The sequence below is a fragment of the Abramis brama genome (assembly GCF_963993115.1).
Source record: "Abramis brama genome assembly, chromosome: 15".
NCBI classification, from domain to species: Eukaryota; Metazoa; Chordata; class Actinopteri; order Cypriniformes; family Leuciscidae; genus Abramis; species Abramis brama.
This window is the reverse complement of record NC_139977.1, coordinates 20836344-20950496: the sequence shown is the minus strand read 5'-3', so window position 1 is coordinate 20950496 and position 114153 is coordinate 20836344. Positions and strand designations below refer to the sequence as shown.

Below are 114153 nucleotides of genomic sequence, written 5' to 3'. Positions count from 1 at the left end.
TTCATAAGCTGCAGTTTTAAACATTTCCTAGACAAGTAACGTAGAACAGCCCCGCTCGGAAAATAAATCATGTGCCTAATTTCATCATATAGCATGGCAGTAACCAGCACTTATGCATAGAAGAGTTGCAGGGAATGAAGGGTGCCTAATGCCGGCTGGGAGGACCGAGGAGCTGTTTATGCATTTGTTTTCATTCATGCTCTCAGTCTCATTTTTGTGTTCAACCTCATCACTCAATGTGAAGTATTCTTTTTATTCTCATTCTTTTATTTTGGATTCAATAAACAAGTCTTTTACTTTATAAATACAGAGTGCAAGATCAAAAACTACATGTTTGCTGTCTGGACCGACTATGGGTTTTCCTTTGATTATTCCAGCAAACCCCAAATTACTTCAGTCTTCAGTCAACACTGGCATGTTAGTGAAGTCCTGAAGTGGGATCCAGTGTCCAAATCCATGTAGTCATAGATGCGTTTCCATTACAATGGTCGCAGAGGGCAGACATTATAGGATAAAACCAAACCAAGTTATATAAACCGTGGCCGAGTTTACTTTGTCCATTTAGCAAGTTGTTTCCCATGAAGATGTCAGAGTCTTTGGAATGACGACTTGGAAGGAACAGTGTTTTTGACTCTTCTATTGTCTTCATGTCACTTTGACCAATGTTTGGTAAAGAATACACTATAAATACCACATTGTTTTTGATGCTGAAACCAGGCTGCTGTGGCTTTGCCACATTGTCCAGAATAGCTAAACAAACATAATAAATGCTCATTTTCAGTTCATTTGTTTGTTTGTTTAAAAATAATAATTTGCTTTTGCAAAAAATACTTCATAATTGAGTTGGTCACATTTGATCTGTATTTGAAAAACTATTTATGAACTTTCACTTTTGGCCTTTCAGCATGTTTGTAATCTATTAATCATATCTACAAATCTTGTACATTTCCTCCAATTTTGAATATTCTTTAATGATTTTGCAAATTTAGGTCAGAAGAGAGGTCTTCACAAATGACATAAAAAAATTATAATGTTTATAAATGAATAGCAGAAGGAATTGACTTTTAGAAAGAATTGACTAAAGAATTGACTACAAATTATTAAGAAAAGTTGTTTCCCAAAGTTCTTCAATATTTTTTACCCAAATATATTCTCTAACCAACCAACCAGTCAGTCAGTCAGTCTTTGAAATCGATCATTGATCAATCGATCAATCAATCAATCAATCAATCAATCAAGACTGGAACATATATGAGGTTAACACCACTACATGCCACAGACAAGTGTTACATCCATTAAGATGAGAAGACCATGTCAACTGTTTATTGTCCTATATTGCCTCCTTCTGGCCGTTACTCTCGGGAAGATACTCCCTTCTCAAAAAGAGAAAACCAGACATACCAAAAAAACAAAAACAATTCAATTCAAAGAAGAAAAAAAGTAATAAACAATTGTTATATTTGTAATATTACAATGCTAATATTATATTTATGTCCAAGGTTCCTACATTTAGACATCTAATGCATGACCTATGCGTTAACACTTTCTGTCACTCCATTTGTCCATCATGAAAACATAAGAACAACAATGAATCTTAAGATTCTTTGTCTTTTTAAAGACCCAAGCCATTTGAATAATATTAAATAGCCTTTCCTTAAATAGATTTTTTTTGTTTGTTGTTGCAGCATTATGAAGTTATATGCCATGAATCAAACAATCAATAAATCTGTTTGGATTAAGATCTGAAAGGACGAAGGAATGACATGTGACCTTGGCTCTGGAGAGCTGACTAAAAAAGTGATAAGTGAAAAGTGAAAACTCTGAACGGCATGCAGACAACATCTCTACTGACATGATGGATGTGCTGGTAATGAGCCCTTCACACTGGAAACATCAGGTGGAGATAAATACGAGTGTTTGGATGGTGGACTGTGAAAAACAGATGATAGATTCATTACTGTTTTTATTGAGAATGGCAAGAGAAAATTAATGGGACAAACAAGACAGAAGTGAATCTATTTTAGTGCTATTACAAATTTAGGTCTAGAAGGGAGGTCTTTACACATTACATTTTAATAGATGGTTAAAAAAGTTAAAAGAATGTTGATATGTTAATAAGAAACATACAGACAGAAATTCACATCAAAACAAATAATTGCCACTGTTTATTTTAAGAATTATTAAGAAATCACAAGGATAGAAAATGTCTGTAATTGTAGATCACACATATTGTGCATGCAGTAAAAAGAGAGATTTTTTAATCAAATTTATGAAACAGCAGTTTTTAAATCTAAAACTAGTTTAAATTTAAATCCATTCAATTAAACTGTAATTGCACTTATCAATTACCAACAAATGTGAAGCACCTAACCTGGAAAGTGAGTCTTTATTTATCAAGTCCCATTTCTTACCCTCATAGTTTGTATTTAATACTTATATTAATTATCTTGGCTGCATCACAGATTTGTAACACACTACACAGCATTTGTCCTGAGCCACTTAAACACACATAAATAACTTGCAGATGGGAGTATTAATCAAGTACAAATACAATTCTGTGCTTCAGTAATGGTAAAGGTCTTTGTATTAGAGTGTCCAAGATATTTTAAAGCTTGATTTGACTAGTCCTCTCGTAGATATGCATCTGGGATGTCCTCATCCTCCATTCCGGGGCTGAGGTTTTGAAGCCTTTCACTGTTCTCAGCTTTAGAGTCTTTGAGTTCTCTCTCAGCCTCCAACATCAGCTGCCGAAAATGTTCCACCTGGGACTGTGCGACCTGCAGACTGCTCTGTGCTGTCACAGAAGCTTGGTCAGCCCCTGGAAAGGACAAACAAGGGTTAGGCTATTACAACATGTGGCTAAAAGCGCAATCCAACAAATGACCACCAAGTGGCAGTAGGTGCCAAATGTCAATGAGTCTCTACACTAAAGCTGGGTTCACACAGTACGATTTTGGCCATCTATGACAAATTTTGCAAATCCTAAAATATCCTAGGCTAAAATCTGAAGTCTCTGATCATTAGTTTGACATGTTCACCGACAGCCGATTAAAACAGCCGTGTCAGAAGTTTTGGCAGTGTGACTTCTCTTACAACGGCCATCAAACTATCATCGTTTTTCAAGACAAGCCATGACCAAAATTATCCACGCAATCCCGCGTGTAATGCAGCTCACTGTCACCGAACGTGTCACTGATTGATTGATGTAAAACTCCGGACGAGTTTTCTTCTGTGCTTCCGTTTTTGAAATCCGTATTTTTAAAAAGTCAATGTAAAATGCACAAGTGAAGGTAAAAAGGGTATTATAAGGATGACCAAATACAGCAAACACACACATTTTTATATAATATAATAATAAAAAATAATAAAATAAAACGGCATATTAAAATGATTTCAGAAGGATCATGACTGGAGTAATGGCTGCTAAAAATTCAGCTGTCAGCACAGGAATATATGACATTATAAAATATATTAAAATAGTAAATATTTATTTGTCGCATGTAATTGTATTTATATTTAAAGTTATAATTGTAATATTATTACATAATATTACTTTATTTTTTACTGTATTTTTAATAAAATAAGTACAACCTAACACTAAAAAGTGGTAACCTGCAATTGGGACCTTAAAGAGCTGTTTTTTTTACTTGATTTAAATGTATTTTGTTGGTATAAATTAATGTGTATATATATATAAAAAAATTATATATTATAATAACATATTATATAATAGTTTTATTTTTTTATTCATTTAAATATTACCCAAACATCCTGATGTTCATAAAGAATTGTTAACAAAAAAAGGTTGTGTAAAGCAGGGTTAACTTAATAGCCTTAAAGTGTTAGTTCATCCAGAAATGAAAATTCTGTCATTAATTACTCACCCTCATGTCATTCCAAACCTGTAAGACATTTGATCATCTTTGGAACACAAATGAAGATCTTTTTAATGAAATCTGAGAGCTTTTTGTCTGCACGGTTTGCAGAAAGATAGTAAAGACATCATTAAAGTAATCCATGTGATTTACAAAATATGGTGTGTTCACGCAACAACATCTGCCCTCGCACATCGTGGTGCTCTCGTGGACGCTTGTTGGAGATTAATATTTTGGTAACACTTTACAATAAGGTTCATTAGTTAACTACATTAGTTAACATTAACTAATAATGAACTGCACTTATACAGCATTTGTTCATCTTTGTTAATGTTAATTTCAACGTTTATTAATACTTTATTAAAATCTTGTTAACATTAGTTAATGCACTGTGAACTAACATGAACAAACAATGAACAGCTTTATTTTTATTAACTAACATTAACAAAGATTAACAAAAACAGTAATAAATGTATTGCTCATTGTTAGTTCATGTTAGTTAATACATTAACTAATGTTTAATAAAGGAACCTTATTGTAAAGTGTTACCAATATTTTTTAAATAAAAGTGGTAAATTATGTTTTTTTCATAAACAAAGCACTCGCATAAAAGCACTTCATAAAACTGAGGTTAAACCACTGGTCATATGGATTAGTTTTACAATCGTTTTATGAACATTTTGAAGTGTCAAAGTGGTAGATGCATAGACTGTCAATGGAGGGACAGAAAGCTCTCAGATTTCATTAAAAATATCTTCATTTGTGTTCCGAAGATGAAGGAAAGTCTTACGGATTTGAAACGACACGAGGGTGAGCAAATCATGACAGAATTTTCATTTTTGGGTGAACTAACCCTTACTCCAGAAAATGAGCACTACCTGCATTGAAGGCTGTCTCTGCTGCCAGCTCTGAGAGATTGATGGCAGTCTTCCAGCAGGATTCAAATCGTTTGTAATCCTTTCTCCAGTCAATTATCTAATTAAATAAATAAAAACTTTGCAATCAATTTCATTAAAAAAAGGTATATTAACAATTTATTTATACCATAATGTCAGAAAAACACAACTACAATTTATTACTGTAAGGTTAAATCTAATATGAAAGCTTGTGAACATTAACTCTGTGTTTTTCCAAGTCATTACCTTCTGACGTTGGCCAAGGATGACCTGCCAAATAGCATTCTCCTCCGCAGGAGTAAGTTTGCTGATGGAAGCCACATAGCGCTTGTGTAAAGTCACAAGACTGTTTATAGCCTAAACAAGACAAGTATGTTGGATGTTGTTTTTGCAAACATTTTTTAATCATGAAAACAAAAGCATCAATCCACTGTCCTGATAGTTGTGATTACCTTAACATAACCTGTGAGGGTGTCGAGCAGCGCTAAAGTAGTTTGTGAGAGGAAAGTATTAGCACTGTCAGTGACCAGAGACGATGCTCTCCGTACCAGATCTTCATGAGACAGACCTTCTGGTTTCTAAACAAGACAAAGAGAACAGAGTGAGAGGTTTTTCAAATACCAATTTAGTAAAAAATAACACTAAAGAAGTTTTAATGGCAGACAAGCTATCTCATTATATGGTGAAGGCTGAGCTTATAAATATTAATTAGATGTGTTGACATTACTAGGTCATCTTCCTAGCCATTTATACATGCCATCTAATTAATAATCATGAGCCTTCACCTTGCTAGGCCACTATTAAAGGAGAAGTTCACTTTCAAAAAAACTTTTGCTGATAATTTACTCACCCCCATGTCATCCAAGATGTCCATGTCTTTCTTTCTTCAGTCGCAAAGAAATTAAGGTTTTTGATGAAAACATTCCAGGATTTCCCCCCATGTAATGGATTCTATTGGGACCCAAACGGTAGAAGGTCCAAATGACAGTTTCAGTGCAGCTTCAAAGGGCTTTAAACGATACCAGACGGTGAATAAGGGTCTTATCTAGCGAAACGATCGGTCATTTCCAAAATAAATAAAAAAGTTTAAGTTTTATAAGCACAAACGCTCGCCTTGCTCTGTTCTGTGATGCGCGTTGAAGACGTCACGTAATACGCAATTACGTTGAAAAGGTCACGCTTGACGTGTTTACAAATGTGCGGAAGGAGGACCATATACACATTTTCAAATGTATTTGTGTCAGTTTATCGTTTAAAATGCCCATTTCGTGTGCGTATCCTGGGTGTTTTAATATTAAAAAGCCAAAAAGAACATTTTCTTCAGGACAGAAATTTTTCAAGCGTGACCTTTTCAACGTAATTGCGTATTACGTGACGTCACGAACGCGCATCACAGAACAGAGCAAGGCGAACATTTGTGCTTATAAAACTTAAACTTTTTTATTTATTTTGGAAATGACCGATCGTTTCGCTAGATAAGACCCTTATTCATCGTCTGGTATCGTTTAAAGCCCTTTGAAGCTGCACTTAAACTGTCATTTGGACCTTCTACCGTTTGGGTCCCAATAGAATCCATTACATGGGGGGAAATCCTGGAATGTTTTCATCAAAAACCTTAATTTCTTTGCGACTGAAGAAAGAAAGACATGGACATCTTGGATGACATGGGGGTGAGTAAATTATCAGCAAAAGTTTTTTTGAAAGTGAACTTCTCCTTTAATAAATTGATGACCTGTGCAGATGTGCTCGACTAAAGTTGGTTTTTGTACATGTTTCATTCTGTTTTATTCAGATGCAATATCAAGCCAGCTTTACATTTGCTCTAATATTTTCAACATTAAATAAAATTCTGATTGAATTTCCATATTAAAGGCCCACTGAAGTGCCTTGGAACGCTCAGCTTTGTATGATGCGTTGACGTAATTTCCACAGAAACAGGAAGCTAAGGCTGCGGGATATATTGAGTGGCTCCTCCCCCTTTTCAAATAGCCAATAGCGTTTAGTTTACCTCACAGACTGCAAGTCGTACTTGAAGCGAATCCGAGAGCTGATGGATTCAATAGTAGAGGTGTTTACACATTTTAGCCATTTCATTCTTAACCAACGCCCAGTTGGAAAACGGAATAAAACTCGAGCGTTTGAGCAACCAAACACGCATCTCCAACCCATATTGCTCCGTGTCGTGTCAACGTCTTTTTGGCCAGGTGGTATTTTTAGCATAAGGAGCGGGACGCTTTAGATTCTAGAGAGCATTTGATTGGACAGAAGATGTGATGAGAAGCTGAAGTCCGTTAAGTGATGTCTTAAAATCTGTGATCCATTTTAGCGGAAGTGAGAGATTGTAAGTTTAGTATGCTTGCTTATATCTCCTAAATGCGAATTTTGTCATTGTTTTGGAACACACCAGCTTATTCATAACCTTAAGGCTAACATATTCATTCTAAAAGCTAAAAAACTTAAATTTTGATTTCAGGGGGCCTTTAAATATGGAGAGATTATTGGGTCAGATTTAAAACTAAAAGTCTAAAACTAAAAGTCTTAAACGAAAACTAAAAGTCTAAATTTGAAACTAAAAGTCTAAGTCGAAAACTAAAAGTCTAAATTTGAAACTAAAAGTCTAAGTCGAAAACTAAAAGTCTAAGTCGAAAATGAATTTGGTATTTAGGATAGGGCATTTTGTATTTAGGATTGGGCATTTAATCATTTAGCCATTTAGGATTTAGGATTGGGAATTTGGGGATTTAGGATTGGGCATTTGAGGATTGAGGAGTGTATGCAAATAAGGAGGCGTGGCCCAAATACTGGAGGCTGGGTTTGAAATGGCTGGCGCGCAGAGACACCTTATGGACAGCAGAGGGAGCTCCCAGGAGCACACTGTAATGAAACCAAACAGAGCGAGTGAGCAGGGCTGGAGCGAGGACTGTACTTTACAATGTGATAACTTCAACTTAATGACAGCGTTGTAACATTTATGTGGCCTCACACACAAAGTCACCAGTGAAAGGAGTGCTATCGGTCTGACGACGAGAATAACTATTATTATTATTATTAATAGTGAGTGCGCGCGCGCGGCCGGGGCTCTCTCTCTCTCTCTCTGCTCGTTCTTATGCCCTGTCAAGCGCGCCCTTGTTAAACTGACATGCAAATGATAAACTTTCACTCTATGATGGTTAAACTGTGCAATTAATCCGATAATGATAGTAACCTGTTTAAGCATAAGTTCTAATAGACAGCACAAAGGTATAGTAATAAAGAAGCTGCTTGTCTCTTGCCACGGCTTTCACAATATCACTGTGTGTTACAATAGATCTGCGCGCGCGCACTCACTATCAACAACCGTTGTCATTGTCAACAAGCGTCAACAAGCTTCCCCGTACTTTTTGACAAGCGTCCTTGACAGGGCGGCCAGAGCTTCTTTGCAGCTCAAGTCGGCGGCGTTGTGAACGTACAGCTGCTGTTTCCTAACCTTGTTTTTTTCTGATGCGGTGCATTAAAATATATATATTTTTTACTTGGCTTGGTTGAATTCCGATGTAGAATGCGGTCTGTTATTTCTTGATAACAGACCGCTGCGTAGTATAACACACCGTTGCCATGAAAAACAGAGCGTTGCTATGGACGCGGAACGGACTATTTTCTTTAGCGGAAGCAATACAATCATTTTTAAATCAATAAACTCCTTTTTAAATCAATATTTTGTGTCAAATTATTTATGTATTTTGTAGGTAGCCATGTAATAAGTGGGATAATGTATAGCGAGGCGGTTGTTATAGCGAATAACAACCCCGACGACAGGCTGATTCAAGTTCAGCCTGTCGGGGTTGTTATTCGCTATAACGTTACATTATCCCTTACATAAAGTACAGTACTCGCTCCAGCCCTGCTCACTCACTCTGTTTGGTTTCATTGCAGTGCTCCTTAGCACTGGGAGCTCCCTCTGCTGTCCATAAGGTGCCTCTGCGCACCAGCCATTTCAAACCCAGCCTCCAGTATTTGGGCCACGCCTCCTTATTTGCATACACTCCTCAATCCTCAAATACCCAATCCTAAATTCCCAATCCTAAATGGCTAAATGATTAAATGCCCAATCCTAAATACCAAATTCCCAATCCTAAATCCCTAAATGCCCAATCCTAAATCCTAAATGACCAAATGCCCAATCCTAAATACAAAATGCCCTATCCTAAATACCAAATTCATTTTCGACTTAGACTTTTAGTTTCAAATTTAGACTTTTAGTTTTCGTTTAAGACTTTTAGTTTTAGACTTTTAGTTTTAAATCTGACCCAATAATCCCTCCATATTTAAAAGATGTCAAACCTGAAATGTCAGTCAACAGTTTAAAAAGCTGGCATAAAATGAAGTTGCAATCGTTTTTTCTTCCCTATTATGACATATATCTGAGTGAAACGATAGTGAATTATCAGAAATTACGACATCTTTTGAACTCTGTAACGTTACTTGTTTATTAAATATTAGCAGCTACAACAATCACACAGTGAATGTTCCAGTCACATTGTGACGGTGCAGACCTGGATGAAGGGAACAGCACACAGAGCACCTGTGACACTCAGCGTCTTCCAGTTCTTCCTAATGAGTGTGGGCAGAAGAGCCAGTCTGCGGCTGCTCTGACAGGAGCTTCTGTTCATCAAGGAAGCTGCACAGCTACACAAAACATAATGGCAAAGTTCAGGTCAGGAACAGTGAATTCAAGGACAACACTTAATATACACGACAGTTTGAACACGTCAGGCTAACATAAAACCGAAAGTAAGCTATTAAATAATAGATCTTAGAAAGTTAAAATAAGAAATATGGGCAGCAATGTATTACACCAGCCAAAACATCTGATCGAATTTACACAACATATGTTTATGTAACGGCGACTGCTGTTCCATTATTGATGATTGTACAGAAATCACAAATACACTAAGACTACGTTTCATGAAATTAAACAACCTTGAAGAATAAGACAGCTAAAAACAATATACAACCTCAGTCCGACAGCGAACAATTTCCTTCTGTACGCCGCCATACTTGTTGAGATGAAGGATGACGATCTCCCTCTGTCGGTGGTGACAGAGAATTGCACCCTGTGGTCCAAGGTAAGCCTTGTGGATATTTAAGATGACTGTCCGAAACCTTAGCTAATGACGCACTTTATACACGTTTTAAGATGACCGAATCCGTAGCGAATGACGCTCTTTATACACACATTTTCTGCCAGCCTCCTTATTAAATGATTTGTCAATTGTTAAACCTAATGTTTTACCATTTCTACATAACCATTAAACAATAACCAATATCTGATAGTGATCTATGCTAAGTCTATTTTAGCCCATTTAGTTTCATTTTCTCTCTTTGGCAGTCATAACCGCCACAACCAGGTCTGCGAGCATACTTATTTCACCATAGTTAAACAAAATGCCATGACATTTAGATAGGCCTACAGGATATATCCTGTTTTACAGGTAGTCTAGGGCCTACGTGTTTTCTAGTTTGTCATTGTAACCTTATCAGCCCTCTCATATGACCTAAATAAAATTGACATGACAAAATGTTGTTTAACTTTTTTCTCTTTTATCCTTAAAATAGTTTCTACGTACAGTTTTATGATTTAGGCTTCAGATAATTAGGTAGGCCTAATAGGCCAAATAACGAAATAAAGACCAAAGGGAGACAGAATTTCAAGTGATTTTATATCATAATATATAATATCATTTCTATTGATCATGAGTGCTGAAGACTCATGAGTCCTGTAAGACAAACCTCTCATTAAGAAAAGTGTTTGTGAAGGATTCAGGCCCTGAAGACTTTTAGTGAACCTTTAGTTGTCTCTGTTATTCTTTATGGAAATACCTATTCCCAAACAATCGTATAAAGAAAAACATATTTGTCAGTCTGAAAAGTCAATGTAAATAATTAATGCGATCAGTAACTTTAAAGTGCAGGGGAGTTCCAGTGGGGGTGATACTCAAGAGCTTTCAAGTCACGAAAGACGCACTTCCTTTTCTAAAAACTCACAGAAGGGAAATTATAATGATGTTGTTTGAATGTGGTGCAATCTTTTAAATGTCATCATGATTTATTTTGCAATACTAGATCTTACCTAACATTTTTGGCAATGTTATTCACATAAAAAAAAAAAAAAAGTAACATTAAAAATCTGTTCAAAACTTTTACAATGCTTAAGTGCTAATTATGGTATCCTCTTCAAAGCTCTGCATTGTTTATTTTATTTTATTTATTATATTCTAATGAATGTACTGTTAATGAAAAAACAGGCCACAAATGTAAGGTTGATACAACAAACAGATTAATAATACATGTTTTAATTTGAAGTAGAATTAAAATTATTTTTTTATTTTATTTTATTTTTTTATCCAGTCGTCACCATCGCATAATTAATCTTTAAATAGGCTAGGCTGCGAAGGATTCACTCGGCCCAGGGAAAGATGGGTGCATTTGTAGGCCATATACGAAGGAGCCTTCGAAATGGGACAGCCTTCGTTGCACCGCGATGACACTCGGCCTTTGAATGCAAGCTTGTGAAGGATGAGACCTCTGAATTAGGATGCAGCAATAAGTAATGTTTTACTTCTAATGCATAAATGCAAAATACATCGCATTTATGCAATAAAATGTATGTTCAGTTGCAACGTGGTTGGACTGATAGGAGTCTTGTTTAAATCCTTTGCTTTCCCTTTAATGGTCACATTAAATATTCCTATACCGTGGCTTCTTTTGTCCATGTAATTTTGTTAATGTGATGTTTGACAAACAGGGTTTCTTAAGGGTCATTTTAGGGCTGCTAACATGTTGAATATGTTATTCTCATCATGGGTGTCAAACATTAATATCTCCTGCAAAACAAGTGATTTAAAAATGGCAAATAACAAAAAGACAGAAAGAGAAGCATTTCATTCCACATAAACACTTTGTTTTGTTCCTCACGTTTTTTAAAAATCTTTTTCACTTTACAAACAAGTGAATCAGTGAATGAACAGGCTATTACTCACAGTTAATTTAGATGTTAATTTTTTCCAAAACAGTACAAAATGACTATAATCTAAATGACAACAGTAATAATCTTCAGCACATAACCAGAAAGAGTGTAAAAACATAGTCCTTTACAAAAAAATAGCAATTACGAAACATTTTTGCATATCTACGGGCACATTTTACTATGGGAAAATAATACAAACAGATTGTCAAAAAGGTTTAACGTGTCTAAATGCTTGCATATTTAATCCGATTTTAGTCTGATTCAACGTACATCTTTACAACAAATTACAAAACATTTTTATCTCATATTATTATCTCAATATCCAGAAACATATCCAATATATTTAAATATGGTACCATATTAAGTGCAAATTTTTTAACCATTGCTACTAAACATTTTGCTTTATTATAACTGGTTTAACTTTACCTTTACCGAATGTAAAGTAGTATTTAAATAAAGAGCTAAAGGCCTGGTCTCTCATGCCATATATAAGAGGACTTAAACATTTAGGGAAAATTATAAACACTATAAAGCAAAAATACATCACATTCAATGAAGTCATATAGTCAGTATAAACATAAATAGCTTCTTGGATAACTCCAACTAAAATGGATGATGCCCCAAGACCCAGCTGTATTAGATGCAACAGAACAGTCTTGTTGGCTTTTTTGGCAGACATTTTATCACAGGAGGCTGTTTTAGCCACAGCAGCTATAGAGACATAAGAAAAGCTAATAACAAAACACACTAATACAAAAAATATACATGTGAAAGCTATATCAAGTTTCTTATATATCTGCAGTCTGAAAAGAGTAGTTCTTGAGCAGAACAAATTCATTGCTATGTCTGTAGAATCAATGGAATAGAAAATAATCAACTCAGACAGGGACTTAATCAAACCCAAGATCAAAACAACACCGAAAGCTATGTGAGTTCTTTCCAAATTTGTGATTTCTGCATGTCTGAGAGGGATGCAGATGGCCACATACCTCTCCAGTGACATCAAAGCCAGATTTAAGTTAGAGACATGATAGAGAGCTGTTGCAGCCATGAGAAGAACAAGACAGACATTTTTCATAATTAAAATCCTACTCATAGCACACATAAACAACACTACACTCATAATGAGATTCAGTGTATCGACCCAAAGCATGTGACCAAAGAGAATATAGCGGGATGTCTCCTGAAAAATAGTCTTTTTCCTCAAAGTGAAGATCATGACTCCATTGACATAGAGGAAAATGACACATGGGGTCACAACCAAAAACGCCTTAATTGGTGCATCTTGATTCAACACCAACAGAGTCTGAGTGAGGTTAGATTTAGATTCATTAAAATTAGACATTTTCAAAAGAGTATAACCATAGATGATGCAGTTATAGAACACTGAACAGAGTAACACTGCAACGATCCTTGTAACTGCAAGTCTACAGTACACGCTTCCCTCACAAGGGTTGTTAAAGGCACAGAGGTCAGAGCATCACATTTTATGTGCCATCAAACAGAATCCCAGAGGCTGGGTTGCAGAGGCTCCCAGAGGCATCACGAATATTTTTAGTTTGAATAAACGTAATAATTGTTTTATTATTGTGTTTTATTATTATTATTAGGCCTACTTAAAGTATACTCTACTGTGCAGTAGTAATATATTTCTGTTATAACTTCTTCAAGTTAGACCGAACTTTTATTTTGACGGCTTGTCTTAAACACCTTAGTGTTTCTGTGTGTATATGACGAATGTATGACAATGTTTTATCCAGAGCTGTTACGGATCTGGTTTTATCAAATGAAATGCTTGTGATTTGACTCTCATAGCAGCTCTGCAATGAAGTTCACATGTGTTCATGTCCTCATAGTGAGACGCTGAAAACACCACGAGCGGCACGCAAACTGTGTCGCTCATTCACAGAGACGTGCAGAACATGCAGTGCATCAATGAATACATCAATGTATTCACTCATCCATAAACCTTATTAGATCCATCAGCATGACAGCAAGTTCCATCATTCCGCTCAGCGTCATCAACGCCTTTGTTATTGTAAGAGGTTAGCGAACCCTAGCAGTGTTGTACCTTTAACAAAATGTTCAATGTCATCAGAATACAAATGCAAATATACAAAGAATGCAAAGAGCTGAAAACTTTAAAAAAAAGATCATGAGGGTATGATATTAATCTATACATCAGTTACATTTAGGGATGGGAACCGAGAACCGGTTCTTCTTCAGAACCGGTGCCCAGTGAATCGATTCCTTGGAACCGTTAGTATGCCTGCTTAACGATTCCGCTTATCGGTTCCGCTCGTTCAAATGTGACACGACGTCACACACGTGCTGCGTTGTTTTGGTTCAGAACGTAGCAAACACTATGACCAAACATGGCATCGAGGCAGAAGCGCTCTGACCGCGTCCTAACTACATGCGACGCGACGGCGCGACACGCGATAAAAAGTATAATTTTCCATGTTAATCAAAGTTTAACCAGCCGCGACACGCGACGATTCTGTTTGAAACGGATCCTATTTTACTGCGACGTCGCGCTGGAACAACAATCTCAAAGTGTGGCAATGATAATATCAGGTACTATTTTTGTGCTTTATTTAATGTTAAAAGCGTGTATAAAGTGACTGAATATCATTTAGTGCTCCCAGCTTTGTAGCTGTAAAAACAACAATGGATAAGTCACATCAGATCTTGAAATTAAACAAATGGAAACAAAAACGTTCAAAATGTGAAGAAAACCCGTGTATTATTTGACAAAGATTGTTTTAGTAACTCAATAGCCTAATCCAAATGAGCACTGTTAATATTCCAAAAGACACAAGCTCTTCCTAAACTGTTTTCAGTCTGTGTTTTTAGTTTTTATGGCACATAAATGGCAGTTTTATTTATTTTTTTGTCCGGACCAATGAATGTGAAAATTGTCAATTTCCTAATCCCAAGGCACTCTTCTTGATAAACTTTCAAGGCACACACTAGTGTGCCATGGCATACTGGTTGAGAAACACTGCCCTAGGCTATAGGTCCCTGGACTTTACTTTGAGAAGTAGCTCACCTACTTTTAGGTTTGTTCTGAGGTTGCTACACATAATTTGTGTATACTCTGTGCTGTGTCTTCTGATCAGATATTAAAGCGAGTTAATACAAACAAATTTGTACTTATTCCCTCACCCAATAAGAATCGATAAGAGAATCGATAAGGAATCGGATCGATAAGCAATATCGATAATGGAATCGGAATCGTTAAATTCTTATCAATTCCCATCCCTAGTTACATTATACAACTTTTGTCATGTTATGTTTAAATAGGTTTCAAGAGGTAAGAAATAGGTAAGAATAATAAGAATAATTGGCTTAAGAACAGGTAAGAATAACAGGTAAGAATAATAACAGAATAACCTTAATAACAGGTAAGAAGAAATGTTAGGTAATACAGGGTCCAAAGATATGATGGCAAGTTTTAAAGTTAAGACACTCACACACAGATATATAACGCATATTTGAAAACCTTTTTTTGTATAAAATGTATATTTATTTTCAACAGTAATGTTAACAGCAATAATAAGAAATTTCTGTCGTAAGAACAGCTATTCAGCTGATGGACACCGTGCTGCGTTGTCATGGGAACATCCCAGGTGAAAATAATGAGGAAATTACGTTGGCAACCAAATGGCACCCTAAGCACTTGCGGGCTGTGTCCAAATTCAGGGGGTGCTTCTCACTATCCCTCCTCGTTTCCTCGCTCCTCCGTCCTCCAACCTATTGCCCGGAAACCGATCAAGCTCAGCCATCTTGAAGGACATCTCAATTCTCTAATTGCACCGCAAGGAGGCGAGGATCGAGGAGTGAGGAGGCTTCCAGAGGAGTCATGAGCGAGGATACACGGGTGTACCCTATGCGTAAGAGTTTTATTGACTAAACGTGAGGCATGTATCAATTCCCCCTTACATCGGTCACAATCATTTCTTTACCTTTGCAGTTTATATAAACCACATATATAAGCCTTTTTCCACCTTAGAAACATTGCTAAGCTACGTAACATGCTATCAGTTTCTGATGCAGAAAAGTTAGTTCATGCATTCATGACCTAGAGACTAGATTACTGTAATGCTTTATTAGCCGGTTGTACTGCATCCTCAATAAACAAGCTACAGTTAGTCCAAAATGCAGCCGCTAGAGTTCTTACTAGATCAAGAAAATATGATCATATAACACCGGTTTTATCATCACTACATTGGTTACCTATAAAGTTCCGTATTAATTACAAGGTATTGCTACTGATTTATAAAGCCCTAAACGGCTTAGCTCCAGTCTATTTAACGGATCTTCTATCGCCCTATAATCCATCCATTTTTTTTTTTCTCCATTAGGTCACCTGATGGAGTTTTTCGGTTCCTTGCCACTGTTGCCTTTGGCTTGGGGATATTTGGGGATATTTAATTTAATTAATCAATCAACAATACTATTGATCAGCATTACCAAACGTGGACGTTTTCCACTAGAAACAAACATTGATGTATTATTTTAATTTAATACTGTGAAGCTGCTTTGATACAATCTGTATTGTGAAAAGCGCTATATAAATAAACTTGACTTGACATATCTCACATATTTCAACAGGGTATCTTGCTTTATTATTATTTATTATAAATTTCTTAAATAACCAAACTTCAACAACATAAGGGCAGATCCTTTGAGCGCTGCTGATGACGCAGTGAAGTGATGCTCGAGTGATCAAGTATTCCAATGTATAAATAAAGCTTTCATTCGATTCCTCCGCCCTCCTTTTCTTTCCTTGCAGCCTTCCCTCACAAGGAAAGGTAACGAGGATGCACAAATAAGAATTGAGAAGCACCCTGTGGCTGCATCCTCCGAAGGCCGCATTTGAAGGCCGATTGTGTCAGCGGAGCGACGAAGGCGGTCCCAAGGCGAAGGATGCTTTTAATGCGGCCTTCCTGTCATGATCCTGGCATCTTTCTCTTTTCTCTGTCTCCCCCTTTTGGTCACACACTCATTCCACACGCTCATTCATCACTCTCTGTTCCTGCAATCGCGCAAATTTTTCCTACACCTGTTCTCCCTTTCCTTCTAATTGTGTTTGCTTCTTCTAGTCCTCTTTTCCTCTGTCTCGTCGCCAGATTATTCAATGTTATCTACATGAAAGATCTCAGCGCTCTTACCTCTCGTTCCTGTCCTGTCCAGTCTTGTCTGTGTTCTTGCTGGATGATAATCAGCTGCAGGTATTTCTCTGTGAATGCTGTTGCTCGCACTCTGAACTCTATCCAGCTAAACCTGTTGCAGAGATCCAGACCAGCGTCAGTATCCAGCCACCCTCAATCCTCTGATCTCCCGTGAGAACCGAAGCCAGCAGTTCTCTTCCCGGGACCTCCGGCCGCTTCCTGCGTTACGCTGTCCAAGAGGATATTACAAGTCCAGTCTTCTGGCAGATTCTGTTCTACATTTTATATAATCTGAAGATTTCTGTTCTTTACTGATTTACAGTGAGGAAAATAAGTATTTGAACACCCTGCTATTTTGCAAGTTCTCCCACTTGGAAATCATGGAGGGGTCTGAAATTGTCATCGTAGGTGCATGTCCACTGTGAGAGACATAATCTAAAAAAAAAAATCCAGAAATCACAATGTATGATTTTTTAACTATTTATTTGTATGATACAGCTGCAAATAAGAATTTGAACACCTGAGAAAATCAATGTTAATATTTGGTACAGTAGCCTTTGTTTGCAATTACAGAGGTCAAACGTTTCCTGTAGTTTTTCACCAGGTTTGCACACACTACAGGAGGGATTTTGGCCCACTCCTCCACACAGATCTTCTCTAGATCAGTCAGGTTTCTGGGCTGTCGCTGAGAAACACGGAGTTTGAGCTCCCTCCAAAGATTCTCTATTGGGTTTAGGTCTGGAGACTGGCTAGACTTGATATGCTTCTTACAGAGCCACTCCTTGGTTATCCTGGCTGTGTGCTTCGGGTCATTGTCATGTTGGAAGACCCAGCCTCGACCCATCTTCAATGCTCTAACTGAGGGAAGGAGGTTGTTCCCCAAAATCTCGCAATACATGGCCCCGGTCATCCTCTCCTTAATACAGTGCAGTCGCCCTGTCCCATGTGCAGAAAAACACCCCCAAAGCATGATGCTACCACCCCCATGCTTCACAGTAGGGATGGTGTTCTTGGGATGGTACTCATCATTCTTCTTCCTCCAAACACGTTTAGTGGAATTATGACCAAAAAGTTATATTTTGGTCTCATCTGACCACATGACTTTCTCCCATGACTCCTCTGGATCATCCATATGGTCATTGGCAAACTTAAGACGGGCCTTGACATGTGCTGGTTTAAGCAGGGGAACCTTCCGTGCCATGCATGATTTCAAACCATGACGTCTTAGTGTATTACCAACAGTAACCTTGGAAACGGTGGTCCCAGCTCTTTTCAGGTCATTGACCAGCTCCTCCCGTGTAGTTCTGGGCTGATTTCTCACCTTTCTTAGGATCATTGAGACCCCACGAGGTGAGATCTTGCATGGAGCCCCAGTCCGAGAGAGTTTGACAGTCATGTTTAGCTTCTTCCATTTTCTAATGATTGCTCCAACAGTGGACCTTTTTTCACCAAGCTGCTTGGCAATTTCCCCGTAGCCCTTTCCAGCCTTGTGGAGGTGTACAATTTTGTCTCTAGTGTCTTTGGACAGCTCTTTGGTCTTGGCCATGTTAGTAGTTGGATTCTTACTGATTGTATGGGGTGGACAGGTGTCTTTATGCAGCTAACGACCTCAAACAGGTGCATCTAATTTAGGATAATAAATGGAGTGCAGGTGGACATTTTAAAGGCAGACTAACAGGTCTTTGAGGGTCAGAATTCTAGCTGATAGACAGGTGTTCAAATACTTATTTGCAGCTGTATCATACAAATAAATAGTTAAAAAATCATATATTGTGATTTCTGGATTTTTTTTTTTAGATTATGTCTCTCACAGTGGACATGCACCTACGATGACAATTTCAGACCCCTCCATGATTTCCAAGTGGGAGAACTTGCAAAATAGCAGGGTGTTCAAATACTTATTTTCCTCACTGTACCTGTGGACAGCTTCCTGATTTCAGTAAAGACTGTATATTGCTGCATATCGCATTTGGGTCCTCTCTCTCACATACCTGACACTTCCATCAGTGGCTGCGTTCCACTCCACTTTTAGACATGTTCTTGCAAACTTCCCTAAGCACTTCCCCTTGGTGGAATCCCTACCGCCATTTTGAAGTGCATTCCATTTCGTGAAGTGGACTAGGGAAGTTTATATGGACAGACCCTCGATCCCTCAGTCAAAATCGAGTCTACTTCATGTGTACACTTCAGGCAGCTCCATATACCACAATGCAACACGATTGTGACGTCAATGCTTATTGCGTTTAATTTACCCCACCACAAACAACTCCATGATATATATACTTTTAAACAACTCAAACACACCTATATAGGTGTAGCAGACTTCAAGTGGTACCCTCCGGACACCAAGGAAACCACACAATGAATGGGATGATGGACACGTAGTATTAATTTACCTGAAACAGAGTAGTGAGGCAAGATTAGTACACAGACATCACAAGGCCTACTCACTCATTCCTCTGCTTCCCAGTCCGCATACACCATGCGTCTGAGCGCGAACGCTTTAACAAGGGCAATACATAGCATTTAACGTGTAAATGTCGGCGCTGAATTACCCCACATAACAGGATAGGAAAATGCATAACATAATTGTAAAGGCATAATATAATTGTAAAGGTTAACATACAATTATGCTGTAAATTCAGAGATGCACATATAATGTACTGTAAACTCTTAAGTGCATCAAAATCTTATTGTTGGACTACTGTGTGTATAATAAAGTTATTTTTTTGCACAGTCTCATTGCATGAAGTATACCACAAGGCAATTAATATGACGATATCTCTAATATATACTGAGATACACATTTATCAAATTAAATTCACAAGTTACAAATAAGCTAATCAAACTGATACACATTATGACATAAACTCTTAACAGTGTTTTAACATCATAATCATAGTGATTACATTACAAAAAAAACAGTAAATGCAAGACAAATATGAGAGAGAAAAACTACCTCTGCTTCCCAGTCCGCATACACCATGCGTTCGCACTCAGACGCATGGTGTATGCGGATGGGAAGCAGATGAAGACATCATCTGGGATGAAGGCATATTTCACTGTTCACCAACAGATTTGTAGGGCTGACTCAGGCATGGGCTGCCATGTCACTGAGATGTTCTCAGAAAGAGGGAAGACAAATTAAGAATAATTAACTCACATACTCAAAAATCAAACCATAAAATATTTTAACATGCAGACCCGTTCTATGAGCTAATCTCTGCTGGACAGCGGCCCTCCAGGACCGAACGTTGCCTATCCCTGATCTATAAGACATATTTTTAGTGTTTCTATTATATACTGTTCATATCTTTTTAAACAATATCTAATATCAAAATATCCATGTAAAAAAAGTCAGTTTTTCATAAAAAGTACAATATCTGCCTCTGAGATTAAGTGGAGTTGAATAACAATCTAAAGTACTTCAAATGTATACTTTAATCCAGAGTAATGTATTTATGTCGTTACATTCCACTGGTTATTTGGAAAATGAAACTAACAAAATGTATTGTCACATTAATTGTTGGCAGCTGTGTCTTGGGAGTTCAGTGCAATGGGACGGTCTGGTTTTGTCGCCTAGCAACTGGTGACAGCTGTTGTGACTAGCGGCAGTAACATTTGTACTGGACTTTGTATATAAACTTTATAAGTTTATATATATATATATATATATATATATATATAGTTATATCAAAATGGGGTTGAAATGTTCTAGAATGTATAAAAAAGTTCCCCATGGTCAATTTAAGTGCATAATAAAGTCTAAAGAGTATAAACTAACCTATATCAAATCACATACTGGTAACATATAAGTTAACATTTGAACCTTTATTGTATTTTTTTCTTTCATTTTAATTATTAGATACTTCTGATTACTCGATTAAATTGAAACCCAGTACTTACATTTAAAAGTGTAATCTGGCAATTTTGTCTCCGGCACGCAATTAATTCTGGGGTAGGCAAGGCTGCGAAGGATCCTTCTGATGTATCCTGCATTCACGGGAAAAAAAAGGGAGCATTTGCAGGCCGCATATTAAAGGATCCTTCGAAGTAGCCTACCTTCGAATTGGGACAGTCTTCGTCGCACCGCGGTGACGCAATCGGCTATATCTGCTTTCCCCTTTTAACGAGTCTCGGTGCGTTCTTCGAAGGCCGTGTCGGCCACGCACTTCGAAGGACGCGGCCTTCAAAGGATGCAGCCCCTGAACTGGGACACAGCTGTGCTTTCGTGACGTAACACTGCTTTGACTGTCGGGAAGAAGTCTGCTGCGGAGCAGGCATCAGACCCTGTCCCAAATGGCACATTTCATATGCACTTTCGGTCTTGTGGACTTACAATGGCTGCCACGTGCGCGTGTCCGTTAAATCCGTGAGACCGTAGGGTGTCCCATTTGTCATTTTAGGCCTCAGAAGGGTGCTTGTGAGCTCCCCCCTTTGCATTCGATATGCGCCCTCGATGCGCACTTTTGCCGAGCCCGTACTGATGCAGACTCCGCAGCAGACTTCTTCCCGACAGTCAAAGCGGCATTACGTCACGAAAGTGCGGATTCGTAGGAAGACCACGAGTGCTTAGGGTGCCATTTGGGACAGGGCCTCAGTGTGGGCACGGCAAAAGTGTTGTCATGGCAAAAGTCATCGAGGGCACATATCGACCACAAAGGCAGCGAGCGAGCACCCTAAGGGACACCCTACGGTCTCATGGACTTAACAGACACACGCACGCGGCAGCCATTGTAAGTCCACAAGACCGAAAGTGCATAAGTGTGCCATTTGGCACAGGGCCGTTGTCTTCCGATGTTCCCCTCGCCAAGTGTGTTCCAAACGGCTACATAATGGCATACAAGTGCCCTGCTCACTCCAAAGTCCCTACTTCAAGGGATCTGCCCTTCGAAGGGAGTAGGGCATAGGGATGCTCACTTCCGTTTGGAATTTGCCCATTGAGCAATAAGCATGTCCCAGCCGGGTTCGTCACTTATTGGGGTCCCCTGGAAACATTTCCGTTGTGGTCACTGCTATTTGCAGCGCGTTCTGTGTTTGGTTGTGTTGTGAACTTCTGCAGCCCGTTTCTGGTTTCTGGTTTGATCATTGTAACCTTATCAGCCCTCTCATATGACCTGAATAACATTGACATGACAATATGTTGTTATGTCTTTATTCTCTTTTATCCTTAAAATATTGTTTCTACATACAGTTTTATGATTTAGGCTTCAGATAATAATTTTTTTTTATCTGATGAAATAAAACACCAAAAGGAGAAAGTGTCATTTCAAGTGATGTATTTTATTTTATTTATTTTTTTAATTTATTTTAAGTTTTACTTAATGATAATAACCCTGAAAGGAGACTAATGTCCACCCCCCCCCCCCACCCACCCACCCACCATTCTGACCGAGTATAAATAGTGAGTCATGTCCAGATGTCATTTCTAATGATTGAGTGCTGAATAAGACTCGAGTCGTGTAAGACTAACCTCTCATTAAGAAAATTGTTTGTGTTTGTGATGGATTGAGGCCCTGAAGAAAGACGATTAGTGAATCTCTGATGAAATTTAGTTTTCTCTGTTATTCTTTATGGAAATACCTATTCCCAAACAATCGTATAAAGAAAAACATGTTTGTCAGTCTGAAAAGTCAATGTAAATAATTAATGCGATCACTAACTTTAAAGTTCAGGGGAGTTCCAGTGGGGGTGTTTGTCGTGATACTCGAGAGCTTTCAAGTCACGAAAGACGCACTTCCTTTTCTAAAAACTCACAGAAGGGAAATATAATTATGTTGTTTGAATATGCATTGACATCCCATAAATGTCATCATGATTAATTCGCACTACTAGATCTTACCTAAACCTTTTGGCAATGTTATTCACATTAAAAAAAAGAAGAAAAAAGTCTGTTCAAAACTTTTACAATGCTTAAGTGCTAATTATGGTATAATCTTCAAAGCTCTGCATTGTTTATTTTATTTTATTTATTTAATCCTTCCCTTCTTCCCTGTTAGCCACATAAACACTTTATTTTGTTCCTCGCATGTTTTTTTTTTCTCACCTTAGTGAATCAGTGAATGAACAGGCCATTACTCACAGTTCATTACTCACAGATGTTAATTCTGTCCAAAACGTTATAAAATAACTATAATCAAAATGACAACTGTAATAACCATAGTCCATTACAAAAAATTGCAATTGCAAAACATTTTTGCCGTATCCTTACATTGTGCTTATATAATACAAACATTGTCAAAAAGGTTTAACATGTCTAAATGCTTGCATATTTCATCTGATTTTAGTCTGAACTTGCATCTATACACCAAATTACACAACATTTTATCTCAGATTATTATTTCAATGTCCAGGAACATATTCAATATATTTAAATATGGTAAATTAAGTGCTTAAAATAAAAAAAATAAAAATAAAACATTGCTACTAAATGTTTTGCTCTATTATAACTGGTTTAACTTTAACTTTACCTTTACCGAATGTGAAGTAGTATTTAAATAAAGAGCTAAAGGCCTGGTCTCTCATGCCATATATAAGAGGACTTAGACATTTAGGGAAAATTATAAACATTAAAAAGCAAAAATACATTACATGTAGTACAGTCACAGGGTCAGTATAAACATAAATAGCTTCTTGGATAACTCCAACTAAAATGGATGATGCCCCAAGACCCAGCTGTATTAGATGCAACAGAACAGTCTTGTTGGCTTTTTTGGCTGACATTTTATCACAGGAGGCTGTTTTAGCCACAGCAGCTATAGAGACATAAGTAAAGATAATAACAGAACATACTAACACAAAAAACATACATGTGAAAGCTATATCGAGTTTTTTATATATCTGCAGTCTGAAGAGAGTAGTTCTTGAGCAGAACAAATTCATTGCTGTGTTTGTGGAATCAATGGAATAGAAAATAATCAACTCAGACAGGGACTGAATCAAACCCATCATCCAAACAACACCGAAAGCTATGTGAGTTCTTTCCAAATTTGTGATTTCTGCATGTCTGAGAGGGATGCAGATGGCCACATACCTCTCCAGTGACATCAAAGCCAGATTTAAGGTAGAAACCTGAAAGAAAGCTGTTGCAGCCATGAGAAGAACAAGACAGACATTTTTCGTAATTAAAATCCTACTGACACCACATATATACAACACTACACTCATCAAGAGATTAAGCGTATCGACCCAAAGCATGTGACCAAAGAGAATATAGCGGGATGTCTCCTGAAAAACAGTCTTTTTTCTCAAAGTGAAGATCATGACTCCATTGACATAGAGGAAAATGACACATGGGGTCACAAATAAAAACGCCTTCATTGGTGCATCTTGATCCAACACTAACAGAGTCTGAGTGAGGTTAGATTTAGATTCATTAAAATTAGACATTTTCAAAATTGTATAACCACAGCTGCTGTTATAGAACACTGAGTCAATACTGCAAAATCCTTGTCAATCTACAGTACATGCTTCCCCAACATGTGTTGTTAAAGGCACAGATGTCAGAGCATCACATTTTAAATACCATCAAACAAAATCCCAGTGGCTGGTTTGGGTGCGTGCGTCACAAGCATGTCACAATAGCACACAATAATATAGAAGATTGTGCAGTTTATAATAACTGCCTGACAATAAATAGCATAGCACAAACAGTTGCGTTGTAATGGGAAAAAGGGCTGGGCGTTTGTACTCATTTAAAAAATATATATAAACATTTAAATGGTGGCTGTAATAAAAACATGACGGATCTATTCAAACATACATTCAAATATTGAAGTAGTCTACAGGTTAAGTAGTAACCTGCTGGTGACACACTTAACGACTAGCTGAAACATTCTAAGACTGAATTGAACACACTTACAGAGTTTCCAACCACTGCAGCAGATTTTAAACACCGACTGAACGCTACTGTCTCTGTGACTCTGTGCGTTTGGGCATGATCAGTCGTAAGTAGCCTATCAAATTACATTAATAATCGGCTTTACAGTCGTTAATGTGTCCCCGGTTGAGTTCATTTTTCTAGCTGACTAAGTTAGTTTTTGAACACTGAATGGCTTTTCTGAGGTAAACTAAACATTATGTGACATTGTGTTACATGCTGTTTTATCTACGTTTTTCTGCGGTTGAAACACTGGTAAGTTGTAGGCTACTGTATCTTTCAACATATCTTCTGATATTCATTCATGCTTATTTTACACTGTAACCACAGCAATAAAGCAGAAGAGATGTAAGGTCTTTTCTCCATCAAACACTGTCAGACTCTGTAAATGAAGGCAAAGGATCCAGTTGCGAGTAAAAACAGAATGTTATTAAACAATGCAGGAAATAGATAGAGATGCTGGTCAGTCGTCGTGGGCAGAGAAGATGTAGAGCTCGGTAACGCAGGGACGCAATGGGCAGAATATCCAGGCGACTCAGATGATCCTCAGGAACACAGAAGGCGAAAGGCGAGAACCAGGAACAAGGTCTCAGGAACCGCAAACACGGAGAGTAATCCAGGAGAACTCAAAAAACGATCTGACAAAGACAGGACGAAATCACAGACAATAAATAGGACGCCAATCATGAAACTCAGCTGCCGCTGATCCGCTCATCAGAACGATAATGAGCCACACCCACCACACACAAACATACACACAACATAGCGAGGGCGAGTCAGTGAACCCATGAGCCGTGACAGTACCCCTCCTCTTACCCGAGAACTTACCCGTTGATTGTAATCATCAATAAGGGAGTGATCCAGGATGTCCCTAGCAGGAACCCAACTTCTCTCCTCCGGACCGTAACCCTCCCAGTCCACCAAGTACTGAAATCCGCGTCCCCTCCGTCTTGAGTCCAGAATACGACTATCCGAATAGGCTGGTTCCCCATCTACGAGACGCGGCGGGGGAGGAACCGGAGTAGGCGGATTAATACGGGAATGAAACACAGGTTTTAATTTGGAAACCCAGTAACCCAGTAACCGACAAAACTCTTTCCAAAATCTGGAGATAAATTGGGGCCCTCTGTCGGAAACCACGTCTGTCGGGAGGCCATGAATGCGAAAGACGTGATTTACGACAGTAATCGCTATCTCCTTAGCTGAAGGTAATTTGAGTAAGGGTATAAAATGTGCCGCCTTAGAGAACCTGTCCACTACAGTCAAAATGACTGTATTGCCCTGGGAGGGTGGGAGGGTCGTGAAGAAAATCTAGCGCAATGTGTGACCAGGGTCTCGAAGGGACAGACAGCGGTTGAAGCAACCCATCCGGGGGTCGATTGGAAGTCTTACCACGGGCACAAACTGAACAAGCCAAAACAAAATCCCGAATATCACGAGTAATAGAGGGCCACCAGAATCGTTGTTTGACCAAAAATCTGGTACGACTAACTCCTGGATGACACGCCACATTGGAATCATGACCCCAACGAATAACGTCTAACCGGACTGCCTCCGGCACGAATAATCAACCCGGTGGGCAATCGACCCGGTGGGCAATCGAGGTTTTACCCCTTCTAAGGCCGTGCGGACCTTCGATTCGACCTCCCATGTGAGTGTAGAGACAATAAGTCTCTCAGGTAGAATGTACTCGGGAGTAGACGGGCACTCGGAGCGATCAAAAATTCGAGACAACGCGTCAGGTTTGATGTTCTTGGAACCTGGACGGTACGAAAGCGAAAAGTCAAAACGACCGAAAAAAGTGCCCACCCAGCCTGCCAGTCGTTTGGCTGACCTGATGTACTCGAGGTTCTTATGATCGGTCCAGACGATAAAGGGTTCCCCCGCTCCCTCTAACCAGTGGCGCCATTCCTCCAATGCTAACTTGACTGCCAACAACTCTCTGTTACCAATATCGTAATTACATTCGGCAGTCGATAAGCGATGAGAAAAGAACGCGCAAGGGTGCATCTTGTCGTCCGCGGGAGACCGCTGTGAAAGAACTGCACCTACCCCCACCTCTGACGCGTCGACCTCCACCACAAACTGACCTTAACCTTGTCAGGATCCATGCGCACTCCCTCGGACGAGATGATATACCCCAAAAACGGAACTGACTGTGCATGGAACAAGCACTTCTCCGCCTTGACGAAAAGCCCATTCTCAAGCAACCTCTGGAGCACTCGTCTGACGTGTTGAACGTGTTCCTGCAGAGAAGAAGAAAATATCAATATGTCATCCAAGTAGACATATATGAACTGGTCAACCATATCTCTCAACACGTCATTGATGAGTGCTTGGAAAACAATGTTCACTCCATGCTGAGACCGAGTTCAGACCCCATCCTATTCTGGGTTCGTGCTTGACCAGCCACGGATGACCCAGAACGATGGGAGCTAAAGGTGACTCAGTGAGCAGAAAGGAAGTGTTTTCAATATGATTTCCAGAGGTGATGAGGGTAAGTAGATCAGTGGAGTGTGTGATACCAGGGAGTTCTTGTCCGTTTAATGCACTGACCGAAATAACATGTTCCAAAGACTTGATGGGAACCTGAGTACATAAGTACCATAGTACATAAGGTTTCCCTCAGCTCCAGAGTCAATGAGTGCCTGGCAGTCATGAAAACGGTCTGCCCATTGCAGTCTTACCGGGAGGAGAGTGGTAGAGGATTTAGCCATGGTTAGCCCACCTGACTCCTTCCTACTATCGGGTCCACTCGCTCTCCGACGTTCCCTCTCCTCCCGGGAAAGCCGAGCTCGACCTACCTGCATGGGTTCAGGATCTAATGGTGGGCTGACCGTGTTCTTTCCTCTGGAACTGGAGTACTCAGGAAATGTTGGCATCAAAGCCTGGTGTGAGTGACTTCCTCTTTGCTGCAAACGCGCATCCACGCGCAAGGCCAGCTCAATAAGTCCGTCCAGACTCCTAGGTAGCTCCAAAGTATAAATCTCACGTTGAACACGGTCAGCCAACCCATGCAGGAACATGTCCCACTGCGGGAACATGTCCCAAATAGTTGATTCAGTTGTGTTGGATCAGGGTTGGAGCTGAACTTTGCAGGAAGGTCTCCAGAAACAGGATTGGGCACCCCTGAATTAGAGCATTCAAGCCCTGTCTGTGAAACCGGGCCAAAACATTCTTAACAAAGCGACAAATTGACAACTCACTATGGAAACAGACGCTAAGAAAAAGCGTGCCATACTGCTTCTTTCTTCTTTTGTTTAATGGCTATTTACATACTTAGTGCATATCGCCACCTATATGGTGGTTGTGCAATCATTTTTCAATCTTTTCGTTTAATAATCTGTAATCACTACGAATAAGAACTAGCCTATATTGTTTGTTTGATGCCTTTTACATAATAAAAATGAAGCTGATTAAATTAAATACAGTCTGTGCCTGCACAGTGTATATATATATATATATATATATATATATATATATATATATATATATATATATATATATATATATATATATATATACATATATATGTATTATAATAACATAACCATTACTTTGTTTGTTTGTTTTAATAGTGCTTTGTATATCGATATAACTAAATAAATAAAATTGTGCGCAATCTGTTACGCCCGCAGGAGCCTCATCAATGTGGCACGCATTGAGAGCATGTTTGTTGAGACTTCCACAGAAGGTATGTAAATGTTTTAATCTTTAGACCACTTCTATTGAATGCTATTCGAGTGTGAAGAGAGTTTCAACCAGTAGGTCTATAACAGAAAGTGTTTATGAAAAAAATACCTACCCTACCTTTAAAAAGCATCAAAATGTTATTTATTGTTTGAATTTCATATGATAAAATTGACAGAATCTGTATTAGATGCAACAGATCAGTCCTGGTGGCTTTTTTGGCTGATGCCTTATCACAAGAGGCTGTTTTAGTCACAGCAGCTATAGAGACATAACTAAAGATAATAACAAAACACACTAACACAAACAAAATACACATGTGAAGGCTAAATCCAGATTCTTATATATCTGCAGTCTGAAAAGAGTAGTTCTTGAGCAGAATAAAGGCATTGCTTTGTTTGTAGTATCAATGGTATAGGAAATAATCAACTCAGACAAGCACTGAATCAAACCCATCATCCAAATAACACCAATGGCCATGTTAGTTCTTCTGGTGATTTCTGCATGTCTGAGAGAGATGCAATATTTGGACATAAGAAATCAATTCCCTTTTCACTCACCTATATTTATAGATGGTTTGAAAGTGGAAAATGGTGTAACAGCAGCAATGGTGACTGGACATCGAAGTTATGGAATCCGTATTCCAAAACAGTGCTCAATTTTCTCTGCTGAAGCACGTGCTTTGCTTTTAGCTTTGGAACAAAAATACACAACAAAAGGATTCTATAATTTTTACAGACTCTAAATCTTGCCTTCAAGCAATGGACACTTTAAAATGTGTTCATCCTTTAGTGGACTGCATCTTAACTAAAGTGGATTATCTACAGAATCAGTTCTTCAGTATTATCTTCTTCTGGGTTCCAGGACATGTTGGACTTTCAGGAAATGAGCGAGCTGATGCAGCTGCTAAAGAAGCTCTTAATCAGGAAGTTAGTGAATGTCAAATTCCTCCCTCAGATATTAGACCTTTTATTAATCAGTATTAAATAAGTGGCAAGAGGAGTGGAGTACGTGCAAGAATAATAAGCTATATGAAATTCATCCGGAAATTTCAAACAGACTTTTAACTCTTAAAACTAGATCTGATCAAGTGGTATTCACCAGATGTCGTATCATACAAGTTTGACTCATGCTTTTTTGCTTAAAGGTGAATACCCAACTTTATGCATGTTTTGTAAGATTCCCCTCTCTGTTAAACATTTTATTGGACTGTCCTGTGTATAATACAAGTAGAATGCTCTTTTATGAAGTTATTTCACTTAAGGACTTATTTAGTAAGATTATGCCTGAAAAGGTTTTGGATTTTTTATCTCTTTAAATGTTAATTAAAATGTTTTTTTTTGTATAATATGACTTATTGTGTTTGTTTTTATGGTATTTATATGATATTTGTATTTTTGTAATGGAATTTTTGCCATGAAAATAGCCTTAGATGCTGACATGGCATTAAATAAAACATTCTGTCTATCTATCTATCTATCTGAGAGGGATGAGCCCTGACAGAGAGAGCATTTTTCATAATATTAATCCTACAGCAGATACAGACAACAGTGAACTCATAAAGAGATCAAGCCAAAGCAGTATTGTGAGATAAAAAGGTCACAATTACTTTTCATTTTTTAATTCCGTGGTAGAGACATGATGAGTTAAGTGTATTAACGAAAACTGTCTATAGGCCTACCCTTCAGGGCTACACATATTTTGTAGTCAAGGAACGATTTTCAATAGAAATTTAGCAGATGTATTCTATAATGTCCGCTATGTGATGTATTATAGAAACACAAGACGAAACGAGATGAATATACAAACTCACGTCAGACTTTACTCAACAGAAGCTTCTAAGCAAAACAGACACAGCCAAACAAACCCAGAGCATTCAGACCTCAATAAAAGAACAAAGATGTCTGCTTTGCTGATATACAAGTTCCTGTACATTGGTAAACAACATCAACAAATTACATCTCAGCTGAGCATTATAAGAGAATGTCATAAATTCTTACATTCAACGAGGTTAAATATATATATATGATTTTTAATACATTTATCAGTATGCATGTGTGCATATATGCAGGGTCTTGATGAAATCACAATACAGTATGTCCACCTCTACAAATAATTATAATAAAAACAAATCATAGGGCCATTTAAAAAGATGAATTGATCAATTTAACTGATTGCACAGATGCATTGGAAAGGACAGAGCAGTCATGTCAAACAGTATGGATAAACTCTAAGACGCTTGGATGAATTGAATTCAAAAACTGTGCATGTACTGTTACAGACCATTGAGCAATAATCAACTCTATAATTTATACAATAAAAGGAAAAGCTGTAAAAGATTACCCAAACACATCATATGAGTTTTTGTTTATGAACAAATTATCTGACATAATGCTACATAAAATGCTTTAGCTGTTGCACATATTAGACTGTTTTTATAGATTTCCAGTATTAGAGGCTTAAAGTCTCATATTTTAACTATTGTAAATTATTGACAGTGTGATAAAAGCAGTTGTCATAAGATTAAATGGATAAAAAACATTTTACATCCCATATTTGTGGTTACTGCACAAACATTGTGACAAGTGTGGTTTAATGTGATCGGTAAATACATGCTTTTCCATAAGTTAGTTATTTTTGTGTGGTTGATCTCAAATATCTCATCATCATACACAAACTCATATTTTAAACTTTAAGAGAAATCTATTTTTGTATCTTAATAATGAAAGAATATTATCAACTAAAGCCTTTTAGATAACATTTACATAGTTTTTTTTCCCTCCATCAGTTAGTATCTATTTTTCCTCCTCCTATCGCTGTATTACATCTATTTTGCTTTTTGAGACCAAATATGAAATAGTATTTAAATAAAGAGCTAAAGGCCTGGTCTCTCAGGCCATATATAAGAGAACTTAGACATTTGGGGAAAATCATAAACACTACAAAGCAAAAATACATTACATGTAATGATGTCATATAGTTAGTATAAACATAAATGATTTCTTGTATAACTCCAACTAAGATTGATGCAGCACAGAGACCCAGCTGTATTAGATGCAACAGAACAGTCTTGTTGGCTCTTTTGGCAGACATTTTATCACAGGAGGCTGTTTTAGCCACAGCAGCTATAGAGGCATAAGTGAATATAATAACAAAAGTCACTACAACAAAAAATACACATGTAAAAGCTATTTCAAGTTTCTTATATATCTGCAGTCTGAAGAGAGTAGTTCTTGAGCAGAACAAATTCATCACTGTGTTTGTTGTATCAATGGAATAGAAGATAATAATCTCAGACAAGCACTGAATCAAACCCATCATCCAAATAACACCAATGGCCATGTAAGTTCTTTTGTAACTGGTGATTTCTGCATGTCTGAGAGGGATGCAGATGGCCACATACCTCTCCAGTGACATCAAAGCCAGATTTAGGACGGCAATCTGATAGAGGGATTGTGCAGCCGCAAGAAGAATGATACAGACATTTTTCAAAATAAAAATCCTGCTTACAGCACACACAAATAACACTACACTCATAAAGAGATTGAGCGTATCGACCCAAAGCATGTGACCAAACAAAATGTAGCGAGATGTCTCCTGAAAAACAGTCTTTTTCTTCAAGGTGTAGATCATGACTCCATTGACATAAAGGAAAATAACACATGTGGTCACACACAGGAATGTTTTCACCGGTGCATCTTGATCTACCAGGAATGGACTCTGAGTGAGATTAGATGTAGAACCATTAAAAGCAGACATATTCAGAAAAAATAAAACATGAAGATGTTAACCTTAGATGCTGGTATAGCACACTGACTAATACTGCAATCTACAATGTCCGTGGATTGTGTACAAATCTCCAGGCTTGTGTGCTGTTGATGGCACAGAGTGAGAAAGATCAGAGCGTCGCACTTTAAATATTGTTAAATTCATTATTATGTTACGTACGTGTTGAATCCCAGTGGTTGTTTCGTGTATGTGGGGGGTGGGGGAGGTCTGTGTGTGTTTACTTTGTTTACCTTGTAATTTGGCAAAACTAGGAGGTTTGTTGGAAGCAGGGCCGGATTAAGAATTCAGAGGCAATTTACATAATTATTCCTATGACGTAAAATCCATATAGCCTATAAATGTAGCCTACTGTATAAATGAAAATGAATATTTCAAAAGTATATTTTACATTACACTATAGTATAGTTCTTCACTTGCAAGAAATAAACTCTTGAGCTTTTATTTTGGAGAAAACACCAGATCACCATGCTGATCGCGAAAGCAAAGTACGCACTTTTCTTTAAATCACGCAGCACAAACAGAATGGCTATATAGGCTACTTTTTTAAAGTCTTGTGCTGTTTTATAAAGGCACAAAGCCATATCACGGTTTCGATTTTAGTTCGTTGGCAAAATATAACGCTAGAGACCTTTATGTTAGGCTATAAATTTTACATCTCATATGTGTTGGGAAAAGGAGAAGAGCGAGTTCGGCAAAAGGCTACTTTCAAGCACCTCACGACCTACCACTGTAGATATTTAGTGGCGGGTGTCTTTTTGCCAAAAAGACAGGCACTTAGTGCAAATATACGCTCCGTTATCAGAAATGTAAAAAAACAAGGATTTTTTTTTCTTCCACTCACTTGGGCCCCATAATGCCCATTGGATAATCCGGCCCTGGGTGCCCCCCTATTGGCTGGTGCCCCAGGGCACTCGCCCAGTCCCGTCTATGGATAATCCGGCCCTGGTTGGAAGCTAGTTATTATAGCTAATAAAGTTTTAAAAATTGATATTTTTCTTACACAAACGCATCGCTTCGCTTCAGAAGGCCTTTATTAAACCCCTGGAGATGTATGGATTACTTTTATGATGGATGGGTGCATTTGTTTGGGCTACAAAATATCGCCCCCCATTCACTCCCATTATAAAGCTTGGAAGAGCCAGGATATTTTTAAATATATCTCCGATTGTGTTCGTCTGAAAGACGTTAGTCATATACACTTAGGATGTCTTGAGGGTGAGTAAATCATGTGATAATTTTCATTTGTGGGTGAACTTTAAGCTCTGTAAATTACTGCTAATTAAACTTTTAAAGTCTGCATGTAATCAAAATGGACAAGATATCCATTGTTAGTGCACATTAATAATCTTTTAGTGAACAATTAATCCATGCAAATTAATCCAATATTTGTTTGTCTTCATAATCTTTAATCAAAATCGGAAATTTGCTTTCCCTCTGGAATGGTGTTCCTTCTCTGATGATGTCAGTTTGACGGCTTTGGGCAAAACAATCTTAAAGTCACCATGAAATCAAAAAAGATTATTCTAGTTTTTTTAATGGAATATTGCAGTATTATAAATTATTTGTCATTTATATTTTCAAAATAATTTCCCCTTCCTCTTGCAATGCATGTCATCTCTTCTCTGATGATGTGTTTTTGGCGTAAGGGCGGGACAACCATGTCACTCATATGAGATCACATCAATAGCAAACCACAATGATACAATGATCCAATCAATTCCTGATGGACAAAATCAAGTCCCGCCCTACATTTTTTAGTTTGAGACGCCGCTTCACTCAGTCATACACGGTGCGTCTGAAATCACATACTGAGTAGAATTTGAATTTACTTCACGAAAAGTATGCTCTATATAATATGATTATGGGTAGTAAAATTAAATTCGTACGTACTAAATCTTCCATGTTGTTACTGTCATGTGACCTACTAGCATCAGTTGCTTCCATTCACTGCCATTCACAAATCCTCTCCTGTGGCCTCATGGGATAGTAAAGTGTCCATCGAATCCGCACTTCAGAATCTCGGAGGAAGTAGGTCATCCGGATACTTTTCACTTACTGTTTTTCGAATAGTGAAGGAACCGTGAGAGCTTTGAAACACAAAGACAACACAGAATAAAGATAGAATTAAATTGAGGCCTCGTCCACACGGAGACGCGTTTAGCTGTATACGTAATTTTTTTGTATCATATTGGCGTTTCGTCCTGACGGATCCGGCGTTTTGGCAGCCTGAAACCGCAATCTTTTTTAAACCAGATCCCAAAGTGGATAAATCTGAAAACAACACCCTTGTGTTTTCATATGTAGGCCTACAGCAAATCCGTATATTTTGTGAAACGATGATGTCATCACCCCACGTGTCGACCCTAGTCAGATGTCTGTTGTCTGATTAAGACATTTCATATTTTGAGTCGGTTTCAGTGTTTTCGTGTGTGCACAGATATTTCTCGAGACGACGCTGTCACGTTCTGGGTTTTGTTTCTTGTTCTTGGTTCTTGTCTTGTCATGTGATTCCCTGTTTGTCATGTGATCCTGCCATGTGTCTTGTCATTGGTTAATCGTCTGATTATTGTTCACAGGTGTCCCTTGTCTTGTCGTTAGTCTTGTGTATTTATGCCCTCATGTTTGCCCTGTGTCTTTGTCTAGTATTGCATGTTCTATGTCCCAGATCCGGTTTCTTGTTTTCTAGTCTTGGTTTGTGTTCCTGGTTTAGTTTAGACTTTCCCCATGCCTAGTCATGCTTTTGTTTTGTATTTGTTTTATGTTTGATAATTAAATTGCATTTGGGTTCTCGACATCTTTCCTCCAGTGATTTCGTTACAGACGCCGTGTTTACAGAATTATTTTCAGAACGAGGGAAAAAAAGATCGGATAGGGAAAGTTCTGGCTTCATGTGGCATCAGGGAGCCACTATCAATATGCGTATGCAGGGTATTTGAATTCGCTTTTGAACACATGCTCGCTTTCTACTTTGACTTTCCAATTCGCAATCACGCATACTGTGTATAGGGAGCCGCAGTACTGACTCAAAAAATAAAGTAATGACTCACAAGCTGATGATGACCACTGAGTTTTGCGCAGAAAGTGCTTTGACATGGCTTTGAATGTATTTTTTAATGCAAACAAACAAACAAAACCACTCACAGTGTTGTTTGCTTTCCAGATCATGTGCACGCATACACATGCAACAGTTTACATTAATTTTTTTATGATCAAATGAGAGACATATGTTATATTTATCTACATAATCATGTTAGCAACAAAGAAATTAAGCAGTCAGTAATTTACACGGAATTTTATTTTTCTCATTGTTTCATTTTCAAGTACATTTTGATGTCACACATGTTCCATAAAACAGTATATGACTAAAGAAAATGAACCTTTATGGTAACTGTAATTATGTTTGTCATATGGCTGGAAAGAGTGCAAAACATGGACAAATAAAACAACCCTTGCAAAACACCTTCTCATATCTGTGGTTACTGCCAAAATTTTTTTGTTAAGGTTGCATGTTTTGCCAAAGGTCAGCTATTTTTGTGAGGTTCATCTCCAAAATCTCATTGTATAAAGACACAAGTTCATATTTTGCAATTTAAGAGAAATTTCCTTTTGTATCTTAATAATGAAATAACATTATCTATTAAAGACATATTTCAGTAGGTTTTTACAATGACTTTTCAGCCTCCTCCTGCTAAATGTATCTCTGTATTACAACTGTTTTTCCTTTTGAGACCAAATGTAAAGTAGTATTTAAATAAATATCTAAAGGCCTGGTCTCTCATGCCATATATTAGAGGACTTAGACATCTTGGAAAAATCATAAACACTACAAAGCAAAAATACATCACATTCATTGAAGTTATATAGTTAGTATAAATATAAATGACTTCTTGGATAACTCCAACTAAAATGGATGCAGCACAGAGACCCAGCTGTATTAGATGCAACAGAACAGTCTTGTTGGCTTTTTTGGCAGACATTTTATCACAGGAGGCTGTTTTAGCCACAGCAGCTATAGAGACATAAGTGAATATAATAACAAAAGTCACTACGACAAAAAATATACATGTGAAAGCTATATCAAGTTTCTTATATATCTGCAGTCTGAAGAGAGTAGTTCTTGAGCAGAACAAATCCATTGCTATGTTTGTATCATTGGAATAAAAGATAATAATCTCAGACAGGGATTGAATCCAGCTTAACATCCAAATAACACCAATGGCCATGTTAGTTCTTCCGTAGGTGGTGATTTCTGCATGTCTGAGAGGGATGCAGATGGCCACATACCTCTCCAGTGACATCAAAGCCAGATTTAATGTAGAGACCTGATAGAGAGCTGTTGCAGCAACGAGAAGGATGAGGCAGGCAATTTTCATAACAAAAAGCCTACAAACAGCACACACAAACAACACTACACTCATTAGAAGATTGAGCGTATCCACCCAAAGCATGTGACCAAACAAAATGTAGCGAGATGTCTCCTGAAAAACAGCCTTTTTTCTCAAAGTGAAGATCATGACTCCATTGACATACAGGAAAATAACACATGAGGACACAGACAAAAATGTTTTCAAATCTCGATCCACCAGTGATATAGTAAGAGTGATGTTAGATTTAGAATCATTCAAATTAGACATATTCAGGAGCATACACAATACCAAAAATGCTGTTATAAAACACTGAATAATACTGTGATCTATAAAGTCTTTGTACTGTAACTGCAAATCTCCAGGCTTGTGTCACCTATGTTGTTGAAGGTACAGAGAATGATCAGAGACCATCGCACTTTAAATATCAATGTAAAGCATATGTCATGAACTACGTATGGAATCCCAGTGGCTGGTTTGTGTGTCAAAATGACTGTGAAAAACAACAACAACAGTAACACTTGGAGTGTATTTCAACAATAAGTGCCTGACTAACAGCATCAAGTATAGCAAATCCCAGTGGTTTATGTGTGCGTTTGTGTGGAAATATGTATTTAATTCTTGAAGACAGTCTGTGCATTTACCTCAGACTCTGTACTAACTATTTTTAACACAGTTAGGCAAAAGATTTCTCTGATCTCACAGTTGGGAAAAGCTGATTGTGTGGACAGATGGTCAGTTAATGAAATTAATATATTTAATATCTCCTTCAGTTTGTGTATTAATGGAGTTTAAAGAGTTTTAATGGAGTGTTTAAATCATTATTCGTTATTACACAGCTCTCTGGGATACTTGGTCAATCATGGGATTCAGCGATTAGATATTGTCCATGCAAAGTCGTCTAAGATTATAGTGGTGAATGGCAGATCATGGGTGCGTTTCAAAGCAATGTTAGCCAACTATGGTCACAAGTTCCATTGTTACTATCACCATAGTTCAACGAGTCGGTGTTTCCCGAAACCATAATTCCAGTGAACATTCGCAAACAGCATCGCAAAGTTGTGTGGTTAACGACCTCTGGTAGAAGCATTAGTTTCTTGTTTGTATTAAATGTGAATAAAGTTTTAATGTATTACATTAAATACTTATTATGAGCAAAATAAGCAAGCTGACATTCAGTACAATCTATTTCTTTCATTTCTAATACATACAGTAGGCTAAAAATTTCATATATATCTTTAAGTTTGTCAGTAGATTAAAAGCACCGTTTTTAAAGAGTGTGCATGTGCTCTAGTACATAAAAGCCATTGAAACTGGCGGAGTGTGTAAAAGTGCAAATAGCCCGCCTTGTTTGCAGAGGCTATTTACACTAACTCCGCCCACTGACGTCTGGCCAGACAAAATTAAGGAAGATGATAAACTGTCGACAGTAGCGATAATGTTGGTGAAAGTTTTGATGCAAATCGACCCGAGTTCGAATCTGCCTTTTGTCCAAACTCGATCTACTCCCTTTTCCCATCACATATCAGATTGGAAAGGCATTTATTTTCAATAAAAACAAATCAAATATTCGAAAATATATGGAAATAAAGTGTCTTACGTGTGTTTAATAATAAAGTTTTTTATCAGTTAGGGTTAGTAGGGAGGGATTTATTGTCCCAATAAGGCGGCGTCCATTTAATAATTTGAATAGATAATCATTTACATTCTGTGTTATTATTGCATACAGTTTAATGTACAACAACACTGAGTCATAAATAGCATCTGTCACTATTTATAAATATAAATATCCTCCAATACTATTTACACTTATAGCAAAGGAAATAGGTCTAACGCTATTACATTGTGTAGCCTATATCGCTATTTTCACTTAGTGTAAAGAGCATATCGCTATAAGAAAATGCTGCTGTTTTCACATAGTGTAAATACAATTCTATTTGCACTTAGTGTAAATATAATCTATTGCTATTAAAACTTAGTGTAAATAGCAGCAATCGCTATTTGTACTTAAACAGCATCTGTCGCTAAGAAAATATTTTCACTTAGTGCAAATAGCCGCTGTACGATAATTTCAACATGGCGTGAACGCACCTTCATTTATCATCTAGTGAAAATAACTTACGAGGACTAAAGTACTGTATTAACGTAAAATTGTTGCAGTGCTAGTTTTGTTGCTTGGCCGAATATTTTGTTTATACAGTTAAAAGACAATATACAGGTAAAATAATATAATTTGTGCTACTTCATTACTTTCATATAAAAAATAATCTCTAATTAATATCCTACTATTATAATTAGTAGTAGTAGTAGAAGTAGAAGCAAAGTGTGGATTCCCACCTGCTGTGTAAAAGGGAAAAAAAGTATCTTATTTATTTATTTGATTATGTGCATTAAAATAGGATATGCACTTACTGTGTTTATCTGAACCCTCAATCACATCATGTCAATCTTGCGGGTTACATCAGAATCTACTTGCAAACAGTCCCTTGCGTTTCCATTATTAAGTACATTAAATATTTAGTATATCTCTGTGTGTTTGTACAAATAGGTCTCTGGGGGTATGAAATGTGGTGTTGATGTCTACCTGAAGTGGTTACTTTGGGCCACAGGGAGAAGAAAACCTTATGTTTGGCACATGCTGTCCTCTAGATATGTGCCCTTATTATCGAGTGTGCTATGTAAACATTAAAGTATAAAATAAACACAAAATCTTAAGGGGATATTCTAAGAAGTTGTCATGTAGTGACAGACATGCTGATGAAACTTACTCTCCATTTGTCTAAGAATATAAAAAAGTAAAGAGCTAATTACAAAGTTTCCATAAACATAAATATGATCTATCATGGTTAAAAGACTCAAATCATCCAGTCTTCTTCACGATAAAAAACTATTATACTACAATAAATAAACAAAGAACATAGCATATGAATATAGCTAGCCTACATGCATACAGAGTGCATTACTAGAAGTTTAGGCCTATTTTAATTTAGACAAATACGCAGATGTAGCAAATCGAGCATTGGCTGTAATTGAATAGAACTTTGGAGCTTTCATATATATTTTATGTATCCTATTACACACACCATTGAATAATATTTCACCCAGTTTTTGATTAGTTGTGTAAAAATTGAAAGCTATTTTCAGAATATGTATTATTTTTACTATTTGTTTAGATTATCATAACATTCGAAAAGTAAAGGCAATTTGAAAAGTAGCAAAAGCAACAGATGGAGGCATGGTAAAAATTCATTACTGTTTTAATGTGACATAAATATAGCAACAAAAAACAAACAAACCAATACACCAGCTATAGAGGATACATAGCCTTATGAAATATTTTTTGTGAAGGAGCGATGTTTCAGTTTTTGAAAGATAAGCGTATAGTAGTAGGCTACGATCTATTAGGACATACTTGTTGAATGAAAATAACACATCTGTCATTGAAGTGCAACGGTAACAATAGTCTCTCCTCCTCTTTGCTGGCAATGTAACGCAAGCTCATGCACGCCGCAAGATGGCAGTAACTAACCTTGTCAAATCAAAACACAGAACACGAGGAACTGGGTTGCTAAGGAAATCAAATCAAGCCTGAGGGCGCTGTAAACAGTGAACAAACGCTTACTGGATTAATATTAATGCTCGCTTTACAATCTTACCAGCTTTGCTGATCAATGAATGATTGGGGTGATTGTGTAAATCGTGGTACGCGTGCTAATTATAACTATTCTGCTTTGTTTATGGCGTTGTGAAACTGGAAAAGGAGCGTAGATTGCCAGGTCGTTAGTTAGCTAACGTTAGCTGTTCAGCTAGTTTTAATTTACCCTAGTTACAAGATGGATAGATATCTGTAGCAAGACTGAACTAAAAACAAAAACTTGTATATAAACATGTTTTGGTGCACCTAAACAACTTGTAACGGTCTAAAATTGTATTTATAGCCGAGATTATTATAGATGTTTATAAAGCAAAGTTTATCAATGCAAACAACAACGATACAGTATAAAATAAGCACAAATATGTAAACAGAAATAGTGAATATATGTTGGAGCAAAAAAGAACAATTAAACAGAAAATATATTCTAATCTAAAAACAAATATTATAGTGGAATATGCTAATGCAGTGTATGAAATTGGTTATATGACCATTTGAACAGATGCATGTGATAACCAACATACTGCATAATGTAATTTCAGGACTCTTATGGCAGAATTGCATATAATTGGGCAGATCATTGGGGCCACGGGTTTCCCACAGAACAGCCTCTTCTGCAAATGGGGTGTACACACAGGTGTCTTTTTTGTTTTATTTTTTACTAATTTATACTGTGTGTGTTAAAATCTGAAGTTTACACTAGCTGTACCAAAAAACACTGATCTTATAGACAATTATTGTGTTTTCCTTACAGTTTTTAAAGGTGTAAAGATTGTTTTAATGCTTATTTGATGTGCCAAACTTTAGCCTATATAATATATAAAGTTAAAGTAATAATATAAACTACAAAAACGTTTTCACTTTGTGCCATTCAGGAGGAGCATGGAGGCTTCTTGCTGGTCTGAAGGAAGGTCAAACTCAAGTGGACATGCCTCAAACAGGGGACATGGCATACTGGAGCCATCCCATTGATTTGCACTACACTACTAAGGGCCTACAAGGTATTTGTATTAGAGGTCGACCTATAGCAGATAGTAGATTTTACCAATACCAATAGCTAGGTTGGACTGCACTGGCCGATAACCGATTAATCAGCTGATAGTTTTTAAAATGGATTTACTGAATGAAAACTGAAATAGTGCTAAACTTTATTAACCAGAAAAACAAAACCGGTGCCACCGGTGGGCAAGAGATGTAGCCGGTGTTGCTTCTGAACACCGGTAACACTGACTATCTTAGCAAGCCTAATGTATATGTATACTCTCACACTTTATTTGCTTCTATTTTGGAACACTTGGTGATTATCTAATCAAAATGACAAAATATGGAGGTCGCACCGGACGAGAAGCGTAGCGGCTAGGACAACTCACAGATATCGCACACCGGATACGTCTCGTTCAATTCAAGCTGTGGTCCAAAACAGTTTACCAAACATGCAAAAGTTCACTTCAAGAATGAACAAAGTGGCATAGATGAGTTTGAAGTTCGGCGTTTCTGATTTGTTTATGTTTCTGTCGGCTGCATGAACATATCAATTTGCTTTTTCACGTCACTAGCATTAAAAATGCAAATTCACTGGCTAACTAATGCATAAAAGTGACCAGCTGGACATAAACTTAGGCAAATAGATGTTAACTATCATGACATCAAACATTTGGGTCGTAGTGTGTTTTTGTCACATTATTTTAACTGCGTGATGTACTACTAATGTTAGCGTCCTCTGAAATCTCAACGGTAAACATACTACTGTTCTCCACTAATGCAGCATAAAGTCAACAAATTAATTACTTTATAATGATATGAAAGCATGTGCTGTAGTTTACTGTGTACACCGTTTCATTGTCAGTGTTTTAAATCCGCATCTGAAGTGTCCGGCTCACGTCTGTCTCGCGTGTCAAAACAAACAACACGAGGCGTCAGTTGTTCCACCTCTAGAGGCCGCTCTTGTTCTGTATCTTGTACAACCTTTAATTTGTATTATGTTTTAGTGCCACTTAAACGTGATTTAATATATAGGATGTGTTTTCTACTTCTAGGATGGCCAAAGCTTCACCTCCAAGTGTGGCATCAGGACTCTTTTGGGCGATGCCAGCTGTATGGTTATGGTTATATCCACGTACCATCAAGCCCAGGACAGCATCGCCTGCAATGCGCTACATGGCGACCGCTGGGATCCTGGCAGGATCAACTTGCCGAGATGTTTGTCGGAGGAGGACCACAACTGCGCTCTCCAGATCTCATTTACAGTGGCGCAGACCGATACAGACTCCACACGGTTGGCATGGGCACAGTTGAACTAGAGCTGTGCGTTATTCTACGCCACTTCGACAGATATGGTGTGGAGAGCTGAGAATGGACTGTGGACTGATACACATTTCAGATCAGAGATATGAGGAGTGAAAAGAAGGTAAAATATTTTGTTATATTGGACAGGAGTTTTTAACATCATGTAATGTGTGAATGTAAAGGTGAATAGTTAAGTATATAATACAATGAGTTGAGTGAAATGGCAAGGATGGATTTACGGCTACAGATTGATAATGTGTTTTTGTGCGTTGGATCTTAAACAATACTTTTTTAATTTCATTTTTCTACATTTTTTGTACACTTTGTATGTTTTATAGAATTGTGTTTTGTTTTGATGCAATTAAATTTGGCAGTTTTCAAAGGTGAATCAAATCTGAATCAAACATTTTTAAATCGCTCATCATCAATGCTTGATGAGAAAGACCTTTCAAAGAAAAAAACTGACGTTCAGTTCTATGAGTGCATAGTTCTTGTTTGTTTGTTTTTTTTATCTTTATGTAACTGGCTTTTTGTAGCAGGCTCTGTGTTTTGTAGATAGTGAGATACAACTCTGTCACATTTTGCTCATTTCCTGTGTGGAGTTTCTAACTGTTTTAGTTAGACTAAAAAAGACAAAAGAGCAAGTTAGATCACAGCTCATTTTTGTGTATGCTGTATGTTTGATGTAAAATTGAGGAAGTTTAATTTGTTTGTTAACAAATTAATTAACTTTGTTCTCTGAATGGGCATGGAAACAGTTAATAATAATAAAAAAAAGAAAAACGGTTGACACCATCCTGTTTCAGAAATGGAAACATTGGCTGTTAGAAGTATTTTAATGCACTGTTTCATGTCCTGCTTATACTGAAGTTCATCAGTTCCTCTCTAAAATCTGTTTCTTTATTTAGACAAAAAGAGAGATGGGGGAGGGTTGTTGTTTTTTTACGTTGAGGAATGTGCAGTTGTCATCATTTGTTGGCTCTGCTAATTCGCTGTTAAAATCTGCTTTCTTCGAAGAGTTCTCAAGTTTGAAAGTAGGATACCCTCTTTGGGAATTGCATCTGCATTCTGTAAACACAAGCTGTGGAAGATATTTCAACAGATAAACTGCTGTGCTAGCATACTTTCTGTGTTGTGCGATTTAACTGTTCCCTTAACATACCCAGCTAACCTATTTAAAAGTGCACTCATTTGTTTCTTACTCATTAAAAATGATTTAAATACAAATAAATGAAAGGATACTTTTGAAAAATGTATTTAAAATCATGTATACTCACACATGAGAAAGGCTATCGGTAGCCTAAAGGCCATGATAACTGCCATCAAATTTTAGCACAACACCGGAATTTCCACATGAAAGAAGGTAGAGCCCCAGAGCACGGCTACCTTTTATGTAATTGTCATGGACCAATCGCAGTTCAGCGTGAAGTTTTCCAGAACGTTTGCACTGGCAAGCACCTTTGTTTGGCCAAATTGTGTTAAAAAATGACATCATACCCATTTGTTTTTCGATTTTGCAATGGAGAGGGTCGCACTGTGGGCCGCCATTTATGAGATCACCTGACCAGGTAAACTCTACTCACTTTATCCTGGTTACCCCCATTAGTATTTAACACTTTTGCTCACGTAATAAATGGCTGACTGTGATTTGCTTTTTTGTGTGATGTCCAACCCGGCTATTATATCCTGTTCTCACAAATGTGAATAAAAAAATAATCATTCTAATTCTATGAAAATATGAAAGTTCACACTACAACTATAACAATAATGACACAGAGGAACAATATCGCTGGAATGGATTCACTTTCAGAATTTTTTTTTTCCCAGCTGTTGAACGATAAAGACAGTGACCACCTATCAGAATCCCCCACCCGATTTGTTGGAACTTCAGCATTTAGCGCGGCAGACGCAGCATGCAATTATAAACAACGTTTTAATGCATTGGTGTGGATGCTAATATGGTTATTATCTTTATAATTATCATTCTTGGTGTGAACGGGTCTTAAAGTGTATAGTATAAAGTGATAGTCATTCTAAGTCTATGAGAATAGGGAAGTCCATCCACACCACAGCTATATCAATAATGACATAGAGGAATGATATAATTGGAATCACTTTCAGATTTTTTTTTTCAGCTGATGAATAAAAAAGAAAAATTTACTATGAATCAGAATCCACCCGACTTTTAAAAGCTTGAGCGTCATAACTGCACTGCACACTTAATAAATAGAAAGTTATCGTGCCTTGGTGCAGATGCTTATAGTTGTTGTTATAGGTATTTTATAGTTCTCGTTCTTGGTGTGAACAGGCCTAAGAAGGCTTTAATGTAGTATAAGTGGGTTGTTAAGGATTCTATCCTCAATTCTTGTTTAATTAAGGAAAGAATTCATAACATCTTGTTTCATTCTAAATGTTTAATTCTTTGTTGGGTGGATGGCAATATCCAGCTGACTCCAGGCATGTGAATGCCATCATGAGTTGAACTAAACACTTTGCCTCACATATTGTCCACAGTGCGGGGTAAATCTTCAGGGGAAACTTCTGTGCTAAAAAGGAAGTGTTGTGTCATTTGGTTAAACTGTGCTGCTTCCTTTTCCTCTTTTGTCATTCCTTGAGTTGAGAGCAAACGGTTCAGAACAAGAGGATGGCACGCGAAAATATCTGATATTACTTTGAAGCTCAAATACGTGTATTTGTTTTTTTCTGTTGAGCGGGACACAAGAAACCGTTGAGGTTATCGAGTGGAAACTATGTACTATAAATTAAGCATGGTGGCTTGTGAGGACATCTATTGTGTACGTTCATTGGACCTCTGACTTCGTTGGTGAGTTTTGTTTGTTTTTCCCAGATCCATTGTGTGTTGTGCCAGCATCCACATCTCAGTAATGTTTGGTTTCTGATTCAGGCCGTTGGGTTTGAAGTGAAGAAGACAACACCAGCCTATGCTGTAGCAATGCTAAAGTGACGACACCATTATATCTAGAAGTGCTCGAGTCCCTTTAACCATCCTGTAACCATCCATTGCCACACTCAAAGACTGAAGATAAATTCCAGCAACGCTGACCATGAGAGCGGAGAGCTTATTTCTAGCATTCCAGTGCCTGTTAGGATTTGTGCACTATAGCAAAGCATTGTCAACATGCAATCCTTTAGACCTGGAACTGATAAAGAGAAAGCGCATTGAAGCCATTAGAGGACAGATACTCAGCAAGCTACGACTGCCTAAGGAACCAGAAGTAGATGATGAAAAGGAGTTAGAAAACATCCCAGCAGAACTGATCTCAGTGTATAACAGCACTATAGAGCTAAACCAGGAGCAGGCGGCAGATCCTGTACACCAGCCTATAGAAGATCCTAATGAGGAGGGATACTATGCTAAAGAGGTTCACAAGTTCAAAATGATTCCGAGTGAGTGGGTCTGTCCTTTCTCTATTGTCTAGCCTGTTGATTATTGAATTATTATTACATTGCCTTTCTTAGTGTTAGAGCCTAAGATGCCATGTGCCTGCCGATTTCCTCAGAGAGCTGAGGGTGTGTGCAAATTATCTCACCACAAACAGGAAGGAAGGCTACTAAGAGAATGCTAATGAAGTGACTCAGATCCTGGATTTAATGTTTCTTGGCAAACTACAGTATCACTCAGATCCAATCATTCCATGATCTATTATTGTGTCTTAAATCCATATTTGGTCTATTATATGACAATACTGGTTTGGGAATGTTTTAGTGTTGGTTGCAGTCACTCATTTGGAGGTTTCCCATGCTTTTCACAAACATTATATATTTATTTATTTGTGGTCAGTAATTAGTTTTTTTTTATTTTTAGATAAAAAAAAAAAAGTATCACTCAGCTCCAAAATCCCTTGATCTGTTATTCAGTATATTGTATTTGTATTAGTTTATTCAGATGATTATGATTAATTGGAGTCATCATTGAAGTATTACCTTTTGATTGCATTTTGTAAACTGATTACTTTTATAAAGTACCAACATATCAGTTGTGCAGGATGGCTATTTTATTAGTACACATGGAGCCCTGTTGTCATTCTCATAAAACACATCTTTTGTTCTCTACTTTCCTTTTAGCTCTCCATACAATGTCTTGTCAAATATAAAACATACATACTTATTTCTAGACATATTTCCAATCAGTTTTGCTGTCTGTCTAATTACCAGTTAAGGAGAATACAAATTGGTTGGTACGGTTCAACATCACAGAAATAAAGCACAAATTGGGTTCGAACCCCATGGTCTCCCAGGTGGAGCTCCGTTTGCGCATCAAGGAGCCTAACATGCCTAATTCAGAGCAGAGACTGGAGCTGTACCAGGACACTATGGAAAAGGCTCGCTACCTGAATTCACGCTTCATTTCCAATCAAATGAGTGGCAAGTGGGTGTCGTTTGATGTGACGTCGACCTTAAAGGACTGGCTGCAGAAAACGGGTAAGAATCAGTGCTCCCTGCCACAAGCTACACTACACTTTGCTGTATTTTAGAGCTATAAATGTTTGGCAGAAACTATTTTCTAATAAAATCATAAAATTAACATAGCATGACAAGTAGCTCATTTAGCAAAACACAAAAGACCCTCTCGACTGTATCAGTCTTGGATCTCCCACTAAAATAGTCTAAAAACGTTGTAAAAAAAAAAAACCTTTTTAATTTACTACATTTAATAACTATAAGAAGTAAGCTTCTGGACGCAAACTTGTTACCACGTGATTTGTAATCTGATCATAAAAATAAAAGCTAATTCAGAATATTAATATATATTCAGTTAGTACATAAATAAGCTGAAATTAACACTGCTACAAACAAAAATTTGCAAACCTGTCACATTCTAAACCTGTTACCCCTCCTGGTGTAGTTCTTTTTGCAGTTACATTTTATTTTGATCGATTTTTTTCTATTTAAGTTTGATTATGTCGACAATGTTTATTTTTATATTAAAAATAAACACGGACACTGTGGTTTGTAAAGAAGTGTTTATTACATGAAATAAAATGTATCCATGACAAATTAAACTTTCTCTAAAATGTGATTCATAGAGGAGGAGCAAGGATTTCAGTTGAAGGTGGCCTGTAATTGTAAAACTGAGGATTTTCAATTCAAAATAGCAGGTTTGTGAGTTCAAATTCAAATCCTGTGTGTCTTGAGGTTGAAAGGACAAGCTAATATTGCTATTTGTGTATGCAGGTTTATCTCCACTAAGAGGTGACAAAGCCCCCTTATTAGAGCCAGTGCCCCACATTTTGGTAATGTCTCTTCCTGCTGACGGCCACAGCCCATCAAAATCTCGCAGAAAACGGCAAACTGATGCAGTTTGTACCGAGTGAGCCTTTTATGATTCAGCATGAAAGAAAACTGACATTCCTTTCATAATGTTTATGTATTATATCAAAAGCCTCACAGTGTGTCACCTTTATGCTTAATGCAGAAGGTCTGAGGGCTGCTGTGTGAGGAGCCTGTACATTGACTTCCGCAAAGACCTGGGCTGGAAGTGGATACATGAACCTTCTGGTTACAATGCCAACTATTGCACTGGCTCTTGCTCTTACGTCTGGACTTCAGAAAACAAGTACTCACAGGTACCAATCAGGACTAACAGATGTTTCATAACTGGACCGTTTAAAAATTATGTGTCTGATGTGGTCCAATTTTGTTTGCCTACAGGTTCTTGCACTGTATAGGCATCATAATCCTGGTGCATCTGCTCAACCCTGCTGCGTTCCTCAGGTTCTAGAGCCACTGACCATCCTTTACTATGTGGGGCGCCTACATAAGGTCAGAATTGATTTTTATCACTTTCATCAGTGCTCAACAGAAACCTAATCTAATTAATGCTCAATGTAACTTTTCTCAGGTAGAACAGCTGTCAAATATGATTGTGAAGGCCTGCAAGTGTAGCTGAAAGTGTCGTTTCCGTTTGGTCCTGATCTTGAGGTCCAGTATTTTCCGAGGGCAACGATTTTATCCCTGTTCTTTTTTTTTTTTTTGTCAACTTGTCCTTTTTGTTTTACTTGTCTCCACTGTATCACACTTAGATATTGTAGTATTGGTTGTTTTGAACTGTACATTTATGTTGTGAATACATGCTGTACATGCTGTCACTGAAGTGGACATATTCGTTGTTTGATATAAAGATGCTCAAAATGTTTAATATTATTTAGCTGATAAATCATATTGTGACTGAACATTTTCACCACAGTTCAGGTGTAGGTTTTAAATAGTTTTATTTAACATTAAAACACCTGTCTCTTTTTTTCAACATCTGAATAAAATTTTCCAAATGAAAACTGTTGGACATGTGTTTAATGTACAGACTGAATAAAGTGGATAATGATATTTCTCTCAGCTCTGTTTTCAGAAGATTCTGTACTTCCAGGTCAACAATAAGCATTGCTTTAACTCATTGTTCTGATGCCTGGACTCAATTTATGCTTAGTTATACTGTTGGCATCGAAAAAACATCTTTGTTTTTAAATATGTGCTTGCAAATTATTTTTTCATTATTTTAAAAGTTGTTTTTGTTTTGTAATTAATCATTTTAAAACACTGCTTTAATATCATTAGCTCCAAAACTAAGCAATGTTGCTAAAATGTAGTAAAATTAAGTTTTTTAGAGCCAGAGCTGTTGGTGTAACTTTATTGCTGTATAATTGTGATCACCCTTCAATGTTCTTTAATGTATGTTGAGCTGTTTTTCCCCGTCTCCACATTTGTTACAGGTGTTCAGGAAAGGCAATTTCCTGCCAGCTATTTTGTTGTGGCTTCAGAGCTGGCAAGGCTTTTGTTGTTCGATTTTATAAAGGAAGTGAATTAAAGGTGGTATGTTTGAATTCTGTATAATACGCTGGTATGTTTCTACACAACATTTTATTTAATGATCTTACTGAAAATATAATAGAATTACAGTTAGTTAACTACAATGAATTATCTTGTTTGTTAGGTGAGAAAATAATTAACTGTACAGTAGTGGCCAAAAGTGATGTGTGGAGGGAATCTTTGTTTTAATGACCATGCAAGTTTGATTAAATCATTAAAATATGAGAATTTTTTTTAAAAATATTTTAAATATGAGAGCAGAACAAAACACTAAACCTGGTTAAAGTTTTTTTTTTTTTTTTTTGACATAATTATTTGTCAAAAAAGGCAAACTACAGCTAAAGGTTTTATTTACAGTTTATATATATATATATATATATATATATATATATATATATACTACTGGTCAAAAGTTTTAGATCGTAAGATTTTTTATGTTTTTAAAAGAAGTCTCTTCTGCTCACCCAGGCTGCTTTTATTTGATAAAAAAAAAAAAAAAACAGTATTATTGTGAAATATTATGACAATTTAAAATGACTGTTTTCTATTTTAATATTAAAATGTAATTTATTCCTCAGATGAAAGCTGCATTTTCAGCATCATTACTCCAGTCTTCAGTGTCACATGATCCTTCAGAAATCATTCTAATATGATGATTTGATGCTCAAGAAACATTCATTATTATTATCAATGTTGAAAACAGTTGTGTACAATTTTTTTTTCAAAATTCTTTAATGAATAGAAAGTTCAAAAGAACAGCATTTATTTAAAATAGAATACTTTCCAACATTATAAATGTCTTTACTGTAACTTTTGATCAGTTTAACTCATCCTTAATGAATAAAAGTATTGATTTATTTTATTTCTTTTCCCCAAAAATAAAATTTAAATTCTTACTGACCCCAAACTTTTGAAGGATATAGTGTTTAATGTTACAAAATCTTTCCATTTCAGATAAATGCTGTTCTTTTGAACTTTCTATTCATCATAGCATCATGAAATAAAAATGTAAAAAATGCTTTCAACATTGATAATAATCATAAATGTTTCTTGAGCATCAAATCATCATATTAGAATGATTTCTGAAGGATCATGTGACACTGAAGACTGGAGTAATGATGCTAAAAATTCAGCTTTGATCACAGGAATAAATTACACTTAACTATATACTCACATAGAAAACAGCTGTTTTAAATTGGAATAATAGTTCACAATATGACTGTTTTTGTTTGTATTTTTAATCAAATAAATGCAGCCTTGGTGAGCAGAAGATACTTATTTTAAACACATTCAAAATCTTACCGATCTAAAACCTTTGATATATATATATGTATGTATGTGGGGCAAAAGCTCACAAACATGCTCAAAAAACAGAATTAATAAAAAATAAATTAATATAACTATACAACCATGTGAATACAACAGTAGAGAGGCAATGATTGAGTCGAATTTGAGGATTCTTTAAATGTGGATTCTTTAAATGTGTCCTATGCTGCCATCTAGTGACACAACTGGGGTGAAAAATAAAGTAGTGTTACTTGCACTTTTGACAAATGAATACTGATATATATTTTGGAAAAGCCATCTAATGTGATTACATTTTTGTTGATGAAAGGTATTTTGGCAATCTGAGTTTTCAGAATAATTATTCGACTGGCAAGGAATTGTGTTGCAGGTCCTCATGTTAATTCATTTACACAATGTAAATCTTTGGCGCCCTCTACTGGTTACACATCAACTATACTTTCCCTACGATTCAGAACTGTTTTAAAAGTGCTTGTCTAGCCTGCTATCCGGTTACAGGGTGTGACAAAGTAAATACATAAGGAAACATTTATCTATTTATTTAAAACTAAAAGTAGTGAATGAAATAAGATATTCTTGCTTTTACTTGACTTCAGTGTTGTAATTTTGTGATCATGATCCAAACAAAATGGTTTCCTGTTTATTGAAACTAAGGGTGGGAGAGCTGGCAGATATATAATTAATCCTCTGCAATAAAAAATGCTTTCTGTTGGCCAATAAGGTTAAGATACCGCCAAATATTGCCCGTTTATAAGTTGGATTGTTTTACGATGGCAGAGTCTGAGCCAATAAAAGCTTGATAAGGCTGGTATAATTGTGTATGAATTGCAGGGTACAAAAGTCAATCTTGTATAACACAGTTAATATTTCTCTAACAAATGCTTCAAGTATCATAAAGCAAGCACATGACGTCAGCAGAAATAACCTTTGTGCATGAAGAATGTGAATGCAGTCAAGCTGACAACCAATTTTAAATGTTACTTACAATTCAAGATCACAAGCTGACAAATATTTTGGCAAACTAAATATTCATTTAGCTTCATAAAATAGGAATGTATCCAGAGATTTCAGTTTGTGCAGATAGTAAAATCTGTTCTGTGGAAGAAGGATTTGAGGCCAAAATCTGTTTATCTTCTATTTATCTTAGTGAGATAAACAAAATGACCCAAGAAACTGAAAAGATTCTGAACATCTGATATGGAGAACTCATAAACCATGCAATTTACTTTCAAGAAAACTGGGCCAAGTACATGTCAGAGCTTTCTAAAATGTAATTTCATGTACAGTAGTAGAAGTACAATTTTACACTATGCCTCTCATAATGTCAACATGTCAGTATATTTTGGAAAAGTCAGATGTAATCATAAAAATTTTTTTTTAGATGGAATGAACTGATGACGCCTGTTTTCTTCACTCTACCATTCCTGTACAGTCTTGTCCCACACTAGCTGCCCATGCGGCTCTTTGGCTGCTTCAGGCAGCATGGCCAGATACACAGGAGTTTCTGCTCCTTCCTCTGGACTCTTGGTAGCATTTTGTCCAGCCATGTCAGTCCGCACCCATCCTGGACAGCAAGCATTCAGGAGGATACCATCACCTGGCCTTGTCTCGCTGAGAACTTGAGCCTGGATCTTTGATAGCACAGTCACACCAATCTAAAAAAGAGACAGAAAACAAAAACAATTCCTTTTCTGACAGATTTTTGTCTGGGCCTGCTTATTGCTAAAATACACAACCTAGCAAATCAGACTCTTGGTATGTTAGGGGCTGCATCCGAAAGTTTAGGCAGCTGAACTGTTGCCTTGCTGGCACTGCCCTATCAGTAAATGACTTTGCAGGCTGCGTTTGCGCATGAAGGGAACACACAAAACTGATTTTGGACAGAGTTCTAAGGCAGCATAACGGTTTAATGATCTACAACAAAATAAAGGGAGCTTTGGTGATAACTAAGTGAATATATATATATATATATATATTACACAATACTAATTTCTCGTTAAATGCCACCAAAGGTGGAAAAAGTTGTTCAAAAACATACATTTATACACAAACTGACCACAAACTGCAATTTTCAGATACTATTTTTATTTTTTAGCTCAACTGTCATGGAATGGAATGTGCAGGATTGTGGGATATCATAGGCAGCAAAGGAAAGATGAAGGTATCTCAGTACAGGATCATAACATGATCATTGGATTCGGACATGCCTTGTTACCTTTCCACCTATAGGGAGGCAGCATTTTTAGGGCCCAAGCCCTGAAAGGGCGGAGGCCCTATTGTTTTCGTAAGGATTTTTTTTTTTTTTTTTTTTTTTTTCTTCATTTTTTTTTTGTGTGCCTTTTTGCCACTTTTGGGGCCCTTAACATGCTCAAAAACTCTTGAAACTTTGCACACAGGTCAGAACCTGCGGCCATCAGGGCCGGACTGAAGCTGGTACCCGGGCGTGGCAGGGGGGCTCGACAGCGCCCCCTGGAATGGGGTCCGAAATCTTGGTCCATATATCAAACACGCTTGCATGTAATAATCTGAAACTCAGTACACGTATAGATCTCATCGGGCCGCACAACTTTCGTGCTCTAAGTTTTACAAAAGCCCAACAGGAAGTTGGTTATTATACGTTGTTTGGAAAACGCATACAATGGAATGTGAAATACTCCTCCTAGGGAATTCATCCGATCGCCGTCAAACTCGGTGTGAATGAAGTCAAGACATTGAGGATGAATTCTTGCGAACAGATTTTTGATATCTCGAACGGTTTGGCCGTAGCGAGGAAACGAATTTATGGCGAATAATGGGACACAGGAAGTGTGTTATAACTTCTGCATACATTATCTGATCTTGCTGAAACTTCAGCAGTGTGTTCGTTGTAAGAGGCCGATCACATGGATGTGACGTTTGTGAGTCAAAGTTATAGCGCCACCAACTGGCAACAGGAAGTGTGTCACTTTCAAAATGCTTTGAAATCACTTTCTTATTTTTACCCGATTTGCTTAAAACTTTATGTGTATAATGTAGACACATGGCAGATGTAGACCTGTGAAAGGATTATTGATATCTTAGATACTGTTGCCGTGGCAACGCATCAAACTTTAATATTCTTTTCGGATGCTTTTGAGACTCTTCACATGCTTGAAAATGCATGAAACTCGACAGACACATCACATTTATTATACAGTAGACATGTGCAAAGTTTCAGAAATGGGGGTGGTGGAATGGCTCAGTAGCGCCACCTTTAGTCAAAAATGGGGGCTTAGTTTTTCCTAGAATCACAAAACTTGGTAGGTGTATTGTTCTCATCAAGCCGGACACCTTTCTAATTTACAGTCATTACCTCAGACCCACAGGAAGTCAGATATTTTGGTTTGAATGTGGATTTTCTGGAGAATTTTCTCTCTCTCTCTGTGTGTCTGTGTGTGTGTGTGTGGGGGGGGGGGATTTGTCTATTCCATTTAATCTTTGTTCTTCAAGGTTTCAGGGGCTTTTGGGGCCCTTAACGTGCTCAAAAACTCTTGAAACTTTCCACACAGGTCAGAGCCCACGGTCATCAGGGCCGGGCTGAAGCTGGTACCCGGGCGTGGCAGGGGGGCTCAACAGCACCCCCTTGAACACGGTCTGAAAACTTGGTCCATATATCAAAAACTCTTGCATGAATTAATATGAAACTCGGTACACATATAGATCTCATGGGGCTGAACAACTTCCGCACTCTAAGTTATTAGCTCCGCCCAACAGGAAGTCGGCTATTATGGGTTGTTTGAAAAACGCATGCTGTGGAATTTGATGTACTCCTCCTACAGAATTCATCCACTCGCCTCCAAACTCGGTCAGCATGAAGGCAAGACATTGAGGATTCTAAATTGCGGATGGATTTTTGATATCTCAAACGGTTTGGCCATGGCGACGACACGAATTTATGGCGAGAAAAGAGAAACACGAAGTGTTATAACTTCTGCATACATTAACTGATCTTGATGAAACTTCAGCAGTGTGTTCGTGGTCAGATGGATGTAACTATTGTGAGTCAAAGTTATAGCGCCACCAACTGGTAGCAGGAAGTGTGTCAATTTCAAAATGCTTTTGACAAAAGTGGGGGGGTTACCTTTACCCACAGTTACAAAAATCAGTACGCATATTGGTCTCATCGAGCCGGACAACTTTCTAATTTACAGTCATTAGCTCCGAGCAACAGGAAGTCAGATATTTTGGTTTGAATGTGGATTTATTTGCAAATTCAGCCTCTGCATTTTACCCACTCCTGCTAAGTGGTTTGTTTTATTCACACCAAACTTTTTCAACATGATAAAAATACATTAAAGATATATATATATATATATATATAATATATATATATATAAATATAGCTGCGAGCAGCGATGAAGGGCCAAAGCCGGGGGCACCGCCACCCCGGTGCCTTTAGGTAACTAAAGGCACCGGGGTTGCGGTGCCACCGGCTTGGGCCCGTAATCGCTGCTCGCAGCTATATTTATTTTTTTATTTTTTTTGGATGCAGCCAAGGACAAATAAAGATGTTTGTTACCTTGGTGGTACCATAAGCAGTGTTTGGCCAGCCCTGAGCCGTATGATCCCCTGTCTGTGCAGCATGAACAAACTCTCCCATCAGCAGGCACAACTCCTCCTCTGACAAATCTTTATTTCTGAATCTGTCCAAAGGTAAACATAAAACAAAAAATACTTGATTTGCTGTTTACTTTACCTTATCACTTACTATAAAAATTGATTCACACACTTTGCCTGTAGTTCAGGATTGCACTGGTTAAGGGATTTCTTGCTAACAAAGCTGGACACATTGACCACTCGAGCACTGGGTCGAAGTATCGGCAGAAGAGCATGGCACACCCACAGTGTTCCCCAGAAGTTGGTGCGCATGGTCACTTCAGCCTGTTCTCCAAATGGCTCTGTTGCGGAATCTAGATAAAAGAAGAGAGTTTCAAATGGATGTAAATGGATGCAGAATGTGTTTTTGCAAAAAACAAAACAAAACGTCAAATGAAAAAAATGCAAGGGTCTAGAGACGCATTTTAAAAAAAAAATTGAAATGCATGTTTAAATAAAAAATATTTTAAAAAGCGGCACTGTGGAATGCAAAAATCCCAAACTGATTTCTGTGTGAACGTGCCCCAAATTAACAGAATGATGTGAAGATTTTAACACAGAATGCTGTATGGACCGATCATAATATAATTAATATAATATAATCTTTGGGTGTAATGCATTGCTAGTAATTACTTACTTTTCCCTTAAAAGTAAAGTAAGGGATTACTCTTAATTTTTCTGTAATTTAATTAGTTACTTCTGATGCAATTTCAATACTGTATAGTCCAATTCTATATAAAACAATAGTGGATTTAACAGATAAATTTAATGTCTGATGTTTAAATGTATGTTTTTAATGTAACTTTTTAATGTAACCCTTTAAATACTTTGGTCAGTTCAAGAAAAATGTATGCAATTTTATTTATGATGAAAGAATTAAAAGAGCAGTTTCATGTCTATCCTTGTATTGGTCAGTATGGAATTGTGTTGATATGGGATTTAGAAAATAATTAGTAATAAGTAGCCTAATGCAATACTTTTTTAGAGAGAGTAGCCTACTTACAGTAATCTAATTACACTGCTGAGGATGTATTTAGTAGCTAGGTAATTATTTTAATAACCTACCCAACACTGAATAATAATATAATATAGGCTACACTACAGAATGTTTTAATTGTTCTATGACACTTTTTTTTTTTGACAGAGCATTTAAGGCTTAAAGATTTACGCAGGTCTGCGTTGAAAAACAGAACATTCAAAACTAACGTTTGAAGGCAATTCCCGCGTTGTTGACAAGAACATCCAGGCCGCCGTACTTCTCCTGCAGAAACGTCTTGAGTTTTAGAGAGCTTCCTTGGTCACAAATATCAAGTTGATGGAAGATTACGTTTTTGCACCCCTCCGCTTGCAGTCCAGCAAGAGCCTCTTGTCCCAGTTTCTCATTCCGTGCAGTGAGGATAATATCTCCTTTGAAACCTGCCTTGCACAGCCCTTTAACAATTGCCAGTCCGATGCCCTTATTTGCCCCTGTAACTACAGCCACTTTTTTGGACATTGTGGGTTTCTATTGTCTGCCGTTAAGCGAAGAAATGAAGTCACGAAAAATAAAAAAATCTGCACTCTGGTGTTTAATGCTGAAATGCTAGTTCCACTTCCGCACTTTGCGAAGCCCACGTAGCTCCTCCTCTAAAACGGTCAACAAAAGAAAGTGCAAGTCATGCTTACTTTTGCTTTCATTGATAACATTGATTGATAGCTTTTTTATTGCCCACACGTAACTTAAATGCATTGTTATATAAAAAAAAATTGAATGTTATAAAATAGTGTAACGTGTTCAAATGCTGTTCTGTTACAAATAAGGATGCATTTAAAGTTAATATTGTACTTTATTAATTTTGTGTGATTTGGATGTTCAAGTTGAATATGGAAAAATGCTCCACCACCTGGGGAGTTGTGAGGGGAACCACAGAGGGAGGAGATATAGAGAGTGCCTCGCTGGTTCAAGTGGTTCTTCTCATAAGGCGCGGTGTGTACGGCGTGGGCTGTGGCCGACAACAGCCTCTAATAAACACCTGATAGCACACGTACATCACAGAGACAACTATTAGATGTGTGTGTTTACATCTGGAAGACGTTTTTTTTTAGAGTGTTTGCTCATCTGCAATACGTCTATAGGAATGTTTCAGTCAGATGTCAAATAGACATTTAGAAAATGTCTTTAAGATGTTTATGATTTAGAAATTATGTAAAACTGGCATCTTAAAGATGTCTATCAGATGTTAGTAAACAGCAGATGCTTTCCAGATGATGTGATATTTAACAGACATCTTGCAGACGTATGTAGTTTGCTCATTATATAAATTTGGTAAATTTTTTTACAAAAAAAGTTACATATCTTTAATCGGTCTTCTGACAACTATAATAGCCTATAATATCATAGCGTTCTCAGACAAGGACGAGACATTTTTAATAACAATAAAAAACATCTCATCCTTGTCTGAGAACGCTACCACATTCAATTGAATTCACATTCGAATCACATTCACATTCAATTCACATTCATTTTGGTTCAAATACATTCACATTCGACTTGATTCACATTCAATTAAATAATCATTCACTTCACATTCAATACATATTCAATACATATTCAATTCAATTCACATTTAATCCTCATTCAATTTACATTCGATTTGATTCACATTCGATTCACATTCAATTTGATTCACAGGAGCCTAGTACAAGGCTCAGTACTAGGACTGTTGCTGTTCACTCTGTACATGCTACCCTTATGAGATATCATTAGGAGGCATGGAATTAGTTTTCACTGTTATGCTGATGATACTCAGCTCTATATTTCTTCGTGCGCCGACGAAACGCACCAATTCACAAAATTAACGGAATGCATAGCTGATATAAAAATTTGGATTGACTTGTAATTTACTATTACTTAAAAAGTTTTTCTGTTAAAAAAACAGAGTACTAGAACCAGTAAGTATGACCATATTAGCCCAGTTCTGTCAACACTGCATTGGCTCTCTATTAAACATTGTATACATTTTAAAATATTGCTGACTACTTACAAAGCACTAAATGGTTTTGCCCCCCAGTACTTGAGCGAGCTCCTGTAATCCTGTAACGCATTATAGTCCTTCACGTCTATTGCGATCTCAAAATTGTGGCCAGTTGATAATACCAAGAATATCAAAATCGACTGCTGGCAGTAGGTCCTTCTATTTAGCACCTCAGCTTTGGAACAGTCTTCCTAACATTGTCCGGGAAGCAGACGGAGGCATTCATATAGAACATTACATTTCTATTATTCAAATCAGTTAATTTATTATTAGGATGCATTAGGTCAGCCGGAACCGGGGACACTTCCTATAACACCTGATGTACTTGTTACATCATAAGAAGAATGGCATCTACCCTAATGTTAGTCTTTCTGTTTATTCCGAGGTTTACTGAAGTCAGCCGGATCCGGGCCGTATCCAGATCAGATGATGGACCTGCGCCTGGACCCATCCACGACGCATCCCTGAAGTGCTAGCCTCATCAACCCTGTGAACCCTTACGAAAAAGAAGTATACTTCAAGTTCATTTTATGAAGTATACTTAAGTAATGTTCAAGTATATTTTTAAGTATACTTTATGTAGTAAGTATACTAATATCAATGTGTACTTGTAGTAAACTTGTAAGTGTACTATTTCAATACTGCTTGGGACTAAACTGGCCCATTTTTAGTATATAAAAGTATACGTTTAAGTGTAAGAGTAGTATACTATAGTTTACTATTTTAATACAAGTAGTACATTTTTTAGTTGATGAAAGTACACACTTAAGTGTACTCTCAGTAAACTACTAGTTTAGTAGTTTATACTGCAAGTTTTCTTTAAGTGAACATAACATTATACTTTTAGTTTACTATTTATATATTATTTTTGCACTTGCAGTATACTATGTTCAAATGTAGATTTATTTTTTTATACTTGAAAAATACCTTTAACTGTACTTTAATTTTAAAAACATTTTATTAGCTTCATGCATAATTTTTTAATCAACACTTGAATGTCGGTAAGTTTCCTAAAGAAAGGCAACATTTTAAACAAAAAAGTTTTTGTCAAAGACTACGCCTTGATCGCCTTCTTAAGTTCTTCTCCTGTGTTTTGATCCGGAGACTCTGTACTAGAAGAAGATATGTCATAGCGCCCCCTACCGTATAACAGTGAAAACATAGCTGGAAAATTCAGTCAATGGTGGGGAAAAGTACAATTAGAGTAAATTCCTATACACTACCTGTGGATTAGCCTACACAAAAATTCAGATGCGCAGTATTAGAATCTGTTTTATATCAATATTCTAATCAATATTTTCAAAAAATGTAAGATTCATAAGACTGTATATGAAAAACTAGGCTACTCGACCAAAAGAGTTAACACCACTACAAGCCAAGTATACTTTGAATACTTTTAAGTATATCTTGATCAAAATATTGAGTACAAGTACAGGCCAAATACACTCACCTAAAGGATTATTAGGAACACCTGTTCAATTTCTCATTAATGCAATTATCTAATCAACCAATCACATGGCAGTTGCTTCAATGCATTTAGGGGTGTGGTCCTGGTCAAGACAATCTCCTGAACTCCAAACTGAATGTCAGAATGGGAAAGAAAGGTGATTTAAGCAATTTTGAGCGTGGCATGGTTCTTGGTGCCAGACGGGCCGGTCTGAGTATTTCACAATCTGCTCAGTTACTGGGATTTTCACGCACAACCATTTCTAGGGTTTACAAAGAATGGTGTGAAAAGGGAAAAACATCCAGTATGCAGCAGTCCTGTGGGCGAAAATGCCTTGTTGATGCTGGAGGTCAGAGGAGAATGGGCCGACTGATTCAAGCTGATAGAAGAGCAACTTTGACTGAAATAACCACTCGTTACAACCGAGGTATGCAGCAAAGCATTTGTGAAGCCACAACACGCACAACCTTGAGGCGGATGGGCTACAACAGCAGAAGACCCTACCGGGTACCACTCATCTCCACTACAAATAGGAAAAAGAGGCTACAATTTGCACAAGCTCACCAAAATTGGACAGTTGAAGACTGGAAAAATGTTGCCTGGTCTGATGAGTCTCGATTTCTGTTGAGACATTCAGGTAGAGTCAGAATTTGGCGTAAACAGAATGAGAACATGGATCCATCATGCCTTGTTACCACTGTGCAGGCTGGTGGTGGTGGTGTAATGGTGTGGGGGATGTTTTCTTGGCACACTTTAGGCCCCTTAGTGCCAATTGGGCATCGTTTAAATGCCACGGCCTACCTGAGCATTGTTTCTGACCATGTCCATCCCTTTATGACCACCATGTACCCATCCTCTGATGGCTACTTCCAGCAGGATAATGCACCATGTCACAAAGCTCGAATCATTTCAAATTGGTTTCTTGAACATGACAATGAGTTCACTGTACTAAAATGGCCCCCACAGTCACCAGATCTCAACCCAATAGAGCATCTTTGGGATGTGGTGGAATGGGAGCTTCGTGCCCTGGATGTGCATCCCACAAATCTCCATCAACTGCAAGATGCTATCCTATCAATATGGGCCAACATTTCTAAAGAATGCTTTCAGCACCTTGTTGAATCAATGCCACGTAGAATTAAGGCAGTTCTGAAGGCGAAAGGGGGTCAAACACAGTATTAGTATGGTGTTCCTAATAATCCTTTAGGTGAGTGTATACTTGGACTTTTTTCTCAGTATAAGTCAAGTACACTTAAGTGTAATTTTAAGTATATTTCTGAGAAGTACATAAAGTATATTTTTGAGAAGTATATCAAATGTAGACTGAAAGTACACTTTCTTATTTTTATTTTAAAAGATGTATACTAATAGAACACTTGAATAAACTTATTTTTCGTAAGGGAAGGCCTCAACGACACGACAGCCATCGGCACTGATCCTCAACAAAGTTGTCTCCATACCGGCGTGATGACTTCGACTTCCAACCAGATGGAACTTGATAATATTCTGAATGTTCTGATCCAATCTGACTTCTGACCTGTAATCTTGCCTGAATCATAATCATACACTGTTCGCTCGTTGGCCAGAGGAGAACTGGCCCCTGACTGAGCCTGGGTTCTCCCAAGGTTTTTTTCTCCATTCTGTCACCTTGATGGAGTTTTGGTTCCTTGCCACTGTTTGCCTTGGCTTTTGGCTTGCTTAGTTGGGGACATTTAAAGGGACATTGTGTAGGATTTTCTCCCATCTAGTGGTGAAATAGTATTTTGCATTCAAACAAATAGTGCTCTCCAGCGCCACGCTTTTTCAAATGCGTGTTGCATCTACGGTAGCCGTTATGTACCAAAAAGCTATGACAGGATGTCTTATAATAGCACTTCATCGAGTTTTCCTTCGGGTGAACTGGTTTGTTATTTCAAACAAACTGCAAATTGACACAACAAACAAACGAATGTTACAGTTTTGAACAAACAAAACTTACAACCTTGTTTTTAGGGCCTTCTCTACTTTACTCAATAGCTGCTATTCATCAAAAAGCCTATTTTAACTATAAATGTTCTACTGTCTATATAATAAAGTACACAACCAAGCAATGAAAAAAAGCTTGTAATTAAGATCGTAACATTGACTTACCTGTCGAGAAGAAAGCAGGCAACTTCAGCGTCTCTTTTGAAATATTTCTCCTGCATTAGCTATCCCGACATTAACCCTTGTTTTTTGTAATCTCCGGTCACGTTTCATTTTATGGTCTATTTTGGACTTTTTCGACGACGAGGACTCCTTATCCTGTGACTCAGCATATGCATGGTCCTCCATTATAAATAACCGTGCAGTGCAGCCTTTTAAACTTGCCGGGGCAGTGACAAGCGCCTCTTACTGCTCTGCCCCTCCGCTTCTGCTGGTTTCAGTCACGTCACGCTGGCTCTGAACGAAAACGCATTGTGGAAACGCGTTGGCCTAGTACTTTTTGTCCCTCTCTGCTATTATAGTTTTTCAAGATGGTGGAACTACATGGAAGCCTCTGTGGACCTACCCGTTCCATGTATATAAAAATAATAAATTCTTCGTTTTTGAGGATAAGTCAGATAATTAGCAGAGGTATTTGTACACCATTGAGGACATATTTATGAATAAAAATATTGATTTTAGATAATAAAATACCTAAAAAACCACACATTGTCCCTTAAATATTATTATTATTTATTTATTTATATTATTTTATTTATTAATTTTATTTAACGATATTATTGATCTGCCTTACTTAAGGTGGACAATGACGCAATTTTCTTCTAGAAACAAACTTTGTTGTATTATTTTCATGTTATCAATGTGAAGCTGCTTTGATACAATCTGTAAAAAGCGCTATATAAATAAAGGTGACTTGACTTGACATTTAATTAAATTCAAAATCAATTCAGTTTCGATTCACATTTGATTCAATTCACATTTTATTCACATTCAATTCAATTCACATTTTATTCACAGTCAATTATATTCACAACGCTAGTGCAACCAAATTGGTATCCATTTCGTAATCGTATCACAAACTAGCTGTCAAAAAGGCAGCTTTGCAAGAAAGAGTCTAAATGATTTTTAAATTTGACTTTTAATTCAAAACTTCACAAAACTATGTACTGTAGCTAGATGTTATTACAAACAAGACCTTTTGTTGGCCATAGTCTGAAGTGATTAACAGTGTGACTTTCCATGATTTCAATAATTAGTTTGCATTGCAATGCTAAAATCTATAAACATATATAGACTGATTTTAGTGGGTTGTTGGTTGGTTGACTGTTGACCCTGGCACGTTTTCATAAATTTTTCTAATTTTTTTTGTAAGTTTTTTTTTAATGATATTTTGCAGCATGCTTTGTTCAAATTTATATTTTATTTTGAAGTAAAACATATGGTTATTATATTATAGCCTACCAGTTGGGTTCACTAGTTCTGAAATGTTTGATTTTGTTTGCAGCAGATTATATCTGTAACAGTTGGGTTCACAAGTTATAATTAGATTTTTGTTCATTTGCTGCCATCTGCTGTTTAAGTGAAGCAAATTATTTTGCATGTGGAATCTCAGGGCAGCAGGTGCTGTAAAAGCATTTAATTCATAATTAACTTAATTAAAGTACTGTGGTAAAGCATTGAAAAGGACGGCCATTTGCATTTTGTTCTATTTCTATTGTCTGTGTTTGTCGCTTATCTGCATGTTATGTGATTTAAATGTAGGGGGACATTAAACAAATAAATAAACAAACCAGATCTTTCCACATTTAATATGGATTTTCTGATTCCATCACCTTTTAGTCTATCAAGAAATGCCATAAAACTAGGCTGTAACAAGTAATAAGTAACAGTATAATGCAATGAAAAACAGTTCCTCAATCAGTAATCAACAGTAGTTATTTTAACCCTGTAAAGCCTGACACATGAGATACTAGTCAGATTTTTTTTAATGGAACAGTTTATTGAATCTTTAGGAAAAAACATACAAAAATAATGAAAAAGTTTGTGCATGTGTTTTTTGTTGAGTATCATATTTTATATTTCAGGATTTTATGGCCCATATAGTTTATATGAGAATATTAAGCTTGAAAAAACACCTAAGTTTTATTCAAAGGTCCAAACTGTGTACCACAACCTGAAGGTGCACATTTTTAGAATTATACTGAAAAGCCTTGTATTCTTAAAAAGTATAAACAATCAATCAGGCAACAGAAGGCATGTATTGTGTACAACAGATTTTGATAATGTTGATAATTTAGAGGCCTTAGAAATTAGAACTCAAATATATTTCAGTAGGCTATGGTTACATTTGAAAAAGAATTATTTTGAAATTTGTGCACGAGATAAGACCTATAATGTGTATTGCTCCATTTTTAATATGTTGTTGAAATATCAACCCTTACCCATGAACTTCCACATTTCTCAGTAAAAAGAGTAACAGAGCATTTAAGTAGCCTATTGCTTGTTTGCTTGAATGGTGACAATCAGTGTGTTCATTACACTTTTTTTTTGTCACATACACTAATTAATAGTGTTGTAGTAGCCTACTCGAGATCGGTCTAAATTTGCCGGAAGTTGTCTGGGTTTTAGGGTTAGGGTTAGGGTTAGCTACAAGCCTAACCCTAACCCTAACTCAACCGGAGGTAGCGTTGACGTTAATCCTGTCAGATGGTCCATCCATTGAATGAGCGTGTATGCCAGGTCAGCCAATCTGGGATGTCCGTTAAAATGAACTTTTGCAAATAACAATCGCGGTCCTGGACAGTGAGTGACCTTGCACATTAAGATAAAATCGGATTTTCTCCAGTCATTGTTAAAAAACAAGCTAACAAAACTTGCACACTAACGTTAGTGAAGCGGCCAGGGGCCGGTTTCACAAAGATAGACTTTGACTATGGCTTAGATATAGTAGATAGTCAGACTTCAGATAGACATCTAAATCAGACCGTTGCACAAAGCACTTAAGACTCTAGCTGTGTCCCAATGTGAAGGTTGCATCCTTCAAAGGACTGAAGACTTCAAGGATGCAGCCTATGCGTCCTCCGAAGGACGCACCATGTAGCCTCCGTAGGATTTCCTAATTGCGCAGCCAGGTGAGAGTATGCTGCCATCCTGACAATTCATTTTATATGCTATGGAGCCAGAACTGGCTATTGTCATTTTTATGTTTTATATTTTACTGGAGGACATGGTATTAAGGATGTTTCAGGTCATACTTTCGGCTTAGCCGAAGATTCAAATGTTAATTTAGCCTATATCTTACCTTGATGCGATTTTGTAGGCTAGTGTATTCTTTTTATTATGCACATAAATGGACCATGGTAAATATATTTACACAGGTTTTTAACCCCATTTGAATATAAAACCCAGTTGAATATACAAAGTCCAGTGCAAATGTTACTCCCGCTCGTCATCGGCAGCTGTCAGTCACTGTTGCTAGGCGACAAGAACAATCCTCTGTAGGCTAGACCGGTCCGAGCGCTTCAGATGCGCCCTTTGAAATGGGACGGAGCTGTAGTTAGCAACAATTTGTTAATATTGTGACAATAGGCCTACATTTTGTTACTTTAATTTTCAAAATAACCAGTGGTGGTATGTAAGGAACTACATACTTAGTTAATACTCGAAGTAATTTTCCCACACGGGACAGCAACACTACAAAACTGTTATTTTACAACTACACAAAAGTATATAGTTTAAATGTATCAACCTTGAAAATATTCTGAAGTAAAATGCAACATGCAGTAATAGAAATGCAGAATTCCTTTACTTTTACTCTTGATACCTTAAGTACATTAGAGTATGCAAGATAATGAAAAAAAAAATGAAAAAAAAATTGCTTAACTAAGGTTTAAAATATATGACTAGTAGTTTTTCGCCAATGTGGTATTAGTGGTTATTAAAAGTACTTTAGTGTAATAAAGTATCTCAATATTTATTCCATGAGTCAGCCCTGCAAACCTGTTGGTAGACAACTTAGTGCAGTGGTTCTCAACTCCAGTCCTCGGGACCCGCTGCTCTGCACATTTTGTATGTCTCCCTTATTTAACACACCTGAATCAGATCATCAGCTCGTTAGGAGGGACTCCATGAACTGAACTGAGTGTGTCAGATAAGAGAAACAAACAAAATATGCAGAGCAACGGGTCCCGAGGACTGGAGTTGAGAACCACTGACTTAGTGGATAGTGAAAATATGCAGTCAAACACTCTGGAGACCATCCCAGATGATGTCCAACCAGCAGAAGCCTTATCAGGGTCTCTATTGTGGAGCCCATCCCGGTCCAGCAGCACACCAGGGTCTCCCACTCAGCTGAATAAAAGTCTACATCATTTTTCTTATTTTATGTACTGTAAATTTAAATGTTTATGTTGAATTTGATATGTTTAACGTATGTTGTAAATAGTTGGGTGGAAAAAAGGTATAGAAGAATTTGTTTCATGTAGAAATTATGACTATCATTACAAAAATAAACAATGTCCAGAGCAATGAATTCTCTTTTATTTACACATTTAAAGTTGCATAAAAATAAATAAATGTACAGATTTTTTTTTCCTTTTAAAAAATATAGGTGAAAAAAAAGTGAAACAAGAATATATATATATATTTCTCAATAATTCTTTCAAGAAGAGAAAACAGCCTGTCCATCCTCTCCCTACTCTCCAGTGCTCTCCTCGCCTCTGCAGTCCCATGTCTTCTCTAATCAAGTCCAAAAACTCATCCTCTCTGTCTCGCCTTCTTCGTGGTGCTGGTGCTGATGCTGTTGCGGGTGCTGGTGCTGGTGCTGGTGTTGGTCCTGCCTCCTCCTCTTCTTGGGCACCCACTGCTGAACTCGGCCCTGGTCTGTCCTTGGGGATTGAGGCAATGAGGACAGGGGGTTGGTGCAACGCCTCTGTCCCAACACCTCATCCATGAGGACAAACCAGGGCCAAGTTTCAGCAGTGGGTTTCCCACTCACACCCTCTCCTGTCCCAGGACACGTGCAATCTAAGGCACAGCAAATTAACCATGGCTTGTTAACAACAACAGCACAATACATTTCAGCAAAGATGTGTGTATTAATTTTCTTATATATATAAAATTATATACCCATATAAAAATGGGTCTGGGGAATGTAACTCCCATACAGGCACAAAATAAAATATATATTATTTTGTGCCTGTATGGGAGTTACATACCCCAGACCCATTTTTCCCTGAATTGTTCTAAAAAAGCAGAAAAGGGTACTTAACACAGGGGTGCAATCTTAAGTGCATTGTTAACACTGCAAAATATGACACATCAAGACCAATTTAGACCAACATTAAAAACCAAATTTGGGGGTTAGTTGTTTTAGGCTTTAGGGTGAGTGATATTTCTTATAATACACAAGTGAGATAGACAAGTGCAAATATTACAAATAGGTCGTTAAACTAATAACTTTATTACCACAAGTTTTGCCTAAAACTACCTGACAAATGAAGCCATGCAATGATGACGAATTTGTTAAGATGAAGTTTATAATAAACTTTAACTGTGGTTTCGCTAGCTATTTGAGTAAATGAAAACATAATAGGCTACTTACATTTAAATGTGAATTTGCTGTCCACCACCGATCTCTAGTCTCGGCCGCCGGCCTGTCGTCAATGGGGCGCAATGACTTATGGGGTAGGATAGGCCGCTAAGTGTCCATTTATGTATCCTTCTATTCACGGGGAAACGAAGGGCGCATTTGGCGTCGCTTTTGAATCAGGGTAGCCTTCGTCGCGGCGCGATGACGCAACCGTCCTTCGAACACGGCCTTCGGAGGATGCAGAATTGAATTGGGACAGCCTTCATCGAGCCGCGGTGACGCAATCGGCCTTCAAATGCGACCTTGCAAGGATGCAGCCTTTGAATTGGGACGTCCTTCGTTGCGCCGCTGTGACGTTTCGTCTCGCCGCGGTGACGCAATCGGCCTTCAAATACGGCCATCCGGCCTTCAAATACGGCCTTCGAAGGACGCAGCCAGAGCCCGTCTACGGAGAGCCTACCCACTCCCTATTAAGTCCTATTGTACCGAGTTTTGGTTGTAGTTCCACCAGAGTTCCACTGGGGGCGATCGTCCATGAGTGCAGAATGAATGGGAGTCTATGGGGCTAGACGGCTAAATGTGTCTCTTTCACCCGATTGCCGTTGAGAAATGTCAGATTTGATTGTAGGTTTTGCAAGTTCAACATGGGTTATAGGTCGAAAGTTGAATGAACGAGTACTTATGTCCTTTCGATTTCTTACAGGTTGAGTTGTTGTTGCCCATAACACGCTAGCATTCTGCTAATGAACACTGATTGGTCAGTGAAGGACTGATTACGACCAGAGATACCGCTTGATGGCATCGTGGCATCCGAAGCGGACCAGAAACAAACAAAACAAAAACTCTTCTAGCACGTGTATTTACCTGTGTCAGCTGTGTTGTCGATGCCTCGAGAGAAAAGAAAGTGCAGAGCGCGAACGCAACAGAGTGACTGAAGGATTGCCGTAAAGCAGCATCTCTGGTCGTACGATGTGTATGACGTCATTGACATTTTAAAAGACTTTTTAAAACAAATAAGTGACTCTAAAAAATCGAACACCCAGCAATGTGTAATTTCTTTGCATCTCCTTTCGAATACAACATTCAAATTACTAGACAAAAAATTATATCCTGAGAAAAGTGGATTTTGATGTGTATAGCGCCATAGACCTCCATTCATTCTGCACTCGTCCTGTGAGCGCCCTCATATGGAATCAGAGTGGAACTGCAACCAGTTCAGAAGCCGGAAGTTTACTGAGAGTGGAACTTCTCCCCTTATTAGACATTCTCTGGACGCAGCCTTCACTTTGGGACACAGCTGCTGACTATCTTAAGTAGGACTACACTGCAATGCATTCTGGGTAAAATAAGACACTTTTCAAAACAAAAAACATGGCGGATCGAGTAAGTGCATTCAACCGCTCAGTGCAGTTTACCCCAGCGGAAAATATGTGTTTGTTGGAGGAGTATAAATGACGGAGTATGTTTTTATGTTTCCACTGTTCGATCGCGCCCGTGCCTCTCTCTCTCTCTGACACACACACACACATTCCATCGCAGCCTGTTACGCCTGCAGCGTTCACACCAAACGCGAATAGAGCGTCAAATTCGCGTCTATCGCGTCTAGTTCGACGCTTGAACATTTTGAATCCATTCGCGCGTCCTATTCGAGCGTTATAAAGCGAGCGTTTGAAGCGAAATAGACGGGCATTCAGAGCTATGACTCTACTACTGCTACCCCGTTTGAGCAGTCACGGTGTATTGCATTTCACACATCGCCCGTGACGCTTGCGTATGAAAGGGAGCGCGTCGATCGTTGCTCGCGTTGACTATGTAACGGCCCTAACAGTTACAAGGACATTTTACTTGGGAATGTAGTAACAAGAAGAAATGTTTAAATTTTGAGCCATTTTCCCTTTTCTTTTGGCAGTTTGTAATGTAACTGATTGTTACTGCTGGTTGCCAAGGTAACATAGAGTCTTAGACCTAAGTTAGCCTGGGGGTAAGGTGTCTAATTTTTTTAGTCTAAATTAAGTCAGTCTTTATTTTTGTGAAACAGTCTAACTTGCATTAGACTAGTCTATGAGCAAATTTTAGACTTGTCTAACACTATAGACCGGTCTAAAGTAGCGTCACGTCACCATTACCAACTGAAAAGGGGTACTTTACCAACTGTAATTTCTTGCTTCTAACAAAAGACAGAATAATTCCTAAAAGCTGCTATGTGACAAGGTGTACAGCAAACAAGCTATGAAACCCAGAAATAAGTTTTCATAAGCTGTCGACCCCAAAAAACGAGCGTTTGAGGACATAAAAGTGGATACAGGCTGGAACGAATGGGTAAATTGTGGGATCCTGACACTCAGTATGCACTAAAAATACACTACGTGTGCAGTAAGTTAAACATTTGGTCACTGGTGAGTCAAATATCCAAATGTCAGTTTTATATATTATATTTCTGTAAGATAAACTATCCTGTGTTGCCAATTACGGTCTCCTCCAGCGGGCGTACGTTAGTTCTCAGAGTAATGAGACACGTGACGCTCTGTCTCAACTGCCTGTATCCACTTTTATGTCCTAAACACTCGTTTTTTGGGGTCGAGAGCTAATAAAAACTTATTTCTGGGTTTTTTAGCTTGTTTGCTTGTTTTACCTTGTCACACAGCAGGTTTTAGGCATTATTCTGTCTTTTGTTAGAAGCAAGAAATGACAAGGAGGCAGCCTCTCGCAATGCAAAGTCAATGGAGACGGTTGGATTGCCCCCCCCGGTGTGGGCGTGGCCTAAATGCGCTCTGTCTCTATATAACGTTTAGTTGGCTTAGAAAAAAATATTTTGCTAAATATGTGTAGCTATATTAAATATTTATTATATTTTACTTATATCATTAAGTAAAGTTGTTATTATAATAAAAAACGCATTATATTTAATTTGAGTTATTTTTAACCTTAAATAATACTAGCAGCTGATAGGGCTCTCATATGTTTACAGCATTATGTGAGTTTTTTCTTGTGAGTTTTTTCTTGTGTACCTAATATTTATCCAAAGGAGTCAATATTGAATCAAATCACAATAATTTAATTTAAATTGTGAAATTTGTGTCAAGCAATAAAAAATTCTAGCTCACCAGAAATTGTACCATATAAACATTGTACCGTTGTCAACATTGTGACAACATTGTACCGTTGTCATGTTGTAACAGAATAAAATTCTGTTTCATTACTAAAATGTTTTGACAATCACAATACACTTATTTTGATGCAAGATATATATTTTTTTACATCCCCCCAATCCAAACTGGGCGATATTAACCAAAAACATAAGTCAAACCACATGTGAGATATTTACAAACTGTAATCAAAATAAAATACAAATACAGGGTTTCCGTCCCCAATATGTATAATACATATTCCACCACCTGTTATTCACATTAATATAAGACATAGGCCTAATGTCATGCAGTGTGGGGACTTGTACTGGTCTTGGTCTTGACTCGGTCTCGGCCTGTCTTGGTCTTGACTTGGTCTTGAGTATCTCGACCCTTCAAAGTCTTGGTCTTGAGTATCTTGACCCTTCAAAGTCTTGGTCTTGAGTATCTTGACCCTTCAAAGTCTTGGTCTTGTCTCGGTCTTGGCCTGTCTTGGTCTTGGTCATGACTTGGTCTCGGTTTAGGTGGTCTTGACTACAACACTACTAATTAACTGACTACTGCATTTCAGAGGGCAACACATCGTCTTGCCATGTGACTTAAACATGATTCAGATGATCAGAAATGTTGGGAATATCAGCTGTTTATTGACATGATGAAATATTTGAAAACATGCACATTTCTCATCTAGAAAATAACAAAGATCCTATTTCGCAGCCAAAGGCAATAACTTATTCCTAGAGCTAAAAAGTCGAAACATATTGTCTCTTACAGCCTGAACACTCAGCCCATAAATGACTGGATTCAGAATAGGAGGAAATATCAAGAAATAAAGTGACATAACTGTTTGTGTTTCAAAGGGAAGATAACTTGTGTCAAAGCGACTTTGTACAATTTCACAAAAACAGCCCACACTATAGTTCAATATTGCAAATAAGTGTGGCATGCAGGTCTTCAGTGCTTTTATTTTAGACTTTTTAGTGGCAGTAAAGCATATTTTCAGAATATGTCCATATGAGTAGAGGGTCATTGCAAGCTGAGGAAAACTATATACAACAACAGAAAACAATCCAATAGCATTCACAACATTTGTGTCATCACAGGACAGTTTGACAAGAGAATAGTTGGAACAGTACACTCGCCCAATTATGTTTCTACAGATTGCCAAGCGCAGAGTCAGAATAAAAAACAAAGCGAATGCCACTAAAGGATAACCCCATGAGAAAGCAATTAGTTTATACACCCTTGTGATTGTCATAATACTGTGATACTGTAGCGGATAGCATATGGCCACATAGCGATCATAGCACATCACTGAAAGAATGGTGAATTCTATGATAGCATATGTGTGCAGGAAATAGATTTGAGCCTGACAACATGCCAAAGATACCTCATGAGAAGGAGACATTAAAGTACCCATCAAGGCCGGAAGCAAAGCCGTGCCACCATAGATGCCATTTACAGCCAAGTTACATAGAAAGATGTACATAGGTTTGTGAAGCGCTTTGTCAGTAATTATGATAAAAATCAGAGTGGTGTTAGCAAAGAGTACAAACATGTACAACATAAAAAAGACCATGAAGTAAAGGTATTTAAGATCCTCCATTCTGTAAAGGACCTCCAGTATGACTGAAGACATAATCGATGAGTTTTTCATCTTCTTTAAATTGTTCAGCAGACTGTAGTAAAAAAAAAAAAAAAAAAAAAAAAAAAAAAAAAAAAAAAGGTACAGTAGTGTTGTATAGGCTAAAGGAAACAAGTTATAAGCAGTTGGACATGCTCTCCTTGTATATGGCTACTGTAAATATCAGAGACAGAAAAAAATATTCATAATTCATATAATCCATAATTCAAACAAATATCACAATTGTTTTTCAGGTCAGCTGGATAATAGGTGAATGATGAGCCATGACACAAATATAAAGAACTGACTCTCCTCCTCTTCTTTTCTGTTTATATTTAGGCTACTGTACGTGTAACCGGAAAATTGCCCAGTGTATTCAGATCACATGGTCTTTTCATTATGATTACGTAAATAGCCTAATCTCTTATGGATGTTTGAATTAATACTAAGCGTACAAGTCAATGGTAAAAATAGTATGTGTTTATACAGATTAGAGTTTGTTGGTATAACTGCTAAACATGGCATAAAAATTAAAATATAGCCTACTTGATTATCTCATCAAGGAAAGCGCCATAGACAAAACAACAGTATAAATATATTAGAATAATTAATACAAATTACATAATTAAAACCTTGTATAAAATGTTGATTAGCAAGTTGTTTCCATCCAGGTTGCCCTTACTACAAATAGGCTATAAAGACTTGTTACATGCGACCTGTAGGCCTATCAATGAAACTACAAGGGCAGGCTCTGTTTTATGTTCTCAGTGTTTTTTTGCTATAGACCTTATGCACCAGAGAAAAGCATACAGACATTTTTAGAATTTTGTGTTTGATATCACATATTGAACTGTATATTTCTATAGCATTGCTGTCGAAGAGTAATTAGCTGGGGAAGTGTATTTACTTACTGTAGAGTAGACGAAAGTTATTATGACATGAGCATTGTAGCCTAATGTTTGAAGTCAGAACAAATGTCGTTTTTAATGATTTAAAAACGAGCGGTTCATTCATAAATCTGTAAGATCTTACCTTCATGCTGTAGAAATACAAACCGGAAGACAGAACACAATGATCGCAGAGCTGAAATGGGGCGGGGCTACACAAGGTCTATAGCATTGAGCAAACAGCCTTGAGCTGTTGAGCAATGCAACATTATTTGTGACACATCGCTTGCTGCCTCAATTTTGTCCTGTTGTACCTAGTTGTGGAATGGTATAAATCTGAGTTTTTGACTAGTTTTAACAAGTACATTGCTGGTCTCTTCTTCAGCATGTCCCACATTTTTTATCTAAAATTTATTCAGTCAATTATAACCAGTTATTTATTTATAATACACTTAATATATTTGTGAAATTTCTATCAAAATATTTGAGAATGGAGAATTAAACTAATCTGTTTCAAGAAACAAAAATATTAATTAATTCAAATCAATATTATTAATATATTTAACACACTCTTAAGAAATTTAGTAAGTTTACTCAATTAAAACAATGCCCCCCTCCCCCACCCTCTGATGTGACGACAACTCTCTCCAGTCCAGAACAGTTCAATCTTCTCAGCGTCGAAGAATTGGTGCATTTCCTCTGTGAAATTCAGGTTTGTGTATGTTTTATTTTATCTATAAAATCATTACTGTGCTTTAAATCGTTTTATTTAATGCAAAACAACATACAGAGGCGTAATGTTATGTGACACCTAAACGAGTAGCGCCTGTCTTTTCGCGTGATTGAAACGCCTTGCATAAAACACACGACTTTATTCCTAATGATAATGAATATAATTAATTTGGATGATAAAATGTCCTCAGAACAGTGCACTGTTTGTTTATTGGCAGGTTATGGAGTCAGTTGCTCGCAGTATCTTTCGGCTATGAGTGAAATGCAGGACGGCGGTCAGAAGTTCGAAGTTCACCCGCAGAGCGAGTCCGTCTCCGGCACGAGAACCAGCGCTGATCCAGTGGAAATTGGATAACAGACTGGTTGATTACACTTGAATTAGGCTGTTTAAATGTTTCATTTTTACTTATAAAATGTTTGTTAAATGAGTTTAAATGTAGGCAATATTGTATACATGTTAAAACATATGCTGTATTGCTGTACTCATCGACAATAAAGGCCAATGTCATGTATACCGGTGGTTGTATAGATGTCATGATTCCTGTCTTGTGTTCCCCTTGTCTTGTGTGGACTTTTATTTCCTGTCCTGTGCCATGTTTTGTAGTCCTTTGTAGTTTTTCTTGTTTATTAGTCTCCCCAGGTGTTTCTGATTAGCCACGCCCCCTTGTTATCTTGTTTAGCTTGTTAGTCTCTGTATTTAAACCCTGTGTCTTGTTTCAGTGTTTGTGGGTTCTTGATTTTGAATGTTGTTCTGTTCCCGAGTCTATGTCTGCATCTGTGAAGTTCTGAGTTTATTTAATAAAGTACTGCATGTGGATTTAGATCCTGCTTCCTTTGATTCTACCTCATCGTTACAATAGAATACTATTTTACAAAGGTTTAGAGGAAATAAAAAAAGTTAATATTACTCATAAATAAAAACAGTTAATATTACTCATAAATATATTGGTTTTTAATTGTTAAATTATTTCTACTCAATTTTATTTGTTAATGTACCAGATGCAGTTACTCAGATTTACTTAATTGTTTTACTTGCATTTACTCAATTCATACAGTATATTTCATTGATTTCACAGCTTTAAAATAAATTGACTCATTTTTGTTTAGTGTAAAAATGTTTCACCAAAATAATTGAGTAAATCATAGTTAAACTTTTTAGAGTGTATGGAACTCAAGGAGGAAAAAACACCTACATTTTATTTAGAGGCCCAAACTGATCAAAAATATGCAACTTGGTGCAGTTGCTGATATTTATATGACAAAAAGTAAGATGAAATTCTGTAATGTAGGCTAAACCCATGTGATAATGAGCTGATGAGTTGAATCAGGTGTGTTTGATTAGGGAGACAAAGAAAACGTGCAGTGTTGGGGGTACTCCAGGAGCAGGGTTGGGAACCACTGGGCTAAATCAATGAGATCTTTATAACAGTATATCAGACTACTTGCATATAAATGTCATTTGCCACTTTATATTTCCAAATAATATCTTCGTAAGATGATATTGCTTAATTTTATGAACAAAGCACGGTATTTTTCATTTTTGGGGGCAAAACATATATGCTACACAATGGTGATTGAGGAATTTTACAAATAAATATTCCTCAAAACCCTGATGTATCACATTTGATACATTTTAACACAATTTTTCTAAAAAAAATTATGTAAAGATAATCGGGTACACCTTGAGTATCGTGTATTATTTGGGAAACACCACATTCATATTTGTATGTCCACTCAAATGTCATGGTGCATGCATAACATTCTGGTAACCTTGCAGGCCCATTTTAAAGTTAACATGAAATTAAAATTCTCCTTTTTTATAAATGCATGCAATAGATCTTATTATGAACTAATGTAAAAAATAATGTTGTTTTGATTGCATCAGTGTTTGCATGCATTATTTGCATAGTATTACAATAACCGACCCTCTTTAGGGAGGTCATTATGGCCTTACAGTGTGATATTTGTCTCTTGCACTGTCCATTGGGCTCAGTTTGTTGACCTTGTACTTCAGACTCATCAGTGGTTTCTTTAAATTGCCTCCCTGGGAATTTGTGTGTTTTGAAAAATAATGACCCCTAATTAACATGTTTATCTAGTTTCAAATTTGTCTTCAGTTTCTCAAAGGCATTAAACATGACCACAGATGTTTGTGAGCAACTGTTGCTGGACATTTTAAGAAGTCTTTATTCAGCCATTAAGTCATTTTCTACTATATTACACACATTCAACATTTCTGTAATAACAACTATTGGAATCCTCTTAGCCTTGTTTCATAATTTCAGCTGTATGTCTTTAATAATATTTCACAATGTTTTTTTTAATAATATTTTTCAGCTATTCCAAGAATATTCATTGAAGATTACATGCATCTAGGCCTGAGCCAACAATTATCATATTTTTAATATTATTATTCACGTTTCAAAGTCCTGCTTATCAAATTATTAACCAAATTCCAAACATTTGTGTTAAGGTTACTTAAATGATTGACTTTAAACCAGAACTTGACAGGACAAAAGGAACTCCCCAACTACATCAAAGAGCTTGATGTTATTATGGTAGACTTTTTTTTTTAAGCTCTTTGTTGATTGTGAGAATTAATGGCTTCTTCTGTTCACAAAGGTTTATTGAAAAGCCTACAGTGTGAGAAAATATCACAGCAATGATTTTTTTATACTGTAATTATACCTAATGAGCCGTAACATATGCCGCTACCATATGCTCTGCCTGACTGTGTGTGCCACTCTGCCAGAAGAGCATCAGTTTTCATTCAGCTGGATTCATGACCTCACTTCTTACCACCAGGGCCTGTGACTTCAAATGCGTGATGAAAATCAAATCAAATCAAGTATATTTGTATAGCGCTTTTCACAATACAGATTGTATCAAAGCAGCTTCACAGTATTAAAATAAAATAATACAACAAAGTTTGTTTCTAGTGGAATTTATTGATTGATAGAATAAAATTAAATATCCCCAAAATATCCCCAACTGAGCAAGCCAAAGGCAACAGTGGCAAGGAACCGAAAAACTCCATCAAGCGGCCTAATGGTGTCCTAAAACTCCATCAGGTGACCTAATGGAGAAAAAAAAAACCTTGGGAGAACCCAGGCTCAGTCGGGGGCCAGTTCTCCTCTGGCATTTTTGAACTAGAGGCCGGATTGTAGTTTGAAACTGTGAGATTAACAATATTATATGAATGCCTGGCTGAAAAGATGCGTCTTTAATCTAGTTTTAAACTGGGAGAGCGAGTCCGAGCAACGAACAGTATCAGGAAGGCTATTCCAGAGTTTTGGAGCCAAATGTGAAAATGCTCTCCCTCCTTTGGTTGATCTGGATATCCTAGGTATGACCAAAAGCCTTGAATTTATTGATCTTAAAGAGCGCGATGGATTATAGGGTGATAGAAGATCCGCTAAATAGACTGGAGCTAAGCCGTTTAGGGCTTTATAAGTCAGTAGCAATACCTTGTAATTAATACGGAACTTTATAGGTAGCCAATGTAGTGATGATAAAATCGGTGTTATATGATCATATTTTCTTGATCTAGTAAGAACTCTAGCGGCTGCATTTTGGACTAACTGTAGCTTGTTTATTGAGGATGCAGGACAACCGGCTAATAAAGCATTACAGTAATCTAGTCTCGAGGTCATGAATGCATGAACTAACTTTTCTGCATCAGAAACTGATAGCATATTACGTAGCTTAGCAATGTTTCTAAGGTGGAAAAAGGCTGTTTTTGTAACATACGAAATATGATTTTCAAAAGACAGGTTACAATCGAGTATAACACCCAGGTCTTTTACTGTAGAGGATAAAGTAACAGGACATCCTATGATGTCAAAGTTGTATTGTGAGAGGTTTTGTGGGCGGTTTTTTGAACCGATAAGTATTACCTCTGTCTTGTCTGGATTTAATAATAGAAAATTACGCGTCATCCAATCTTTTATATCTTTAACACACTCTGTCAATTTGGATAATTTAGCGTTTTCATCCGGCCGTGATGAAATATATATTTGAGTGTCATCAGCATAACAATGGAAACTAATTCCATGTTTCCTTATAATATTTCCAAGTGGCAGCATATATATTGAGAATAACAGAGGGCCCAACACAGATCCCTGCGGCACTCCATAGTTTACTGGAATTATGATCGATTTTTCTCCATTTAAATAGACAAAATGGTAGCGGTCTGATAAGTATGATCTAAACCAGCTTAATGCTTGTCCTTGAACACCAGTATAATTTTGTAGTCGATCTAAGAGTATTGTATGATCTATAGTATCGAACGCAGCACTTAGATCGAGTAAAACTAGTATTGAGATGCAGCCTTGGTCAGAAGCTAAGAGTAAATCATTTGTGATTTTAACGAGCGCAGTTTCAGTGCTATGATGCGGCCTGAATCCTGACTGAAACTTTTCATAGATATCATTTTCTTGCAAGAAAGAGCCCAGTTGAGTGGACACAACTTTTTCTAGTATTTTAGACATAAAAGGTAGATTTGAAATGGGTCTATAATTTGCTAGATTATGCGGGTCTAATTGTGGTTTCTTAATGAGAGGTGTTATAACTGCCAGTTTAAATGTTCTTGGAACATGACCTAAAGATAAAGATGAGTTAATAATATTGAGGAGAGGCTCTTCCACTACAGGTAACACTTCCTTCAGTAGTTTAGTTGGTATAGGATCTAATAAACATGTTGTTGTTTTAGATGAAGTGATAAGTTTATTTAACTCTTTTTGTTCTATAGTTGTAAAGCACTGTAATTGTTCTTGCGGGGGGAAAATTGAGGCTGAATTATAAGGTGCGATTGAGGATTGAACGTTTACAATTGTGGTTCTGATGTTTTCTATTTTCTCAGTGAAGAAGTTCATGAAATCATTACTACTAAACTGTAACGGGATATTTTGTTCGGGTGACGTCTGTTTATTTGTTAGTCTAGCCACGGTGTTAAATAAAAACCTAGGATTGTTTTGGTTGTTTTCTATTAGTTTGCGGAGGTGCTCAGCCCTGGCCGCTTTTAGGGCCTTTTTATAACGTGACATACAGTCTTTCCACGCGATTCTAAAGACCTCTAAATTAGTTTGTTTCCATTTACGCTCTAAATTACGGGTTTCTCTCTTTAGAACATGCGTAGTATTATTGTACCATGGTGCTTTAATTTTCTCTGTGACCTTTTTTAATCTAACGGGTGCAACAACATCCAATGTTCTAGAGAGAATGGTGCTCATAGTGCTTGTTAGTTCTTCTAGTTCATCTGTTTGTTTGGGTTCAGGCAGCAGCTGAGACAGATCAGACAAGCAACTCGAGAAATTATCTATGGTGGATGGAAGGATTGTTCTGCCTGGTCGAAAACGCGGCGCCGCATGACATATTACAGCAGTACGTAATATGCAAGTTACCAAGTAATGGTCAGTGACATCATCACTTTGTGGAATGATATCTATATCGGTTGGATCGGTTCCATATGATATAATTAAATCGAGTGTGTGATTAAGACGATGAGTTGGTCCGGTGACGTTTTGTTTGACCCCAAAGGAATTTAATAAATCTATAAACGCAGCCCCTAACGCATCATTTGGTGAATGAGTTCTGAAAATGATGAGTTCTGATAGGTTCAGTACTTTTGCCTATTTACAGTGATTTCCAGTTTTGCTGAGTCCACAATATAGTTGACACTAAAGTATAAGAACAGTCATATAAAAAAAAAAAAGACTGGATGATGACACCACTGTTTTCTGAAGAGCTGCTTTATATAGCTCATTCAACTTAATTTCATAATTCACTTATTTTACAATGTCTGTGTCATGAAACTGCTCCGAGACACAAAGATCGATCCAAATGCAGCTTTTAATAAGGAAGGTTGTACAGGCGGGGTCAAACAGGGCAGACAGAGCAATGTAGATCAAACAGCAAGGGTAATCCAGATAACAGGCAGAATTCGGGGCAGGCAGCGATAATCAAAAATCCAAGAACAGTCCAAGTCAGGCCAGGCAGATAACACTCATACAAATGAGGAAACAGTCCAAGATCAAAAACCAGATAAACAAAACACAGGATAAACGCTCAGAAATGCAGTGTGACACAAACAAGACTTCGCAGGGAATGATGAGGTGAACCAGGCTTATATGGGGTGAACTAAACAATATAATGAGACACAGGTGAATGTGATAATCAGGGATGATGAGTCCGGGCAGTGAATTATGGGAAATGTAGTTGTGAGTGAATAATGATAGTCTGATGTGGAGTGCCCTCTGGTGGCACTCAAGGGCACTCCAGCTGGTGACTGTTACAGTCTGTCATTGGACTGATTGAAACTGACTTAAGCTGAATAATGACACTATTGTCTTCTGTAGAGCTGCTTTATTTGAGTTTGTCTCATATTTGATGAAGTTTGCATGATTGTTATTTTCCTGTTTATCGCTGCTTTGAAACAATCTGTATTTTAAAGCATAACATAAATAAAGGTTACTTGAGTAGATTTTTTTGACTATTGACATTGTAATAAGATAATAGAACTATGAAATGAAAGTGGATAACAGCTCAGAAAATTTGGTCTTAGAATTTATTGGGAACTGTTGCTTTTTTATATTTTAGTTTCATTACAGACATTGTACCTGCAAAGCAGCAAAAGTGTCCATTTACTCTCTATTTCATATACTGTTTTTTTAATGAAAACCTGCATATGGTTTTATAGAAGGTTTTATAGAACTGTTAATGCCAGATTCTGCAGTGTTGGTCTCTGAGAGGAAATTAGAGAAGAAAATTCGCTTTCTGAGAGGAAATGTGAAGGAAAATACCTTATGTCTCCCTTAAATACAAAATTAGCAAAATATTAACAACATTTTCTAAAACTTATAATTAGGATGGTCAGAGATTGTGGCCTGACTGTCATCAGTAGGACTGTGGTTTGTCCATGGCTCTCACATCTGGGACTAGTCAGAGAAATTATAGCCCAAGGGGGACAATTATCAAACTCATCATGATAGTTAATGACCTCTGGATCTCTTTATTCTCCTCTCAGGCCAGTTTAATACTTGGTAAACAGTGTCTAATGCTGTGAGACAAACCACTAGTAATGTTTGTGAAAGTATCCCTGGCCTTGAACTAGTATGGCTGAAAAATATGGTGGTTTGTCTACTGTATGTTTGTCTGATGATTGAGTTGTGCAGATTGAGCCAAGCAGACAGAGCAAACTGATTATACAAGGTACATTGTATAATCGTACAATGTAAATATCGTACAATATTTTATTTTTTGTTAAATATCTGGTTCTTTTTTAAGGGAACTCAACTTTGCGTCAGTTGCTGACGCTATTGGGGCGCACCCTTGTGGAACCCTATGTCTGAGGCACGTGTGTAGTCACGCCAATCATTTGCCAACGCAGTGCGATGACTGTGCACCTGAGCATATAAAAAGGGCATCTGCAAAGATGTCCTCAGGAAGCTGCTTGTGTGTGTGCTTTGTGAAAGAAAAGAAAAATACCTGCATTTCAAAATAGCAATGGACATGAGCTGTGTGTTATCTGTCTGGGAGCGGTGCATACACGTTCAGTCCTCGAGGTGGTTGGATGTGTGCACTGTGACAAGTTAGAAAGCAGTTAGTTAGCACTCAGTTAGAAAGCTCCATTCCCGACTGGCTTTCTTCACAATCACTCGCCTCTGGTTCTGATAAAATATATCAAAAAGATGATACTCCTGCTCTACTCATCAAAGCCCTGCATATGATGAGTTATTAGAACTTATAAATCGTGCCAAGGCCCGACTAAGTCTGAACTGGTCCTTCCCGAAACATGAGATCGCAGATGGTCGCTTAGATGAGCGATATCATACTCTGCTTGCATGGTTCTTTCGACTTTGAGTTATTCGACAGTGGAGAGGCTGTGTGAGCAGTATTATAGGAGGATACCTCGGGTAGAAGGGAATTTAGCAAGCTATCTCTCCCCGGTGACATCCTCATCGCTGAAGGCTCACGTTATACAACATCTATAGGCTTGTGGGCAAAGAGTATGCAGCGGCCGGTAAGTCTGGTGGGGCTCTGCACACTAAAGCAGTCTGCAGGCCTACCAGTCAGACCTGCTCAAAGACCTAGACCAGGGTGAGGGTTTATCCCCCGAGGTGGTCTCCGAACTGCAAATGACCACAGATTTGCTCTTCGTGCAACCAAGCAGGCAGCCCGCTCCATTGGCCCACTCCGATTTTTGAATACTATGCATCTCAAATGTCTGGCTAATAAAGGAAAAAAAAAGAAGAGTTTAAGATTCATGTTAAACGGACTTGAAACGGTTACTATTTGGCTTAACTCTTTGTTTTCATGTTGAAAGAACATGTTTCAATGAAGTAACTTGATCAAATATAGAAAACAGGATTCACACTTCCCATCATGATTTGCACAGGGCTGGATAGGTAGAGTAAATGTTGAAATAAAGTGTTAGATGAGTAAATTGGGAAACTAGTAAAAGAGTATTTGATGTGCTGGACAGTACTTTGGCCCGAACCCGAGTACTCCCCCGTATCCCTGGCTGTGATAGGAACAAGCAAAAAGTGAGGAGTCGGGGTGGTGGAGGGATGCTGAAAACTGTTGAGGAACATAGGTGAGTCGGCTACGTATAGGCCTCATCTGAACGTGTTCCTTACGAACTTTGTTAATAAAACATTTAAAAATGCAAGATGCAAAAACACAAGGTCTGGAGATGCTTTTTTAAACTTGTTTTAACTTGAGAACTGCATCATGCATGAGATGCTGCAAAAGACGCAAGACACGAGTACAACTGTTAAACATGTTCGTCTATCGTGTGTTTACATTGAAAAACAATATAAAAGTAGTGCAGTGGAATAGAGAAATGTGTTATGTGTGAATGGCCCCTTAATCTTCTATGTTAGTATTTAAAAGAGTTTCTGTTATAAAGGTGTTTTTGGGGTAAAGAATGTGTACATGTGTAAAGAAAAGCTTTTGAGGAAATGTATTTATAGGCTATAGTTCATATTTAAGGGGGTTGATTATTTAAGTAGTAAAATGGATTTTATATTCAATGGACAACAGGATTATAAATGTAACACATACAGTATATTAACAAAGAACTGGAGGAACTGTATTTAAATGAGATCTCATTTCACTTTCGGTTTTAGGAGCAAAAACGTGTTAAAAAAGTAAAGACCAGAAGGTGATTTTTCCATGAATATATATACAAATTTGGACTTAGAACTTGCTTTAGAATGATAAAGAGACAAAAGTGAAATTGCCTCTTAAACAGCTGAATAATACACTACACTCTTAAAAATAAACCTTTCCATTGCACAAAAGGTTCTTTATAGTGAAAAAAGGTTCTTTAGATTTTTTAAATGTTCTTCACACTAAAACAAAAATGGTTATTTTAAGAACTGTTCACTAAAAGGTTATTTTTTTCCGAAGCACACAACTTATTTATAGGCACATCAGTGATCCTTAACGCCTCAATTTCATGATTCTCAACATACAAGGTAAGAACTCAACAGCAATGAGCAATTGATGTTAGGACTAATTCTGTTCAAAGAGACACCTCTGACGGAGACACCTCTGGACTCTGGATGGGGACAGAGACACCTCTGGACGGGGACGGAGACACCTATGACGGAGACACCTCTGGACAGGGACGGAGAAACCTCTGAACGTGGACGGGGACGGAGAGGACTCTGGACGTGGATGGAGACACCTTTGTATGGGGACAGATACACCTTTGTATGGGGACAGATACACCTCTGAGGGAGACACCTCTGGACAGGGACGGAGACACCTCTGGACGGGGACGGAGACACCTCCGGACAGGGACGGAGAAACCTCTGGACATGGACGGAGACACCTCTGGACTCTGGACGTGGACGGAGACACCTCTGGATGTGGACACCTCTGGACTCTGGATGGGGATGGGGACACTTTCTGGACAGGGACGGAGACATCTCTGGATGGGGACGGAGACACCTCTGGATGGGACAGAGACACCTCTGGACAGGGATGGGGACGGAGACACCTATGGACTCTGGACAGGGACAGAGACATCTCTGGACAGGGACGGAGACACCTGTGATGGAGACACCTCTTGACTCTGGAGGGGATGGAGAAACCTCTGGACGAGGACATCTCTGGACGTGGACGGAGAAGCTTCTGGACTCTGGACAGGGACGAAGCGACCTCTGGAAGGGGACAGAGACACCTCTGACGGAGACATCTCTGGATGGGGATGGAGAAAACTGACGGAGACACCTCTGGACGGGGACGGAGAAACATTTGGAAGGGGACAGAGACAAAAAAAAAAAGTGTTCAAAAGCTTGAAAAGCATTTTTTGTTTTTATTTGTCACATTTTTCCATTTGAAACAATCATTTTATTTTATCTTTTTTTGTGTGTGTGTGTGCAAATGGATAAATGTAGATGTGTGGTAGCATGAAAATGGATAATAGGACTTATTTTGCAACCTACACCCTGATGGAACCAAAAGACTCTAAATCATATCGACATATTTCTATTGTAGGACCTGGTTTTCCTGCTAAGACAAAAGCTGAGATCAAAACCCTGCAATTAAACAAAACGCAGGACACCGCTGTTATGACTGACTCAGGGACATTACAATAGATAGGAGACCATGCCACGAGCAAACGGTGCAAAACATAAGTTTATTGTGTATCTAACACAAATTTAAACAACAGAACCAACAATGGGGTGTGAATGTAAGTATCAGTAGTGTAGGCAGGTGCATGGATGTGTTGTGTGTGTGGGTGCAAGTGTTGAGTGTAAAAATAAAAGACATAAACTTAGATAAACTTAAATGTGCATCTGTGTGAAGTCCTGGTGTCCCGAGCGAGGCGTGGACCTGGACAGGTCAACAGAGCAGCGTTCGAGCCTTTAGCCACCAGACCAGAGCAGGAAGAGAGCACTTCAGCAGAGGAGCTCCTATTTAAACACCAGTTTCCCAGGTACCAGCAATTAGGCTTGAAAGAGAAGAGGAGGGGCAGGAGAGCGACCAGAAACAGGCCAAGGGCCGTAACACCGCCTTGCCCAAACTTATCTCCTTGTTTATCTATGCATTCCCCCTCTCCCTACCTTTCCCTCTTATTCAAGTCACTGAAAGTTCCCTAAAGAATGCCTATACAGTATATCACATATGATGTATCTTGTGAATCTATTGTTTTTTCCCTTTCATGTTTGTTATAATTTTAAATATCTTAGTGCGATTGGTAAAATGGTCTCAATTTCATTGCAGTCACTGGTATTATGAGAAAGATTGAAAATTTAGGTGAATTATGTTCTCCTTTTTGGGTGGTGTCTTTTCAAGATATCTGATAATAAATATTTACAACCCATTTGGTCTGGTCTGGGTATTTAAGAAAAGGTGGCAGCGCAGCCATTTAGGAATCTGTAACCAGAAAACCCCCACACAGTGCTGTCTTGAGTTTCTGCACTCAGAAAACACACACACTGCTGTGTGTCTCTGTCTGTCAGGTTTGCATATACATTTCTTACTCTTTGAGCAATTGATGTTATGCGGGAGGAAAATACTAGTCAGCACGGCTTAAATGGGAAGTGAGCACCCGCTCCGATGTTCTTACGGACAACAAACGTATTTATACCTTGCAAATAACATTGGTACAAAACAAATAATGCGATTATATGCGTATTAAAGTTGACCTACGAATAACATACTCATGCAGGCTTTTCATCTTCACGAGTCTCCCCGCCGGTCTTCCAGCGCCGCTGCGGGAGGAAAATACTAGTCAGCACGGCTTAAATGGGAAATGAGCACCTGCTCCAATGTTCTTACAGATAGCTATATTAATTCAAACATATTTATACCTTGCAAATAACATTTGTATAAAACAAATAAGGCGATTACATGTGTTTTGAAGTATACCTTTAACGTCTACTCCTAGGAGGACTGTAATCTTTACGACGCTGCGGGAGGAAAAGGCCAGAAAATTAACGCTTGCTTATATATTCTTAAAGAAACGCATTAACTAAAACGTAGCTTTATATACTGAAAATAAATAATATCAGAATAAAACATATAAAGCGATTTAAAAAGTCTAAAAAACGATAGTTAACCTACCATACTCTTGTGGGCTTTCATCTTCATGATGAGTCTGTCACATAGCCGTTGTGTGAGGAGGTGTGTGGTTGTTTTTCCCTGGTCAGTACTGTATTTAGGTTTACAGTAGGCTAATATTTTCCCAGAATGCATTGAAAATCTACAATAACATACTGTAAACAGCTTATACAGTAAGAAAATGTTAAGAATACAGTAATAATGCAGTGAAAACAACAGAAATCATTTACAGTGCATGTTTTCTGGTGCTCTATATTCTGATATTGTTTGTGAACATTTGGCTCAGTATTGTCTTGGAGAGAGCCCTTCATGAACCAATGTATCTTTTTTTTTCCTGTGTAATCTGCATATAAATTACCTTTATGGAACAGCAGGATTTTATGCTGGATTCATATGTAATTCCTTCTATTGTGTGTGCCCTCCAAGATTTTGTGATCTACAGTTCAGCTATGTGTGATTATTGTTCAATAGCAGCGATGGGCATATGACAGACGTGGCAACTCAAAGATATACAAATTTGCATGTGTCCTATTACTGTCATGATTATGTTCAGTTAGTTTCATTTTTATGGACTTTTTAGTTTAGTGAGTTGCTAAATGAGTTGAATGAGTTGCTAAATGAGATGAGTTGCACTCATCAGTTTCCTGCCTCTTTTGTTTGTCTCCTTGGTTACTTCCCTGTATTTAAGTCCCCATGTTTCATTTGAGTTTGTCCAGTCTATTTGTTCCTAGTTCCCTTTCAGTCAGTCACGTTCAATGTTATGTCAGAATGACTGATGAATTGGGATCTCGCCTGAGAGTGAGTGTAATCTTCAAGTGTAAATGGGGGAGAGTAGGAGTTGTCTGAGCCTGACCAAGAGCTGGCGGCTATGCTTTCCCGGGCCGCCGAGAGAGCTGCACAAGGGTAGTTCTGACCCAGGGCTGATGCAGGAGCTGCGCACAGCGACGGACCTCACCCTGCATGTGACAAAGGTCACTACGTGCTCCCTTGGTCAGACGATGTTCAACTTGGTGGTCCAGGAACGCCATCTCTGGCTGAACCTGGCGGATATGAGGGAGACCGACAAGTATCAGGCCATGTCCACACTAATACGTTTTTCGTTTGAAAATGTATATTTTTCTCTCCGTTTTGGCCTTCCGTCCACACTGAGACGGCGTTTTAAGTCAACAAAGCTTTTGGAAAACACTCTCCAAAGCGGATAAATTTGAAAACGCTGTCTTCGTTTTGACAGCCTTGTTAAAAATTAATGTCAGTTTGTACATACTGCAGATTGCGTTTCTTCAAAGGAGACGGAATGTTTACTCGCAGTTGTTGTTTAGCGGCGGAACTCGAGGACAGTTGCATTTCAGACCGTACATGGAGCGGAGATTTTGGGTGAGACCTCGATTGCGTGGTGGGATTACTTTGTGCGTGGAATTGTCGTGCCTGAGGAGTGGCGTGAAAATTTTAGGATGTCTAGGGATTCTCTGTATCATCTGAGTGAACTGTTACGACCTCAAAATCAAGGCCAGACAACACGACTGAGATCACCGGTGGACGTTGTTACAAAGGTTGCATGAACTCTATACTATTTAAGTGACGAAGGTAGACTGCGGAAAACAGCGAATGCGTTTGGATTAGCCCGACAAACTGTGTCTAAAATAATCAGAGAAGTGTGCAGGGCTATCACATTTCACCTGGGTCCTGAGTATGTTTCACTTCCATTCACAGAACCAGAGGTACAGACACTTGTCACAAACTTTTATGAAACACACGGAATGCCACAGTGTCTAGGGGCTATTGACGGCACGCATATCGAAATTAAGCAGCCTTCATCAAACTCCACTGATTACATCAACTGGAAAGGCAAATTATCCTTGAATGTACAGGCTACCTGTGATTACAAGTACACATTCATACAAGTACACATTCATTGTTATTAAATGGCCTGGCAGCGTTCACGATGCTCGAATATTTGCAAATTCAAAAATCAATGCTTACTTGAGAGATGAAAAGATTCCTTCTTGTCCAAATGTAATCGTGGAGGGAGAAGATCCTGTTCCTGTATTTCTTCTCGGAGACCCAGCATACCCCCTGCTGCCCTATGTTATGAAAGAGTATGCGAGTGGAGGTTCTACTCCTCAGGAACAGTACTTTGGGTTTTCACTGTGCAAGTGCAGAATGGTGATTGAATGCTCATTTGGACGTTTAAAAACACGATTTGGAGCATTGCGGAGGGCAATGGGCATGAATCTGGATGATCTTCCATTCCTCATCAATGCCTGTTTTGTTTTACATAACTTTTGTGAAGCTAACAGAGAAATAATTCCAGACCAAAATGTTGCTGCAGCTGTCCAATATGACAGAGACTTCCAGCCACCAACACGGCACAATAATATCAGAACAGAATGCATCTCCCTGGCCCCCCCAGTTCCTAGACACACCTCAGTCCTTAGGCTCCTCTGCACTTTTTGAGCTCTATCCAATCATCATCGCAGCTTCCCTATGGGGGAAAGAGTGGTCAACTAAAAGCATTCTGGTCCATTGTGACAACGAAACAACTGTGTACTGCATTAACAAAGGCCATTCTCGCTCACCTGCGATCTCCGCTTGCATTCAGTTTATAATAACTGCCAAACACACCCCAGTCCCTCATTATTCTCAGCTGATCTTCCCATAAATCATCCGCTAAAATCCCTTCTGGACACTTCTATCAATTCCATCCTCCAAGCAGTTTCACATAGAACCCTCCAAACATATTACACAGCATGGAAATCTTTCAAAACATTTAACCTCTCTCACAACCTGCTGTTTCCCGATTTCTCTCTTTTATCAGTTACGTCCTTCATATCTCACCTTAACAGAGTAAAAGGTCTCCAAGCCGGATCCATAAAAAGCTATCTAAGCGGCATTACATTTTTCCATAAATTAGCCTACGGTAAGCCTGCCCCCGCCATAAATAACTCTCAAACTTCCCTTCTCATTAAAGGAATTCAAATAACTCATCCCACCCGCCCAGATACCAGACAACCTATTACAATCGACATACTCACCAAATGTATTTCAACTCTCTGTCTCGGATACCATTCCACCAACACCGCCCGCACACTAGAAGCAATGTTCAATGTTCTACACACTCAAAAGTATCTACTTTTTCTTCACAAAAAGAGTACATACTTATAGGGCGTAGTATAAGTAGGCGAATTGAGACGCATCTTAGCGAAAAACACTTGCGTCGCACCTGGCGCTGCATTGCACCGGCTGATAGGCCCCATTGTGTTGAGCCTGCATGGAACAACCTTCCTGCCTGAAAATTTTATCCTAACCATATCCCTACCCCTAAACATTACCCTACCCATAATCAGAGTGAAATGATAGGTGAATAACACTGATGTAGAAGCACCTAATGCTGGTTGTAAGCCTAAACTTGACATAAACTGTAAACTTGTCCCTCAAATCTGATTGGTTGATTTGAATGTTGTTCCAGGATCAACAAAGTTGTTGATCCCAGAACACATTGCACTTGGAAATCAGGTTCCAAGTGGGCACACGACATATCAGCAAATGGACAACTGAAGTATATTTTCAACTTTGTGCTAGGATCCATAGCTACACACAACAATGCAAACTGGTGCAAAGCATGTACACAAAAACCCTAATACCTGTAGATGAAAACAGCTTAAATACTTTGAATATGTATTTTGTTAATCTATTTAGTACCACATTACCATAAAGATGCGTCATGCTACATTATGTTACATACAACAAATTATAAAAAAATAATAAGTTTTTTCAATTAATGAAAAAGGTGAAGGCTTATTTGTGCTTTCACTTATAACAAATAAAATGTGTTTTATGCAGTACCCCCCCCCCCCATGAGCTAACAATTAAACCCAAGAGATTTCAGTATTCAGTACATCTCCTACAGAATTCCCTAATGATAAAATACTAATAAAAACCAACCAATCCTCCCAACATTCTGTTTATTAGTGAGAGACTCACTGTCTTTCCTTCAGCCAACAGTGGATGCAGAAGACTAATGATATGTAAACTGTTTTAAAAGTTTATCTAAACTTTGTTGTATTGCATTTCCATTTTGCTTCATGTGATTTAAGGGATCATGCATACCATGATTGATAACATGTCTTATCCTGTGATACTGACCCTCATGGTGCCCAAGGAATCAAAATCATATAGACATGTGTATTTTATTTGCTTTCTTGCCTTATATGTGCTTATATTGTTAATTAATATTCGTCTTGTTTTGGTCATTATCATGGAGAAAGCACTTCATGAACCGATGTACATTTTCTTGTCTCATCTGTGTGTAAATGCGGTTTATGGAGCCTCAGGATTCTACCCTAAATTTCTGTCTAATTTAATATTGGATTCATATGTGATCTCCTCTCACATGTGTGCCCTGCAGATCTTTGTTATTTACAGCTCTTTACTGTGTGAGTTTACAATATTAACAGTGATGTCTTATGATAGATATGTAGCCATATGCAAACCTTTAGACTATCATTCCAAATTAACTAAATTCACCTGTGTGAAATTAATTATGTTTTCATGGATTGTACCCACTATTTCTGTGTTCACTGGCACTCTGTTAGCAAATTTGAAGCCATTTTGTGCTTATCATGTAGATAAATTATATTGTGACAACTGGTCAGTTGTAAAACTTTCTTGTGCATCATCTTTTATAAATAATGTCTATGGATATATTGTTGCTGTCATATTTGTTAGCTTTGTAGTTATCATAATAGTGTCCTATATTAAACTGATCTCTGCATGTAAAGCATCTTTAGAAAACAGAAGGAAATTCTGGCAAACGTGTCTGCCACACATTTTATTACTGATAAATTTCACTTTTGCTGTGTTATTTGATATAATGTATAGCAGATATGGTTCAAATGATATTCCAGAGAGTCTGCGTCATTTTTTGGCTTTAGAATTAATTATAGTGCCACCTGTTTTTAACCCACTAATCTATGGGTTAAATATAAGAGCAGTGCGCCAAAGAGTTTTTACTTCATGTGTTGTATCAAGAGTAAATGTTTCACGTGCACCAAGAAGATGTAAAACATAATTATATAATTCTGTACTTTTCTGAATGCTTAAACAGTTGTCATGACACTTTGGTTTTTATAAATGAATTGTGACCAAATTAATTTTGTATAAGCATATTACTAATGAAGTGTGAAATATGTATATGATATATTTATATGTCTCTTGATTCAAGACCAAAAATATGACTAAAAAGATATTTTCTTAACAAGTAGGCCTACCCTGGATCATAATGGTCTCTTAAGAGTTTTCTGTAGATGTCTTTTTATATCTTAACATCATTATTGTATATTTGTGCAAGGTTTCCTCTATAAATGTGGTATTCTATAAACAGGTAAATCAAATAGATATATAGAATCACATGACAAAACCAGGAAAAAAAAGGAACTATGACTACAAAATAAAAGACATAAAAACATAAATGTGAACCAAAACTGCTGTATTTGACCGAGCAGTGGTTTGGGTCGCTAGCCAATGTATTAAATTTCTCCAATACATAAAATAAGTAAGCTTGATCGGAGTTCTTGTGGGGAGAAGAATTTATTGAAGGTTTGTAGTGTAGCAGTCCTTCAGCAGCGATGAAATCATGTCACCCTTTAACAATCTTAACCCAAAGTTCTGTCTGTGTGACTGAACTTTATACATGACAACAAAATGGCTACAAACAAAGGAAAACTGTTAGGATCTCCCACAGGAGATCGATCTACGCTGCAATCTACCCTGAGCAATGTTGTTTCACACCCATCATTTTCTATGGGCCATATGTCTGTATGGGCCATTTGGTTCACACCTTTACAGACACTGTTTTCAGTTGATTGCATCTTGAGGCACAGTAACAATGTAAATGCATCTGACTTAAGTTAACCGAAAATGCACATAATCTTTCAACCTGGACTGTGGAGCAGTGGCGAGCCTGGGCCGTGTAGCAGTGGGCGAGACCATGGACCTTGGAACAATGGCATGCCTGGTCTGTGGAGCAGTGGCGGGTGTGGAGTGTGGGCCGTGAAGCACTGGACGAGGCCATGGTGGATCAGGTGGCCATGGCGGAGCTAGTGATCACCAAGGCAGAGTAGATGGAGCAGTAGACCACCATGGTGGAGCAGGTGGTGGTGATGATCCATCACCACCACCTGTTTCCAATCAATTTAATCTTATTGGAAAAGATGATTTCTGTCACTGCTGCAAACTGACCACCATATAGAATATGAAGAATATCCAACATTTTAGGAGTCAGCTGTCCTAAAACTGCAAAGGTACCAACACAATAAAAGCACTCAGCAAAATATCGTCTAATTATCGTTATCGATAAAATCCCAGAAAATATTGAGATATACTTTTTTGTCAATATCGCACACCCCTAACATGACATTTTGAGAGCAATAAATTATATGGTTTCATTTAGTAAGATTACAACAAAATCCTTTAAATATGGGGTGTACCAAACCTATTAAATGTTGGGCTGTTTACGCAGGTATTGTTACTAAAATTGACATTTATTTCATTTTGACATTTATTTTAACAAATCAAGACGTTTGCAAAGTGTTGTGCTCTTTGGTCTTATTTAAAATGAAAAAATGCACCTTGCCTTAATATATATATATATATATATATAATATCAATATATATATATTTTTTTGTCACAAATATCAATTATTTGAACATATAACCAACAATTTCTTTAAAATAAAATGGCACATGAGTTTCGATAACAGACTGAGAAAACATGCATCCATCTTCTGCTTAGAAAAAAACTTGTAAACAATTAAATAAAGTTGCCTGAGATTGACCAATACACATTTTGAATAGTTAAATATGTGTAGTATTAGATTCAGTTTTGAAAAAAGATAAAAAAAAATAAAGTTTAATTTTGAAGAGTTAACAAGCAAATTTTAAACAAGAAAAAAAATTATAGGGCTTCATACTTTTAGGGCTTAGGGCTTCCATTTCGGTCTAGCCTACTTAGTTTATCACCATAGTATACATACACCTCTAAACGTTTTATTTAATATTTATATAAATGTTGTACAATTACTTTATTACTGCTAGCAAGCTAACATAGCTTGGATTAATTTCCAATCGATCTCACTTCCTGGATAGCATTAAAACTGACTAAAGGAAACATCCTTATATATATATATATATATATATATATATATATATATATATAAAAAAAAATTCAGTTTTAGGTTTTAGATTATATTTCACGTTTCAGTACACAATATATTATTAAAAAACTATATGACTTAAGTTACCTTTCATAATCAGGCTGCAGCTGCTTCTTTGTGTTGACTGTCAATGGACCTTTAAAATTTGAACCGTCGCTGCCAAAACCGTATAACCCAACAGCCGGTTTATTACTAGAAATTACCCACGATGGTTTAAAATGACCCAACATTTTTTTTTTAAATAACCCAACATATTGACCCAATATGTGGAACCCAATGGTTGGGTAAAACAAATAATCCAACGTTTTTTTACTGTAGTATAATACTACTATTACTAGAATTTTAGCATAGTCCTCCCTGAATTTGTTACAGTGTGCTGTCATGTTGTTTTTGAAGCTAGAAAATCCATAGAGAATTAGAAAAAATTACTGACATGAATGCTAACCACTTAGTTATTATTGCAGCTTACCTTTATAGCAAAAAGAGAGACTTTAAAGAATAAAATCATTTAATCATTTAATTGTTTATTTCAGTAATTCAGATTGATTGCAATTTTTTGTTGAGGAGTGAATAATTAATCTCAAGACATTTTAGAACTTCTTTTACAGATTTCCCAAATGACAAATCACTTATTAATATAAAGCCAAGCAACACCTTGTCTGTTCCAGTTCTGAACACCCAGCTCTTCATATCTGGATGGGTCTGTTTATTTGCCTTCTTTTGAACTATGTTATTCATTGACTGTGACTGTGATTTGAGACCACCCATAACTTGATGGATAACATGTCTTATGCTGTGATACTGACTCTCATGGTGCCCAGAGACTCCAAATCATATAGGCACTTATACTTCACTTGTTTTCTTTCCCTCTATCTGCTTATTTTGTCAATTAATATTTGTCTTGTCATAGTAATTATAAAGGAGAAATCTCTACATGAACCAATGTACATGTTCTTGTCTCATCTGTGTTTAAATGGGGTTTATGGAGCCTCGGGATTCTACCCTAAAATTATGTCTGATTTAATATTGGATTCATATGTGATCTCCTCTCACATGTGTGCTCTGCAATCCTTTGTTATTTACAGCTCTTTACTGTGTGAGTTTACAATATTAACAGTGATGTCTTATGATAGATATGTAGCCATATGCAAACCTTTAGACTATCATTCCAAATTAACTATATTCACCTGTGTGAAATTAATTCTGTTTTCATGGATTGTTCCCATCTGCGTCTCAGTTATAGCAGTCCTGTTATCAAACTTGAGGCCATTTTGTAAAAATCACATTGATAAATTATATTGTGATAACTGGTCAGTTGTAAAACTGTCTTGTGTATCATCTTTTGCGAATAATGTCTATGGATATATTGTCGCCGTTATATTGTTTAGCTGTGCAGTTATTATCATAGTGTCCTATGTTAAACTAATCTCTGCATGTAAAGCATCTTTAGAAAACAGAAGGAAATTCTGGCAAACGTGTCTGCCACACATATTATCACTGATAAATTTCACTTTTGCTTTCCTATTTGATTTCATGTATAACAGATATGGTTCAAATGACATTCCAGAGAGTCTGCGTAATTTTTTGGCTTTAGAATTAGTTATAGTCCCACATGTTTTTAATCCAGTAATCTATGGGTTAAATATTAGAGCAGTGCGAAAAAGAGTTTTTTTTTCATGTCTTGCAGCAAGAGTAGGCTAAATGTTTCACAAGCACCAAAAAGTAAAACCTCATTTGTGTTATGTGTGTAAGGTAGAAGTTTTGCTGTGTTTCAGCTGTATCTCACAGATTTTCACACTTGGCAAAGAACACTGTTGATGCTACATAATGCGAAAAATGTTGAATGTATTGAGTTACATTTTCAACCCAGTGTGCATTCCTTTATGACTCTCATGTTAGTGTTAAGGTAAATCATGTGATCATAGATGATCATATGCACTGGAGATGGGTCCCATAAGTGGACTGTTAGCAATAACATGATAATGGATTTCTTGGGTAGTTTTTGTTAAAAGCATCTGAATGTCTTAAATTAAATGGTAAATGTGTGTTTACTCTTTATGTTTTAGATACATTCCCTTATTCAGACACTGTACATTTTCTGTCTGATTGTGCAACACGTTCTCACTCCCAATTCGTCACATATGGACATTTGGTCAGGACTCCTTGGCATCACTTTTTAACACGCAGGGTAGCTAGCGTACATTTTTGATGTGCAGGGTTGCTTTCAAAGAGAAACCTTTGGATATAACTCTGCACTTCCCTATTGGTATTATATTGAATTAATAGGAAATCATCTGATTTGAATGAGATAACATTACCAAACGAGTCTCCCTGTACATTCTTTCATCTCAAAAGTCCTAAATATTTAAATGATTATGTAATTAAAGTTGGGAATTTTCCCTGTTTATAAAAAGTGTGAGCAAGTTATGTTCGTTTTCATTAGTGAACAGATCAATGGACAGACAACAAGACACCTCAACATGTAGGTAGGCCTACTGCAATCTGAATTCTGCAATTCGCTCATTCTGAAATCTGAATACAGATTTACTTATATTTTTTTTTTTTTTGGTTAATCGCCTCCATAACCATAACTCTCTAACCTGCCTGTGTTCACACGGTGCAGGATGAGGGAGAGAGGCTGACGACTCAGCATAGGAATAAATTACAATTGAAGTTGGGCATTTATCCTGATTGGTTTGAATAACTCGCTGCTCTGCTTTGTCATTGTCAGAGCTAGACCTCCATCACGTTTGTTTAGTTGAAGAATAGTTTTATTCACTTTAGGAATCTTACCAGTCCAGATAAATGAGGAGATTAATTATTTATTTATTTTTTTAGAAATTTTATGTCAGCATTCAATAAAATAATAGGTCTATAGCTATAAAGTTGGGTCTTTATTTTATTTTTTTTTATAAAAGGGAGATAGATGCTTGATTTAATTAGGCTGGGAGAAAACCCTGCTCAAATGACTCCTTATACATATCAAACAATAAGGGGGCTAACTGCGCTGAAAATTTCTTATAAAAGTCTAAGGGGAAGCCATCAGGCCCCGGAGTCATCCTCTCCTTAATACAGTGCAGTCGCCCTGTCCCATGTGCAGAAAAACACCCCCAAAGCATGATGCTACCACCCCCATGCTTCACAGTAGGGATGGTATTCTTGGGATGGTATTCATCATTCTTCTTCCTCCAAACACGTTTAGTGGAATTATGACCAAAAAGTTCTATTTTGGTCTCATCTGACCACATGACTTTCTCCCATGACTCATCTGGATCATCCAAATGGTCATTGGCAAACTTAAGACGGGCCTTGACATGTGCTGGTTTAAGCAGGGGAACCTTCTGTGCCATGCATGATTTCAAACCATGACGTTGTAGCGACAATGAGTATGAACCAAACACAGACTAATCTTCGTCCAGAATATTTATTCAAACTCTCTGCTTCTCGATGAATGAGGAGAGAAGATTTGTTCAGAACGTCTCATGATCGTCATCATTCTGGCTATTTAATAGAGCCACCCCCCAACACCAACGAAATAATGAATGGACAATGCTAGATTTGTTGCAGAGAAACACTTACTGGTTAAGATAATCCCACAATTAAGGGGTCCCATGATGAGATACAAACAGATTTCAGCAGGAAATACCCATGACCTCAGGGCTGTCTCAAGCCCATACACTTTACACACCAAGGGACATTACCTATCAAAATCCATAAAACTCACCATCCCGGCGCCAGAGAGTCTGCAAAAGACCCTTCTAATGACCAAAACTAACGGAATAACTTGTCAATGTGAGGGGTTTTTTAAAAGACAGATTGGTTCAGAGATGTTGCTGAACCCCTCCCCCGTTAAGACCTCTGAATGACAAACCAGAGTTCTCTTAAAACCACGAGAACTGAGAGTTTTACACATAACAATACATAAAATCATTCAAGAACAATTTTCAATGGACTTATGATCAGACATCACGCAATTACAGAATTCTATGTTGTTTTACGTGTGTTGTTTCACCTGTATGTGTTTTAATCGTTCTTACTTCGATCCCATATAATTCATGTAATTGTTATAATTATTAGGTGTGTGAATGAAAGTGTGTACTGTTTCATATCAATGCTATCTTACGAACACAACTAGCAAGATGGCTGGAAATAAATCGGTGTAAAATGTTTCATATTCTGATAATAAGGAATCATGCCTAAACTGTTGCATCTGGTCTCCACTTACAATTAGAGCTAGAGAAACCCCAGGGAAGACATGATTTATGACTTTGCAAACAAAGCAGTAGTCATGACATATTTGTGGGAGTAACAAACTTTTTTTTGTTTTAAAAAACCCTTTAAAAACCAGCACAGAGCGTTAGTTTAAAGAAGTTAGTTCGTTCAAAATGTTCTGATAGAGAAGAGCTACCAACAAATGCAGAACAAAGACGGAGACGGCAGACGATGGTTATAGTAACCATGTAACGTTAACAGACGAGCAGATCAACCCAAATTAAGATCAGATGGGTTAGATTCATTTTCAGTCATCTAACTACTCTCCGTATCTCATTTTATTTCTTTCTTTGTGTTATTTTCCTTTTCCGATTGAAAGTCTCGGTTTTAAGTTAAGTTTTGCTGCAAAGTTTCGGTCCACGATTCACGGCTGCAACGCACGCTTTCAACTTCAAAGACTTTTCAACCATCCGACATCCACGCCACAGACATCTATCCAGGCACGAGGAGACCACAGCCAACGAACGGGAAACCCAAGGGAATCCCCAAAAGCAAAGACGCAAGTACCTCCAGACTAAAACTGAACTGGTGCATTGATATAAATTTAATAACCTGCCTAAAACGACAGAAGGGTTGAATTAATGCTTGATGGTTCGTTCAGGTTATGTCTTCTAAGTGCATAGAATCTTGAGATTTCATCATCTCACTCTTAAACTCATTTTTTTTCAAAATCTTTCTTTCTCACTCTCTTTCTTCAGCAACCTGTATGAATGTGTGTGTATGCGTGCGCGTGTGTTTGTGTTAGATATTAGTTTTATGTGTTAGAATAATCAATAAAGTCATGTTTGTATTTTAAAGAGAAGTATTACTTGTGTTATGTGCTTACGAAATTTAATGTCTTAAACTTCTGATCTAAGTTACCGATGCTTTTACCCGTGATTATTTCTTAATTTATTGTTAGCTGGGGATTATTCTTTCTTGGCCAGGAAGATATTATATTTCCTAGAGTTAATAATTGTTTATGCTTTCCGTTCATTGGATGAACTGATAAAATGATCATACTATTGATTCTGCTACAGTAAATTCTGAAAATAATTAAAATATTAATTATTTATCATAATCCGTTATGAATAATAATTAATTATATTTATACGTGGGCGTATAAACGCTACAACGTCTTAGTGTATTACCAACAGTAACCTTGGAAACGGTGGTCCCAGCTCTTTTCAGGTCATTGACCAGCCCCTACCGTGTAGTTCTGGGCTGATTTTTCACCTTTCTTAGGATCATTGAGACCCCACGAGGTGAGATCTTGCATGGAGCCCCAGTCCGAGGGAGATTGACAGTCATGTTTAGCTTCGTCCATTTTCTAATGATTGCTCCAACAGTGGACCTTTTTTCACCAAGCTGCTTGGCAATTTCCCCGTAGCCCTTTCCAGCCTTGTGGAGGTGTACAATTTTGTCTCTAGTGTCTTTGGACAGCTCTTTGGTCTTGGCCATGTTAGTAGTTGGATTCTTACTGATTGTATGGGGTGGACAGGTGTCTTTATGCAGCTAATGACCTCAAACAGGTGCATCTAATTTAGGATAATAAATGGAGTGGAGGTGGACATTTTAAAGGCAGACTAACAGGTCTTTGAGGGTCAGAATTCTAGCTGATAGACAGGTGTTCAAATACTTATTTGCAGCTGTATCATACAAATAAATAGTTAAAAAATCATATATTGTGATTTCTGGATTTTTTTTTTTTAGATTATGTCTCTCACAGTGGACATGCACCTACGATGACAATTTTAGACCCCTCCATGATTTCCAAGTGGGAGAACTTGCAAAATAGCAGGGTGTTCAAATACTTATTTTCCTCACTGTATATATATTGGAGAATATGGAGCTTATACGCAAGGAGGAAAAAACGGCTACATTTTATTTAGAGACCCAAACTGATCAAAAATATGCAACTTGTTGCAGTTGCTTATATTTATATGACAAAAAGTTAGATGAAATTCTGTAATGTAAATCAATGAGATCTTTATAACAGTATATGAGACTACTTGCATATAAATGTCATTTGTCACTTTATATCTCCAAATAATATCTTAGTAAGATGATACTGCTTAATTTTATGATCAAACACAATCTTTTTTTATTTTTGGGGGCAAAACATATAATATGCTATACAATGGTGATTGAGGAATTGTACAAATAAACATTCCTCAAAAGCCTTGATGTATCACATTTAATACTCACATTTTAACACAATGTTTCTAAAAAAATTATGTAAAGATAATCGGGTACACCTAGAGTATCTTGTATTATTTAGGAAACATCACAACATTAATTTTTGTTTGTCCACTCACATGTCATGGTGCATGCATAACATTCTGGTAACCTTGCAGGCCCATTTTAAAGTTAACATGAAATGAAAATTCTCCTATTTTCTAAATGCATACTATAGATCTTATAATGAACTAATGTGAAAAATAATGTTGTTTTGATTGCATCAATGTTTGCATGCATTATTTGCATAGTATTACAATAACTGACCCTCTTTAGGGAGGTCATTATGGCCTTACAGTGTGATATTTGTCTCTTGCACTGTCCATTGGGCTCAGTTTGTGTCACGTGTGTGGTGGATTTTTAATAGATAAAATAGTAAGCTGTATATTAAACTAACCATGTCTCTAACATCTAACCTTACTTCCTTTTTCAGGCCTAACATGATAACACTTTGAAACACAATGTACTAAAACGCCCTGTCCAGTGTTTTTGAATGTTGTATATTGTGTTCCCATACCCCTTTGACTTTGGTTGTATGAGTGTAAAAATAACAAATATGGGAATTGAAACTAGACAGATGACTAAATTTGAACCTTGTGATTAACAATGAAGTAATCATTAAAACAAAGTTTGCTTTACCTGGTAACAGAAGGGTTTGAATATGAAAACCAATCAAATTGTGGGGAAATTATGTAATGCAGCATCACATTTTTGCCATACCGCCTTATTCTATAAAAACTGTTGTATTCGTGTTAACTCGTGGGATTCTCAATAGAATTTGGGTGAGATCCTCCGGCCTTGCTTCTTGGGAGAGATTCCCTGAGAACTGCTCGGGAAGATCTCCTGGCCGTGATTAAAGCATTTAAAGGACATTTGCTGAAGTCAGTTTGTCGATTATTCCTGCGCAGGAAGAAAGCTAGTTAGGGAAGCAAGTTAGTTAGGCTATATATTAAACGTCAATTGGAGACGGTAGGGAACGTCGATTGGAGACGACCCAGGTAGCTATATAGGGAACGTCGATTGGAGACAACCCAGGGTTACTGTTTCTATGGTTACTGTCATTTAGTTATGCTGTATCACCTGTGTTTAGTTAATCATCATCATCTGTATCACCTGTGTTCAATTAATCAGTGTCATCTGTGTTTGTATTTAAGTTCCGTCTGTTCAGTCAGTCTTTGTCCAATCTCTGTTATATTTAGTGTGTTGCTACTAGTTCTGCTGTTTTGTGTTTAATTACATTAAACCTTCGTTCTTGAAATTATATCCTTGTCTCTGTCTGCCTTCCTGCAACCACCTGCGACAGGGCTACATTTGTCGCCATTGCTCAAGAGAGCACAGAGTTTTTCGGAGAACTTTATTCATTGAGCCGACTTTTTTCAACTTTATTCGTTGAGCCGTCACTAGCCCCCTTGACGACGAAACCCTCAAGCTGCTTTTCTGGATCGGGGCCAATTTCCACCAGGCCATCGACCTCCCAAACACCGATGGACTGAACTGGAGGGAAGCCATCAGCAGGTGTTTGGTGAGCGTCGCGTCCAGATCCAGAGAACAACCATCACCAGCAGCCGCCGGGACACCCTTCCAGAGTCTCGTCCCGCTGAGACCACCCTTACAGAGCTTCTTCACGTCATGCCTGTCGAGTCCTCAGCCACGATGGCCGGCGACGCCACACCGCCTGAGCCCTCAGGCAGGATGGCCGCTGCCACGTCACAGCCTGAATCTGTTCCTGAGCCTGAGTCTGTTCCTGAGCCTGAATCTATTCCAGAACCTGAGCCTGAATCTGTTCCAGAACCTGAGCCTGTTTCTGAACTCCCACCCAGCCTCCCTCTCCCTCCTCCTCCCATTATAATCTCCTCATCCATGCCTCCGCTGCTTCCTGTCAGCCCCTCAGCTCACCCTTATTCCACCATCAGGGATGTGGGGTCGCCGCGGGTCCACCAGTCTTCAGCTCCATCATGGTCGGTGGATCCCCGATCTCCGGTCTCTGCCTCCGCGACCAGGACTCCACCTCTGCCCATCAGTCCATCAACTCTACCTTGATTCCCACCTCCCTCATCTCCACCGTGCTGCCGTGCAAAGGCAAAAGACCGTAAATTGAGCGTCAGCGTCAGTTCTGGCAGGCCAGGTAGTCAAGACGCTGCTAATGCTGTTTGCTAACAACACTGTCCCGTCAACTGATCTGCTCCAGCTGAGCTGCATTAGCTCGTTAACTCCCCTCGCTGCTCAATGGCCAAAGCTCAAACAAGGCGCCCTATTTAAAGCACATTCAGTTTGCTCATACATGCTTGCTGCTCGCTTCTGCTGATCTGTACGCTGGTAAAAAGCTGTTTAATTCCTTCATCTAGCTTGTTTCTCAGAAGGTGGCTTAGTCATCTCTTCATAGTGCTTACACTAGACCGTCAAAACAGTTCAAAGTCAGATAATTCTAGGTAACAGCATGTTTTAGCTATTGCAGTCTTGAATAGTCATTTCAGTAATTAATTAATAATTTTTACCATAATATAAATTGCTAAATTAGGGTGGCTCATACGACACCATTCGAGACACTCAATTTCTGTTTTGGGGGGAATAGCTCATCTAGTCAAAATTATGTGAGAGCCCTTATGCTGCTGCTGTATCCCCTCATGCTGATAATGCTGTCCCTATATGCGGCTGCTATCTCCTCATACTGCTGCTGTCCCCTGACTTCTGCTAATTCATGGGTGGTCAGGACTCATCTGATTATAACATATTGCAAATTATCCATATATATTCATAGGTTACTAAGCATATAAATTGTTCAAATAAAATCATCCTCTGTATCTCAGAGGATTGCCAGGTGTGGTTTTGCTTGGGGGGATATTTTAGCTCTCACAGTCCTAAACTGTGTGAGCGTTCCCTAATGCTGCTGCTTGTCCTCTGACTCTCTGCTATTTCATGGTGCTCATGAAAGGTCAGAGGACTCCCTGAACAGAGCCATACCGCCAAATTTCAATTCAGGAACATCAACTTGTTCCTGCAATCTATTCAATAAAAATACTTTATTTTTATTGTCTGTGTGTTCTTGACTTAATGGACCTGACAGAAATTGAGCGTCAGCGTCAGTTCTGGCAGGCCAGGTAGTCAAGACGCTGCTAATGCTGTTTGCTAACAACACTGTCCCGTCAGCTGATCTGCTCCAGCTGAGCTGCATTAGCTCGTTAACTCCCCTCGCTGCTCAATGGCCAAAGCTCAAACAAGGCGCCTTATTTAAAGCACATTCAGTTTGCTCATACATGCTTGCTGCTCGCTTCTGCTGCCCGCCACCTCCCCAGCTCCTCTTTATGCATAACGTGGCATTTGCTTTATGTCATGTTGCTTGCTCTGTTCACAGGGGGGATATTTTAGCTCTCACAGTCCTAAACTGTGTGAGCGTTCCCTAATGCTGCTGCTGTCCTCTGACTCTCTGCTATTTCATGGTGCTCATGAAAGGTCAGAGGACTCCCTGAACAGAGCCATACCGCCAAATTTCAATCCAGGAACATCAACTTGTTCCTGCAATCTATTCAATAAAAATACTTTATTTTTATTGTCTGTGTGTTCTTGACTTAATGGACCTGACAGAACTTCGTTTTCGGTCGAAAATGAGTTATTTATATTTTTGGCACATTCAAGACCTCTTTTATCATGTGGATAAGTATCTTGAATCAATTCCGTTGTTTTTTCGAGAAAATAATGAGTTGTCTTAACAGTAACTTCCAAAAGCCCATGAGAAACAAAGGCAGAACACTGTAACATCAGTTACCGCTCTTTGGTTTTGTTTTGGAACGCTCGAAATTGAGTTACAGTACTCTGCCTTTGTTTAGCCGCGCGTCAATATGAAGTTACTGTGCCGGTGTTCTATCAAATAATGCTACCTACCAGATTGTACAGCTATCTGCCTTTGTTTTAATGTCCATTAAAATTAAAATTACGGTGTAGCCTGTGTACTACAGCTGCCATCAGTCCCTCTAACTTCTGATGTCCTCAGAGCTTTGTCCTGCGGTCAGAACATTTAGTATGGTCTGAACCACAATCTATGGTCTGAACCCGCCGTCGACAAATGTGCGATATCGATCGCGAAGGATTATGCAGAGTTGACAGAAAAACGTTACACATTGCCGTATCAGATGAATACAACCAAGAATTAAAGCCCCGCCTCACTCAGTCCGGGTACTGGACCTGGTTGAAACACTCATGCATCTAGCTGGCAGATTGTCAAAATTTCGCCAGTGCCTTCAGCCCCGCCCTAAACGCGGTTGAGCCAACGCTGGACTAATATATCTATGGAGGTATTTTGTCATGTCAAATGTATTAATAATGCCATCAGAATGCAACCAAAGCACAGGATAGCAATAAGTAGATGGCTATAAATAATTGTAAATCATACAAAATAAATGCCATGATCACTAGATTTTATACAGGTGTTACTATAATGATTTTGTTAATGGTGATCAGCAACCAAATATTGATAATGTAGAAGTTACTGCCTTTTGCCTTGGCATGATTTCTCACTTTCTGCTGACAATACAAAGGCAGAGTACAGTAACTTTAAAATAGTGGTCAAAAGTCAAGTTTGAGCTCAATATTTTTTTATGTATATAATTTCCATTACTAAAACTTCTATTTGCCAGATTTCCAGTGTCCTACCTATAATTAATTTGACGGGACAACTAAAAATCTTTAAAGTCATTTTTCTCAGTTCCACACTCTAGCGACTTAAGGTCTTTTGCCTTTGTAGGGCAGCGTGGTTCATCAGCTCTGCTGGGCTCCCTCGTCCCTCCGGCTCTACCTTGGTCGTTTGTCGGCCTGCCCTCGGCTCGGGACTACATTCCTCTGGCTTCGCCTCATCTCTATGTCCCTCTAGCTCCATTAGGCTCCTTACTCCCTCCAGCTTCACCTTGGTCCTCTGTTGCTCCGGCTCCACCGCAGCCTTCTGGATCCCTGCCTGCGCCTCGGTCGCCAGAGCCGTCGGCATCACCATGTCCCTCCAGATCCTCTGCTTCGCCTTGGCTCATTGGCTCTCCGGCTCCATCCAGGTATCCTCTTCCACCTGCTCCGCCTCCGTCAGTCGGCCCCCTGGAGTCGCCTGCCCTGCCTCCACCATGGCTCCTCCCTCCGACCTGGCCGCCTGCACAACCTGCTCCGCCCTGGTCCCTCCTGCCTTCTGTCTGCCCTTAACCTGCTCTTCGTCCTCTTCCTGAGCCCCCTCCTTACGCAGTTGGTCTATCTACGGTGTGAGGACGCGCCTACTGGGAGGAGGAGTACTGTCACGTGTCAGTGCTTGTTTGGACTTTAAGTTTGTGTTTTGATTGGTTCCTGTTTTCCTTTGTTCTTTTCCCGCCACTCCTTCATTTCTATGGTTACTGTCATTTAGTTCAGCTGTATCACCTGTGTTTAGTAGATCATCATCATCTGTATCACCTGTGTTCCGTTAATCAGTGTCATCTGTGTTTGTATTTAAGTTCCGTCTGTTCAGTCAGTCTTTGTCCAATCTCTGTTATATTTAGTGTGTTGCTACCTGTTCTGTGTTTAATTACATTAAAACTTTGTTCTTGGAATTATATCCTCATCTCTGTCTGCCTTCCTGCAACCACCCGTGACAGTTTGTTGACCTTGTACTTTAGACTCATCAGTGGTTTCTTTAAATTGCCTCCCTGGGAATTTGTGTTTTGAGAAATAATGACCCCTAATTAACATGTGTATCTAAATTCGTCTTCGGTTTCTCAAAGGCATTAAACATGACCACAGATGTTTTAGCAACTGTTCCTGGCAATTTTAAGTCAAATCTTTAATCAGCCATTAAGTCATTTTCTACTGTATTACACGCATTCAACATTTCTGTAATAACTATTGGAATCCTCTTTAGCCTTGTTTTCTAATTTCAGCTGTATGTCTTTAATAACATTTCATAATGTTTTTTTAATATTTTTCAGCTATTCCAAGAATATTCATTGAAGATTACATGCATCTAGGACTGAGCCAACAATTATCCTATTATTAATATTATTCACGTTTCAAAGTCCTGCTTATCAAATTATTATCCAAATTCCAAACATTTGTGTTACGATTACTTAAATGATTGACTTTAAACCAGAACTTGACAGGACAAAAGGAAATCCCCAACTACATCAAAGAGCTTGATGTTATTATGGTAGACTTTCTTTTGAGATCTTTGTTGATTGTGAGAATTGATGGCTTCTGTTCACAAAGGTTTATTGAAAAGTCTACAGTGTGAGAAAATATCACAGCAATGATTTTTTTATACTGTAATTATACCTAATGAGCCGTAACATATGCCGCTACCATATGCTCTGCCTGACTGTGTCTGCCACTCTGCCAGAAGAGCATCAGTTTTCATTCAGCTGGATTCATGACCTCACTTCTTACCACCAGGGCCCGTGACTTCAAATGTGTGATGAAATTGATGAGTTCTGATAGGTTCAATACTTTTGCCTATGTACAGTGATTTCCAGTTTTGCTGAGTCCACAATATAGTTGACACTAAAGTATAAGGACAGTCATATAAAAAAAAAAGACTGGATGATGACACCACTGTTTTCTGAAGAGCTTTATATAGCTCATTCAACTTAATTTCATTATTCTCTTATTTTACAATGTCTGTCATTGGACTGATTGAAACTGACTTAAGCTGAATAATGACACTATTGTCTTCTGTAGAGCTGCTTTATTTGAATTTGTCTCATTTTGATGAAGTTTGCATGATTGTTATTTTACTGTTTATCGCTGCTTTGAAACAATCTGTATTTTAAAGCATTACATAAATAATAGATTTTTTTGTCTATTGACATTGTAATAAGATAATAGAACTATGAAATGAATGTGGATAACAGCTCAGAAAATTTGGTCTTAGAATTTAATGAGAACTGTTGCTTTTTTATATTTTAGTTTCATTACAGACTTTGTACCTGCAAAGCAGAAGAAGTGTCCATTTACTCTCCATTTCATATACTGTTGTCCAGGTAAGAAAATCCCAATTGAAAATCAAGTTTTTTTAATGAAAACCTGCAGGTTAATGCCAGATTCTGCAGTGTTGGTCTCTGAGAGGAAATTAGAGAAGAAAATTCACTTTCTGAGAGGAAATGTGAAGGAAAAGTGAAGGAAAATACCATATGTCTCCCTTAAACACAAAATTAGCAAAATATTAGCAACATTTTCTAAAACTTATAATGAGGATGGTCAGAGATTGTGGCCTGACTGTCATCAGTAGGACTGTGGTTTGTCCATGGCTCTCACATCTGGGACTAGTCAGAGAAATTATGGCCCAAGGGGGACAATTATCAAACTCATGATAGTTAATGACCTCTGGATCTCTTTATTCTCCTCTCAGGCCAGTTTAATACTTGGTAAACAGTGTCTAATGCTGTGAGACAAACAACTTGTTATGTTTGTGAAAGTATCCCTGACCTGATCTAGCTCCATTATACTCCTTACTCCCTCCAGCTCCACCTTGGTCCCCTGTTGCTCCGGCTCCACCGCAGCCTTCTGGATCCCTGCCAAGGTCTGGAGATGCTTTTTTAAAAAGTTGAACTTGTTTTAACTTGAGAACTGCATCATGCATGAGATGCTACATTGAGACGTGTGTTAACATTGAAAAACAATGTAAAAGTAGTGCAGTGGAATAGAGAAATGTGTTATGTGTGAATGGCCCCTTAATCTTCTATGTTGGTATTTAAAAGAGTTTCTGTTATAAAGGTGTTTTTGGGGAAAAGAATGTGTACATGTGTAAAGAAAAGCTTTTGAGGAAATGCATTTATAGGCTATAGTTCATATTTAAGGGGGTTGATTATTTAAGTAGTAAAATGGATTTTATATTCAATGGACAACAGGATTATAAATGTAACACATACAGTATATTAACAAAGAACTGGAGGAACTGGATTTAAATAAGATCTCATTTCACTTTTGGTTTTAGGAGCAAAAACGTGTTAAAAAAGTAAAGACCAGAAGGTGATTTTTCCGTGGATATATATATACAAATTTGGACTTAGAACTTGCTTTAGAATGATAAAGAGACAAAAGTGAAATTGCCCCTTAAACAGCTGAATAATACACTACACTCTTAAAAATAAACCTTTCCATTGCACAAAAGGTTCTTTATAGTGGAAAAAGGTTCTTTAGATTTTTTAAATGTTCTTCACACTAAAACAAAAATGGTTCTTTTAAGAACTGTTTACTAAAAGGTTCTTTTTTTCCGAAGCACAAAACTTATTTATAGGCACATCAGTGATCCTTAACGCCTCAATTTCATGCAAGGTAACAACTCAACAGCAATGAGCAATTGATTGGTGTTAGGAGGACTAATTGTGTTCAAAGAGAATGCATGCCATTTGTCATATTTTCAAGCTAGAACATTGCTGTCAGTGTTGATCAATTACTTGTGGTCACATCAAATCACCATGATTTTTGTATAGGGACAAATTTTTGGATTAACATAAATGGACAACATTTATGTTACAGTCTACACTCTGATGGAACCTAAAGGCTCCAAATCATATCGGCATGTATATTTCACATGCTTTTTGGTTCTTTATGCTTTGATACTGTTTGTGAACATTTGGCTCAGTGTGGTCATTATTTTGGACAGAGCACTTCATGAACCAATGCATATTTTTTATCTATGTGTTAATTATTTATATGGAGCAACAGGATTTTATCCTAAATTCCTGCATGGTTTAATACTGGATTCATATGTGATTCCTTTTTTATATTCACACTCCAAGCTTTTGTGATCTACAGTTCTACCAGAAATTCTCGGGAGACAGAATGATGTAAACAAAGCATTAATTTATTGACAGCCCAGCAAGCAATTATTGGAGTTCTTTGGCGTAGGCCCCTTCCGTAGTGCATAATCTGAGGGTAGCGGATCTGCATTTCCTGCCTGAAGACGAAGGCAGGGGTGCAGCCGATCCCCCGGGAGGTATGGACAGGACCATCCTGGTGGTGGTGGGGAGGATGGAGGTAATTGTTTGCGTCAGCATCTGCGAACTCAAATGTGTAAGTACCGATCTTTTAAACAGCAAGTATTAGGACATGATTGGATAGATGCTAAAGCTTAATTTCAGCTATGTGTGAGTGTACTACATTACTGTAACAGAGATGGCATATGACAGACATGTCACTCAAAGATGAACAAAAATACATGTGGCATTTTGCTCCTATTCTGTTGGACTGTACCACTTTCTATGTTCATTGGAGTTGTGTTGTTAAACAGGTTGGCAGTGTGTAAACATCATATTGACAAATTATACTGTGACAACTGGTCAATGGTAAAGCTCTCATATGAATCAGTGTTTATTAATAACATCATGGCACTGGTTGTTTCATTATTTTATATTTGTCTTACTATTTTAATTATTGTGTCTTATATTAAACTTATAGTAGCATGTAAAGCATCATTAGAAAACAGAAGAAAATTTTGGCAGACATGTGTTCCACATATATTTTCTCTGATAAATTGTAGTTTAACTGTGTTTTTTGATGCAATGTGTAGCAGATATGGCTCAAGCAATGCCCCAGATAACATGTATGTTGTTTTTGCCTTACTGATGGTGTGCCACCTCTATCAAATCCTTTAATCTATGGCTTAAAACTCAAAGAGGTTCATAAAAGAAGCTTAAACATATGTCTAAATATTATTAAATAAATAATTAATTATACTTAGTTCTGGTTGCCCTATAAGTGAAAAAATAAATATACTAAAATGTATTTGAAAAACATTTATTTTATGCTAAGTATACTACAAATACATTTACATTTTTATGTACTTAACATAAATACCTTGCAATTGTACTGTTAGTATACTAAATTGGTACTTAATGCACTTTAGATATCAAGAAATAGTGGTCCAACTAAAGATATACTTAAGTATATTTGATTGTGCTAAAGTGGAGCTATTGCAAGTATACTTTAGGTACACTTTAAATATCTTGCAATAAAAGACTAAAGATATTATACAGTGATCATACTGTCCTTACTAATAGTGATATTAAAACACATTTTAGGGTTAATATTAAGAAATTTGCATTGTGCAGAAAAGAAGTACTCCAAATAAAGTTTATTATAATATTTTTATCAGTAAATCTCAAGGATGAAATAAATTTATTTTAAATACATTTTGGTATAGTTTTTTTTTTTTTTTTCACTAGGGAAGTTTCACCATGTATTTCAAATATGAGAATTATGAAATTATTTTAGGATGCTGCTATGTAATTTTTTTAGATGAAACTTTCTTTTTGTGCAAACCAAAGAAAATGTGAGGTATGAACTGAAACATCTAGTTTGTTTCTGCAAAGGTGCTGTAAGGGCAGAATTTCCAAACACAACTTTTACCTACAGCACAAATGTAACAATGAGCAATTTGCAAATAAAATTTAAATTTAATTTGTTAAATATTTAAGTACAACTTCAGTCATTTATTTTTGTTGAATATATTGACCTGTTATGATTAAATGTACAATAAAATGAACTGTATTTGAGTTGAGTATTACTCACATTAACTGTATTACTTGTTGAGCATAAAAATAGTACAGATAAAAGTTTACAGGAAATGTTTCTTGAGTTGCAAAAAAATAATAATTCATAATCGCATGTAGTAAGTTTTATAATTATGACCTACCTTTTCAATAGTTTAACCACACTTTGAATATCAGGTATTGTTTAATTCAATTCAAATTTATTTCTATAGTACTTTTCACAGTTTTGCATGGTTGCAAAGCAGCTTTAAATACATTTAGAAAGTAGTTACAAAAGTAAAGATTTGTAATTATGACAAACAAAGAAAACAGCATATATAGTCAGTCTGAAATGGTGAAAGAAATTCACATACTTGATCAGAAGTTTTATTACTTTAGTTTATTGCTAATACACTCCAATGTATCTACTGTAATACACTTTTCCCTTTAATGGTACTTTAATGGCCCGTTCCCGTTGCACTTTGAAATGTGGACTGCAGCCCTTTGACAGATTATGAATTATTAAAATTATCCTGACCAGTCTGGATAAATCCGCAGCATAATGCAAGACTGTCATTTCATTGCGTTTTTCATCAGGAGCGTTTGTGCAGTACATTGAGAGTAGAAGCTCAATCTGCAGAGAAATGTTACTGATGGTTTTATTTCATCTGCACACACTGGCACAAGCAGCTCTGCACGTTCACATTCTTCCACCAAAGAACAGAACTGTCTGTCTTTATTGCGTGCACAAGAATAAAACTAATGTTATGCCGGTTTATGCAATTGCTTTCTGCAGCGTTAATGACAGATCATGTCAGGTTGAGGGAAGCAAAACATTCTGCAGATGATATTTTGTTGTGTCTGCTGGCTTTATTTTTTCAACAGCTTCAAGTTTAACACACTTTTGTGTTCTACGTATATAGGCAGTTTCGCGTTTATTTTCACGCACCACTCACTGCGCCTATATTGAGACTTTTCTCGGCGAATCGCAGTCTTTAAATCCATTTAATTTGTGCTGCCTTTGATGGAAAAATCTGTTTGCTTATAGCAGTAGGCTACTTGTAACAGTAAAGGACGGGGACAGAGATACCTTTGACGGAGACACCTCTGGACGGGACCAGAGACACCTCTGAACTCTGGACGGAGACGGAGACATCTCTGGACAGGGACAGAGACACTTGTGACGGAGACACCTCTGGACTCCGGATGGGGACGGAAATACCTGTGATGGAGACACCTCTGGACGGGGACAGAGACACTTCTGGACGAGGACGGAGACACCTCTGGATGGGGACGGAGACATCTCTGGACGAGGACGGAGACACCTCTGGAGGTGTCTTGCCTCAGAACACAACACACATTCCTCCACAGGTCACCTTTAGGCGAAACCTACGCTCACTCTCACCCTCTCGCCTATCCTCTTTGGTCTCATCCACACTTCCTTCTCCTGATCTGCTCTCAACACTAGATACTAACAGTGCAACTGATACTCTTTTCTCCACTTTAACATCCTGCTTGAACAACTTCTGCCCACTTTCCTCCGGCGCCACACCCTCTGCCCCCTGGTTATCTGATGTTCTCCGCAAACATCGTTCTAAACTCAGGGGTGCAGAGAGGAAGTGGCTCAAATCAAAAGATCCTACTGACCTTGTTCTTTATCAATCCCTCCTCTCTTCCTTCTCTGCTAATATCTCTACTGCTAAAATGACTTACTATCACAACAAAATTAACAATTCTTCAGACTCTCGCATGCTTTTCAAAACCTTCTCCTCTCTTCTCAACCCTCCTCCTCCTTCATCAACCCTAACAGCTGACAATTTTGCCACATTCTTCATAAATAAACAACCACCATCAGCGGCCAATCTATCAATCCACAAACTGACACACACATTTTACCAGCTAACACACACATTCTACCCTCCTTCTCTCTCTGCTTTCAGAGGCAGAAGTCTCCAAACTCCTCCTTTCCAATCGCCCTACTACCTGTCCGCTTTATCCTATTCCCAGTAACCTACTTCAAGCCATTTCTTCCTCAGTTGTACCCGCACTCACGCACATCATAAACACCTCTCTTCACACTGGTACCTTTCCCACAGCATTTACGCAGGCTCAGGTAACCCCACTGCTTAAGAAACCCACTCTAAATCCAGCACATCTGGAAAATTACAGACCGGTATCCCTTCTTCCATTCGTAGCGAAAACACTTGAACAAGTTGTTTTCAACCAGATCTCTTCCTTTCTTACACAGAACAGAGAGACTGCCCTGCTCTCAGTTATTGAACCTCTGAGACTGGCAAGAGCAGCTTCCAAATCCTCAGTTCTCATCCTGCTGGATCTGTCTGCTGCCCTTGACACAGTTAACCACCAGATCCTCCTGTCAATCCTAAAGATGAAGGGCATCTCGGGAACCGCACTCCAATGGTTCAAGTCTTACCTCTCAGGTAAGTCCTTTAGGGTGTCGTGGAGGGGTGTGGTGTCTAAGACCCAACATCTAGCTACTGGAGTTCCTCAGGGCTCAGTGCTTGGACCACTTCTCTTCTCCATCTACATGACATCACTAGGATCTGTGATCCAGAAACATGGCTTTTCCTATCACTGCTACGCTGATGACACACAACTCTACCTCTCATTCCAGCCTGATGATCCGATGGTAGCTGCTCGCATCTCAGCCTGCCTGAAAATTAAAGTCACCTCTGGACGAGGACGGAGACACCTCTGGACTCTGGATGGGGATGGGGACGGAGACACGTCTGGACTCCGGATGGGGACGGTGACACCTCTTGATTCTGGATGGGGACAGGGACGGAGACACCTGTGATGAAGACACCTCTGGATGAGGATGGAGACACCTGTGATGGAGACACCTCTGGACTCCAGATGGGGAAGGAAACATCTCTTGATTCTGGAGGGGACAGAGACACCTCTGGATGGGGACGGAGACATCTCTGGGCGGGGAGGGGAAGGAGACACCTCTGACGGAGACACCTCTGAACGGGGACGGAGACACCGCTGGGCGGGGACGGAGACGACTCTGGACGGGGACGGAGACACCTCTGGACGGGGACGGAGACACTTCTGGACGGGGATGGAGATGACTATGGACGGGGATGGAGACACCTCTGATGGAGACATCTCTGGACGAGGACGGAGACATCTCTGGGCGGGGATGGGACGGAGACACCTCTGGACGAGGACGGAGACACCTCTGGACTCCGGATGGGGACAGGGACAGGGACAGAGACACCTCTGGACAGGGATGGAGACACCTGTGATGAAGACACCTCTGGACTCTGGACAAGGACGGAGACACCTGTGATTGAGACACCTCTAGAATCCGGATGGGGAAGGAGACATCTCTTGATTCTGGAGGGGACAGAGACACCTCTGGACGGGGACGGAGACACCTCTGACGGAGACATCTCTGGACGGGGATGGGAAGGAGACACCTCTGATGGAGTCATCTCTGGATGGGGACAGAGACACGTCTGGACTCCGGATGGGAATGGTGACACATCTTGATTCTGGATGGGGATGGAGACACCTCTGGAATCTGGACGGGGACACCTCTGGACGGGGACGGAGACACCTCTGATGGAGACATCTCTGGACGGGGACGTAGACAACTCTGATGGAGACACTTCTGGACAGGGATGGAGACACCTGTGATGGAGACACCTCTGGACTCCGGATGAGGACGGAGACATCTCTTGATTCTGGAGGGGACAGAGCCACCTCTGGACGGGACGGAGACACTTCTGGACAAGGACGGAGACACCTCTGGACGGGGACGCAGACACTTCTGGACAAGGACGGAGACACCTCTGGACGGGGATGGAGACACCTCTGACGGAGACACCTCTGGACAGGGATGGAGACACCTCTGGACAGGGACAGAGACATCTCTGGATGGGGACGGGGATGGGGACGGAGACACCTCTGGACTCTGGACAGGGATGGGGACGGAGATATGTCTGGACTCTGGACGGGGACGGAGACTGGAGTCATGAATGGAGAATGAACAAAGACCAAAACCTGGTTAAATTACAGTTTTTCTCAATTGCTTAAACACATTTGCCCACTCTGACATCACATTTTCAAAACAGTTAACACACAGGATAAAACCGAAGCTCAATGGCCAAAATGACTCATTTTGTTAGCAAAATG

At 38.0% G+C, this 114153-nt stretch overlaps 10 protein-coding genes and 2 pseudogenes across 12 annotated transcripts; 5 read left to right on the top strand and 7 right to left on the bottom strand.

Moving 5' to 3' along the window:
• Positions 1-2136: 2136 nt before the first annotated feature.
• Positions 2137-10202, bottom strand: diablob (diablo, IAP-binding mitochondrial protein b). Its single transcript, XM_084137940.1, has 6 exons — positions 9766-10202; positions 9304-9436; positions 5224-5349; positions 5018-5128; positions 4754-4850; positions 2137-2818 (listed from the first exon to the last, which is right to left on the bottom strand). Exons 1-6 carry the CDS (start codon positions 9804-9806, stop codon positions 2622-2624), a joined length of 705 nt encoding a protein of 234 aa, XP_083994066.1. The 5' UTR covers positions 9807-10202; the 3' UTR covers positions 2137-2621.
• A 1877-nt stretch (positions 10203-12079) lies between these two features.
• LOC311097012 (odorant receptor 131-2-like) lies at positions 12080-13122 on the bottom strand (annotated as a pseudogene). Its single transcript has one exon. The product of its transcript is annotated as an odorant receptor 131-2-like (transcript).
• A 10258-nt stretch (positions 13123-23380) lies between these two features.
• LOC311097011 (odorant receptor 131-2-like) lies at positions 23381-24343 on the bottom strand (the record flags this gene model as incomplete). The annotated part of the gene is made up of 1 exon (XM_084136480.1): positions 23381-24343. One exon carries the CDS (start codon positions 24341-24343, stop codon positions 23381-23383), a length of 963 nt encoding a protein of 320 aa, XP_083992606.1.
• A 6964-nt stretch (positions 24344-31307) lies between these two features.
• LOC311097009 (odorant receptor 131-2-like) lies at positions 31308-32282 on the bottom strand (the record flags this gene model as incomplete). Its single annotated transcript, XM_084136477.1, has 1 exon — positions 31308-32282. One exon carries the CDS (start codon positions 32280-32282, stop codon positions 31308-31310), a length of 975 nt encoding a protein of 324 aa, XP_083992603.1.
• Positions 32283-35700: 3418 nt separating this feature from the next.
• On the bottom strand, positions 35701-37271 carry LOC311097680 (odorant receptor 131-2-like). The gene has a single exon (XM_084137522.1). It carries the CDS (start codon positions 36956-36958, stop codon positions 35987-35989), a length of 972 nt encoding a protein of 323 aa, XP_083993648.1. The 5' UTR covers positions 36959-37271; the 3' UTR covers positions 35701-35986.
• Positions 37272-40221: 2950 nt separating this feature from the next.
• Positions 40222-43429, top strand: b9d2 (B9 domain containing 2). The gene is made up of 4 exons (XM_084137564.1): positions 40222-40378; positions 40871-40965; positions 41204-41329; positions 42365-43429. Exons 2-4 carry the CDS (start codon positions 40878-40880, stop codon positions 42676-42678), a joined length of 528 nt encoding a protein of 175 aa, XP_083993690.1. The 5' UTR covers positions 40222-40378; positions 40871-40877; the 3' UTR covers positions 42679-43429.
• A 1781-nt stretch (positions 43430-45210) lies between these two features.
• tgfb1b (transforming growth factor, beta 1b) lies at positions 45211-49453 on the top strand. Its single transcript, XM_084137563.1, has 8 exons — positions 45211-45438; positions 45520-46022; positions 46791-47057; positions 47663-47734; positions 47811-47946; positions 48052-48202; positions 48288-48398; positions 48478-49453. Exons 2-8 carry the CDS (start codon positions 45680-45682, stop codon positions 48523-48525), a joined length of 1128 nt encoding a protein of 375 aa, XP_083993689.1. The 5' UTR covers positions 45211-45438; positions 45520-45679; the 3' UTR covers positions 48526-49453.
• A 2082-nt stretch (positions 49454-51535) lies between these two features.
• Positions 51536-56991, bottom strand: cbr1l (carbonyl reductase 1-like). The gene is made up of 4 exons (XM_084136951.1): positions 56565-56991; positions 55492-55672; positions 55282-55405; positions 51536-52399 (listed from the first exon to the last, which is right to left on the bottom strand). Exons 1-4 carry the CDS (start codon positions 56851-56853, stop codon positions 52160-52162), a joined length of 834 nt encoding a protein of 277 aa, XP_083993077.1. The 5' UTR covers positions 56854-56991; the 3' UTR covers positions 51536-52159.
• Positions 56992-71205: 14214 nt separating this feature from the next.
• Positions 71206-72138, bottom strand: LOC311097956 (olfactory receptor 52K1-like; the record flags this gene model as incomplete). Its single annotated transcript, XM_084137966.1, has 1 exon — positions 71206-72138. The coding sequence occupies one exon, from the start codon at positions 72136-72138 to the stop codon at positions 71206-71208; it is 933 nt and encodes a 310-aa protein (XP_083994092.1).
• Positions 72139-86638: 14500 nt separating this feature from the next.
• On the top strand, positions 86639-91869 carry LOC311097955 (olfactory receptor 6E1-like; the record flags this gene model as incomplete). Its single annotated transcript, XM_084137965.1, has 3 exons — positions 86639-86909; positions 89912-90874; positions 91769-91869. 3 exons carry the CDS (start codon positions 86639-86641, stop codon positions 91867-91869), a joined length of 1335 nt encoding a protein of 444 aa, XP_083994091.1.
• A 1933-nt stretch (positions 91870-93802) lies between these two features.
• Positions 93803-94729, top strand: LOC311097954 (olfactory receptor 52D1-like; the record flags this gene model as incomplete). Its single annotated transcript, XM_084137964.1, has 1 exon — positions 93803-94729. The coding sequence occupies one exon, from the start codon at positions 93803-93805 to the stop codon at positions 94727-94729; it is 927 nt and encodes a 308-aa protein (XP_083994090.1).
• Positions 94730-107973: 13244 nt separating this feature from the next.
• Positions 107974-111122, top strand: LOC311097953 (annotated as a pseudogene). The gene is made up of 3 exons: positions 107974-108273; positions 108734-109061; positions 111038-111122. The product of its transcript is annotated as an uncharacterized misc_RNA (transcript).
• Positions 111123-114153: the final 3031 nt, after the last annotated feature.

Coding starts and splice junctions, on each gene's coding strand:
- tgfb1b (XM_084137563.1), top strand. CDS start 45,680: ATGAGAGCGGAGAGCTTATTTCTAGCATTCCAGTGCCTGTTAGGATTT. Junction 46,023..46,790: donor CAAGTTCAAAATGATTCCGA/GTGAGTGGGTCT, acceptor TCTAATTACCAG/TTAAGGAGAATACAAATTGG. Junction 47,947..48,051: donor ACTGATGCAGTTTGTACCGA/GTGAGCCTTTTA, acceptor TGCTTAATGCAG/AAGGTCTGAGGGCTGCTGTG.
- cbr1l (XM_084136951.1), bottom strand. CDS start 56,853: ATGTCCAAAAAAGTGGCTGTAGTTACAGGGGCAAATAAGGGCATCGGA. Junction 55,673..56,564: donor CGCGGGAATTGCCTTCAAAC/GTTAGTTTTGAA, acceptor TCTTTTATCTAG/ATTCCGCAACAGAGCCATTT. Junction 52,400..55,281: donor CTGCTTATGGTACCACCAAG/GTAACAAACATC, acceptor TCTCTTTTTTAG/ATTGGTGTGACTGTGCTATC.
- b9d2 (XM_084137564.1), top strand. CDS start 40,878: ATGGCAGAATTGCATATAATTGGGCAGATCATTGGGGCCACGGGTTTC. Junction 40,966..41,203: donor CAAATGGGGTGTACACACAG/GTGTCTTTTTTG, acceptor TGTGCCATTCAG/GAGGAGCATGGAGGCTTCTT. Junction 41,330..42,364: donor CACTACTAAGGGCCTACAAG/GTATTTGTATTA, acceptor TTCTACTTCTAG/GATGGCCAAAGCTTCACCTC.
- diablob (XM_084137940.1), bottom strand. CDS start 9,806: ATGGCGGCGTACAGAAGGAAATTGTTCGCTGTCGGACTGAG. Junction 9,437..9,765: donor TTGTTCGCTGTCGGACTGAG/GTTGTATATTGT, acceptor TGTTTTGTGTAG/CTGTGCAGCTTCCTTGATGA. Junction 5,350..9,303: donor GTGCTGTTCCCTTCATCCAG/GTCTGCACCGTC, acceptor TGTCTTGTTTAG/AAACCAGAAGGTCTGTCTCA.
- LOC311097680 (XM_084137522.1), bottom strand. CDS start 36,958: ATGCTCCTGAATATGTCTAATTTGAATGATTCTAAATCTAACATCACT.